Source organism: Perna viridis, chromosome 2, assembly GCF_037379345.1.
Source record: "Perna viridis isolate PV_CMFRI_1.1 ecotype Kerala chromosome 2, ASM3737934v1, whole genome shotgun sequence".
Classification (NCBI taxonomy): domain Eukaryota; kingdom Metazoa; phylum Mollusca; class Bivalvia; order Mytilida; family Mytilidae; genus Perna; species Perna viridis.
Window position 1 is genome coordinate 2,894,098 of NC_142446.1, and position 144,179 is coordinate 3,038,276.

General features: G+C 33.1%; 5 protein-coding genes and 1 pseudogene across 13 annotated transcripts; 4 read left to right on the plus strand and 2 right to left on the minus strand.

The window, feature by feature from the left end:
• Positions 1-10,524: 10,524 nt before the first annotated feature.
• LOC148623303 (nuclear exosome regulator NRDE2-like) lies at positions 10,525-44,614 on the minus strand. Its single transcript, XM_088565064.1, has 10 exons — positions 44,480-44,614; positions 36,984-37,095; positions 24,034-24,092; positions 23,434-23,560; positions 21,420-22,333; positions 20,509-20,754; positions 15,160-16,542; positions 14,846-14,976; positions 11,613-11,684; positions 10,525-10,962 (listed from the first exon to the last, which is right to left on the minus strand). Exons 1-10 carry the CDS (start codon positions 44,538-44,540, stop codon positions 10,831-10,833), a joined length of 3,237 nt encoding a protein of 1,078 aa, XP_088421190.1. The 5' UTR covers positions 44,541-44,614; the 3' UTR covers positions 10,525-10,830.
• On the plus strand, positions 44,490-63,975 carry LOC148623304 (complex I intermediate-associated protein 30, mitochondrial-like). Of its 7 annotated transcripts, none has more exons than XM_088565074.1 (5): positions 44,565-44,698; positions 51,423-51,893; positions 57,515-57,700; positions 58,181-58,287; positions 63,741-63,975. In XM_088565074.1, exons 2-5 carry the CDS (start codon positions 51,432-51,434, stop codon positions 63,832-63,834), a joined length of 849 nt encoding a protein of 282 aa, XP_088421200.1. In that variant the 5' UTR covers positions 44,565-44,698; positions 51,423-51,431; the 3' UTR covers positions 63,835-63,975. The 7 variants fall into 7 exon arrangements, with proteins under 7 accessions (XP_088421198.1, XP_088421200.1, XP_088421193.1 ...); XM_088565068.1 differs by lacking the exon at positions 58,181-58,287 and adding an exon at positions 48,442-48,473 and having other exon boundaries at positions 44,602-44,698; XM_088565072.1 differs by lacking the exon at positions 58,181-58,287 and having other exon boundaries at positions 44,490-44,611.
• A 2,043-nt stretch (positions 63,976-66,018) lies between these two features.
• LOC148623305 (putative glucosamine 6-phosphate N-acetyltransferase) lies at positions 66,019-79,790 on the minus strand. The gene is made up of 6 exons (XM_088565075.1): positions 79,686-79,790; positions 76,527-76,686; positions 75,909-75,971; positions 73,674-73,804; positions 73,241-73,302; positions 66,019-71,475 (listed from the first exon to the last, which is right to left on the minus strand). Exons 1-6 carry the CDS (start codon positions 79,695-79,697, stop codon positions 71,325-71,327), a joined length of 579 nt encoding a protein of 192 aa, XP_088421201.1. The 5' UTR covers positions 79,698-79,790; the 3' UTR covers positions 66,019-71,324.
• Positions 79,791-79,815: 25 nt separating this feature from the next.
• Positions 79,816-104,057, plus strand: LOC148623306 (cardiolipin synthase (CMP-forming)-like). 3 transcript variants are annotated; one of them, XR_015919412.1, is made up of 8 exons: positions 79,816-80,340; positions 84,883-85,020; positions 87,355-87,481; positions 91,327-91,412; positions 92,427-92,495; positions 99,411-99,499; positions 101,630-101,721; positions 102,834-104,057. XR_015919412.1 is itself a non-coding variant. In XM_088565065.1 (7 exons), exons 1-7 carry the CDS (start codon positions 80,032-80,034, stop codon positions 102,928-102,930), a joined length of 918 nt encoding a protein of 305 aa, XP_088421191.1. In that variant the 5' UTR covers positions 79,820-80,031; the 3' UTR covers positions 102,931-104,057. The 3 variants fall into 3 exon arrangements, 2 of the variants coding, with proteins under 2 accessions (XP_088421192.1, XP_088421191.1); XM_088565065.1 differs by lacking the exon at positions 99,411-99,499 and having other exon boundaries at positions 79,820-80,340; XM_088565066.1 differs by lacking the exons at positions 92,427-92,495; positions 99,411-99,499 and having other exon boundaries at positions 79,819-80,340.
• A 150-nt stretch (positions 104,058-104,207) lies between these two features.
• LOC148623307 (uncharacterized) lies at positions 104,208-112,473 on the plus strand (annotated as a pseudogene).
• Positions 112,474-132,290: 19,817 nt separating this feature from the next.
• LOC148623308 (uncharacterized) lies at positions 132,291-134,063 on the plus strand. The gene is made up of 2 exons (XM_088571132.1): positions 132,291-132,493; positions 132,789-134,063. Exon 2 carries the CDS (start codon positions 132,800-132,802, stop codon positions 133,409-133,411), a length of 612 nt encoding a protein of 203 aa, XP_088427258.1. The 5' UTR covers positions 132,291-132,493; positions 132,789-132,799; the 3' UTR covers positions 133,412-134,063.
• Positions 134,064-144,179: the final 10,116 nt, after the last annotated feature.

Genomic DNA, 144,179 nt, shown 5'->3' on the forward strand with positions numbered 1-144,179 from the left:
TGTATCAATTCACAATACAAACATTTGTTCAAATCACAATTATTGGTTACTAAGATTTTTAAAAAAAGTCAAAATGTCTCAATACACAGATTATATGACTATTTTCAAGCTGAGATTACACAACATTGGTTTCTGATAGAGAGGATATGATTATGTACCTTGAATATGAAAAAAAAATTCTGTTATAGAATAGAAGATACAAGCTGAGAAATTACCATTACAAAAAGCAGTAACTCCTATACAAGTTGAAGAAAGTAATTTGAAATTTGCATTATAATTTATAGATTTTGCAATTAAAAAACTTTTCTCAGCTACTGCTACAAACAGTGTTTTCATATATATATATATATAACAATTTTTAAAATTATCCCTTCCCCTTTTAATAATTTTTAATATTCCCATCACTTCTTATAACATGATCCAGATCATTTACAGAAAACAATTTATCGAGAGTAACTATTAAACCCATGCCCAAATATCAAATCCTAAATGGCTATAACTCCTAAATCAAAACAAGGAAAGGAACCTGGTGCTAAAATTTCATACAGATTCATAACTGCCTTGTTTGTTTCAATTTATATTTGACTTTATAATAATTGGGCAAGGCTATTCTTATAAATCTAGTTTAACCCAATCACAGATTTCATATGTCTGTCCAGTCAGGAGATGTTGGTCATTAATGTGTCTTTGTGTCTTTATTTTACTTTTTCGTTTGATTTTGAAGAAGTGTCATTGCTCCTTCATGATCAAAACCCCTTATGTCACCGGTCCATCACTGAAACTTCCCTACTATTTCTGAACACTACACAAAAATATAGTCCAAATATAATTCATTTTCAAATCATTCAATACCTCTTTTATAACCAGTAAATATGTTTCTTGCAATTTATCAGCTCAATAATATTCTATTATTTATGTAACAAGTGTGGACACAGACTGGTATTGCCCGAAGAGCAAATTTGAACATACATACGTTTTGTCTTGAACGCGTTTGCATTGTCTAGGAAACTTCTCCATTTATTGATATCAGTAATTGAATTATGCACATGTTGATAAATATCCATTAACATGTGTTATTAAACATCTAAATAGGGAGCAAATTCCACTATGGATTGCCATAGGACAAGTCATACACATATTACAATGCTTCTTCCTTGAAGGTGTACTTGCATGGATGTGTTGAATTTGCTGTCATGTTAAGGATTGGCCATATCACTTTATATAGGTTAGCTTGATAAAATTCTGGACTCTCAGTTTTTTTTAGATTAACAGAAACCTACAGTGTGGTATCTACCAGTTACATGGGTGGCCTTTATTTTAAAATGGTAGGGGGGCATAAACTCAAAATCAAATAAGACCATTTCTTTAGAAGTTAGTAAAATCATATCAAAATTACATAAAATTGATCAACCATAACTATAAAGTTATCGCACGAAAACCAAGTAAATATGGACGACGACACGGACGCCGCCGACGATGACGCCGCTGTCAGCACCATACCGTTAGACTATGTTTTGCGGTGACACTATTATATTAAATACATACACACATATATAGGCTAAATCGGGGTTTGTGAATGCTCCATTTTCAATTCCCTAAAAAGCCAGTCAATTACTCTTCCTTGGGATTTGCTAAGAATTTACATCTATAAGGTCCTTGTTTTACATAAGTCCTAGTTAAAGAGTTCTCTAGGAAAAGAGAATAAAACTGCATAATGGAAAAAAAAATTCCCACTTACAGTCATGTACTCGAAAGATAACATTCGAAATTCTTACGAAACAAAATTACAATACCGGTATATGAAAGACTTAAAGGCTAAATCCATCGATACTGGCTCACAGATAACACTTCAAAATGAATATTTCAACTAAATCTTGTATCAAACTATTTTAACCAACTTCTAAATAGTTATATACATTTGTAGCTTGACAAAATGTTTCCTTGGACAAAAACTGTATACTATAGTACTTGTTTTGCAGCTGTATAAAATATATCCAGAGGTACTGCCAGTATCGTTTGGTTTCAGAACCAACATAACGTGTATGTACATTCAGTATTTCAAAACACTGTCATTGACTTTTCTTAAGAATCTCTATTTCATTAAATCCTGTTTGGTTTGAGGGTGTTAACGTTTGTTTTTTCATTGTTGAAGACCCTCATACAACATCAAGACGCAGAAGAGGCATTAAAGCCCTGTTCCATGATATCGGTTATTTTCGGTGTATCGTGTGAGTTTTTCAGACGCACATTTACTCCGCCCCGTGCAGGTCCGGGTGTCAAAAGAATAGGCCTACAGCAGCGCTAAGCCGGGGGCTAGGCGCTCTGCCCACAGAGCAACTGGGATGTGTACCCCAGGTGGTGGAATGGGGTACCCCTGGCATGTTACATGCTAGGGTTGTCAGAATGTAATACGGAAAACCTGACCACAAACCATAGTGGTGCACTGTGTTGGGAAAGGTGCCACGTTCCTCGCACGTTAAAGAACCCTGCTGTGGTATTCGATAGGAGTAGGAACCTTTGCGCTCCGCCACAGGAGGCTAAATTACCCGACCGTACCCACTCCTGCCTTTTATTTTGTGGCAATCAAAATTTATCGACCCTATTATCCTTGTGTCCCATACCTTTTTTTCCTTTCATCATCATTTCATGTTCATTTTATCATCCCTTTCATGTTCATCGCCTGAATATAGCTGAAATATTGCTGCTCGGGCGTTAAACCCCAACAATCAATCAATCAATCAATCAATCAATCAATCAATCAATCAATCCGTAAACACTCTTTTATATGTATATACAAATATGTAATCAACCCCCCAAACTGGAACTTGTTCGCTCGTTACTTTTTAATGGTTGAATTGGCGAGAAAAATCGGAAGGGGACTTTCTAGCATTTTGTCTCATTATTCTGGGAAATTTTATCTCAGTTGTCAAAGAATTACATGTACGCTCAATGCTTTCAAGTAGGCTATCAAAGTGGCCTCTTGCAAACTCGAATTTTTTTTTTATCTAGCTCAAAATCGAACTTGCATGTATTTTCGTGCTTAGCAACTGACTGTACAAAGTTTTGTTCATCAAATGGAAAACGCCGGGAACGGACAAACAGACGGACACTCAACTGAATTTTTATGCAAAATAAAAAGTTTGTAAGCGCATTCACACTTTATCCGAACTGTGCATTTTGCTAGAACATAACTTTTTATAATACAATGTAATAAAAGAAAGACAACTATACATGTATACTATAAGGTTTTATGATTTGGTACTACATTTTTATGTTTGTATTTTTTGGGGTTGGTGGGCGGGAAGGGTTAGCTTAAGCTGGCTTGAACACCCTTTAATTTTGTGAAAGTTCTACTCCACCTAGTTAAAAGGTGCAAGATAAATTCTTAAATTTTAAATAATTCAATATTTTATTCAAAACTATGGTTAGGGGGGTTTACCAGTCATGTCAGTTTACACATAGAAAAGGGGAGGGTCGGGACTTCAGGCGCAGATGTTTACACATAGAAGGGGGAAAGTTTATTTCGACACGTTCTACGCCTTGCCATGTCTGAACAGTTTTGCATTTCAGAAAAATGGAGGATGTAGTTATAAGAAAATAATGAACGTACACTACTCGTGTAGGTATTGTAACGGGAGTCTTCTGTATGTGCAAGTTTCTCAGTGGAAATGGCCAGTTAACACTTTGAAATATGACTAAGAAAACAGCAATACCAATCTAACCATATAAGTAGTGTGTTATTCTTTTAATAAATGATGGAAAATGTTCGAACATTCACTAATGTATTCGCTTCTCTAGATTTTACGTGTCTATTTCAACTACTTATATTCAGACTAAATAACCTTATTAAGACACCCAGTTGTGTGGTACGTTCGTGCACTGGGCTCTGTAACTATAACACTGTCTAAATGAAACCTCCATTAGAAACACATAGTTTATTTAGCCTAGTACAAAACCTTCGCTATAAAACAATGGTGCATATCGCTTATAAATGCATAACGCTTAATAACTTCAAAATTAACCGGTATGACAATGCAATTGGAAGTCACTGACTAACACCCTAAACGTTTGTTCATTGCGCCATAATTGTAGCTCGACAGAAAACCAGAAATAAAAATAATTTCATGATAAATTAGCGTATAGAGAAGCCGAAAGGTCCGAATAAATCTAAACCAAAGTATTCTCTCGGAATGTTACATTCCTATGAGAAAACGGCATAACCTTAGATAAGTTAAGAGCAAAAACGTGCAGGTTGTAAGTCTTACAGCGAAGAGACGGCGTGCTACACACCTGAATGGCCATCTGTAGAAGAAGCGATAAACCGCGCCGATGAACTCGCTTAAATACTAAATGCCTACTGAATTGACCAATCATTGCGACGATTGTAACTCATGTGTTATTAACTCAATCTCATTTTCAAACACACTAAGCATATGTAAAATACAGAGACTCAACAGTTAACGGTAAAACACCGAGCTCAGCTCTCTACTATTTATATCCAAAACGAAATCATATGATAATCACGTGATAATAGCAAAACCATGTGTACATGTAAGCAGATTAAAGTCACTTCCATTACAGTATAATACCACTATTAAGGGGAACCAGTCGCCTGCACGTACTAGAAAGTAGTCCGTAAAAAAACAAAGTAGTTCCTAGGATGCATTGTATATTTTTTGTGATTTAGCCAGTATATGCAAAATGGGTATCATCTGAAAGCTTATCATGTCAGGTACACTGAATACAACAGTTTTGAACTCTGATGTAGAGAATAATTTGTCAGAGTCTAGATCTTAAGCCCATTGATCTGTCAAATTTCCAAAAGGAAAGTAGTATTTTTAGTACCTGTCTACTTCACTTCACCGTTTTTTCTTAGAAGCCATTAAAGGTATGCCGCAAATTTTATGAGAGAGTCTTTAAAGTGTCCCCTCTATGATAAAACCTGTTTAAGTTCATTTAAACAAATCTTAAAAAAGACTAGAACCTTGAAAATTGCTTACTTCAAGATAGAAAATAATGGACTTTTAATAGTGGTTTTACGAACACATCTACACATGATCCGGACAGTACGTCGATTGAATGGAAAATAGTAGTATTTATTTCCCTGCATTATGTTGACCAATCGTGTACCCTATTCAGATGAAAGGAAGTAGAACTTTGAAAGGACTGATTGGTGTACTGACAAAGTTTGTAATGATGATTTTTCTCTCTCAGATTCTTAAAGGATTAAAGTTTAAAAAAAAATTAAGTTTATTTTTTTATCCTTCAAAATGCATAGTTTATGAAATTTTAAAAAGACTGCATATTACAAGTGAGTGCGGAAACCAAAAAAAAAATGCAAAACTTCCGGTACCTTCAAACATTTGAATCCCTTTTGGGATTCGGCACTTGAGATATATTTTTTTTGACCACCGCCATCAAACCAAGAAATATCTCAAGCGCCGAATCCCAAAAGGGATTTGGCCGTGGACTAAGTCTAAAATTATTTCTTGATTAGTCTTTGCATATTTGGTTCTCATTGTATTCTGAGAATGACCTATTTCATTTCAAAAGTTTTAAATAAAAATCAATCCGTCCCTACCGATCCTACAAAATTTCAGTGCTGATCGGAAACATAATATTATTTTTTCGGCCTTGGAGATTTCTCATCAATTGACTGGCATGCACCAATGAGTTGACTTATCTGTCTTCCATGCATTGATGCATTGAAAGCGCTGAAGTATTGTGCTGGGTCAAAGATTCAAATGCTGTATGCTGTACAATATAAGCGTGCAGATCACACATTGGATCACTAGGTCACGGATCGACATTCAATCACCTGGTAATGCATTTAATGAATAAATGAATGAATGGACGTGGTCACATGACTACTATAATTTCCCCCGAATACACCATAATCGACATTCACGGGTAAGACTACGCCCGAGGACTGTGTAAACGCTTCGATGCTTTACACCGTCCGTGAGAAACCCCAAGAGCGTAAAGAAATCCCTCAGTCCGTCATGAATTACAAATACCACATATGAGTGCAAACCGGGTCTAACAGTATTGGGTATATATGTTAGCACGAAAACAAAAATTAAACCAAGTATAGGAGTAGTTAGCTGATGGTCAGCGTCTCTCATATCGTGCAAATGATTGGCTAAAACTGTGTTACGAAAGATTTTTTAAGGGATTTTCGTGGTTTATATCCACAAAGACAGTCGGAATATGAACTCAATTATCTGCTAGAAGCAACGATGTACTTCTAGCGTCATCAAGTACGAAATGAAGGCTGTAACGGATATACGGAAAGTGCTATCGTTGTCATCCTATAGTGATATTTAAATAAAATCAAGATCTTGTCTTCATATCAACTCCTTTTTGGCCTTGAAAGATAATTAGTAATACATTTACATTTAGGGAATTTATTTCTTGTAGTAATGTGTCTGGAAGGATAAAGTGTGTTAAATATTTTCATTTGAACACATTCATAAGTCAAATTAGTCATCCTATCATTAATAGTGTACCATTTATAAACATGAAGTGAAGAGCATTGATTTTAACCAGGTAAATTTGGCGGGAAAATTCAAATTAATAAAAGTGTCTAGTTATTGATTGAAATTCTTGTGTTAAGGAAATTATTTTCTTAAGCTGATATTGGTTTTATTTAAGTATAATTGTTATGTAGGATAAATACTCTGTTAATATAGCTTTAGAATGTAAATGCACATAAACTTTTGGATAGATTTTAAATTGGGGAAAAAGGTGAAATGGAACAAAATATGTAAATGTGTGTGAAGTTGGATCAGTAGTATGATTGACTTTCAGTTTATAGATATAAAAATGACAGTTCTTAATAGTATTTAAAATGCAATTTATGATCACAATTTTATTTAAAATCATATAATCTTTGAAATTTTGTTCATGCTACAATTTTCACAAGAATAAAAAACCATCAGTGCTAACAGCACTTTGATTACTTTTGTTGTCGGGCCTTTCAGAACTTACCCTATAGCTACTTAATGGTGTGTTTACACTTGTTGAAGATATTTTGATGATCTCAGAAAATATTTATGTTATATTTCACTATATCTATTTCTTTTTTCTATTGGTTGTTTAAGGGTAGTGTGCTTGCCTTGAGTGGGGGGGGGGGGTGGGGTCATGGGGTCAATCCCAGGCTGAGGCACACCCAAGAGTCACTGCTTCTCTGCCATAGGAATAGGGTGACAACAGCTTGGAGATAGCACAATGAAGATCCAGCTCAGCATGTTGGACTAGTTCAAAACAGAGTCTGTTCAATTGCAACCATTCTCATCTTGAAAAATGCAAGAATAATCTGCAATGGGAAGTTAAACCATAATCACTCAATTGCCAGTACTGAAGTTTAAGCTTAAAATTGAAATACAATCATGAAATTACTACATCAGAGGGTCTCCACTGCACCACAGGATTCAATATGTTTACCTTGTCATAGTTAACATTCCTTTTTCGCCCCGGACCTTGAAATTTTATGACTAACTCAGCAGGTGTTTTTAGAATAGCAGAGGACCTAACTGTGGTACCTTCGTTTTATTTCCACACGAATCTTGGTTCCCTTGATTACTCCTAAATAAACTGTGAACTTCCATGCTTAAAATATTTCCATTTGAACAATTTAACTCTGTCAGATTTTTATATCCAGTATTGTATCAGTCAATTGACAAAATCTGCAATTTGACCCTAGCTATATTATAGTTGAATAACAGAAGCCATTTTTTTTTCTCAATAAACATATAAAATATTACACAATTCATAAAAATCAGTTCATAAAGTTCTGAGTCCCTTGTAAAAACAGAAATAAAAAAACTGATTATGAGTTTCACAAATGTACAAACAAAGGACTTCTATATGTACTAGCAGTTAACTAACATTCCAACTCCAGACCAGTTTAAACCTCCAAGTTACGTCCTCATTGTGTGTAATATCAATCCTAATTCTTCCTATGAGGGGGTTGAGAACAACGGTACATCATAAGTCACACAATTAGAACACACCCACATCATGAAAATTGCTTTTAAATAGTGTTTTAATTTCTGTGTAAAAAACTCTATGAGCGAATCAATGTTAATGCAAAGCAAATGCCATCTTTCCTGATTTGACAACAATATCATAAATATATCCTTTACAAATGAGCCTGTTCAACAGTTTTGTTAACTTATTGGGTGAGTATTGAGCTTTCGGTACTTCATGTAGAATATTACCATAAAATATAAGATGGGAAATACCCGCACATATTAATCATTTACAAGTACATGTACATCTGTATTTGAGAATGAGTTCCTTGCGGTTGAAATCGTTTGTAAATGTTTTTAGGGGCTTGTGATATCGAAAACCTTGATGTAGTAATTTCTCGGTTATTTCTTTCGTACCTAAACATTGTTACAAAAACAAATAAATGGAACCAATTGTGATATGTCAACACCATATGATTGTGACAAGGGGACGTCACCATAACAAAATCATCCCTTTTATCATATAAATTTTAGTATTAAGTTAACCAATATTGATACGAATACTAAGATCAGGAAGTGGACATTCTTTAATATCAATATTTGCTTTATTCAAATAAAGTTCTGCAGGATATATATCTTAAGTTTAAATATCGAAGTCGTTGTTTAGAACCAAAATATTGTCCAAATGTCTATTAAAAAAAGTGATATTAATTGTTTCCGCTACAATCTTGGTTCCCATAATTGCTCTTTCTACTAAATGTTGTTTGGAAGGATCTTTATTTATTCTAGCCATAAATTGTGATTCACAACAATACAGACAGAGGTCGGCAATAAGTAGTGCACAAATGGTCCCCATAGTGAGTTTAAACACTAAAATTTCACAGAGTTGTCTTCTCTTGTTAGGGCACTAAATATCTACAGTCATTGAAAAAGCAGACATTGCCATAAGATAGCATTGCAAGTTTTTGTGCTCATATAAAAATTAATCATCCCTATGTTGTAAAGATTCCCATTGGATGACATATTTTATTATTCACATACGAGAGCAGTAATTGATGCACAAAATATAATGAATTAACCACAATTTTAAACATCTTGTAACAACTGATTGCTATTTCATACTGTTTTTGACCTGACATCAAAACACTAATAGTCCAAAGGACTAGTTAGCATTAAATTAGGGAGTATTCCATTTTATAAGTTGGTCTTGATACCTTTTTAGGGGTAGGGGGGTGGTTGCCCCCTTAGATAAAAATGGAAAAAAACAAGCAAAAGGATGCATTCTGAGCTTCTTTCAGGTAATTATTAAATTCTTGGGGCTGGATTTTCCCATCTTTCCAAAAGTTGAAAAGGCTTAATTCAACTAAAAAATTATTAAAAATTTTAACCTAAAGATTTCTAAATTTGTCAGTTTAAATTCATTTAGCATACAAGATATCTTTGTTATTACATGTATAAAAAATTATGTTATTTCATAAGGTCCATTAGAAGCTTAAGCAATTTTCTCTGTAGTTCAATATTGTCCTTACTAGAAAAATAATTCTCTGTGAATTTATTATAATCAAAATTTGTTTCCCTCATTTCAGCTCGTAGAAAAACATTGCTTTTGTTGCGTTAGTTAATTGTCAGAGGATTCAATTAACCCCCAATTGTGGTGCTTGATTTAAATTGTCCAAATCATCAGGAAGTAATGTATAATATTTGAAGAACAAGAGAAACAAGAGGCTCCCAGAAGCCTGAATCACTCACCTGGTTGAATTTTGCCTTTCAAGGGCAATAAATGAAACAAGAAGTTGTCCAACAATTTTGACTCAAGAAAACTTTGATAGGATTTATCATAAGGATCATTTCAGTAAATGAAAGTCTAAATCTATCATAGCTTTCAAAACATTGGCTGAAAACTGTTTTCCCCTGTCAAGGGCAATAACTCTTATAAGAAGACGTCTGACAAATTTTATGCCTGAAGACTTTGTAGTCCTAAAAAGAAGGATCATTTTAGCTATTGAAAGAATTTGGCTAAACCTAACGGTTTTGGAAATATATGTGAAAAAACTACTGTCTGACCGCTATGTTCTATTTTCAGCAACAGTGGCCATGTTTTTCGACGAATCATAAAAAACCACTTCAATTCTATGCAGGATACCCCAAGGTACACTTATACCGAGTTTTGTTTCAATTGGTAAAATAGTGTCAAAGGAAAAGATTTTTGAAAGAAATAACATTAAAAATAGCAAAAAAAAGGGCAATAACTCCAACATGACTTAATAGATTAAAATGAAAATTTGACCGGAGATAGATCTCATCATTCTGAACACTTTTACTCGGTAACAGCGGCCAAGTTTTTTGACGGATCAAAAATCCCCACTACAGTTCTATGCAGGATACCCCAAGGAACATTCATACCAAGTTTGGTTCCAATTGGTAAAGTAGTTTCGGAGGAGAAGAGTTTTGAAAAATTGTTAATGATGACGACGGACGCCAAGTGATGGCAATAGCCCACATGGCCTTCAGGCAGGTGAGCTAAAAAGGAAGAAACAATATAAATACCGGGTAAAAATTATTTCCATATTTAATATCATCTCAATTGAACAACAAAACACATAACACATTTAACCCATCATATATAATGAGGAGAAATGAAGATCATAAGATATTGATATCAAGTGGGTTCCAGCTACAAAATAGTCTATAGGACTACCATCATGTCCTCCTTAAGTAGTCCTGCAGATTAGCAAATTAGCGCTAGTGTCCAAACTTGACTTGGGTAGAATGTCTACTTTCAAACTTTAAATAGTCCTGCAGATCAGCACTAGTGACAAGACTTGACTTACGTAGAATGTCTACTTTCAAACAAACATTACTTTTTGTCCATTAGAATATCAACTTCTTCATATGGTATTTGTAGTCTGATTTCTTTTTCCATCATAAGGTCTAAAATTTCCTCTATTCTGTCTCCAGAAAACAGTGATACAGCATCTAGATACAATGCCTGTCAAATCAAACATTAGAAAATTACATCGATTTATACATGGATGGCTTGTTATATTCAATATTCATTGATTTTTTTTTTGGAAGCAGCAATTTTAGATAAAATTGAGTTTCAAAAACTCATTTTATATCTTACATGTTCATATAAAATTCTATATCTATTTGTTTTACCACAGAATTTGTTTTCTTTATTTCTTGTCTACATCATTCTCATACAAAACATCTAAGTATTTTCTGTCACCTACGTTAACTGGGAACTGTTTCTGATGCTCAAGTGTCCTTTACATTGGCATTTTACAAGCACAAGTCCTTTTACATCTTTATATATGAGTTAAAATGTTAATTGACCAACTACACAGTATAACTTACAGCTTAAAATATTTCTGTTTATCGTTATGACTTTGTTTATCTTAGACCATAGACATATTTACCTTGGACAATGGACATGTTTACCTTCGACCATTGGCATTTTAACCTTGGGCCAAGGGCATGTTCACCTCGGACCATGGACATGTTCATCTTGGGCCATTGACATGTTTACCTTGGACTATGAGCACGTTTACCTTGGAACATGGACATGTGTACTTTGGGTCATGGACATGTTTATCTTGAACCATGGACATGTTCACCTTTGGCCATTTAAATGTTTACCTTGGACCATGGACATGACTGCAATGCTCTGTAGAATATTCCTCTAGCTCTTGTTAGGTCACCATACTTTATCTGCAATACATCCACAATTACACTTATTAGCCTCAGGATAAATCATTCCATTTCAAAAGTATTGAAACATGAAGGCAGGGCTAAAATAATTGTGGCATTACCTCCTTGTGTACCTGTGACCCTGTTGCCAAACGACCAAGAAAAGCAATAGGATTATAAAAATTCTTATCTGTTAAAATCTGTTGAAGGATGTAGATTGTAAAGTGTTCACAAGGGTATTCTGGATGTAAAGATGGAATGAAGAATATATGGCAGAACAATTTTATTGGTGAGGGAAGATCATTCCAGTTCGATGATTAAAATGGAAAAGGTCAGGACAAGTTTCTGGCAATTCTTCAATACCTGTACTAACAAGAGGCTACAATCCCATGGAGAATGAAAATAAAAAAAAAAATTAAATAAGAAAAGAAACTTAAATAAAGAGCTTCAGTGAGCGCAGCATGATACAACCCAGTGATCAAACCCAAACAGTTGGGGCAAAGTGTAAACACAATATTAGCTTTTGACACACTTAAGCATAGGAATATACAATCCATTATAGACACAACAACTGGTTTGGACACAATATAGCACAACATTTGAAATTCAAATTAAAAATTTTCAAAATCAGACCAAAAATAAAAGAGTGATTTTTTTTTTGGGTGCGGCCCCCTTGACCCCTTATAAATCACAAGTCATAAGAGATGTCTGAAATCTGATTGAAAAATGTGAGCAGGAATTTTTATGTGGAATCCTTTAAAAAAAATCAGAACAAAATTAAAAAGTTGAAACTTTGGCCCCCTATAATCTGAAAACAGTCCAAAATTCATCAAATCTGCTGATACATTGGTTTACCAGAATTAATCAAATCTGCTGAGACATAGGTTTACCATAATCAAATAAGATACACAATAAAACAGATGAAAAACAAACATTCTACATGGGTTTTAATAAAACACCCATTTTCACTTTTTTAGCCCATTATTCTAAAACAGTAGGGGCCATAAAATCCACACTTAATAGGAATGTTCCTTTAGTGGTTAGTAAAATAATTTTGAAATTCCATAACAATTGGTCAATAACAACTTAAGTTATAACACGGAATAGAAGTGTCCACAGACTATTCCAACGACAATCACAGTGCTATAACATTAAAAACTGGTGACAGTGGCCATGTTTGTCAATTATTGGAAAATCCCCACATTAGTTCTAGGCAGAATACTCGAAAGAACATTCATACCAAATCTGGGTTAATTACTTGACTCATGATTAAAATTTACTGTACTTTCCAGCATTCTAGGAATTCTGAAAATGTCAGGTTTTCATGGTTTAAATGAAATTTAACTTGCCCATAAAAAATCCTTCAGAAAGTTTTCTTCTTTTCAAAAGGAAGGTGGAACATAATATATAACTTTCCTAAACCAAAAATAGCACTTGCACAATGTATATACAGTTTGAGTTTCATAAATTTTCAAGAAAAAAAAATCTTAAAAAATTTCATTTTTCAAAATATTTTACCTTTTCAACTGCATATCCTTTTCTATAGTACATACAAACTCTGAAAAATATTTTCAGAATTTTAATCTTAACTAACAAAAAAACTTTCCTATTAGGATTAATGTAATTTCCATTTTATATAAATATTCAGGTGAATAACTAAGTCATGTGACATCTACTCATTTGAATATCAAAAGATGTCAATTGAACATCACAAAACATCCTTAGGTCTGTTGAGATAAAATTTTGAAAACATTTCTCAGAGTTCTTATGCACTATAGAAAACCAGAAAAAAAAGGAATTATTTCAAAAAAGGAATTTATAAGATTTTTTTTTCAAAAATAAACTCAAACTGACTTTAATGAGAAAGTGGAATCATAGAACACTGCTTTTGGAGACACAAACAAATCAAAGTGCTGTTAGCACTGGAGGTTTTTGATCCATATGAAAATTGTAGAAAGAACTACATGATGTAAAACAAAACTGTTGTCATCATTTTGCAATTCACATATTATTTAGAACTTTATATTCTAATATCCATAAAATGAATGTAAATCTTTAACCACTGACTTTAAACTGTAGATCGATCAATAGAAATACCCTTCCAACTTCACACACATTTACAAATTTTGTTTCATTGCGCCCTATTCACAAATTTTTAATAAACCTGTCAAAAATGAGTTAACAAATTAATTCAAAAACTATTTTGACAGAATATTTATTCATACACTTTAGTGACACCTATACTCTAATAAAACCAAGTTCAGCTTAAGAAAATTTCCTTTATTAGTCTATGTAGATAAGATTTTCCAAAAATATACACTTTTTATCAATTTGAATTTTCCCACCAATTTTACTTGGTTAAAATTTTCCTGTTTTTCACTTCCTATTTATTATTCATAAAAGAAAGGAGATTTTGATTGATAAGTGTTTTAAATGGACAAGTTTAACATGTCTATTGTTTCTTTCTCAAAAAGTAAATTTCCGAAATGCAAATTAGTTACTAATCATCTTTCAAAGGAGTTCCTCAAATCTTCATTTGATTTAAAGACTAGTTCTTAATCTTATTAGCAGCAATGATAGAATATTAGAAAGCTGAATAATTGCCTGAAATATTTACCAATTTTAGAAGAGGTATTGCATGATATCAAAGGACCGACATTCTGACTATATCAAAGAGGGAGGTCTGGCATGCAGTTAAACCTAGACTTAACCCAGCATTTTATTTAAAATGCCTGTACCAAATCAGGACCATTATTATTGAAATTATTTTCAACTCCTTCAGCCGGAAGTCCTAAATGGTTTAGACCACAAAACCTAAAATCAATTTTAACTTCTGTGTTAAAATTTAGTACAGATCCAATAACTAAGAGTTGCCATATTCTAAATATTCATCATTTTAAAAAAAACCATCTATTTTTTACACTTTTTGGCCCCTTATTCTAAAACGGTAAGGGCCATAAATTCCAAATTAAATAGGAACCTTCCTTCAGTAAGATCATATCAAAATTTCATAACAATTGGTCAACCGCATGTACAGTGATTGAACAAAAGCCACAGATAGAGGACAACATGAACAATAAAGACAAAGCCCCATACCAATATACGAAGGTCGTATAGAAATCAAGGACCAAAATATTGACCATACTCCCAAAAAAATATATGGTCTCTCTGTAACAGATTACCTCAGAATACATGTATAGCCTCCAGACAAGTGGGCAGTGACTAATTGATGTTATACGTAATGCTTGCTCCAAATATGACCTCAGACGATTTATCAATCCGCCAGATGAGGAAACACTTCTTTCTATGTTGGCTGAAAAAAAAAAAACCTTCATGTAATTTATATTTCCACAAATTACTTTTAATAAGTCAAAACCATTTAATGGAATATGTTTCAGTTACAGTAGGAAATTCTCATTTCTTTGCTTGCTCTTTGCCCCTCAGGCATTAAACCATAACTGCTTATTATCTAACTTTCTAACCATGATGTACTTACCTAATTCAAACTGATTGTCAATATTGGTCTGACGACATAGGATACCATATACTCCATATATAACTGGCACTTCTGAGACTGATGATCTGATCACATGACTGAAATGTCTATCCAATCTACCTGAGATGTAAGTTTTCAGTTCAGTATTGACAAATTCATGCAGGTACTGAGGCTTGTTAGGTAAGATTTTCATAGCATGGTCTAAAGTATGTCTAAGTGTATACAAAGGTGTACTTTTGATAGACATATGGTGTTTTGTCAGTTTAATGGAGTAAGATAAAAGATTATTCATAACACTAATAACATTTTTTACCACATCTATTTCTTCTTTGTTTACTTGTAAGAACTGATTCAAATGATTTACAGCATCCTCTAGTACAGATGTAGCTAAATCCAACTCATGCCTTCCAAAACTGTACTCAAAAAGCGTTAACATTTTAAATTTGCAACAAACATATTGTAAATCTTTCTTTGAAAGGTTCTTAATGTTAGTAACATTGGTAAGTTCTTCCATAGTGTTCTCACAAAGACACTCTAGTTTTTTACGTGATCTAAGTACACTAGTGGCTGTTATGTCGTCTGCCTGTTGAATGCTGTGTTTGTCCTCTGTAAAACAGATCAAGACATTCTGAGCCTTTTCAAGATGATATATTTCACGGACTTGTTTATTCCCAATACCTAAATATGTTTCTGTCAACATCTGGTATAACATTATTTTACCAAGTTTGTTGTCACTGACCAATGTCAAGGCTGTTTCTATGACACTTGTAGCCTCAATATGACATCCACATTTACATAGAATGTCACAATAAGCTGACCATACAGTTAAATTGTTTCTGTTTTGCTCTTCTTTCAATATGGTTTTGATGAACTTCCTCAATTTATTTATTTTTTTACTTTCATTCTGACATTGGTAAAACTTGTGATACATTTTGATGACAGTAAAGTCAGTGTTCTCCTCTCCTTCAAACTTCTCTATCATTTGATCAACACAACATCCAATCAGTGACTGGGTCAGATCTGACTTACCCAAATAATCTGTTATTGTAGTGATTTCTGAATTAGCAACAATGTCGTGTAGATTTTCAATGGAACAAGAGGGTAAATCTAACTGATCACATTTATCTAATGTGAGACCAAGAAATTGAAGAAATGAGTACACAAGATTGACATGCAATGATGTTGGAAAAGTCATCAGAATTTCTGTAATATCATCATACAACACTAAACGATCTAAATCTTCACAATCTTCTACTGTCTCATTTTCACCTGGTTTCCATGGTAACCAGTGGCACTTTTGTCTTTCAAGTTCTAAATTCATCCAAATTTTCCATTTTCTGTCATCAGACTCTAAAATTTTCTTTTCAACATCTTCACATATTTCTGAAATAACAGTCCACATGGGTCATAATAATAAAATCCAGTTCACAGACAGGTTTATTATAGTCTTAGACAGTTTTGTCATTTAATATCTAGTAGTTTCATAGGATTGATAGGTTTTATTGATATTGGGCAGGTCTTATATCATGTCGGAAGGCTTTATCTCCAATGTTGAACAGGTCTTTTATCAGTAAGAGTAATCAAGGGAACCAAGGTTATAGCAGTAATCAAAAGAATGTATTCCAGGGACAAAGACCAGACATGGAAAACAGACATACACAACAAATAACATAAAGTAACTAAAAACTGGGAGCATGGACCAGGTGCACCGGTAGGGTTAGCGTCCTCTGTTTTTCTAGAAACACCCGCCGAGTTGCTCATAAAAAGTCAAGTCCGGGGTAGACAAACGAGGAAAGAAAAACTATGACCCATTGAATAAATCAGTTTTCATGGTGCAGATGGATACACCATAATGATCCATGGGTTCATGATGACAACCATAAAACTTCTGAAGTGATGACTTCAATCTTGTAGCAACATAACCATGTTCCAAAAGCCTATTTGTTAGAGTTCTAGTGCGATACAAAAAGAGTGTGTAGTTTCGGAAAGCTCTAATATAACGTATGAGTTGTGATATGAACACTCCATACGCAGGTGCTGAAGGGATGTTGCCACAGATGAAAGGAAAGTTGACAATTTTGAATGGCAAGTCATCACGTTTGTTGTAAAGTTTAGTCAATAGTTTTCCTTTACCATTGATTTCTAAGTGTAGGTCAAGATATGAGGCTGACTTCACAGTGCCTGAAGTATCCTTTATCGCAAGTTCTTTGGGGTAGATACTAAGTATCAAATCCCTGAAATTAGGATTGTTTAAGATAATATGTCATCTATATAGCGGAAACTGAGATAAAAGGATCTAGCTAAACGATATTCTTTCTTTCGGATCAGATCAGCTATAAAGTCAGCCTCATAGGAGAGAAGGAAAAGGTCAGCAAGTAAAGAGCACAATTTGTTCCCATTGGAATGCTGACCGTTTGTTGAAAAACACATCCACCACACTGGACAAATATGTTGTCGATTAAAAATTCCAGCATTTTGTAAACATCTTCCTCTGTATATTTGGAAAATGATTTGTAATTATTTCTTACAAAGTATGAGGAATCTCTACCAAGAACTATATATTTGTATCTAGGTGTACCATCTTTTTTGGAAAAACAACGATATATAATGTTTTTAAGTCTGGATTTTAACTGAGTATGGGGAATTTTTTTGTTTACAGTGTTGAAAAATCATAGGTTTTAATGCTATTATATTCAGATAATAGTCTTGAACTGATTGTCTCCAAAAGATCTTTCGAATTTTTCAGGATCCACATTGAATTAATACCACTATGGGAGGAACAAGTATTGTGGTAGGACTGTAGACCATCTTTGACAGTTGTGAGTATAGAAGTTAAAAGTTTTGAAAGAGGTTTGGTGGTACATTTTGCAAATCCAGCTATGAAATGTTTGTTTGTGGAGTTTAAATTGGTTTGGAATAGCTTCATATTGAATGCTGAACAGGTCTTATACATGTATTGTATTAGTCAGATTTATGCTTTATATTAAAACCTGTTCAACACTAAATATAAAACCTGCCCAACTCTGGATTTAATAAAAAAAAAACTTTGCAGAGTGCAGCATGATATGACTGTAGTAGTTGAACCCTGAACAGTTGGGGCAAGTGTGGACACAATATTAGATTTTGACACATTTTAGCATAGTGACTTACAATTTATTATGTACACAAATGCTCACAGGTTGGTCAAAATATTCTACATGATATTGTCAGTATAAAAATCAACATAACTATTGTTCTATATATATATCATGTTGAACAAGTTTTAAATTGGTTTGGAAAGGTTTTATATCCAATATTGAATAGGTCTTATATTGCATTAGTCAGGTTATACATTATAAAAATTATAATGTGCTAGGCAGGTTTTATATCAAAATTTGTTTAACAATTAAACCTGTCCAACTCTAGATATTATAAAGATTCCAGAGTGCAGCATGATGCGATTGCAGTGGTCACACCCTAAACAGTTGGGGCAAGTGTGGACACAATATTAGTTTTTGACACACTTAAGCATAGTGACTTATAATTCATTATAGTCAAAAAACTAGTTTGGACACTATTTTGCACAAAATTTGAAATTCAATTAAATATTTTCAAAATGAGACCAAAAATAAATCAAAGTGCTGTCAGCACTGGAGGTTTTTGATTCTTTTGAAAATTGTAGCCTGAACAAAATTTCAAAAATTACATGATGTAAAATAAAATTATGATTATACATTCACATTTTTCATATTGAACCATTTTTTCCCTAATATGTATAAACTGAATGTCAATCTGTACTTCTGATCCAACTTCACACACAAATACAAATTTTATTTCATTTCACCTTTTTCCTAATTTTTAAAACTGTTCAAAAGTTAATTTGCATTAACATTAAAAATTTATAGTAACAGATTATTTATTATACTTAAATAAAACCAATTTCAGCTTAAGAAAATAATTTCCTCGAAGAACATAAGATTTCCAAAAACTTGACACTTTATAAATTTGAATTTTCCCACCAATTTTACTTGGTTATTCTAAAACTCCAAGTTAAATAGGAGCCTTCTTTTGGTTATTAGTAAAATCACATCAAATTTCAGAACAATTGGTCAACCACACCTAAAGTTGTTGGCTGGAAACCAAATGTCCCCAGACAACGACGATGACGACTGCCCCGTAAAACTCTGGATATAAAACCTGTCCAACTCAGGATATAAAACCTGCACAAATCTGGATATAAAACCTGCCAAACTCTGGACAAAAAATGTCCAACCCAGGATATAAAATCTGTCCAACTCTGAATATAAAACCTGTCCAACTCTGAATATAAAACCTGTCCAACCCAGGATATAAAATCTGTCCAACTCTGAATATAAAACCTGTCCAACTCAGGATATAAAACCTGTCCAACTATGAATATAAAATCTGTCCAACTATGGATATAAAACCTGTCCAACTATGAATATAAAACCTGTCCAACTCAGGATATAAAACCTATCCAACTATGAATATAAAACCTATCCAACTATGAATATAAAACCTGTCCAACTATGAATATAAAACCTGTACAACTCAGGATATAAAATTCCTGTCCAACTCTGAATATAAAACCTGTCCAACTCTGAATATAAAACATGTCCAACCCAGGATATAAAATCTGTCCAACTCTGAATATAAAACCTGTCCAACTCAGGATATAAAACCTGTCCAACTATGAATATAAAATCTGTCCAACTATGGATATAAAACCTGTCCAACTCAGGATATAAAACCTATCCAACTATGAATATAAAACCTGTCCAACTATGAATATAAAACCTGTACAACTCAGGATATAAAATTCCTGTCCAACTCAGGATATAAAACCTGTCCAACTCAGGATATAAAACCTGTCCCACTCTAGATATAAAACTGTCCAACTCTGGATATAAAACCTGTCCCACTTTGGATATAAAAAATGTCCAACTCTAGATATAAAAACTGTCCCTCTCTGGATATAAAACCTGTCCAAACCTGGATATAAACCTGTCCAAACCTGGATATAAAATCTGTACATGATATAATTCAATTTAGTACCAAAAGTTGGATATAAATGTAATATTTTCAATATGATGATCATGACTTTTAAATGAGTCATTGAAAGAAATAAAGCTTTACAGAAAATTAACTCTTCTCTTTGTTTGACCCCCTTTGTTATGCTTTAAACATTAGCAGCCATGGTGATAAAATACTAAGATTTAAACTTGACCATAATTATCTGTAACATCCCTGTACAGAATTTATCATGATAACTAATTTGTATTTGCTTTTGAAAAATTCATTCTTCAATTGCTTATACTGAATGATCATTGATAAATACAAGTAACATACCAGTAACATGATAGGACATTTCAGGAATCAGTTCCTTATTATGATACCAGTAGTTCCAACCCTTAGCTCCTTGTTCTGCAACCCTTGGTACACCACTGTCCCAAAAACTCTCAAACAGGGACACAGCATCTTGATGTACTGACACAGGACAGAATAAATTATATTCTATCTGAGCCTGGAAACTAGCAATAGCTTTCTCTGTTTGTCCAACTTGTCTCAACAAGTAACAATATTGAATAAATATATCTAAAAAAACATCAAACTGTCATCAATAAACCTCTTCATGAATCGATAAGGGCTCAGTAAATTTACAATAAAAGAAAAATTGAAGGTAGACAGGTGTTTATGATGGTCAGTATTTTTTCTTTCCCTAATATTCTAAATGAGTTTGTTTTACCTAGCAGATAACCCATTGCCATTCATATAGTTTTGTCTCTATCAGTTCTGAGATTCATAAAGTTCAAGATGAATTATTTTGAACATTTTATATATTTTGTCTAGTTATGCCTATAGCATGATTCTATTTTCTTTCCACAGGCTAACTGCTTTCTGAAAACAACCACAGAGATCAAAGACACCATATTCAAGCTTGAGGCAACTCTAAAAGTTGACTTGTAATTTTACCTTCAACACAGGATAATTTTCTGAATAGAATAGAAAAAAGTTGAAGAAATTTCAAATTAAGAAATTAGCAGTTTATACAAAGTTTAAGAGAATGTTTTTTTCCTTACAACTCTTTGGCCCCTAATTCTTACGTGGTTCAAAACATAACCCTTAGGCTATCCCTACTATCTTTTTATGGTATGAAACTTGGTTAAATTTCATAAATCCATCAACTAATAATCAATTTATATTAATTCCCCTCCCCTAACATCATATATAAGCTTTTTTTTTTATATCATATTACATACCTAATACTTCTGAATGGAGGTTGGGATTAGGAGTGTGAGTGTGTAGTTTCCCATCCAGGTATCCCATTAACTTTCTGAAGCATGTGTGGTATGCTTTGCACACATTTGACACAGTGAATTTAGAAACGTAACTTTGATGATAAAGTAAATATTGTTTCCATAGTAAGATATTAGTGGGATGTAGAAATATTAACTGTTCCATTTCCTCAATAAGGACTTCAAAAGACAACGTCTCCTTACACAAATCAAGATACTTCATTTTAAGCTTGATAGATCCAGGATTAGCTTCTATGGCCTTCTCAATGATCGCTATTTTCTTTTCTAGAATGCAACCCTCTGATATTGTTTTTTCTGTTGCTAGTTTGCCTTGGAAGTCTATAAATTCTAACCAGGTATGAACATCTCCAGGGTTATCCCTGGTTTTCTTGTTATATTCTGCCACTTGCTGATTAAGAATGTAACTCTTGTTTCTGATTTCCTCATTGTTAACTCCCCTGCCCTGAATGTACATCATTGTAGCAGGATCCATTAGTCTCTCCCTTATATCACCTGTCTTGTCATACTTATCACAGCTGTTTATATCTATCCTTTCAGTTCCATGGTCTAGCTGTATATTTTTGACATCAACTTTTTCCACAGGAGCTTGGTTGATCACTTTTAGATTCTCTTTACAACAATATCTTCTCAAGTCAGACTTCTTAGGTTTTTTCCTTTCTTTCATCTCAACTGTGTAAGGCCATGATGATCCTATACCTTCATTTACAAAATCCTGATAATTTGCAATATGACCCCTGTACAAACACCCATAGTTCCAAGTATTTATGTCAGACATTTTGTCTATTCTATAGGCATCCCTTGCTTGAAGCCCTGGAATGTCCTCAATAAAAACTTTGTTCCCTTTAACAATGTAATCCCTGAAAAATAGATTTACAAAAATTATACACTCACATACCACTATTTTAAAGTTCCACAATTATGTAATTAGGGAATTTTGTACAATTTATATGATGTAATAGTTTTAGAATTATCAAAATATTAATTTTGTGGATATCATCTTTCCATAAAAATTTGATTGCTTTAATAACTAGAAGGGCTAATTGAATATATGTGTTATGTTTTAGTCAATTCCTTCCCTTTTAGAATGTACAGCATTGACATTAATTCCTGTTAGAACAGCATTGACATTAATTCCTCTTAGAATGACATTCACATTTATTCAAACGTGTTTACTTATGATTTAATGGTGTAAATTGATTATTCGATTTAATTGAACCAATTTCATAGAACTGAAGTGGCTATTCAAAAATACCAAAATGGTTCAATTAAGAAATAAACAAGATTTCTTGAATAAGAAATTGCAGTGCTCGCCTTTAACCATTAGCCCGTAGCCCGGGGTTAGTAAAAAATGATTCCTGCTAGTATAATGATGTGGACTTTTCTTGTTTCATCCTATACAGTCCTCTATTTTTCTGGCTAGTCATTGCGGATTTTGTAGGAAAGGACTGAAATTGTGCAAATGTAATAGAAGAAAAAGTAAAACAGCTGAAAGCTGTACTATCAATAAAGAGATAGTTGACTCAAACAAGTAAAATCCATCAGCATTGTCACAAATCTTACTTTTTCCCAGTTTTTACAGATAAAAAAAAAATACAATGTAGTGCCCATGTGGTGAGTTACAAAGTTATTTTTAGGGAAGATTTATCCAAATTGAAAAATACATATATAATATGTTAACTTTGCTGTTGAAATCAGCAAAAACATGACTAAAACAAATCACAGACTCAATGACATTGTACAATGTGGACAGGTAACTGAAATGGATTACAGATTTGGAAATACACTTAGAGCATTGATAAGGCTACTTTCTTTCCAGATACATATGAAAATGTGTCATCCTTTATTTCAATTTTTGCCCCATTTTATCAGGCCATTTTGGTGTTGGAGAATTCAAGTGTAGTAAGTTAATCAATATGAGTTCCAACTATTACTGTAATAACTGAAGTGTTATAACAACCTGTCCTTCTTAGTTTTTTCACATTGATCTTCTTTATCTGGAGTTCTTAATCTTGATCTTTTCTTTTTCTTCTTTTTGTGTTTCTCTTTTTTTCTCTTCCTTTTATAGTGATCATTGTCAGATACTTCTAATGAAAATATACAAACAACTTTCAGTGGAGTAGAAACTTGTAATACAAATAATGACATTTTACTGCAGTGAAAAAAAAGAACACTATTATTAAAAATAGTTACAACCTGTTTATTGGTTTTTATGTCCAGTTATTATACAACAAAGTTTAAGATCTTTTTGAGATGCAGTGTTTTTAAACATTAATACATATTTGTACTAAGAAAGGGTGTTTTTTGGTAAGCTTGTGCATCAGATTAAAATCTTACACAGCTTTCACTAATTGTGATATTCAAAAGTATAGAGATTTAAAACAGCTGAAACAGGTTTAAAATAAATGCATATATACTAGTATAGCATTAAGCAATATACATAGACATGTATTTGTTATGTTTTGTGAAATGTTATAAACATTCATTACTTCAATGATTAAATATCTAAACCATCTTCATGGTCTGCATTTCAAGAAAACATAGCTATAAAATACTGTACCTGATCCTACATAAACTGTTAATCCTGAATGGTCATTATATGTCTCTGATGTATCTTCACTGAAATTTAAAATAGTTCCTATGCTTATCAAAATTTATACTTGTAAAACTAAACAAACAAAATCTAGGAACAGAATATAAACATCCCAGATCAAACTTGTAAAGGGCCTATCGTCCATCTACAGTTTGACCATGTTTATTATATAAACCAATTATAGTTGAAATCAAGGCAAGTATAAAATTTAATGGGAAAAAGGCCGCCTAGAACGATCTTTCATCATCACCACTCAACTTGAAATACACAGTTTTCTAAAGATGGAATTTGAACAACTGGTGAAAATGGTCGTAAAATGGCTGCCTAAAAATAATTTCAATACTGCCAGTCAAAGTTGTACATATGAAAAAAAAAAACAACAAAAAAACTGTTTCAGGGGTCGTAACTCCTACATTAGTCAATGAATAGTTTTGAAAATTTCGGCATAGGTCCTTCTCATGATGCCTAACAATTTTACCAAGGCCAAAAATTTGGTAAAGGCAAAGGGTTTTGAGTTACTTGCAAAAAACTGCCATCTGACCCCTATGTTCTATTTTCAGTAATGGCGGCCATGTTTTTTCTTGAATCAACAATCCCAACTGTCATTTTGTGTGGGATACCCTAAGGAACATATATGCCAACTTTTATTGAATTCTGTGCAATGGATTTTGAGAAGATTTTCAAAGTTGCACATGCGAAAAATGCAAAAAAAACTGTTTCAGGGGTCACAACTCCTACATCAGTTGACCAATCATTTTGAAAATTATGGCATAGATCCGTCTCATGATGCTGAACAATATTACCTAAACCAGAACTTTGCTAAAGGCAACAGTTTTTGAGTTATTTGCAAAAAACTGCAATCTGACCTCTATGTTCTATTTTTAGTAACAGAGGTCATCCCAATGGTCATTTTGTGCACAACACCCTAAGGAACAATCATGTCAAGTTTAAAACCTGTCAGTCCAGTAGTTTCAGAGGAGCAGTTTTTTTTAAATTTGTCCACGACGACAACGACCAGGCAAGGTGAGCTAAAAATTCATTTTCTAATATTACAAATTCCTGATTTAGTAATATTATAAAACATCACACATTTTGTAATATTACAAATTGAATTTGTAATATTAGAAAATGAGTTTGTAATATTGCAAAATCAGTCACATTTTTTAATATTACAAAATGATTTTCTAATATTAAAAAATCACAACTGAATATGACAAATCCATTTTCTAATATTACAAAATCAATTTTTTATATTAAAAAATCGTTTTTTAATATTAGCAATTCATTTGATTTTTTAATATTAAAAAAGTGTTTTGTGATATAAGAAATCTAATTTGTAATATTAGAAAATGAAATTTGTAATATTAAAAAATCATTTTTTAATATTAGAAAATACTCGTTTTTGTCCACTTTGGCTTGCCATATTTCATTTTCATTATTCTTCTATAGGTGAGGAAAAAATAGCAAAAAAGCATTTTGACCCCTATGGTCTATTTTTAGTAATGATGGCCATGTATTTGACTGATGAAAAAATTTTAAATGATCAACTTGTAGGGGAAACCCTAAAAAAATTATAAAATTTTGTTGCACCCGCAATGGCGACACCCATGAATTTAGATAGCAGAAAATACCTGTTAATACCATCCGTTGGACACATTATGCAAGAAAGATAAGTGTTTGAAAAGTGAAACATTATAATGAAATAAAAAATATAGTTATCAACGCTCAAGTGGTTTGTAATTAGTAATATCCATTGTTCCACGTACACACTCCCCATGCAGGTCCGGATGTTAAAAGAATAGGCCTGCAGCAGTGCTAAGCTTGTCGTAAAAGGCGAATGGGGTACCCCTGGCGTGTTACATGCTGGGGTTGTCAGGCTATAATACGGAAAACCTGACTGCAAACCATAGTGGTGCACCATGTTGGGAAAGATGCCACATTCCTCGCACGCTAAAGAACCCTACTGTGGTATTCTCCTGGAGTAGGAACCATAGGGCTCTGCCACAGAAGGCTAAATTGCCCGACCCTACCCACCTCTCCCTATTTCCAGTGGCAATCAAAATTTGTCGACCCCATTGTCCTTGTGTCCCATCCCTTTTTCATTTCATTATCATTTCATGTTCATTTTATCATCAATTTCATGTTCATTATCTGAATATAGCTGAAATATTGCTGCTCGGACGTTAAACCCCAACAAACAAACAAACAAACAATACACAGTAAACTATGGCATCAGAGGAGTCTATCACCGAACTTAAACAGTTGATTCTTGGTCTGAATAAGAAGGTAGACTCATTTAATGAAAACCTCAATAGAGTGGAACAAAACCTCAATGCAGTTTTAGTGAAATAAAAGTAAACAAGGTCAAAAATGAGGTCGTCAAAATCCAAACAGTTACAAAACTAATGTGATGATCATACAAAATTAGAAAACGGTGTAGGGCACATAGAGAAAGATCTGTACAGGCTAGAACACAAAAAAAATGGAATTAATCAGACAGCCTAGATAATAAGATTCAATAAGTATGTGAAGAACTTTTGCTAATAGAAAAGCATGACCGTAAGTACAATTCCTTGGTGGTGTATGGAATCCATGACAAAAATGATGAAAACATATTCGAAACTCTCCGTACATTCTTCGAGGAAGACTTGGGGATTGAATCTAGCAGGATAGATAAGATTGGTATAGCAAACGCCCATAGAATTCCAACGAGACAAGTGTCTAATCATCCTAAATGGCCAGATCCAATCATAATTAGATTCATGACTAACAGAGACAAACAATTTATAATGTCAAAAGGCCCAACTTTAGCTGAAAAAACATTTACGCATGGTAGACAACCTGCCACCAAGTATAAAAAAATGTAGGGACTTGATGGAACAAGAAGCCTATGTAATCAGAACGGAGGAAAAACTTCAGACAAGGATAAAAGTCAATGGAATCTGTATTCTCCTACAGACTCGTACAAACAAAAACGACCAGTGGTTCACAAGGAAAAATATGAAGTGCTTCCCTGGAGCAATTTGAATGTCTTATTTGAACAAAACAAACTCTCTTTATTGAATTCTTTTGGTTAATTGCCACTTCGTCGGCTCAAGGGACCAAATACACAACCCTAGCTTAAACTTGGGAAAGTCGAGGGACCATATAAAAATAAATATATAGCTTTGTGTAAATTACATTGAAAATTAAATCAAAATGTAATCTATTTCTCTATTTTCTTCAAAACAAATTTTCAAAGAATAGTTAAAGATATCTGTAAAGATTTGCCACATGGTTCCCTTCTTTATCCAGATTTTAGCTTAATAATATAATTACCTACAGATATAAATTTATTATCATATGCTGTTCACTTGTGTATACTGTATTACCAGAGCCATATGACACATATCATATCTCATCTTATGTCTCTGATGCATTAATTTTTAAATATTTGCTTTAGGTCAGAAAGGGGCACTAGAAAAAAATACATGTATAATACATCAAATTTATTGGCATAACTCTTATCAAAATATTAAAGACAAAATATATCATAAGGTCTCAGTCTAGTATTCTTTGCCCAATAGGCTTCTATAGTATATCTTAAATTTTCATGATTTTTTAAAAAATATACAAGCAGTTTCAATCTAACTTTTAACCATGTTTTTCAATTAAGGAAATGTCAAAAATAATTTTTAGGCCATTTAGAAAAAAAAAGGCACAAACTTTCATACATCAGGACAGGTCAAACTAAAAATAGACTTTTTCTACTTTCACTTTTATTTTGAGTTCATAAAATAGACCCCTTTTCTGAAGCATTATTTTTCATGAAAATACTGTTTTTCCTCAAAAACAAGTTTATTTTGTCATAGCTTGATATTTACTCTGTACTTTTGATGAAAAATGATAGCCATTTGCCAAGAAACAAAAACAGGAAAAGGCAAAAAAGAAGGGCACTATATTTTTTAGCCTCCATGTTTTGATACATATAATAGGAATATGTAATACAAGACTGATAACCATAATGCCATATCAACTCGGCCATATATATACTGTACTGTACATGTATATATACTATTTTCAATGTTTGGCTTTTATATAAAAAACTTAATCAGTTACACATAATACTATATTATATATATTCCACAGGGAATCCTAACGACTCCAAAGAATTATTTTCATACATGACATGGTACCTTATTTCTGCAGAAAATGTTTGATAATGTTATTAGTGCTACTAATAAATGCACTCTGTCCTTTAAAAGATGATTTACTTGAAAACATTGAAATTCATCAACTGAAAATTGAAAGAGAAATTTTTGAACCTCTTTTGAAAAATATTGGACAGGATGCATGACAGTTCATTTGTGAAAAAGGAAACTAACATTACTTGACGTTGTACATTTCTTTGGCTGTTAACTTGTTACGTGCTTATTTGTATGTTTGTTTCTGTTGAAACGTCTCTATGCTGTGGCTTGAAAAAAAAATCATTTTTAAGACGGAAAAGTATTTAGGTATTCAGAAATTTTTTTCTACAATTTCAGTTCCTTTTTTATCACAGCGGATAATACTATTGAGACAAACAGTAGCTGTATCTGAATTAACATGATTGGCAAAACTCAAATTTCATTTTGTTTAAAATCAAAACTTATAGGAAAATAATAATTTATCAAATACTTTTTTTCAATATATATACATATCAACGGGTTGTAATCAGATGACATTGCCGGTATGCTAAAATTGCCAGAATATCTTTATTTTTTGTTATTTTGTTCATATTTGCTTTTCTTTTTTTATGTTTTACCCTACAATTTTTTGTTTGATTTGTAAGCACGGCATGGAGATAATAAAAACAAAGATTTGTATGTTTAGATGTTTGTGTAATTTTGAAAAACATGTAGAAGAATACTCAAATGAGACCGGACCTTTTATTGTTGATGTTATATATATGATGTTTACAGATGTTGAATATGGAATTGGTTGCCAGACGCACTTGACGATTGCACTTGACAAATTCATTGTTAAAATATTTAGAATTTTTTTTCATATTCTACTTGATATGATATGAATAATAATGTAATAAAAATCGTCTCATTCAACTGCCAAAGTTTAAACCCGATAGAAAAACTATGAGATGTGTTTGATTATTAAAAGAGTAAAAACAGTAGCATTTACTGTCTTCAAGATACTCGTTTCATTGAATCACAAGAACAATCCATAAGGAATTTATGGGGTTCCGAATGTTTTTTTAGTTCTCTCTCGTCTAATCAAAGGGGTGTTGCCATCTTGTTAACAAATGATTTTTAAAATAAGATCGTGAAGCATGAAAATGACCGTAACGGAAACTTTCTAGCATTAAGTATCATAATAGAAAATACAGCTATAACTTAAATAATGATATACGGACCAAATACCGATTCTCATAATTTCTTTGATAATATAAGTAAGGTTATTGAAGAATTCAATAATGATACTATCATTATATGCGGTGACTATAATATTGCCCAAAACCTTGACACTTAATTACCAAAATATTAATAACCTTCGAGCTCCAGAAAAGTTGTCAGCTATTAAAGATACATATAACCTAGTAGATCCCTTAGGGAGCTATTTCCAGATAGTATACAGTTTCCATGGAGAAGATCTAACTCTATTAAACAGGCTAGGCTAGATTATTTTATTGTATCCGAAAGTTTATATCCTTGCGTCCAAAATGTAAATATTGATAACAGTTACAGGTCAGACCATTCATCTGTGTGCCTTACACTGAAATTAAACAATTTTGGTATAGGTAAAGGTCTATGGAAATTTAATAACTCTCTTCTATATGACACAAACTGTGTAAAAACTGTCAAAGATGTTATAAAAAAAAGTAGTAGACCAATATGCCTGTTTAACATACGACCCTGAAAATTTACACACCATGGACTTAAATGATTTATTATCAATGATCAGTTATTCCTTAAGACATTACTGATGGAAATAAGAGGAAAAACAATCTCCTAAGCATCATTTAAGAAAAAGACTAATGACGCTCAAGAACACAAACTTGAAAATGAAATTAGAAATTTAGAGAATGAGACACCAACCGACGATAACATGATAAAATTGGAGGAAAAGAAAAATGACTTAAGAATATTAAGACAACAAAAAATGAAGGGACAATGGATCCGTGCTAAAATGTGGGGACAATGGATCCGTGCTAAAATGAGGGGACAATGGATCGTGCTAAAATGTAGGGACAATGGATCCATGCAAAACTGTAGGGGACAATGGATCCGTGCTAAAATGAGGGGACAATGGATCCATACTAAAATGAGGGGACAACGGATTCGTGATAAAATGAGGGGACAATGGATCCATGCTAAAATGAGGGGACAATGGATCCGTGCTAAAATGAGGGAACAATGGATCTGTGCTAAAATGTGGGGACAATGGATCCATGCAAAACTGTAGGGGACACTGGATCTGTGCTAAAATGTAGTATATTGAAGAGAGGGAAAGACCACCGAAGTACTTCATGAATCTAGAAACAAAGAACTATGTAAATAAAACAATACCAAAACTAGTTGATGAAACAGGTATTCTTTTGGAAAACCAACAACAAATTTTAAAAGAGGCTAAGAAATTCTATCAAAATTTATACTCTACAGAAATTTCAAACAATGTACCCTACATGTAGATTGCCCTATGACGTACCGAAATTGAATGAGGCCAAAAAAATTATCCTAGAAGGGGAATTGACGTCATCGGAATTAACAGCAGCAATAAAAAGAGCAAAAAATGGTAAAAGTCCAGGTTCTGATGGTTTCACAAACGAATTTTAAAATTTTTTCTGGATAGACATCGGAAAATTTATATTTAGATCTATTAATTTATTTTGGATATGAACAAAAAGAACTATCAGTTACTCAAAAGCAAGCTATTATTGCATGTATACCTAAAGGAGACAAACCGATGCAATATACGAAAAACCGGCGTTCCATCAACCTCCTCAATACAGTTTATGAACTGGCGTCAAGTTGTATAGCCGAAAGAATAAAATCTGTTCTATCAAATCTAATTAGTACAGATCAAACTGGTTTTATACCAGGTAGATTTATAGGTGAAAATACTCGACCGATTTATGACATTTTACCTTACACAGAAGAACACGACATTCCTGGCATATTACTTCTGATTGACTTTGAGAAGGCTTTTGATTCCATTTCATGGACATTTATTGACTAAGTTCTTATTTTTTTAATTTTGGATCATCTATTAGACAATGGATAAACACTTTCTATATCTATAACAATAATTTCGTTCATCATTTCGAAACTAAACCATTTATTCTTATCATTACCAAGCCCTCAAACCACAGTAATAGAAAAATTCATCAATGTTTGAATTTATTTGGGATGGCAAGCCAGATAAAATCAAAAGGGAAGTTTTAACACAGAAATATGACAATGGAGGGCTGAACATGTTAGATATTAAGCAATATATTAAAGGTCTTAAGTTAACATGGAAATATACCAATGTGGTACAAAGAATGGTCTAGGTGTATGGCTTAAACTTGATCTACTAAATGAGAATAGAAACTTTATGGATATACAAGAATTCCAAATTAAATACAATGTCAATACAAATTTCACATAGTATCATGGACTAATAACAGCTATTACATCATTTAGGAAAAAATATGATATTGATACCAGTTTTGTTAGAATCAATGGACCAGTTACACCAAGGACTCTTAAGGTTTTTACAAAATTGAAAAAGGTTCAAAAGATATGTATAATATTCTGCAATCCAATGAAAATAAAATAAAATCAGAAGAAAAATGGCAAGTTATTATCAATAAAAATAATATACAATGGCAAAAATACCACAAGCTTCCTTTCAAAGTTACAAAAAGTACAAAGCTACATTGGTTTCAAACAAGAATTTTACATAGAATCTTAGGAACAAATGATCTTCTGAATAAAATGAATCTAATACCCCAAAATACCGGCACCTTTTGCCATGAATTACCTGAAACTATTGAACATCTGTTTTGGTCATGTTCTTACAGCTTTGAGCTCTGGGAGGCTACGTATGCATGGATCTTAGAAGAGATTAACTTCCATTAAACATGGAAATGGTATTGTTGGGGATAACTGAAAATTCCAGTAGAAATAAAGTGAGAAATATTATAATTTTATTTGCCAAATATTCAAAAATGGAAAATTCACGAATAAATATAAATGCTTTAAAAAACCTTATGAAAGAAAATCTTAATATAGAAGAACTTATTACATTTAAAAATGAATCATTATAAGCTGCCACTGCCTGCTGGGGCCCCTGACTCCAAATTTTGTGAAATCAAAAACAAGAATGAATTAAGGTTGTCTCATAACTCCCATGTTCCTGTAGAACAAGATGAATCGCCAGATATTGTTCATGATATAGTCTCAAAACGATAGTACCAAAAACTATTATATGTATCAGTGCTTTTTTTATTGTACATTCACTCATTGTATGTCTATCCGAATCCGTTTCATTATATATTCTTCCCAACCGTCTATATAATATATACCTATAGTAGATTTTCTTAGTAAGCTTGTTCATAATTTATGTGATCCATGCTTTCTTATCTAAACTGTCTTTGTCAATATACCCTTAGAGATAATATCCAATATCAATCCTCGCTTTATTTGTTTATTTATTTCTATTTTTTTTTCCTCTCTATCTTCAATCCTTCCTCTTTTCTCTCTACCTTCCTTTTTTTTTATAAAAAGGATTCTGTGAATTTGTTGGTCCTTGTCCTATGCAACTTAAGTCATAAAACATGTGTATATACAATTTTGATATTATTTACTAACACGTACTAACCATTGTTTGTTACGATACTAATAGTTAACGAGGCCAGGAGAAGGTACCTGTCTTTGATGTTTTTCTACTAACAAATATACAGTTTTCAATAAAAAATATCAATATAAACAAAAAATTTTGTTGCAATTGGTTTCAGAGAGTTGCACACATTAAAACAACAAAAAAATCTGTTTCAGGGCCTTAAATCCTACAACAGGCAACAAATCATTTTGAAAATTTCGGGAAAATGTTCATCTTCTGATGGTGAGCAATTTATTCTCCATTAGAATTTTGCTAACTTCAACAGTTTTTGAGTTATTTGAAAAAAAACTGTATTTCAACCTTTTTGTTGTATTTTTAGTATCAGTGGCCATGTTTTTTCATCAATAAAAATCCAAACAGTCATTTTGTGCAGGATACCCTAAAAAAACAGTAATACCAACTTTCTATAAAGTGTGTACAGTAGATTCTGAAAAGATTTTTGAAAGTAATAATATCAAAACAGCAAAAAACATCAAAAAAGGGCAATAACTCTAACATGAATCAACAAATTTTCACTAAAAATTACATAACAGATAGATCTCATCATGCTGAACACTTTTATCTATGTCAGAATTTGGTTAAACTTCATGGTTTTGGAGATACATGTATATGCAAAAAATCTACTGTATGACCCCTATGTCCTATTTTTAATAACAGCAGCCATGTTTTTTCACCAATCAAAAATCAAACAATTCTTTTGTTCAGGATACCCTAAAAAAACAGTTATACCAACTTTCATTGAATTCTGTATAGTAGTTTCTGAGAAGATTTTTGAAAGTAATAACATCAAAAGCAGCAAAAAAAAAAACCTCAAAAAAGGGCAATAACTCCAACATGGGTCAACATATTTTCACCAAAGTTACATAAAAAATAGAATTTATCCTGTTTAACACTTTTAACCATGTCAGAAATTGGTTAAACCTAACGGTTTTGGAGATATTTACAAAAAAACTGCTGGCTGACCCTTATGTTCTATTTTTAATAATGGTGGCCATGTTTTTCATGGATCACAAATCCAAACAGTCATTTTGTTTAGGATACCCTAAAAAACAATAATACCAACTTTCATTGAATTCTGTAGTGTAGTTTCTGAGGAGAAGATTTTTGAAAGTAATAACATCAAAAACATCAAAAAAACGTCCAAAAGGGCAATAATTCCCAACATGGGTCAACAGATTTTCCCCAAAATTACATCACAGATAGATCTCATCATGGTGAATCTTTAACCCGAAGTCAGAATTTGATTCAACCAAACAGTTTTGGAGATATATGCAAAAAACTGCTGTCTGAACCCTGTCTTCTATTTTTAGTAACACGAACATGTTTTTAACAGATCAAAAATCATTTTGTGCAGAATACTCTAAGGAACAATCATAATAAGTTTCATTCATATCCATTCAGTAGTTTCAGGGGAGAAGATGTTTGAAAAATTGTTAAAGATGACAACAGACAACGACAGATGCCAAGTGATGGGAATAGCCCTCATGGCCTAAGGCCAGGTGAGCTAAAAATGAACAAAATAATAATTTCAAGAGCCTTACATAACAGACTATACCTGGAAAATTGTGCTATAAATATCAGATTACTACCAACTTGACAGACTTTACCAGGGAGATGGCCTTGTTAACATAAACTTGTTACAATCTTGACAGACTATATCTGGAAGATGATTCTGTTAACACAAACTTGTTACCAACTTGACAGACTATACCTGGGTGATGGTACTGTTAACATTAACTTATTACCAACTTGACAGACTTTACCTGGGAGATGGTCCTGTTAACATAAACTTGTTACAATCTTGACAGGCTATACCTGGGAGATAGTCTTGTTAACATAAACTTGATACCAACTTGACAGAATATACCAGGGATATGGTCTTGTTGACACAAACTTGTTACTAACAAGACAGACTATATCAGGGAGATGGTACTGTTAACATAAAAGTGTTACAATCTTGACAGACTAAACAAGAGACACAGTCCTGTGAACATAAACTTGTTACCAACTTGACAGAATATACCAGGGATATGGTCTTGTTGACACAAACTTGTTACTAACAAGACAGACTATATCAGGGAATGGTACTGTTAACATAAACGTGTTACAATCTTGACAGACTAAACAAGGGACACAGTCCTGTGAACATAAACTTGTTACCAACTTAACAGAATATACCTGGGAGATGGTCCTGTTAACAAAAATTTGTTACAATCTTGACAGGCTATACTAGGGAGATGGTACTGTTAACATATACCTGTTACAATCTTGACTATACCAGGGAGATGGTCCTGTTAACATAAATGTGTTGCCAACTTGAAAAACTATATCAGGGAGATGGTCATGTTAACATAAACTTGTTACAATCTTGACATACTATACTAGGGAGATGGTACTGTCAACATAAACCTGTCACAATCTTGACTATACCAGGGAGATGGGCCTGTTAATATAAATGTGTTGCCAACTTGAAAAATTATATCAGGGAGATGGCACCACTAACATAAACTTGTTACAGTCTTGACAGACTATACTAGGGAGATGGTACTGTTAACATAAATTGTCACAATCTTGACAGACTATCCTGTTAACATATATGTGTTGCTAACTTGAAAAACTATATCAGGGAGATGGTCATGTTAACATATATATGTTGCCAACTTGAAAAACTATATCAGGGAGATGGTCATGTTAACATAAACTTGTTACAATCTTAACAAGATTTACCAGGGAGATGGTCTTGTTAACATAAACTCGTTACAAACTTGACAGACTATATCAGGGAGATGGTCCTTTTTACAAAAACTTGTAACAATCTTGATAGATAATTACATGAATGGTCCTATAGGAAAGGTTAAACCCTATTTCAGCCAATTTTAATTTGCTTATACATTCAAGCTACTATATGATGTCAGAAGTTGCTTGTGCCATAATGTAAAGTATTAAGTAATACCTTTGTTGCTTATTTACTTTTGTTACTTTGTATTTATTTTTTTTGGTTATTTTATGTTCTTTGTTGTGTTTGTCTGCTTTAATGTCTGGTCTTTGTCCCTGGATTACATTCTCTTGATTTCTGCTAGAATCTTGGTTCCCTTGATTACTCTTGCATAGTACACTGTAAAATGTTTTTTCCCCCCATCTGAAAGAATTAATATATTTTTATCCAGGGAAAAAGACCAGACATGGAAAACAGACACGCACAACAAAGAACATAAAGTAACTAAAATCATACATACAAAGTAACAAAAGTAAATGAGCAACTCGGACTCCACTAAAAACTGGGAGCATGGACTAGGTGCACTGGTAGGGTAAGCGTCCTCTGCTTTTGTAGAAACACCCTACGAGTTGCTCATAAAAAGTCAAGTCCGGGGTAGACAAACGAGGAAAGGCAAACTATGACTTGTTGAATAAATCAGTTTTCATGGTGCAGATGGATACACCATAACGATCCACGAGTTCATGATGACGACCATAAAACTTCTGTAGTGATGACTTCAATCTTGTAGCAACATAACCCTGTTCCAGAAGCCTATTTGTTAGACTTCTAGCGCGATACAAAAAGTCTGCGTAGTTTCGGCAAGCTCTGGCAGAACGTATGAGTTGTGATATGAACACTCCATACGCAGGAGCCGAAGGGATGTTGCCACAGACGAAAGGAAAGTTGACAATTCTGAATGAAAAGTCATCACGTTTGTCGTAAAGTTTGGTCAAGTTTTCCTTTACCATTGATTTCCAAGTGTAGGTCAAGATATGAGAAGAATATATAAAGAATTGTGATGTCATGTTTCATACAGTTCATATAGTGTAACTAGAAATGCAAAGGTGTTCCAATTGACAGAACAAATATTTCTACTTCAAATTACTTTGCTGTACATGTAAGAAAATGTATAGAATTACATGTCATGTTGTGGTAAAACATTTGTTAAAACTAAATGAACTAAAGCAGAAAAATGTGTATAAAAATGAAGAGGTAAGTACACCAAAGAAGATCACTGATCCATAATTTATCTCTTTATGATAAAGTTAAAACATCTTAAACAACATCTAGTAGATACGTTTACCTAGAAAATGGTTCACTACCAAGTTTGGATTTATCATCTCTTTGTGATAGTTGTTCTGTTTCTTGAGATAGGTCTGATTTAAAACTTTTTAATGACAGCCAATCTAAATCATCTAAAACAAAAAATGCTGAAACTATAATAGCGTTAATGAAAATAGGTCATTGGATTTGTATAAACATACACCTGGTATTAACCATCATATCGAGAAATTTAACAAATGAATATTGCAAATATTACATTATACATATATATTGAAAATATGAGATCACAAAAAAAAACAGGTTATGATCAACTGAAGTTCAAGTTTTGGTTCTGCCTTAAAAAATAAATCTTTTCCCATCAAAGTTCAAAGGGGTATAACTCTAACACTATTCACTGAAAACATCCTTGTAATATGCACATAAACTACATTTTCGGTCTTCACTATCTACAACGTGAGACATGTCTCCCCATCAAGTGGAAGCGATAATAATAAATAGTTACATTCAATTCTAACCCACTAACTTTTCCTAGAAGTTTATATTTAAGATGTCAAATGGTATTGAAGCCTAACAGGTTAGGACCACTATCCAAAATTGGAATGTCCAACAAATAGGTTACACCACTCTGCAAAATGGGAATGAAGTCCAACATGTAGGAACACTCTTCTAAATGGAAATGAAGTCATACAGTTATGGACCAATCTCCCAAATGCCTTTAACGGGAATGAAGTTCAACAGTTACAGGCTACTCTCCCAACTGGGAGTCCAATAATTAAGAACCACCCTCTGAAATAAGAATGAAGTCGAACAGGTATGGACAACATTTATGTACCAACTTCGATGTCAGTGGCTGGGACCATGGAGTTGAGGCAAGGACATGTTTAGACATAGCACAAAGATCTGACCAGAATGACTTCAAATTTTGCAATAAGAAATAAGAATTGAAAGAGTAATCAAGGAAACCAAGGTTATAGCGGTAATCAAAAGAATGTAATCCAGGGACAAAGACCAGACATGGAAAACAGACACACACAACAAAGAACATAAAGCAACTAAAATCATACATACAAAGTAACAAAAGTAAATGAGCAACTCGGACTCCGCTAAAAACTGGGAGCATGGACCAGGTGCACCGATAGGGTAAGCGTCCTCTGCTTTTCTAGAAACACCCGCCGAGTTGCTCATAAAAAGTCAAGTCCAGTGTAGACAAACATGGAAAGAAAACTATGAACAATTTATACATACTTATGTTTTCCCCTTTTTGTACCACTAACTCCTAAACAGGGTCATAGCCCCAAAAATCAATCCTAACCTTCCTTTTTTTGCACAATCTACAATTTCATAGAGATTCATATACATTTATTGTTTCTGAACTTATTGTTCATAAACCAAAGAAGTATTTGTGTCCTTAATTCCAAACCAGTTAAGGTTATAACCCCTAAATCAATCCATGCCTGGAACATTGTACAATTTCATACATGTATATACATAAACCTTTACTTACAATATAAAGTTTTATAAAATACTGCCTTGTTTTTCCTTAATTTTTATATACTACATTGTACCTCACCCTTTCTACAAATGTATATTGAGAAAATATGAGTCATTATATTTAATTTGGAAATTTGGAGTAACAAATATGAAACCTTACATTTGTAGTTAAAATTATTCATTTTATAGAGGATGTTAAGAAAAAGATAAGCCATAAATATAAAAATAGAAGATGTGGTATTATTGCAAATGAGACAGTCATTCACCAAAAGCCAAGCAACAAACACTTAAACTTCAACAGGTCACCACATGGTCTTCAATGATGGACAAAACAATAAAGCTAGCTGTAAAGGGCCCCATAATAAAGGAAGTGAAACTATTCATAAAAGACGAAGATTTGCAACTTAAGTCATCGTGACTTCTTGTATGGAAGGTTTTGTTTGTTAGGGAACTAGAGAAGTAAGAGACGGTTATAAGAATGTTGCATGTTTTGCGATTTTAATACCCCATTTTGATATAGTACAATGTGGTTCGTCAATCGTTGTAATCAAATATATCATTTAAAGTGATGGAACATGTGTTGATTATTTTGAAATACTCAGAATTTTTTTAATTGAAATACATGATCTGGAGCTGAACATGTGATTGGGTACTGAGAATCATCGGCAGAAGTACAATGTTTTTCAAGTTATCAAAGTTATCTAAAAAATAGAATAAAAGGAGCATATTTTTCTCAAAAATAAATGCCAAAATTGGACCTGAATTTAAAAAAAAATGTAGTTCTTTATACATTTGTCTTTTGTAATTATCGAATCCCAATAAAATTTGGTTTGAATTACTGTATTTACTGTAAACGTATTAATTTTCACGGTTGCTAATTTTTGCGGCTTCTGCCAAGGGGGCATATTTGCAGGAATTAATTTTTGTGGTTTCAAAAAAATGATAAGCATTATATAATATTAAACTAATACTGAACAGGAACTCATTTGTTTTTAAAAGATACTTCAAAGTAACTAATCAGTAATCCCCTTGTAAAAGGCAGTCCCCAAGTTGGGGACGGAAAGTAGCATGGTGAGTCATTCCCAAGTTCTGGTTTCACTAATTATTACCAGGAAATCGGTAAAACAGACAAGAAAAGACACAAATTATTATGTTGATACATGTATATGAGTACTTTCAAAAGTTGGTAATAATTGTAAAAACGTTGGTAAATAAACATGTAAACTATTATCATTTAAATATTAAATATAAATAAATAAGATTTAACAAATTTTGTATGTTTTGCCTAAAGAAAAGCCCCCAATACGCTTTATGATCTTAAATCCTGTGAACACATTTCTTAAAAATCTGATCAATGTATGAAATCAGGCTGTTAAGTAATTGTCAGTTTAAAGAAAACTGTGCAAATAACTTGTATTCAGCTTTATACATGAAATTCTCTGACCATAGGCAACTATAGAAAAAAGCTAAGAAACACTGTAATGGAGAATGAAATATGCCAAGATAGAGTATAGCTGCATTCGTGGAGGGAGGAAATTTACACTGGAATCTGCTGGAAAAAGACCAAATACCAGATATTGTACCATCAGTATTATGATGTTGATCATATCGTATCGTCATCCTTGAATATCTCTTAAACTGTGTTAATGTTAGAATATAATTCACACAAAATGATAGACACATTGTTTATCCACTTTTCTCATTTCATGAAACTTGCACAATGCCTAGTTATGCTTGATTCACTACATGAGGGTTATACAGTTAGTAATATAAAGTCTGTGACTGCATGGATCCCAAGCCTCTTCCCAAACACAGTAGGAGATTTCTTCGTGATGTCACTTACCTGTGATTTGATTTTGGTTGGCAAAAAATCTATTGAGTGGCATGGGGCATCAACTTTAAATCATCATAACTTTTTTGTTTTTTAAGAAAAATTCTATAATAATACTCTTTATCCACGGATTTTTAAAATGAATATATAAGTAAAAGAGTAAAAAATACACATACAAAATATGAATTATTTTATCTAAATGAAACATTTTGCAGAACCAAAATTGGATATAAAATAACAAAGCTATAAAGTTTTGAGCCCGATGCAGGTCCGGGTGGCAAAAGAATAGGCCTGCAGCAGCGCTAAGCTTGTCGCAAAAGGCGACTAAATAGTGCTCAGAACCCTAGCCGGGGGCTAGGGTGCTCTGCCCACAGAGCAACTGGGTTGAGTGCCCCAGGTGGTGGAATGGGGTACTCCTGGCATGTTACATGCTGGGGTTGTCAGGCTATAATGCGGAAAACCTGACCGCAAACCATAGTGGTGCACTGTGTTGGGAAAGATCCCACGTTCCTCGCATGTTAAAAAACCCTACTGTGGTATTTGATAGGAGTAGGAACCATACGGCTCTGCCACAGGAGGGTAAATTGCCCGACCCTACCCACCTCTCCCTATTTCCAGTGGCAATCAAAATTTCTCGACCCCATTATCCTTGTGTCCCTTCCCATTTTTCATTTCAACATCATTGCATATTCATTTTATCATCCAATTCATGTTCATCGCCTGAATATAGCTGAAATATTGCTGCTCGGGCGTTAAACCCCCAACAATCAATCAATCATATAAAGTTTTGAAATTGGGATTCTAATCATGAAATTGTTAATTGTTTATTTCATTGTTAATTTGCAAACCAATTTGATACTTAATGATATGCAAATTAGTGAATATGACATCACTAATGAGATTGGCGAACTCTCCTATTGCCAATATCTCTTTAAAATTGAGATGAATTTCTTAGATTTTTTTTATAAATAATGTCTGTGATACCATATAAATGTATTGAAACATTCAAAATAATGAAATATTTAGTTCGCTTCCAAGTACCGAAGAGAATGTGTTTGAAAATGGGTATTTTAGGTATCCCGTCTCAGGAAAGGGAGGTAACTTGATCTAAAAACTGCCTAAATTAAAGAGTGCAATATCTGATCAGTGAGTTTTTTTTTATACTAAATTAAAATAGAGGCCGCTAAAATTTTCCAAGAATAATTGTTTGATAGGATTTCAATTTCATGTTGATTTTGTTGTAGTCTTGAAGTTGTCTAAGCTATATTTATGAGTCCTCAAGTCTCATTTTAACACCTTATGTTTTTATGGCACTATTACTGTTTTTTTCTCTTATGTTTTTGATAACACTGGTAAGTATTTCAAATTGGTTGAATTATGTGACAGACTGCAATTAGTAACTGAACAAAGGCTCAACACCTGGTTGGAGCCATACAACCCCCAGATGGGGTCTTTCATCATTCCCATCAATTAACAGACGACAATTTGACTACTGTCAGTGTCTTTTCAAATAGGTAAACCAATATTAAGTCCAACACATTTAGAACTGTCTTAGTATATTCATTTGACAATTCTTTTCAGATATGGATCTTCTTGGCTTGTAAGGGTGTATGTAATTGCGTTTCCATTGAAATATGTAACAGTTTTAATATGTTTAAACACATTTTATTACTTATAATGTAATGGATCTGACACAAGTTATACCAACTTACGTAGTCTTCTCCAATATAACATATTTAACCAATAATACGAGCATGACAATGGTGTACTAGTTTATTCACATTTTATCAACAGAGGAATGCATGAAAAATAAAATGAAATACTTCCATATTCTGATGTTTCTTCCGATGACGAAGATGGTGATGACGGTGATGATGTTGAAGTTGATGATTATATATCTATAAGAACATGCAATTAGCAACTATTAAGCTAGAAGAAAATGTTTACTTTTCTTAATATATTCATAGACGTCTTTAAAAACTAGTTTGTTCGGTTCCACAGTTAACAACTCACATTTTCTGCTTGTATCGATGTCTATAATGCGGTCTGAGGGAGCCATCTCAGATTTTTTTTTATCTTTTATTTATTTTTTGGTAGTCAGGATTTTACAATCCTCCCACAACCACCACCTGATTGGGGTGTTGAGAGGTGACATGTCACAAAAACTTATAATCCAAGACTACACAATACATTATGTATTAGAGTTAAATTAACGATACAATGTAAATAATAATAATAATATTTAATAATAATGATTGAAGAGAAAAAAGAAGAAAATAACAAAAACACACACACGTTTATGCCATCTTGATGCATACACATGTACTGTAAAAAAATGTACTTAACAAATATTTATTGAATTTATGAATAAATAGAAATGAAAACAAAAAGAATACAACAAAATTACTTCAGAAATATGTTTTGCAAATGGGCCCAAAATTTATCATAAGTTCTGGTAGCATTCCGTTAACTTGCAATAAATAGTTCATAGGATTGGTACTGTTTAATCCTTGATTTCAATCCAATCAATGTTGGAATAGTGCCTATCAATTTGCATTGATATAAAAATATTTTGGCTATTATAAAAATGAGATTAATAAACATATTTTTCTCAGTAAATCCTAATAGAATCTTTTTTTTTGCTGAAGGTAAAATCAGCATCATAATTTCTTATGTTTTGTTGAAAAGACAGCCAAATGTTATATGTGATGTGGCAATCATAATAAAGATGTTCTTAAGTTTCTTCTTCCATGCCACAGAAAGAACAAAAATTTGTGGCTTTAAGTTTGATCTTGTATAGAATAGAATTTGTTGGCAATATCCTAAGTAACAACTTATACTGAAAGTTTTTTTAGATAAATATCTAAACAACATTTTTTCATAATTACAAAATATCTTGACAAATCATTGAGTTCAGTTTCAAGAATATTTTCCCATTTCAGCAATTTCTCTCCAGGTTTGACAAATACCTGATTCACAAGATTCACTTCCATCTTAGATTTTGAAGTAAGTCATGTCTCACGTCAGTATACTGGGGGCATTAACGGAAGTAATTGCAAACATCTCTCTCGTGCCCACAACTGAAAACTACAATTGTAAATGATGTTGACACAGAAAAGGTCCTATTTTACGATGAAGCAGAGCATCTCAGCTGTGTTACCAGTATGTTTAATCTGATGGTCCTCATGAGAAATTTACAGAGAAATTCACAAATATTGGATGGAATAAAGGATTCGTATGTTTTTGATAGTCCGCAGAATGGTACCATTATATCACTATTGTTTCTTAGAGGATATGTACTCAAACTTTGAATATTACGGGGGTATGAATTCGCGTAAATATTCAATAGCATCTGCGTACTTGACATTATTGATTAAATGTTGTTTTCTCAACATTTTAAATGATTATTGGGGGGATTTTGTGGATCTAACTCCCAAACTGAAGCACTTGTATTTTGAATGTAAATAGTCAGGGGGGAAAATTCACGGAGAAATTCACGGGTAATAAATAACAGGAAAAAAGTCTACAGGAGTTTATACATATATATATATGTAATATGTTTGTATGTTAAGTTTTCATCGAAAAGATCTGCTGTAAATGATAAAAATGTATAATTAATACCGAATTTATATAATTTTATATCATATTGGTACACATGTGTTTTGTTGCTTGAAGAGTTGAAAGTGGTTTTTTTTCACACAATCAAATGAAAAAAAAAACTGATTACATGAAATATGAAATTTGAAAAAAAATACAGTTTAAATTTTTTTCTGTTTATTTTTTGTTTCAGTGACTCTATTATGACCCTTTTTCCATTTATCATATTTTCAAGTTTTGTACTCTTTTATGCTGTAATTGTACATTGTAATTTTTACATTAAGTTATCTCTCTTCCCCAAGATGGGATACCTACAATACCCATTTTGAAATACATTTTCTTTTATACTTGAAAGCAAAATTTATCTCTCATTAAATTGAATATTTTAATACATTTATATCATACTCATAGACATTTCTATACAATTTCTAAGAAATTCACCTCATTTTAAAGAAGATATCGACAATAATCATTTTCAGCTCGGAGAAGTTGAGCTCGGGCTCGGGATACCCGTAATACCGACTCCCGCCCAATGGGTTAAAAGAGGCATATTTCAGCAAAATTTTCAGGATTATTTTTACAGTATTGTTAATTACCCTTGTTGTCCTCTTTAGTTCTAGCATCTTTCTCGGCAAGACATCGTGCAGATGGAAACATTTCTGCAACAACCACAAAAGGAGCTAAGAAGAAGGAAACTTAGATGAAACGGGGAGTGTAACTTGGACTAGGTAACCGGAAATTAACTACAACTCTGGTTTTCTCCGGTTAGATTACGACATCAAACACGAAATTATTTAACAGAGATTCAGGTTGAGGTGATTGTGAAGTTCAGTTGTAATATATGGGCATCACTGTTTGTAATAGCAATGACGCACGTAATTCTTTATCAGTCTTCTGACTGTCTTTAACAGTCCCAAAAAAATGCCGTCTTGGGAGACTACATTTTTATTTGCTTCGTAAATGTCAAATTGAAATAAATCAAAGACTCAAGTCAAGTAAACTTTATTTAAAGAGTAATCAAGGGAACCAAAGTTTTAAGTCAAAGACCAGACATGGAAAACAGACACACATAACAAAGAACATAAAGTAACTAAAATCATACATACAAAGTAACAAAAGCAAATGAGCAACTCGGACTCCACTAGAAACTGGGAGCATGGACCAGGTGCACCAGTAGGGTAAGCATCCTCTGCTTTTCTAGAAACACCCACTGAGTTGCTGATAAAAAGTCAAGTCCGGGATAGTCGATATGTTGAATAAATCAGTTTTCATAATGCAATTCATGAGTTCATGATGATGACCATAAAACTTCTGTAGTGACGACTTCAATCTTGTAGCAACATAACCCTGTGCCAGAAGCCTATTTGTTAGAATTCTAGCACAAAACAAAAAGTCTGCGTAGTTTCGGCAGGCCCTGGCATAACATATTAGTTGTGATATGAACACTCCATACGCAGGTGCTGAAGGGATGTTGCCACAGATGAAATGAAAGTTGACAATTCTGAATGCAAAGTCATCACGTTTGTCGTAACGTTTGGTCAATAGTTTTCCTTTACTGTCGATTTCTAAGTGTAGATTAAGATATGAGGCTGACTTCACGGTGTCTGTAGTATCCTTTATCTCAAGTTCTTTGGGGTAGATGCGATGTATCAAATCCCCAAAATAAGATAATAAGTCATCTGTATAGTGGAAACTGAGATTAAAGGATCTAACTAAACCTCATAAGAGTGAAGGAAAAGGTCAGCATGTAGAGGAGCACAATTTGTTCCCATTGGAATGCCAACCATTTGTTGAAAAATGTGTCCACCACATTGGACAAATATTTTGTTGATAAACAATAAACATAAGCTCTGTAGAGTTTTTAAAATTGACATAAATAAAGCACAAGACATACACATAAACTTAAAGCAACATGACATACAAACTATAAATAACTGATTGTCTTCAAAGTCAGTAATTGTCAAATACTGTCACTGATTTTGGCTTACTTTCAATATCTGATATGGTACAAATGCAATATGCTCTAAAATCGAGTGACTTCCTCTAAAATCTTGGTTCCCTTGATATTACTGCATACTCCTTTGTAATCATTATTACCTAAATGTTTTCAATCATTCGGAACAAGATTAAACAACTGGCAATGACTATATATAGATATTGGTGCCCTGATAATATATATATGACTTTTATTTAGGCAATCGTAACGAACGCCTTTGTTTGAATCAGAAACTGGGTAGTATATTACATAAATTCTATGCTAACCAATCATTTAATCTTTTAATGTAAACTTCCCATTCTAATACAAGCAAAAATCACACATAGACATTTGTATGATATGTTTTGAAAAAGGTATGTTGTAGCGATCTTTGGGTTGCTTATGATATTGATATGGGAACCAGTTTAAGAACTAGATTTAGCGGCTGGCAATGAATGTTCATAAATATCAGGACTAATGTATATAACCTATATAGTCTTGTAATGAGTCTCAGTGCCTGAATCTAAAACTGCTTAATGTTCAAAGCTAACAGATCATTTCAACAGTAAACTTCCTGTTCAGGTACAAGCAAGAAACACTAGTAGAACATATGTGTATGATATTTAAGAGGTACATTTTTATCTCGTATGAAGCTAGAACTATGATAGCAGTAAACACGGCAAGGATCTGCAGCTTTACATGGCGTAACTACATATTTATGCAAATCATATGCTAATATTAAGTACTGAAATTACTAATGCAAGAAGTCGCTATCAATATTAGCAGCTAAAAAATGCCTCAGCAAACATGATTAGATCAAGAATATTTGCTTCTCTGACTGACAGACAAGTACATTTTCGTACATTATTAATTGTTTTGTACCTGTATGTAGGTTAAAAGCTCGAAAGAGCTTATGTTTATTATCATGAATTTCATACCCACTCTAAATAAAACTTAATTATTTACAAAAACTGTGAAAAAAAAAAAAACCAAAATGTAATGAACTGAAAAATGAACCAAATTGAAGTGAAATGGACTGCAACCAAATGAACCAAAACGAAAGTAATATAAAGGGCAAAAATGCACAGAAATAAGGAAAGAGGTTAATCAATTAAGTGCATCATAATAATTATTGTAAAATCAGTGGTGAAAGAATCGAATAATTTTTTTAAAAAATAATGTGCTCTATTTTGAAGGCTATGTGAGCTATTGCCAATCTCTTGGCGTCCTTCGTTGTCTGTCCTCTCCGTCATCGTCCGTCGTTAACTATTCAAAACTCTTCTCCTCTGACACTATTTAACCAATTGGAATCAAACTTGGTATGAATTTTTCTTAGGGTATCTTGCATAGAACTGATGTGGGGATTTTTGATTTGTTGAAAAATATGGCCGCTGTTACAAAAAAGAGAACGTAGAGGTCGAACAGTAGTTTTTCGCATTTATCTCCAAAACTATTAGGTTTAACCAAATTCTATCAGTGGTAAAAAGTGTTCAGCATGATGAGATCTATCTGTGGTCAAATTTTCATTTGAATCCTTTAACCACATTGGAGTTATTGCCCTTTTTTGACATGTTTTATGCTATTTTTAATGTTATTTCTTTCAAAAGTTTTCTCCTCTGATGCTACTTGACCAATTGGAACCAAACTTGGTATGAATGTATTTTGGGGTATCCTGCATAGAACTGAGGTGGGGTTTTTTGATATGTTGAAAAACATGGCCACTGTTATTAAAAATAGAACATAGGGGTCAGACAGTAGTTTTTCACATTTATCTCCTAAATTGTTAAGTCTAGCCAAATTCTTTTACTTGCTGAAATGATCCCTATTATAAGGCCTACTAAAGTCTCTAAGGATAAAAGATGTCAGACCACTCCTTGTAAGAGTTATTTCCCTTGAAAGGGGAAAAATGATGTTTTTTTTTAGTTTTCAGCCAATATCTTGAAAACTATGATAGAAAGAAATTTTCAATTAATGAAATGATCCTTATGATAAATCCTCCTAAAGTCTTCTTGAGTCAAAATTGTTGGACAATTTCTTATTAAATTTATTGCCCTTGAAAGGCAAAATTCAACAAATTGAGTGATTCAGGCTTCTGGGAGCCACTTATTTTGGCTTTCAAATACTTGGTACATGAAGTGCCAATATTAACCCAAATTTTTCATGTTTAATCTTTAACTTGATCATTTCCAATAGAAAATCCATGGAAACTTATCAAAGTTTAGGATTGAATATGAAAAATATTCTAAAGAAGTTAGAAACCTAGAGGATGTGGTCCAAAGTTCATACATTAACCAGATGCTAATCTAAAGGCATGCCAGATGTACGCCTTTCACCCAATTTTTTTTGTATGAAAACTTTGCTCAGCATAGTTCTTTTAACACCTCCAACCTGAAAAATCCTGGATCACCCTTGTTTACCTTGATTTCACAAGATATTGAAAAAGTATTAAGTTAACTGAGTATTGAAATCCTTGCAACATCAACCCAGAACATAACCAACATTAATGTATGCACATTCAGTGATTAGACTCAATTAGAGGTAATATTTGTTGATAGCCAATAAAATAGTAAATTATTTTTTTAGATTAAAAAATCAAAGTGACAGGCAACTACCAGGTAGGTCAGCAGGCAGATCTCTTTTGTCATTTACAGATTTAAGTTTGAAAATAATTGTGTAGCAAAATTTTATTATTCCTTGTTTCTGAATTGAATAATCAAAACTTTATCAATGAATGCATGTAGCACAAGTTACATGGATATGGTGATGCTTCCCTCTGAATGTTTAATTTCAAATGATTAACGAGGGTGGTGCTATTAAAAAAAAACAACATTAAAGCATTATGATAGAAATCCTAGGGTGAATCTCTCCTTTAGTCCAGTCATAGATAACTGAAGAAGAGGGGAGGTAAGTATTTAGTAGGATACGTACCAAATATACATTCTGTTCAGAAAAATATAAAATTCAAAACAATATGAACCAAAGTTTGAACCTACTAGATGCAAAGCGTTCATTCCAGACGAATACATTGAGAACTTCTAAATCATAAATCAATACAAGGTCCAGAGGTCTATGTAATATAATGCTTTTACATGGCTTATGTTGCCCCCTGTCACCTGCTGTTCAGATCGTCTGATAAGTTTGAAAAAAATCTTCCCTGAAACTGTGAATCAGAACATCAAAACTATCACCAATCTATATTTAGCTATAAATATGAGGTTAGTTTCTTTATTTTGATACATGTAACATACCTGTTTTGTAATTTTCCAACTATTATTCAATACAATTGTCATGCACTAAAAAAAGGAAGAAAAGATATCTGCTGGATAGATCTGTCGTGCAACATTAAAATGATCTTTTATAAGTGGAGTCTGAAATAGTTAATACTGCCTTGTTATTTCCATCACTTATTACATAAATGATTTCATTTTGTTTCATTCCAGTCCATTTCTTTACATTTCATTTAAGTCCATTTCGTTTCAGTCTATTTTGTTTCATTTCAGCTTATTTCATTTTTTTTTGTTCTGCAGTTTACATGTACCCAGAACACTTGGTCTATTTAATTAATTGATTTATTTATAGTAGACTATAAAAATCCTTGATTTGAATGTAAACAGGAAATAGAAAACCTGTATGACTTATGTTTTTGAAAATATGATTTTATGTTTTTTTTAAATACAAGTACAAATATTTAATTGAGGTGACAGGAAAGTGCAATCCTAGAACACTGTCCCTTAACCCCGGGTGACAGGAAAGTGGAATCCTAGAACACTGGCCCTTTACCCCGGGTGACAGGAAAGTGGAATCCTAGAACACTGTCCCTTAACCCCGGGTGACAGGAAAGTGGAATTCTAGAACACTGACCCTTAACCCCGGGTGACGGGAAAGTGGAATCCTAGAATACTGGATATTTTATGTAAAAGTAAGACAAAATATTTTAAGTGTGGATTGCCCAAACTCACATTGCTGATTCCCACATACATGTACATGAATTCACACTTTTTGCTCCTTTTTGTATTGTTACTTTGTGAAGTGAGTAATCTTAACAAGAGGGTAACATATTATTTTCATCAATGCCATCCACAAGTGTAAATATGTCTGTTGTCAAGTCCATTTTGTCGATTCTCATATTGCTGACTTCTAATGGCAGTAACAATTTATAATATATATATGCAAATGTATCTAGTTTACTTATAGAGTTAGAGGCCCATTTTCTAATATTAGATTGGCTGAATATGTACAACTGCAATGGTGACATACAAATATTTAGCACCTGAAATGCATATGTTTATCATATGTTTTTTTTTGTATGTTTAGGACCAATATGGAAATGCAAATGAAAATCATACATTTAAATGTGGGACTAAAAATTATTTCATGGTAAAAATGTAAATATAAGACCATATGGTTATATTATTCCTAATACTTTGTAAGAAATAATTCCAAATCATCTTCCAAATATACAGAGGAAGATGTTTACAAAATCCTGGAATTTTTAATCAACAACATATTTGTCCAGTATGGTAGACACAGTTTTCAACAAAAGGTCAGCATTCCAATGAGAACAAATTGTACTCCTCTACTTGCTGACCTATTTCTTCACTCTTATGAGGCTGATTTTATAGATGATCTGATCTGAAAGAAAGAATATCGTTTAGCTAGATCCATTAATCTCAGTTTCCGCTCTATAGCTGACGTATTATCTTTAACCAATCCTAATTTCAGGGATTTGATACATTGCTTCTACCCCAAAGAACTTGAGATAAAGGATACTAAAGAAACTGTGAAGTCAGCCTCATATCTTAACCTACGCTTAGAAATCAATAGTAAGGGAAAACTATTGACCAAACTTTATGATAAATGTGATGACTTCATTCAGAATTGTCAACTTTCCTTTAATCTGTGGCAACATTCCTTCAGCACCTGCATATGGAGTATTCATATCACAATACATTATTCCAGAGCTTGCCGAAACTACACAGACTTTTTGTATTGTGCTAGAACTCTAACAAATAGGCTTCTGGAACAGGGTTATTTTGCTACAAGATTGAAGTCATCACTACAGAAGTTTTATGGTCGTCATCATGAACTCTTGGATCATTATGGTGTATTCATCTGTTTCATGAAAACTGATTTATTCAACGTGTCATAGTTAAGCAGAGAACACTTACCCTACCAGTGCACCTGGTCCATGCTCCCAGTTTTTAGTGGAGTCCGAGTTGCTCATTTGCTTTTGTTACTTTGTATGTATGAATTTAGTTACTTCATGTTCTTTGTTGTGTATGTCTGTTTTCCATGTCGGGTCTTTGTCCCAGGATTACATTTTTTTATTACCACAATTACCTTGGTTCCCTTGATTATTCTTTCTATGAGGTTTTATTCATATGAAAAGAGTTGATTCTTGTATGATTTTTATAAAATGATTTTTTCATGTGTTATATGCACATACAAAAACAAATACATGTCATATATTTCTTTAACGGTCATAAACATGTTTCCATATGTTTTGAAAATATGGAAAATTACCACATATTTAACATATAAACAAACATTTATTTAAATTTCAGTGAACAGATATGTCTGTAACAGTACTTATCAAAAATACTGCAAGGATATGTCCACGTTGTTTCAATCCATCTGTTAATTTGATTAATCACATATTTGAAGTGGACAGAAGAGGTGGTTATATGCATAAAAATGAACAACAGCTGAAAGACAAAATTAAGCATGGTATGCAAATTCTTAAGAAAGATGTGAAACTTTTTGGTGAAGAAGTAAAAGATGCCTGGAGATGTGATAGAATGGTTTCAGCTAGACATAATGACTACGAATATTTTTGGAAATTTCATGGTGCTGAGAGTATAGAGCCATGGGTAGTGACTGCAGACAGAGACAATCTGGAGGGATTCAGTAAAGCAGAGCTTGTCCTCAGTAAAAACAATAATGCTTTATTCCAGGGATATTTAAGTCAAAAACTCCCTAACGATGGTATCATCAAAAATACAGGATATGTAAATTTGAGGTCACCTTTAAAAATGGTATGTTTAATTTTAGGAAGCAAAACTTGATATAGAATGGAGTCCCTGAATAACTAGATAAGTGACAACACAATAGCAAAGAGATGTGATAAGACAGTGAAACAAATTTCGTTGTACAAATAATTTTATACAGCAAAAAAATATTTGGGTCTTAAAAAGTTTGGAAATGGACTTTTTGTCATTGCTATCAATAGACATTTGTTTTCCAGATGAAAAAAAATTAAGAAGTAATACTTCAAGGGTCTGTACATTAGTACACTAACTTTTTTGGATTTTGGAAAAAAAAACAAGCATGTTTGTGCTCTCTGGACATTAACAATTTAAGAGAAAAGGACCAATAAGAATTTATCACTTGGCATCTGTCATTGTTTGTCTTTGGTGTTTTCAACTTTCCTTTAAAAGTCTAAGATAATTTTAATTACTGTCAATAGTTATGATGATTGATTGTAAAACATGCAGTTTTCACCATTGTAGATAGGAAGACATTTTTATTGATGAAACCATCCCTCTAAAAGTCTTACTTTTTAGTATGATTTTGAAGAATTGTCATTGTTCTGACATGGATTTAAATACATTTGTTGTCAGGGCATTTCAGAGCTTACTTAAAGTGGTGTATACACTTGCTGAAGACCTTTTTTTTTTTGGTGATTTTCGAAAGAATTTACTATTTTGTATTTAGGTTATAGACTGGTGCATTTGTTACGTTTCACCATATCCGTTCTTTTTCCTATTCATTGGAGTTTTTTAATTTTAATAAAAGTGATTTTTTTCTTTTTCAGCTTTGGGCTTTAAATACGAAAAATCTCCTCTGAGTAAAAGTAATAGATAAATCCTTATACTTATTGCCCTTGAAATGCCTTAATTGATGATTTTGTAGTTTCCAGTTAATATCTTGAAAACCATAATACCAGTAGATAGAAAGTCTCTTTTTAGCTCACATAGCAGAAGGCCATGTCAGTTATTGCCATCACTTTGAGTCTGTTGTCAAAAATTTTTCAAAACTCTTCTCCTCGGACACTACTTGATCAATTGGAACTAAACTTGGTATGAATGCTCTGCATAGACTGTTATGGGGATTTATGATCTTTCGAAAAAAAATTGGCCACTGTTACTAAAAATAGAACATAGGGGTCAGACAGTAGTTTTTCGCATATATCTCAAAAACCATTACGTTTAACCAAATTCTGACAGGATAAAAGTGTTCAGCATGATGAGATCTATCTCTGGTCAAATTTTCGTTTTAAACGGTTTAAGCCATGTTGGAGTTATTGCCATTTTTCAACATTTTTTGTTATTTTCAATGTTATTTCCATCAATAACCTTCTGATGCTACCAGACCACTTGGAACTGAACTTGGTATGAATGTTTCTTTAGGTATCCTGCATAGAGCTGATGTGGGGATTTTCGATCCATCAAAAAATATGGCCACTGTTACTGAAAATAGAACATAGGGGTCAGACAGTAGTTTTTCGCATATATCTCCTAAATTGTTAGATTTAGCCAAATTCTGACAGGGTAAAAGTATTTAGCATGATGAGATATATCTGTGGTGAAATTTTCATTAAAATCTTTTAAGCCATGTTGGAGCTAGTGCCCTTTTTCAAGATTTTTTCCTATTTTTAATGTTATTTCTTTCAAAAATCTTCTCCTCTGACACTATTTGACCAATTGAAACCAAACTTAGTATGAATGTTCCTTGGAGTATCCTGCATAGAATGATATGGGATTTATGATTAGTCAAATAACATAGCCGCAGTTACTGAAAATAGGGGGCCAGAAAGTAGTTTTACGCATATATCTTTGAAACCTTTAGATCTAGCCAAATTCTGACACAAGTAAAAGTGTTCTGCATAATGAGATTTATCTGTTGTCAAATTTTCGTTTTAATCCATTAAGCCATGTTGGAGTTATTGCCTTTTTTCAATTTTTTTATGCTATTTTTAATGTTATTTCCATCAATAATCTTCTCTGACACTACCCTGCTAAACTAATTAGATTCAAACTTGGTATGAATGAACCTTGGGGTATTCTGCAAAGAACTGGTGTGGGGATTTTTGATCCGTCTAAAATCATGTCTTTTCTTGTTTTACAGTTTTCATCCAATATCACAAAAACTATGATAGATCAAAAGAAACTTTCAATTGCTGAAATGATCCGTATGATAAGTCCCTCCAAAGTCTTCTTGAGTCAAACTTGTTGGACAACATCTTGTTAAATTTATTGCCCTTGAAATACATTAACATGGTGAGTGATTTAGGCTTCTGGGAGCCTGTTGTTTGTCAAACATGGTAACAAAGCATAATACCTTTACTTTCTTAGTTAGTAGGGCATGTTTTGCCTGGTGAAGCAAATCAAGCTCTTGAAAAGCCTCTGTTTTTCAATCAGATTTCAGATATCTCTTACGGTTTTCCAGTTATAAGGTGTCAAAGGGGCCATACCCTAAAAAATCAACTTTTTAATTTTTGGTCTGAATTCAAAAATTATTATTGGATTCCTTAATGAAAATCCATGCCAGCATTTTTCAATCAGATTTTGGTCCGATTTTGAAAGTGTTTAATTAATTTTCAAATTTTGTGCTATATTGTGGCCAAACCAGTTGTATCCATAATGAACTGTAAGCCCTATGTTTAAGTGTGTCAAAAACTTATATTTTGCCCACACGTGCCCCAACTGTTCTTGGCTTGACCACTGCAGTAGTATCATACTGTGCTGCTCGGAGCTCTTTATTTCTGTTATTAGCACACCTTGTAAGAGTTAATGATCTCGAAGGTCTAAAGTTGAACCAAGTGAGTGATTCAGGCTCCTGAGAGCCTCTAGCTAAACTGCTTCTTAAGAATAGGGTTATATCAGTGTATAACATTACTCTACCTAATGTTCTGTTACGTTGGTAAGCATTTACATCCTATATTTTTTGCTGTTTGAATATTTATAATAGTTATATTAGTATATGATCGGGAGTAATGTTATGTTATGGTATTCCAACAGTATAATACAAAGGTATTAGACTTGTGTTTGTTATTGCATCAGATGGTGTTGTAACAGGGAAATCTAGGGATTCAAAGGGTAATAATATAATCCAGGGATAAACACAACAAGTGATATGAAACACACAAAGATCAGCCTAGACTCCATTTCTTCAAAAGTTATGTTAGTATGGGGAAATAGTAGGGCAATGTGATGAATTTTGACAAAAATCCAAGACGGAAAAGGAGTCATGGCCATCGCCCCTATACATCACCTAAGTTACATGATGTCTCCATAGATGGTCTCCTTCCTTTCATACAAAATCCTCTTGGACGTCATCACATTAGGACCAAACTTTATTCTATACCTCTCACTCTACTACACTCCCTTTACAAAACAAGTCTTGACACTCCTGTTTCTGACCCCACCTCATCATTATACAGATTTATTGCCATCATTTTGGATATTGGTTTCCACAGACTCTTTAAACCAGTTTGTGTGAAAAGTCAAGATGAAGAAAACAATCATTTCTTCCACTACCGTTTGTCAACAAAGGTATAGATGCAATTAATTTGGCTAACATCCTCCATCAAAAAAACATTAACAACAAAATTCCCCCATATATCAAAGACAAATCCATACCAATTATTTCATATTCCTATACTTCACCCATTGCATCCAAAATTTTCAATCATAAAAGGCTATTGCAGAACCTCGAGATTGAGGACTTCAAGGCTAAACCACCTGACTGTTCTTGCAAAACTCTCCATTCAAATATGGTCCTTCTGGTCACGTCGTTACGGGAGATTTAAGCATTATCGAAAACAAATCTCTGCGTAATATCCTTTCTAAAGGTCCCAAGTACAGTGAACCATGCTCCATAAATTGGAATCATAACTTTAAAGTTCTTATGGATGCTGCCGAAGAAAATGGATAAAACGAGAACAAGAAGACAAGACGTTGATTCTCTGTCAGAGTGGTTAAAGGCTGTGAGGTCTTTAATTTTGAAACGAATGAAAGTTTTAAGTAGGTCAGTGAGTGCCAAGAGTTTTCAAAGACCCTGATGTAGCAAAAACATTGTCTACTATACATGACAAATATGTTGTCGTACCAACAGGCAAAACCCAAAACAACATTATTTTTGTCTGCAAAACGTTTTACATCCAATGTTTATTATCAGAGGTAGACATAGGAAATAATAGCAGTGATAAGACCTATACTGCTACCACTCTCTCCAAAGAAGAGATTGTGCAAAACCATAAATCTGTGCTATCCTCTTTTGGTCTCTCTACCAAGGACGATGATTGTGATTTACCGTCTATGTACTGGATTCCTAAACTCCACAAGAATCCATACAAACAATGTTTCATAGCTGGATCTGCAAATGTACCACCAAACCTCTTTCAAAACTTTTAACTTCTATACTCACAACTGTCAAAGAGGGTCTGCAGTCGTACCACAACACTTGTTACTCCCGTAGTGGTATTAATTCAATGTGGATCCTGAAAAATTCGAAAGATCTTTTGGAGACAATCAGTTCAAGACTATTATCTGAATATAATACCATTAAAACCTATGATTTTTCAACACTGTATACTTCTATTCCCCATACTCAGTTAAAATCCCAACTTTAAAACATTATACATAGTTGTTTTTCCAAAAAATATGGTACACCTAGACTCAAATATATAGTTCTTGGTAGAGATTCCTCATACTTTGTAAGAAATATTTCCCAATCATCTGCCAAATATACAGAGGAAGATGTTTACAAAATCCTGGAATTTTTTATCGACAACATGATTGTCCAGCGTGGTGGACGTGTTTTTCAAAAAAATACTTGCTGACCTATTCCTTCACTCTTATGAGGCTGACTTTATAGCTGATCAGATCAGAAAGAAAGAATATCGTTTGGCTAGATCTTTCAATCTCCATTTCTGCTATATAGATGACGTATTATCTTTAAACAATCCTTATTTCGGGGATTTGATACATCGCATCTACACAAAAGAACTTGAGATAAAGGATACTACAGACATTGTGAAGTCAGCCTCATATCTTGACCTACACTTAGAAATCAATAGTAAAGGAAAACTATTGACCAAACTTTACGACAAACATGATGACTTTTCATTCAGAATTGTCAACTTTCCTTTCATCTGTGGCAACATCCCTTCAGCACCTGCGTATGGAGTGTTCATATCACAACTTGTACGTTATGCCAGAGCTTGCCGAAACTATGCAGACTTTTTGTATCACACTAGAAGTCTAACAAATAGGCTTCTGGAACAGGGTTATGTTGCTACAAGATTGAAGTCATCACTACAGAAGTTTTATGGTGGTCATCATGAACTCGTGGATTGTTATGGTGTATCCATCTGCACCATGAAAACTGATTTATTCAACGGGTCATAGTTTTCCTTTCCTCGTTTGTCTACCTGGACTTGACTTTTTATGATCAATTTGGAGGGTGTTTCTACAAAAGCAGAGGATCCTTACCCTACTGGTGCACCTGGTCCATGCTCCCAGTTTTTAGTGGAGTCCGAGTTGCTCATTTGCTTTTGTTACTTTGTATGTATGATTTTAGTTACTTTATGTTCTTTGTTGTGTGTTTGGAAGTTCTATGGTGTACATGTATATTATATATGATTTATTTCCAGAAATCATTTGTAAGACAAATTCCATATGATTGGAGCCTGTTTACCCATGTTATAATCAAATGCCGTGGAGATGGTCGACACTATAGCATTAACATACATATGGACACAGCATACGATATTCAGTGGTTTGATCTGTATAGTTATCCTTTGTATACAAGAGGTGGACCATACTGGCAAATAGCAAAGGTAAATTATTACAGTGATCCTCTGTATACTACACAAATTATTTGTTTAGATCAACAAAAAAATGACTGACTCAACACTTTCTAAGGTTGCAGTAGAAAAAATGTTTTCTCATAGGCAGAAAAAGTATTGATTGAGACACATTGCATCTGTATCAGTCAATAAACAACCATGAATGGTTATATCAGTTATTATTTTGTCTAGCAGTGATAGTTTAATTCTATGAAATGCTTGTATTTTACCCCTGTTTAGCCCTTAATTCCAAAACAGTTGGTGCTATAACCTCAAAAATTAATACTAACCCTCCTTTTATGGTATGGAACCTTGTTATTAAATTTTATAAAGATCAATCATCTGATATTCATGCTATCACATAAAAACCAAGTGTCTTCAGATGAAGACAGCACCATACTATAATACAACTGCATATTTTTTGCCGTTGTATAAAAACTTTCAAATGTTTTTTTTTTTTTTTTTGATAAGGCCTACAAAATCTTTGTTTGGTTGAAGAGTATGGCCCTTGAAAGGCAAACAAAGAGGCTCTTAAAGAGCCTGAATCACTCACCTGACAAACCATTCCCAATCATTAAGTAAGTAAAGGTATTATGCTTTGTTACCATGTTTGACAAAAAATTGCTGAAAACTAGTCTATATTGATGAATGCTGTAAGTTCAAAAGAGTACCTAAGGCACTGTAAAATGTTGGAAATGCCTTTGATGTTTTTTAGAACCTCAGGAAAAAATTTGGGCAAGGGTCCTACTGTGCCCTATTATTCCACCAAGTCTGAGGGGGCATTAGCCAGTATACATTTGCTGAAAAAGAATATAAAATGAAGTTAAATCATGGCTATACAACATTTTCATCATCCCCATTCATATCAGGAGACTATGTTTACTATGTAAACCAAATATCTTTGAAATCAAAACAAGTATAACAATTATTGGGAAAATGGCCGCCAAGCATGATCTTTTGTCACCACCATTCAATTTAACTCACCTAGTTTACCCAAGAAGGAATCTGAGCAACTGGTGAAAATGGTTGTAAAATGGCCGCCTAAAATATTTATTACAATACTTCCAGTCAACTCAGAATATTATGTTTATCTTATTGATAGCTTTCATTTTCATTAATCTCTTATAGTTGAGGAAAAAATAGCCAAAAATGCATTTTGAACCCCTATGTTCTATTTTTAGTAACGACGGCAATGTTTTTTGACTGATGAAAATTTTGAATGATGAGTTTTTTGAGGAAACCCTAAAATAAGTTATACTAACTTTTATGAAATTTTGTTGCAATTGATTTCAGAGAGTTTCACATATTAAAATGACAAAAAAATCTGTTTCAGGGGCCATAAATCCTTGAAAAGGCAACAAATCATTTTGAAAATTTCGGCAAAGGTGCATCTTCTGATGGTGAACAATATCACTCTCCATCTGAATTTTGCTAAATTCAATAACGTTTTATGTTTTTTCACCAATCAAAAATCCAAACGAATTTTCAAAACAAATTCATTTCAAGCAGGATACCCTAAAAAACAGTAATACCAACTTTCATTAAATTATGTACAGTAGATTCTGATGGGAACACTTGTTTTAAGTAATAACATCAAAAACAGCAAAGAATGTCCAAAAGGACAATAACTTCAACATGGGGAACAGATTTTCACCAAAATTTGACCACAGATGGATCACATCATAGTGAAAACTTTTACCCAATGTCAGAATTTGATTAAACCTAATGGTTTTGATGATATATATGCAAAAAACTGCTGTCTGACCCCAATGTTTTATTTTTAGTAATGGCAGCCATGTATTTTCACCGATCAAAAATCCAAACAGTCATTTGTGCAGGATACCCTATAAAACAGTAATATTAACTTTCATTGAATTCTTCACAGTAGTTTCTGTGGAGAAGATTTTTAAAGTAATAACACCAAAAACAGCAAAAAATTTACAAAAAGGGCAATAGCTCCAACATGAGTGAACAGATTTTCACCAAAATTTGACCACAGAGAGATCTCATCATGATGAAAACTTTTACCCATTCAGAATTTGGTTAAACCAAACAGTTTTAATATATATATAGAGAGAGAGGTAAGAGATATATGCAAAATTCTTTCTCAATAAAAAATCCAAACGGTAATTTTGTGCAGGACACTCTAAGGAACAATCACAATAAGTTTCATCCAAATCCATTCAATAGTTTCAGAGAAGATGTTTGAAGAAATTGTTAACGAAGACAACAATTGACACCAAGTGATGGCAATAACTCATATGGCCTATGGCCAGGTGAGCTAAAAATATATATCTTGTATATCTTGAAAACCATAAAAGATAAAAAAAAAAATTTCGGTTAATGAAATGATATTTATGAGAAGGCCTACGAAGGTTTCTAATGTATTGAAGTTATAGGGCAACTCTTTGTTAGAGTTATTGCCTTTGGAAGGTGAAAAATTAAATTTTTTGCAGTCATTAGCTCACCTGGCCATAGGCCATGTGAGCTATTGCCATCACTTGGCATCCGTCGTAATCCTCGTTAACAGTTATTGAAAAATTTTCTCCTCTGAAACAACATGACCAAACCAAACCAAACTTGGTTTGAATGTTCATCAGGGTATTTTGCATAGAACTGAAGTGGGGATTCTTGATCTGTCGAAAAACATGGTCGTTATTACTAAAAATATAACATTGGGGTCAGACAGAAGTGTTTTGCATATATCTCCAAAACTGCTAGGTTTAGCCAAATTCTGACATGACTGAAAGTATTCAGCATGAGTTATATCGATTTTTGGTTTTAATCTGTTCAGCTGTGTCAGAGTTACTTCCCTTCCTTAGCTCACCTGGCCAAAGCCATGATAAATATTGCAATCACTTGGTGTCCGTTGTCGTCATTAACAATTTTTCAAAACTCTTTTCCTCTGAAATAACTAGACCAATTGGAACCAAACTTGGTATGAATGTTCCTTGGGATATCCTGCATAGAACTGATGTGGGAATTTTTGATCCGTCAAAAAACAAGGCCTCTGTTATCAAAAAATGGAACATAGGGGTCAGACAGAAATTAACTCCAAAACAGTTAGGTTTAGCCAAATTCTGACTGGGATAAAAGTGTTCAGCATGATGAGATCTATCTGCAATCAAATTTTCATTTTAATCTATTAAGCCATGTTGGAGTTATTGCCCTTTTTCAATGTTTTTTGCTATTTTTTTTATGACATTTCTTTCAAAAATCTTCTCCTCTGACACTACTTGACCAATTGGAACCAAACTTTGTATGAATGTTCCTTGGGGTATCCTGCATAGAACTGTTGTGGGGATTTTGATCCGTCGAAAAACATGACCGCTGTTACTAAAAATAGAAGATAGGGGTCAGACAATAGTTTTTCGCATATATCTCCAAAACAGTTAGGTTAAGCCCAATCCTGACCGGGTAAAAGTTTTCTTGAGTCAAAATTGGTGGACAGCTTCTTGTTTAATTTATTGCCCTTGAAAGACAAAATTCAACCATGTGAGCAATCCAGGCTCCTGGGAGTCTCTTGTTTATGTTTTTTTTCCTATTTTTAATGTTATTTCTTTCAAAAACCTTCTCCTCTGAAACTACTTGACCAATTAGAACCAAACTTGATATGAATGTTCCTTTAGGTGTTCTGCATAGAACTGATGTAGGGAGTTTTTATCTGTCCAAAACATGGCTGTGTTACTTAAAATAGAATATATGGATTTTGCATATATCTCAAAAACCGTTAGGTTTAGCCAAATTATGACCTAAGTATTTATGTTCAGCATGATTAGATCTATCTGTAGTCAAATTTCCATTTTAATCTGTTCAGTCATGTTGGAGTTATTGCCCTTTTTCGACATGTTTTCCCTATTTTTTTAATGTTACTTCTTTCAAAAATCTTCTCCTTTGAAATTACTAGACCAATCAGAACCAAACTTGGTGTCAATGGTCCTAAGTATGTTCTGCACATAATTGATGTTTTTCAAATACAACTCTAGTATTGATAGGTTAAGCTGAATTCTATCAATTGTTTATATGATCCTCATTATAAGGCTTACAAAAGTCTGCATTGGGTCAAAGTTGTTAGATGACTCTTTGTTAGATTTATTTCCCTCAAAAGGTGAAAATGATGTTTTTACAGTTATTAGCCATTATCTTGAAAACTATGAGATAAAAAGAAACAATCAATTGGTGAAATGATCCTTATGATAAGGCCTACAAAATTTTTGTGGAGATCAAAGTTGTCAGATGACTCCTTGTTAGAGTTTTTGCCTTTGAAAGGTGAAAAATTATGTTTTTAGTAGTTTTCAGTCAATATGGTCAAAACTATGGTAGATAAAAAGTAAATTTCAATTGATGAAATGATCCTTATGATAAGTACTACCAAATTCTTATTTCAAATTGTCAGACAACTCCTTGTTAAAGTTATTGCCCTTGAAAGGCAAACATTTAAGCAGGTGAGCCATTCAGGCTCCTGGGAGCCTTTTGTTATATTCCTCCACACTAGGTACAAAAAAAAATTATTATATAATACCCTTAAAAAAAGTTGCATGTCCATCCGTCTTTATGACCCTGCGACTTCCAGGTGATAACTTGATAACAGTTTAATAATATTTTTTTTAAAACTTTGCACAGTTGTTTAGTATCATGAAATACAGGTTAATTTCAATTATCAGCAAAATCCAAAATATAGTTTTTTGAGTTTTGAACATTTTTCCATCCCCCTTTTTAGCTCACCTGGCCGAAGGCCAAGTGAGCTTATGCCATCACTTGGCATCTGTCATTGTTGTGGACAAATTTTGAAAAATCTTCTCCTCTGAAACTACTGGACTGACAGGTTTTATACTTGGCATGATTGTTCCTTAGGGTGTTCTGCACAAAATGAATGTTGGGATTTTTGATCCATGAAAAAACATGGCCGCTATTACTGAAAATAGAACATAGGGGTCAGATGGCAGTTTTTTGCAAATAACTTAAAAACTGTTGCCTTTAGCAAATTTCTGGCATAGGTAATATTGTTCAGTATCATGAGATAGACCTATGCCAAAATTTTCAAAACGATTGGTCAACTGATGTAGAAGTTACAGCTCCTGAAACAGTTTTTTTTTGTATTTTCACATGTGCAACTTTGAAAATCTTCTTCTCAAACTCCATTGCACGGAATTCAATGAAAGTTGACATATATGTTCCTTAGGGTATCCCACACAAATTGACAGATGGGATTGTTGATTCATGAAAAAGCATGGCTGCCATTACTAAAAATAGAACATAGGGGTCAGATGGCAAATAACTCAAAAACCATGGCCTGGGTAAAATTGTTAAGCATCATGAGAAGGACCTTTGTCGAAATTTTCAAAACCATTCATTGACTAATGTAGGAGTTACAACCTTTGAAACAGTTTTTTTGTTGTTTCTTTTTTTTTTTTCACATGTACAACTTTGAAAGTCTTCTCTAAAACCATTTAAGATCATTGAATGAAAATAAGCATATTAGTTTTTTAGTGTAAAGTGCTCAAAATGACTGTTGTGATTTTTAATCCATGAATAGATATGGCTGCCTATACTGAAAATGGAACTTAGGGGTCATAAGACAGGTTTTTGAAAAAAATTCAAAAATTGTTGGCTTTATCAAAATTATGGTTCAGGTCATGAAAACGCTATGAATAATTTTAGTTGATTTTAACTTAGCCTGTCTCATTCCTCAAGTTTTTTCAAATAAGCAAATGGTTAACCAGGTGAGTGATTCAGGCTCTCTAGAGTCTCTAGTTTTCACCATTATTTAAAGTTCCATTATTGTCCTATTTTGAGCTAATACCTTGCAAACCATAATAGAAAGAAAACAACTTTCAATTGATAAAATGATTTATATGACAAGGCCTACAAAAGTCTCCATCTAGTTTAAATTATAGAAGGACTATTTTTTTTAGTACCGGGTATTTGCCCTTGAAAGGCATAGAATGAACCAGGTGAGCAATTCAGGCTCATAAGATCCTTTTGTTTAAAAGCTTATACCTTATCAATGTTGATTACATTTATATTGCAGATCCCTTTCTCTAAGTTTTTCTTGTCAAGTAAAGGCCGTGTACAGGATGAGCAAACTAAACTTGAGTTACAAAAAGTGCGAAGTTTTGGATTGACACTTGGAGATGGTGTAGAAGGACCTTTCCAACTAGAGATAGAATATATAGCCTTGATAGCTGATCATAGTCATGAAGAAGATTTTGCATATGAAACATACATGCAAGAAAGTATTACTTTAAAATAAATATTTTCTCATATGGCTTTCCAAATTTGATGCAGGTTTTTTATAAGGAAAGTTGTGTTTCTATTATGAAGAAGCTAGTTCTATCATTTTAAGTAAGGGGGAGAGGGGGGTAACTCCTTTAAAACTGTCGTCTATCTTTTTTAAGTAAGGGGGGGGTAACTCCTTTTTGGTGATAATGTTGTTTCAGCTAGTTTACTATCATTTTAAGTAAGGGGGTAACTCATTTTTGGTGATAATGTTCTGGTCTCACTAACCACTTCTAACATTTTCCATTACTTTACATGTTAAAAAAGTAATTTTCAAAGTTTCACTGTGAATTCCCAGGACAAATGACATCTTAAAGTTGCATACCATTGTGAAAGAGTAATCAAGGGAACCAAGGTTATAGCGGTAATCAAAAGAATGTAATCCAGGGACAAGGACCAGACATGGAAAACAGACACACACAACAAAGAACATAAAGTAACTAAAATCATACATACAAAGTAACAAAAGTAAATGAGCAACTCTGACTCCAATAAAACTGGGAGCATGGACCAGGTGCACCTGTAGGGTAAGCGTCCTCTGCTTTTCTAGAAACACCCGCCAAGTTGCTCATAAAAAGTCAAGTCCAGGGTAGACAAACGAGGAAAGGTAAACTATGACCCGTTGAATAAATCAGTTTTCATGGTGCTGATGGATACATCATAATGATCCACGAGTTCATGATGACGACCATAAAACTTCTGTAGTGATGACTTCAATCTTGTAACAACATAACCCTGTTCCAGAAGCCTATTTGTTAGAGTTCTAGCGCGATACAAAAAGTCGGTGTAATTTCGGCAAGCTCTGGCATAATGTATGAGTTGTGATATGAACACTCCATACGCAGGAGCGGAGGCATGTTGCCAAAGATGAAAGGACAGTTGTGAGTATAGAAGTTAAAAGTTTTGAAAGAGGTTTGGTGGTACATTTTGCAGATCCAGCTATGAAACGTTGTTTGTATGGATTCTTGTGAAGTTTAGGAATCCAGTACATAGACGGTAAATCACAATCATCGTCCTTGGTAGAGAGAACAAAAGAGGATAGCACAGATATATGGTTTTCCACAATCTCTTCTTGGAGAGAGTGATAGTAGTATAGGTCTTATCACTGATATTATTTCCTATGTCAACCTCTGATAATAAACATTGGATATAAAACGTTTTGCAGACAAAAACAATGTTGTTTTGGGCTTTGTCTGCTGGTACGACAACATATTTGTCATGTATAGTAGACAATGTTTTTGCTACTTCGGAGTCTTTGAAAACTGAAGTAGCCTTGGCACTCATTGACCTACTTAAAACTTTCATTCGTTTCAAAATTAAAGACCTCACGGCCATTAACCACTCTGACAGAGATTCAATGTCTTCTTGTTCTCGTTTTATCCATTTTTTTGCATAGTCCTCAACGGCATCCATAAGAACTTTAAAGTTATAATTCCAATTTATGGAGCGTGGTTCACGGTACTTGGGACCTTTAGAAAGGATATTATGTAGAGATTCGTCTTCGATAATCTTGGAAAATAAGGCTTCCAAAATCATTATGCTGATGGTACGATGATTGTAGAAATTCTTAACAAAATTTACTTGAATAAATAATACTGAAAATCCACATTTTTACCTCTTCTGCTAACGGACAGCATGGAGGCAAATATTCATACACTTTTGTAGTTAATAACATATATGATTTTAAAGTACACATTCTCAGCTTTATTTTGACTACTTTTAATCATAGTACACACAAATAATCCACTTTCCATGCATATGTCTAGGTTCATTGTGTTTTTGGTACTACATAGGGGGTGGCCATTGACCCAGAAGTGGTTAGTGAGACCTCTATCATTTCAAGTAAGGGGGTAACTCCTTCTTGGTGATAATGTTCTATCATTTTAAGTAAAGGGGGGTAACTCCTTTTTTGGTGATAATGTTCTATCATTTTAAGTAAGGGAGTAACTCCTTTTTTGGTGATAATGTTGTTTCAATCTAATTGTAAGCTGTATTTCAACTCTCCTGAAGTGAGAAACAATAACACAACATTCTTAACAAATATATATTGATATCATAAAAAATATATATTGATATCATAACATCTATATGATAAATATCCAAGTTACTCAACAGAACAATTTAGTTCCCCATCAGATGTTATATTGAAAACTTACATCTGTCTTTAAAATGTTTGAGAATCATACATGTAGAACTGCATAGAATAGAGTGGTTATAATTCCATTTATTTAGTTTATTAAAAGAAGTGAAAATAACTTTCATAACCTGGCTTTTAATCATTAACAAATTCATTATTATTCAGTAAATTGTAAAATCAAAAATGATTTGGTAAGGAATGCAGAAATATTTGTTTGATGACATATCATAGTGAGAAATAAATAACAGCCCTAACTACATCTGGAATAAATCTGAATAATATTTACTATTAGCATTTCAACAAGAATACAAGTATAGTACTCTAACCCTACAACCAGCTCATAAGATATATGCAATAATTCCTACTTAGTGATGTTTTAGCTTTGACAACCTGCAGTGCAGTTGGCCTTAATGACCATTTATATATATGCATGAGAATGGAAGTCTTCAGTACAATGATTCACATAACATTGAAAAGGTAAGACAAGGTTAAATTTAACAAGAAGACAACATCAAAAAATTAAAATTCAGACTAATAAAAGAAGTTTGGATTACAGAATTCTACCACAATTTTTTCAACAATCAAAAATCAGAAAATAGCAATGGACTGATCATTAATGTTCTTATTTGAGGAATTTCTTTCATTTTCATTGCGATAAGCAATACTGTGTGACTGTACAGGTAAATGCTCAACATGATAAGATAGAAGAAATTACTCTCATTGAAAAAAATAAAAATTATTAATAATCTGTGCAAATATCAAGAATCTGCTATACATTGATATAAAATAAAACAATAACACATTTATTATGATTGTCCTGCTTTTTTTACTTGTCCCGTATAAAATGTCCTCTCTTTAGAAATTAATTCTGCATGCATTAAATGTTTTGAACAGTAACATAAAACTTCAACATTTTATGACTGTTTAATCTGATTTAGCAGCATCCATTTTATTCTTACTCATAAAAAAATCTGAGCCCACCAACCCCGCACCCCCCTTGAAGAAAATGGTTTGGAAGCCTTAAGATACATTGTCTGGGCTTTATCTCACCACAGTTTTCCCTATGACTAAAGACAAACTTGTTCACTTGAAAATAATTAACTTGATTTTACTGTGCATTTTTTTTTTAAATAATTCCTCAGGAAGTGTCAAAATGAACTAAATGGAGGTAATTTGTTTAGATATTTGCCACATTCTAAAGGTGACCTCTATTCAAATTGATGTGTCAGTCAATAGAAGGATAAAACATGATTATCATTTAAATAGTGCCAATGAGTGGAGTGGTTGGAAAAAATGCACAGCAAAGATCAGGTCAGTTTTTACTTAATTTACATAAAATTGTAACTTTCTCATATCTAGAGCATGCTTTGCCTTCAATTTTTTATAGATATGTTGTTTTGTCTATAGTCGGAGGATAATTTGTGGTGTAATTGCTCCTTCAACTTTGTCAAAAGGAAATGATGAAACTTAAATAAAAAAATCATTTTCATGTCAACTGAACATTAGAAGTGATAACTTTGGATTATAACTAACATAGGATGAATAGGATTAAAATGGAAATCTTATACTTTTGAGATTTTTATTTTTTACTTTCTTAGATATATCTGCTGGCCCTTATATAGTAAATAGTTCATGATACTTCAGGTCACATTCGACTGGTTGGACGCCCCAAAAATTCAATGGACTTCAGCTACTCTTCTGTTAGTATAATTTTTTTGGGCAACAAACAGTCCATATATTGCTATATAGCCCTCACCATAATGAACTAATTGCTTAGTTCCAAGTCACATACTGTGGTCAAAGTAAAAATTCATTACAGCAGATACACATTATCTGGAAACACTAAGCAACTTGGACAAAATGATAAACTAATAATTCTTCAAACACATGGCTGTCAATGGCATGTGATGCTTATGGTTGGGTGAAAAAAAAAACTTCACCATAACATAAACCATATAAAAACAGGTACAAAAAACCAGTTTATTCAGTGATCAAAATGAATTAGTGTTTCAATTTATACAAATTTGTGAAGTGATTAAATCTATGCTATCTTCAACCAACAAGGGTAAATTTGATGATTAATATTTCAATGGCACAAGTTTAACTGTAAATCGAAATTAACTTTTACTTTTTGAATTGCGAGATAATGCACAGCATGATCAAATTATAGAAATCATGGACATGCCCTATATTTTATACAGTAATGCAAATTACATAAACTACAAGTTGGTTTCAAGTCATTTAATCATATAAAGTAGTTGTCCTGAATAGTGTGGTGGACAAGTATCGCACATCCAAAATGACATTTATGAGTGCATAAAATCACCCCATACAATTTTGAAAGGTTCAGAAAAATATTGAAAAACAATTTGTTATGGAAAGAAAGAAGGACAGGCCAGGGTGGGGCATAAAAATGGTGTCATATTCTGCACATGATTGTCACTACAGGGAGCAAACATGCGAATAAAAAATGCTGTACAATACCAAAGGAAAAGTAAATTCTACTGCACTATTTAAAGCATGAAAAAAAACAAGAAATCCACAGTAAGCATTATAAAAATAAAATGAGATTCTCCCTATAACATCTTGATTAAATCAACTAAAATATAAAATGATGTGCAATTAAATAAAATCACAATCCATATAACAATGTACTAATAATATAGAATTCAGTCCTACCAAAAAGCAAATAAAGAATTGACACTGATCAACAACACTTAACTTCCTGTGGTTGGTTTCACAAAAAGTTATTTGACGTCATCGTTTATGACCAATTTTACACTTACAACATTCCTTGAAATTGACAACTAATATTCATTATTAAATGAAGCATAATTATCACCAGTAATATTGGTAGGCACATTAATAAAGCCCTGGAAAAATTTTGTGGCAAACAAATTAACATAATATACTTATATGGTTTCCTCTAGCAAATTCATTCTCACAGATCCAAGTTTCCCCAGAGGAATCCATTGTAACAGATCAAAGTTTCCTCTGGGGAATCCTTTGTCATAGACCAAAGTCAAGACTGACAATATACACATTCCCTGATTTGTTAAACATTTTAATGAACTGTCAAATTCTACCAAACATGCTTCATTAAGTTTCCTTATAATCTTCAAGAAATTCATTAGTTAAGCAGAAATCTTCAAAACAGTTAGGCTTAGACTATTTTTTTTAGGGAGTGTGGGCTGGGATTTAAGGTTGAGTTATGAATTTTAACATATTAAAATATAAGATAGTAATACATTTATTTTTTCAGCAGCGTCCAGAGTTAAAATTTGTATATGATAATCAACATTGCTAAGTAGAGGGGAAAACATAGAATCATAATGGGGGTAATTTTTTTCTGCCCATGGCCAAGGATTCCTATAGTTTACAATAAAAATCCTTACTATGGCTAAGTAAAAACATTTTCTTTTTGCTAAAATTTTGAATATTTTTTTTTCTCAAAAAACAATCCCAGCCCGCTTGCTAATAAAATGATTGGCGTCTTATAAGATAAATAGTTTTGTATAAATAGAAACATTACAACAACCACTAACAATAAATCATTATCCCTCAAACAACAGCATAAATAAAAACATTAATTTCTATCTCTATACACAATGGATTTCAAACTCTAAAAAAAAAATATCTAAGACATGTACAATATTCTATAAAAATAATCCTGTAATATATTGGACTAAAACATGTTTAAGTTGATACTGGTATAATCTAATTATTTTTGTGATATTCAAATTTAGAAGAAATGTCTAATTTTGAATGTGGAGGACAGTGTATATATTTACCTCTCAAAAGGAAAAGGGAACCAAGATTTCTTGCAAAAAGAAAATATAAACTGTTGGGATGTCTGTAATCTCTTTCATAATTTGTAAAAACCTCACAAGACATATACTATTATGCATAGGAAATTAAGATTAAACATTAAAAGAAAAAAATTGTAATTGTTTATTTAGGGAATGACTGCTATATTATTTTCTGTCTATGAAGAAATAACCTCAATCATGTGGTGCACACTAAATAATCTACATAGCATTTTTTTAAGTGTGCACCACAGGCCTTAGGGTTACATCAAATAGACAGAAAAAATGTAAAAGTCATTCCTTATAATTTCACTTTAGTATCAAAATTTAAAGAATAAATCATAAAAAAATTGATTTATGAGATGATGAACACAACATTTTGTCCTATCAAGAAGCCTGTTTCTTGAGAAAATAAATTATTCATTAGTAAAATAAATGTTCAATATAAGAACAACAAAGAAAAAAGATTTCAAAGATGTGCTTAAAAATAAATTTCACATATGATTGCAATTTTGAGCAATTACAGCTGCAGCAACATAAGGAACCATCTATGAGGCACCAAATCGCAATAGCTTAAAATTTCATTACTATCATCAACCATTTAAAACCATGAACATCCAAAAAATTGAATTATATTTTTTTTTAAATTTTAAATGACCTCAGGTGACTTATGGTATCTTTGTGTTCAAAATTAAAACAGATTATTTAAAGAGGTCAGTGATAAACTAATTATTGAGAAAAATAACAATGACAGACAACCACAATGTACTAGCTTTGAATAGCAAAAATCTCAAATGAGATTACAAAACCTCCTTATTATGACGAATTTGGATGCAGTATTGCTTGTCACTGATAGCAGAAAAAAAAAACAGAAAGTAAGACCATTGTGAAGTTGCACCACATTGTAAAGCAAGGTATACCCCACTTATATGGAATACTTAGAAAGACAATGAAACAGGAAACTAATAACCGAAAGCAACCAAAATTCCATACTATGTATGTCACATCTACATATACACATACCAATTTTGAAATTAATCCGTCTTACGGCAGCAAAGATTTTTGTAACTAATATTTTCTCTATCATTCCTTATAGTAAATAATGACAAAGTCCCACAAAACAAGAAGTTGACATCATAAACAACCAAAATGGCTTCAACAAATATCCTATCTATTTAAAGCAACATACCAAATTTGAAATCAATCCGTTGATTGAGAGCAAACATAATTACAATGAAATAGGGACAGACAAGTCGATTTCAATGTACTCAATGAGCAGGGATATAATTATACATGTATCACAAATTTACATTAATCATGGATAATTTATCAAGTTTTTGGTTTCCAGTGCTTTAATGACTACTACCCACATATTTGTATAAATCAGCCTTCATCATTCATGGAATCTTTGAACCATATAATTCTGTCCATCTTCGGTATCAAATCCAAACTGTTTGTAGAATTTCACCATGGGATCTTTACATTCTAATGACAGTTTATAACAATCAACTTTCTTGCATAATATCACTAAAACATCAAGCAATCTGCAAAGAAATATGTTATAATCTATCAAGCATCACAATTATCTTCCACTCCTCAATAATGAATACCTGATCAATTTACAAACTACCCTGAACATGTACCTGAAAGCTCACTTGGACCTGGAAATCCATTCTAACAATTTGCACAAAAATTATGTTTAGAGGATGTCTACATAACTGATCCCACTTTAAATAAGATTATAGAAGTTGAGCACATTTGACCAAATGCTATGCAGAGTGCAGCTTGATACAACCATAAAGGTCAAACCCTGAACAGTTGATGCAAGTAGGGAAACATTCAAATTTGATACAGGCTTGAATTTTGATTGCAATGAGATATTTGACATTCGATAAAATTTTGTGCCCCTTGTTCCTAAATGGTTCTGGTCAAACCCTCCTAAATAGAAGTGACTCCTGCTTAGTCCTTAATTCCTAAATGGTTTCAGTCACAATCAACCTCCAAAATCAAACCCAACCTTAACCCCCCTTAATCCTACTATGGGTCATGGCACAACCCAGAAGCTCAACATGCTGTTGATGGTATGATACCTTATAGTACAATTTCAAAGATCCATATACTTACAGTCAACTTATTTTCTGGACTTCAGGAAAAGTGGCTGGTTTTGTGAAAAATAGCAATGCATTCTAAGAGCTGTTTCCATTAATGTGTTCTATAACATGTATAACCCTACACCTTGTCAGTTTGTTGGTTGAGACATGTTTAATGCCAATTCAAAACTTTTGGCCTTTTATTACATTTCAAAGCTTGCATCATTTGTAAATGATTTGATTTTACAAGCGGTACAGCCAACAAAATAATGTTCACTGTTTTGAAAAAAAAGTGTAATAAAGATCAAAGGGCTATTGATGGTAATTAATTATTTGTATTGTTTTCGTAAATTATCTATCAACAAAGTCTAATAATTTTCCCCCTAAGTTGTTATGGCTTGGGTACAGGTCACATTAATTGACAGTTAAAAGATTGTGAAGATCGTACTATTAAATGACCCCAGTTGCCTGACATGTGTACAGACCAATTAAGAGCCAACCAGTGACAAAATGTAATGTCTGGATTAAATTTGTTGTTTGAACTACTGTCCCCTTCAATTATCATCTGTGTACTAATTAAATGCAAACTGGTCAGTGAATTAATCATTAATTATGTAATATTACATAATCATTTAGTTTTGTTGACACATTTATTACAGGTGAACAATAGCCAGGCGGCCTGAATTGAGAGGTTGTTTTTATTTGATATAGGTAACTAAAACTGTGAAAAACTGTACTGTTTTAGGGGTGGCCAGTCTATTGAAGACAAAACACACAGGTTTTAAGGTATATCGGATGGGATTTTTGAAAACAACTGGTTTGGAGAAGTTCCACTGTATTACCTAAGTGGTATAGAATATTGTGGAACTTAATTATCCATTTGCTTTTATTTGAGTTAAATCAGGGTTAACTTACATTAAATGCTTGCTCTGGCAGGTTCTTTTTTTTTTCTGTCCCTAATTCCATAATAGTTGGGGCCATAACCCCAATACTAACCTTTCTATTGTGGTTTGGAATCTTCTTGTAAGATTTTATCAAGATCAACCAACTACTAGTAAAACTTCAGTTATCACACTAAAAACAGACACAGACAACAATGACATCACCACCATAGACAACACAGATGACGGCACCATACCATTATACGACCGCAATTTTGTGCAGTCATATAAAAAGTATATTTACATTATAGATGACGCAGTAAATGTTCTTAACTTACAGTTTTCCTAACTGTTTTCCTCTGTATGTACTATTTACAACAATATCTTCTATTCTTCCTCTCTAGTGAAAAGAAAAACATCACACAGTAATATAAAATAATTATTCCACAACTTTTTTAGCTAGCAACTTAAACAATTTACAGAAGTTCAAAATAGTAAATATATATATAATTTAAAGCATGTGATCTATAAGTAAAGCTTCTCAAAAGCATTTCATCAAAAAGGAAGTAAAAAATAATAATTTGACAATCTGGCATACATGTAGTAGTTACATTTGTACATGTATAAATGTGACATCCTGACAATGGAATGATATCCTTTTAGATGCTTTTTTGTAAATGATTATATCATGAAAATCAGCTTTAGATACAGCAATATTTAAGCTTTTAGTTGTGTGTATTTAAATATTGTCTTAAATTCATATATATGTACCGATGCACATTGTCGAATAAATTTGCGTTCCTTCACTAGAGTTCCTGAGCCAATCACTTGCTTGACTGAGGTATCTTCTATCACAACTATATAGTAAGTATCATCACAACCTTTAAGTCTATCAAATCTCTCTGTAAAGTACATCATAACAATAAAAACAGCAAATGAAATGTTTTCTGAAATTCCAAGTTAATAAATTATATGAATAATGAAATTACATAGTGTCCACACCAACTCCCCCCAAAAAATTATCACACAATCAGAATTTAACTGTTAACCTACCAATAATTGCTGACTCATTTAAATTCTACTAGATTCATAATGAACTGTTAAGCTACTCAATAATTGTTGACTCATTTTAATTCTACTAGATTCATAATGAAATTATTAAGTCGCACTCCAGCTAAGAATCATGCAAAATGTGATTCATGGGTAAAAAGCCTACATATTTTCATTTTTGATACTTTGTTTAAATTGGCATAGAAAACAAGAAAACAGAAATTAACATTCAATTTTTCATATAACCTGTGTTCTTAGGAGACAAAAATTATACAGAATGTACTGTAGATTTCAAAATTAAGGGAGATAACTCTGTAAATGACACCCAAAGTCAATGCAACCCATTGGATTTTCAATGTTGATCATCTCCTCAGAGCAGGCAGAGACAAATGAATAATTCTACATTTCATAATATAGACCCATAAAACAACTAAATTACAAAAATAAAAATATGTAGCCTTTTTTGGTGTGTATCACATTTTTCAGATTTTGCATGATTCTTACAAAGACAGCTTCTTAAGTTCTCAAAGAATGTTTTTTAAAAGTCAGGCAAACTAAAATTTAAAATTAAAAAAGACTGTCTGGGGGTCATAACTCTGTCATAGTCAACATTATTTGACTGAACCAAACTTTGAATTTAATCAGTTATGCATCTTAATATCATGCTTTTTTTAATAAAGATATAATGTTTTGGTATACAAGGCCACAGTTTTTTAATTTGTTGTTTCATGGATCTGCCGACCTGATTTTCCAGCAAGGAGAAAAAAATAAAATTGTAATGTCATTTTCAAACTATTATCTTAACTGCCACTGACTACAAAAAAATGGCAAGTGCAAAATTGCAGCATCTACTTTTAAAAATAAAGTTACAGACAATGCCTGCTTCTAGTTTTCTATTCTTATTATACTAATATCAATAATAACTTATCCTATAACCCTCCCTCCCCCCAAGGCCTATATCACATCCCTACTCAATACACACATGTTATGAGTGTTACATTGTTTGCTTTGTAGAGACTTATTTATTTTTAAAATTGGGATCTTTAAAACAAATACCGGTTAACATAAGCATTACATTAAAAGTAAATAAGATTTTTTTGTCCTAAAGAATGAGGATGGACAACTGGATGAACTGATCACTAGGTGAGCCAATAAATAACCACAAAAATTTCAGTACTTCATTCTGTAAATAAAGAGCTTGCGAAATACAGCATGATGCAACTGCAGCATGTCAAACTCTGTTTACTTGGGGCAAGTGTAGACACAATATTAGTTTTTAGTTTAGTGAAAAAAAGTTCTGTTTTATGGGTGTTCATAAAAAATCTTTGCATTCGATCCCTGTAACTTAAAGAACATATGAGATGTTAATCTGATGGAAAAATGCAAACAGTTTTATATGAAGATTCAAATAAAATAACAAATTTCAAAATCGGATCCCAAAATAATTATTGATTTTTTGGGATGAGGCCCTTTTAGCCCTTTGTACCTTGAAACCCCTAAGAAATACGTGAAATCTGTTAAAAACTGCATACAGGGATTTTCATAAGGAATTAATTTTTTTTAAATTTGAAATTTAACCAAAAATAGAAAAGTTGGTTGTTTTGGTCCAATTTTGTTCCCCATTAACCTCAAATGTTTTTATGTTGAATCATAAAAATGAGATCAACAATAAACTTTCTCCATCAATGCCAATGAAAGCACCCATTCCTCTCCTTTTAGCCCTATACTTTTAAAAGGAGTTGGGCAAAAACCTACAAAAATTATAGGGCCCTCCATTATTTCCCTAAAAACAATGTGTGTTAAAATTATAAAGAGTAATCAAGGGATAGGATAAGCTTCAGTTAAGTTATTGTAAATAAACAAAGTGAATGGATGGCAACAACGATGACAACTGCATCTGGTTGATACAACAAGAGGACAGAAAAGAACATTTTTGGTTGAAAAAACAGAGCTTACCTTCAAACTCTTCTCGGGATACTTCACCAACCTTAGTTAGATAACTAAGTAGATTCATGTACCCTAGAAAAGCCAAAAGATAACTTATTATACTAATGATGGCAGCAGACGACAAACTTTGAATAGGTGGGACAAGAATGGAAACAACATTCAAGCTTAACACAGCTCATAATTTGGATTGTAATTAAATGTTTGACATACATGTAACATTAGTTTCTGACACAGAATAAAAGTGCTATAATTGGAAAATTGCAAATAAAGAATTTTCCCTAATATAACCTAATATCAATAGTTCATATATTCAATACAAATCAACCAAACATCCCCTAAATCAATCACAGCCTTCATGTCATGAAATGGAACATACATGTACTTTGTTGTTCATTTTCATAGAGATCCATAAACATGTACTTGTACTCATCTAGTTATTGAGCGAATGCCAAGAAAATGCCTGTGTCTTGTCTTTTTTAGCAGAATATTACTATTGCTTAACATGCTTTATCAAGGTATAAGGTAGGAGCAGTAATAAGTCTTAATGTACGTGGGGAAAAAATTTAAATTATAATGCATTCACGCCATATGAAATAATATTTTAATGTAAATATTTTTAACACAAACCTTTATCATAATCAGATTTCTGCAAAGATCTCAGACACAAAAACTCTCCAGGGTTCTCTGAGCTTATTTTTGGATTATACGTTGCCCTTGAATTTAATTCGAAATCCAAATCAAGTAAAATTTTAGGATCAAACAACTGATCATCTGCTATACCATTCACCTACAATATTATACACAGCACACAAGTTAGAAATAACAACCTGCAAGGACTTCTGATCAATAATCAGTTGTAAGATGGGAAGTTACATTAATTAGGACTTTGATCATAAACTTTAGCCGGCACCTATATAAGGGCTAAAGAATTTCTTGCAGAAAAGCAGATGGAATTACTACCACAATACCTCAAATCTGAACCCTTAAAAAGAGAACAAAGCATAAAGCGGGAAAGTGTTTAGAACAACTACCCAACCAAATAGTAAAAAAACAAAAAAAACAGCCAGTATCATTATATGGGCTTTCAATGAATGGTGAGAAATTTACCAAACTCAGTCCGACTTTAACTTGCCCCTGAGCAGTAAAATATGTCAGTTCACTGGGGATAACACAATAATAATTCTGTCCAACAGTTTTTGAAGAGATAATTTTTTAAAGTAATACCATTAAAAATAGCGAAAATCATGGAAAAAGGGCAATAACTCCAACATGGCTTCATAGATTAACACAATAATTTGAATACAGATAGATCTTATCTTGCTGAACATTTTCACCTCAGTCAAAATTTGGCTAAAATTAACACTTTTGAAGATAGATGCGAAAAACATCTGACTGACCCCCATGTTCTTTTTTTAGTAATGGCAGTCATGTTGTTTTTTTGGTAGATCAAAAATTCCAACATCAGTTCTACACAGAACACCCTAAGGAACAGTCATCCCAAGTTTGGTTCTAATTGGTCAGATAACATCAGAGGAAAAGATTTTCAAAAAAAATAACATTAAAAAAATCAACAACAACAAATTGAAAAAGGGCAATAACTCCAACATGGCTTAAAAGATTAACACAAAAATTTGACCACAGATAGATCCCATAATGCTGAACACTTTTACAATATATCAGAATTTGGCTAAAACTAACAGTTTTCGAGATATATGCGGAAAACATCTGACTGACCCCATTGTAGTTATAGAGGAAAAGAGTTCTGAAAAATTGTTAATCATGACAACTACAACATCAGACGACAATGACAGACAACAATGACGGAGGCCAAGTGATAGCAATGGCTCACATGGCCCTTTGTAGGTCTTGTCATAAGGATCATTTCAGCAATTGAAAATTTCTTTCTATCTATCATAATTTTCAAGATATTGGCTGAAAACAGACCTGATTTTATGAGGTCAATAAACAAAGCGGAATTGGCAAAATCTGAAGTAAATATACAGTAAAAAAAAATTATAACAGTGAAATCCAGATTTGAAAAAAAACAGAATTTCTCTTTGAAGTGGAAGAAAATCAGGTTTGTGAAAACTGTGAAAAAAATGTCCTTTTTCACCTTTCAAAGGCAATACCTCTGACAAGGGGTCGTCTGACAACTCTGATCTAGTAATTTCTGAGCAGAAGATTTTTTAAAGTTATAATGTTAAATATAGCCAAAAAATATTCAAAAAGGGCAACAACTCCAGCATGGCCTAACAGATTATTATAAAAAATTAACTACAGATATATCTCATCATGCTGAACATTTTTACTTGCTAAAACTGCTAAACCAAACCTTTTGCACATATATATGCAAAAAATTTCTGTCTGACCCTTACATGTATGTGCTATTTTTAGTAACAGCAGTCATGTTTTTTTGGTGAATCAAAAATCCCCTGATTAGTTCTATGCAGAATACCCTAACGAACATTCAATCCAAGTTTGTTCCAATTGGTCAAGTAGTTGCAGAGGAGAAGAGTTTTGAAAACTGTTAACAATTGTTAACAACGTCAGACACCAAATGATGGCAATAGCTCACATGGCCTGGCCTTTGACAAGGTGAGCTCAAAATCATGGGATGCTTACCCTACCGGTGCACCTGGTCCATGCTCCCAGTTTTTGGTGGAGTCCGAGTTGCTCATTTACTTTTGTTACTTTGTATGTATGATTTTGGTTACTTTATGTTCTTTGTTGTGTGTGTCTGTTTTCCATGTCTGGTCTTTGTCTCTGGATTGCATTCTTCTGATTACCGCTATAACTTTGGTTCAACCTTGATTACTCTTTCAATGGATACATGTAATAGGGTCAACAAATTTAGATTGCCAGTGGAAATAGGAAGAGGTGGGTAGGGTTGGGCAATTTATCCTCCTACTCAGTATGGAATATCATGCACAGCAGTGTTATTTAACTGAGAGAAATGTGGCATTTTACCCAACACAATGCACCACTAATGATACTATGGTTAGCAACCCAGCAGGTACCTTATTCCACCACCTAGGGCACACAACCGAGGTGCGTCTTTTTAATGAAAACTGTATCAGTTCTGTAGATATTGATAATAACTGTTTGTTTGTTGGGGTTTAACATCCGAGCAGCAATATTTCAGCTATATTCAGACGATGAAGATGAAAACGAAAGGATGGAACACAAGGATAATAGGGTTGACAAATTTTGATTGCCACTAGAAAAAGGGGGCGGTGGGTAAGGTCGGGCAATTTAGCTTCATGTGGCGGAGCATACACTCCTACTCCTATTGAATACCACAGCAGGGTTCTTTAACGTGCGAGGAACGTAACATCTTTCCCAACACGGTGCACCACTATGGTTTGCAGTCAAGTTTTCCGTATTATTACCTGACAACCCCAGCATGTAATATACCAGGGGTACCCCATTCCACCACCTGGGGCTGGGGCACACATCCCAGTTGCTCTGTGTCTGTGAGCAGAGCGCCTAGCCCCTGGCTAGGTTTCTGAGCACTATTTAGTCGCCTTTTATGACAAGCTTAGCGCTGCTGCAGGCCTATTCTTTTGACACCCGGACCTGCACGGGGAGTTGATAATAACAGAATCATATTTGGGGCTCCAAGAATTCCCTGTTCCCGGTAATTGTGACAAAAGTGAGAGGGACATTATATTGTATATCTATTACATACTCCCTGACTGTGATAAATGAAAATTTAACATTTTTTGTGTTTTTCAGAACCATGTACAAATTAAAACTACTAATAAAGTTAAGTTTCCTGGTAATCACCTGTTCATTCATTTTTGTTCATACCACGTCACGGAATTTTGCCTCAATTGTTCCGTACTTTATACAATTTTTATTATCTCAAAAACGTTTGAATATGATGTATTTTCATCCGATTACTCCAAGAGTGTAAAAGTTGAAGATTACTAAATAATCTAGAATTCATATCCTATTGAGCATTTTTTTCTCTCTCTCTCATAAATTTGATAAAAAATTGTCGTGTATTTTTTATTAAATATCTTTTTATCTCTACGAAGTAAAATATAGATCAAAAAACTTGCAGAAAGTTTTGAAATAGAGGTTATTTTCAATATGTCTGCGCCCATCAGTAAATTTTCAGTTTAAGGGAATGATGCTGGCTAGAATGATTCGTTCTGTTGATCAATCTATTTTACAAATATATAATGCAAACCGATTTCTCAACAATTTATCCTTCAGAAATTTGTTTCAAGCGTGTAGAAATTCCACAAACATGTGCAGGATATGTTGCTACAGATATTTGTTGCAAATTCATAAACCGAATTATCGGAGAAGGCCAAGGGCCACCAAACAGTTTCTTGAAAGACCTGTTGCACCAGTTTTATCTAGTTGCTATTATGCATCAAATTATTCATCGCAATCAGAAGATGTTAACAAAGAACACATAATTAAAAACACTGTAAGTGTAATAACTAATATTCTGAATTTCTGTTAAACAATATAGTGGGTTAACCCATACTCCTACATTACAACGTAAGAGGTTGGAATTCCGATCCTCCATAAGAATGGCACCAAGTCAGAAAATAGCTTGCCAGACAACCTCTAGCATTGCTGGAGTAGGTTAACCTGGTGGTAAAAAGAATATGAGGAGGGTGAAACCTTAAACGCTCCAGAAGAAATATAAATAAAAACACCTTCCATAATATTTGTCAGCTCTGATAAAATACATAATTCTAATATTAGGAAGGTAGTGGGCTTTAGTGTGAGTGAAGTCTGAAGCAAAAGTATCAGGTTCCCTTTTCAACAAATTACACTTCATGCCATTGTATTTGTAGTGCAGAAGTTACACTTTTGTGAACCAGATTAGGTCTGTGTTTGGGTTTTATCAATGGATGTCTATGAAGATCATTATTTTACGGGTTACATAAATTATACCAGTAATACCTGACTTAGGACAATTACCTCCTTTTGTAACATAAAACAACTCTGAGCTTAAATGAGATATAGCTTACCCGAAGTAAGACAAATGGTTTACAATGTATTCATTTTTCTAGCCATAAACATTATATGGAAACAAATTTGAATGCATCTGCACTGGTTTACAATCATGTGAAATGTTTCAAAGAGTAACAGTTGTTGTAACTAAAATGGACAAAATTGACATTTTCCCTAAAATCTAAGACCCCTGGCCCCTGTTTTTCCATACAAAAAAATCCAAATTTGTGATTGCACCAGTTACAGGTTAAACCACTATATATATTTGTATATGTGCACATGTGTATCATGTTGTAACTTGTAAGTGTAAGAGGAGTAAGTAAAAGGTAAGAGAAGCCAATAAAAAGTTATTGCACTTCTTACTCATACAATGTAAGAGGTTGGAATTCCATTTTCTATACTACAACCTCAAGTCAAAATCAAACATTTTATTAGGATAAAACTATACATTTTATGTCTTCCCCCACATCAACATGGTATTATATACACAAAATATTTATTAAAGTTTTACACACAAATTATCTAATATTAAATCATGTATGAATGTACATGAATGAACAAATATTTCTTGAATTTTGTATAGAGACTGGGTTCAATAATTGACATGTGAATCATTTGATAAACCAATGTATAGACATAGATCATTAGTATTTAAAATTAATTTCTATAAAAGTTGCAGTCTTCTTCATCTTTAATCTGATTACATTGCATACATAATCTGTTTTGAGATAGATTTTTTTACTAATACTGTATTACATGTACATCTACCCTTTTCAGTTAAAAAGGAGTGTGAGCTAATTCTCAATTAAGTGAGATCTTTTGAAATGGAGACTGGTAATTTAAAAGAAATGTATTCTTGTAATTTGAATTCTTTGTACATTTTCTCAAAGAAAAATAGCTTATTATCATTTTCTTGTCTAGATTAATGGTCAGGTTTATTCAAAAAATGATTAGAATGTTGCTCAAGTAATTTTTTTGAAATATTATTAACATCAAGAATATTTTCATCTAAATTTAAGTTCCCTAAGGATGAATCTATAAAACTGTACCATGATCTATGTCCTTCATTAAATAATTATCTGTCTACTTCATACATCTCATTAAGAACACAGTTGCATGGAAGCTGTTTCATGTGATCGTAGTAACTCGGAGTTAATTAAATAAATATTTTTATAAAATTCAGTATTGGTTGTCTACCTAAATCACATTTCACAGCTCAATTTGAACTTTTTTAATGAAAACCCAAAATATTTTTACAGAATGTGTTGTGATTTTTTTCTCAAAAGGTAGTTTTGTTTTGATGTCAATATCATTTCAACCTAAAATACTTTGACGCAATGAGAATAGTGCCTTTAGGCTTTGCTTATATAAATATTCTGCCGCATGTTTAAAATTTCAGTTAAAGTAAACAAACATTATACCCTTTCGGTTTTAACAACAATATCATGGGAATTGGTAACATCTCAAGAACAGACTCAGTCAACATTCTTGATATAATTTCTAAACCAATGCATTACAGGAGGTCTCATGGACACAGAGTAAATCCCAATGAACAGAAACATTAAAAAAACAATTCTACAGTTTCAAAACTCATTATAATTTCTAAAAACAATGGGCATCATCAATTCTTAATCAAACTATGTTCAGTACCACTCACTAGATTACATATTATTCTAGAGGACTGTAATAAAATTTTGTTCAGCAGTCCAAAATATAAGCCAGTTCAGATTATAATTGCCTTCATATGTTTCACATTCCCAAAAACTGACCGTCCAGAAAATCACAAAAAGCATTTTCTAAAACTTAAACCTATTAATAAAGGCTTTGATTTCATCAACAGTGTTGGTATATTAAATGATCATACGGAAACTATCCCTGATTATTTTGGTAATACTGAACTCCCTTCTATTTGCTGTATTTATAAAAAGGCAACCCATAAATATGTCTTTGATTATAGTGAGTTATGCAAAGATGTGAACATTAAGGAAAACATGCTAATCTATTGAAATTGAAGTAACTCGGGTTATATTTATTGTCCCATGTTATTACAGGTATTCTGAATGTCGTTAAAGACAGACAGTTGAAAACATTTCTTCAAAAAGGACCTAAGTATCATCCTCCAGCCACTGTCAATTAGAATAAATGTCGTAACATCATCCAGGACTCACTCCATTCATATAAAATCGATAAAACATGAGAAAGTAGACAAGAAAGCATTAGATTCTTTCTTCAAAAGAGTTATGAAAATAGTTGAGATCCAAATAAAAATTTTTAGAAACACTTTACTTCTAAGTAACAACAACTGAATAAAACACAATTGAAGAACTCAGCAATTTGTTTTTGTTCCTGCTGATAAAGCTGCAGATAAATTTATTGTTATTTATCATAAATATTATTTTTTAAATTTACAAAAAGAAATTATGAATTCACCAACATTCCAACTGACCAAATTTTCAGAAAATTAAATTGTACCCATACAAACTTTCCCATATATCATCCAAATCACATTTTTTGGAATTATTGATTGTAACTGGGAATTCTAAAAGAGGAAACTGTCCTCGAAAGTGTAGATCTTTGAAATAAGTTTTTTTTTTTAAATCCTGCTGCAGAATGAATTCATGTTTTCCACATTTGTCAAATATGACAGAATTTCTGTTTTCAAAAGATACATTATGTGTAACCTTTTGGTTTTTTTTAACCTTTAGTATGTGTTCAGTGTATATCAGATTCTTAATTTTCATTTTTAAATGACCATTTTTGGACTTCTCTTTTGAAGCATAGAATTGAATCTTATCCATAAAAAATAATTTTGAAAAATGCAGTTGAATAAAAACTCAGAGAAATATAGGTAATTGTATTTAATTCTGTTGTTTACTATTTCTTATGTCATGGGATTCTGATGTTTCTGAAGTTGCTTGCTTTGATGCTTCAGTATTTTTTGTCAATATTTAACTTATGACCATTTAAAGAAATAAATTTTTTATATAATCTACTTGTATATTCTGTATACTTGCTGATACATTGTTATATAACTTGCAGAAATGAACCCCTCCCTTTTAAAACTATTTTGTCTTCACCCATAAAATCATATCCTAACTTGCATGCATCTTCAATATACTTATTTAAACTATTAAGATTCTACAAATGCTTTTTGTAAACTTAAGTACTATATGGTTAAATGAGTATGTGAGTACTGTACAATTAATTGAGTATATGAGTACTATATGATTAAAATTATTTACCACTTTAACCTTATTATCTTGATTATTAATGTATTTTTTTTTTCAAGAAAAATTCCATTAAATTCTGCTTTTGAGTGTAGACCATAACACTTCCATAATATAAAGTATGTCCAGAACTTTATATATGAAGGATATGTAAAGCATCCTTTACCTATATATCATAAATGTGTTCACAAGAATACATGTAACAATAGCAACATCCCTTCATTTACTATGTACTGGATGAATAATACAAGGATCAAATGAAATACATGTACAGGTAGAAAATTAAAAAAAAAATCAATTTGATTAACAATTACGTGTGCATTAGAATGATAATATATATGTTTGTTGCAAGAAGTGTTTCACAATTATGCTGTAAGTTTGCTTTATCAGTGACAAATAATGTTTTTGTGGTAAGGGGTTGAGAAATGTTTGACAGCTAATGTTTTTGTGGTAAGGGAGAAGCATTACAACAGTGGTAACCTTTTGAGATAATTGATGCATACTGTAAACATACTAATTTTCACATTTTTTGTGAATGGACAGAAAACTGCAAAAAAAAAGTACAAGAGAAATTGATTTTAACACTATATAATGATAATCATTTTTTTGAAACCACAAAAATTGGTAGCTGCAAATATGTTTACTTGACAGAATCTGTGGGAATAAGCAACAAGAAAATTAATACGTTTATAGTATATGAGAGATGTATTTATTGTATTGGTGCACCAGTATCTCTTATCACAATGTGTTTATGGTAATTTGTGTATTTCTAATTTCAGCGAGAAAATGTGGTAACACTTCCTAACATATTAACAACATCAAGAATACTTGTGACACCATTTCTAGGTTATCTAGTTGTTCAGCAGTCTTACCCTTTAGCATTTGGCATTTTTATATTTGCTGGGATAACAGATGCTGTAAGTTACTGATTTTATTTTTCCTTATTTTTTCTTCCATGACAAACATTTTGAAAACACTTTCAGAATTATCTTAAGTTCAAAGTTTTTCAATTAAAAAACCTTTCAAGCTTCTTTTTTAAGATACACACATAGCAAGTAAAAACTCAATTCATTAGAAATAGTATAACACCTGCATCCGTCAGTACTAAGCTCAAGTAAGGACCTGCATCTATCAGTAATAAGACCTATTTAGGACCTGCATCTATAAGTGCTAAGCCCAAGTAAGGACCTGCATCCACCTGTACTTAGCTGTAGTAAGGACCTGCATCCATTAGTACTAAGTTGTAGTAAGGACCAGCATTGCGAATACAGGTCTCTACTCCCATATCATTTAGCCAGGTCTGTACTCTCATGTCAGTGAACTGGATCTGTGCTCCCATATCACTGAACCAGTTCTGTGTTCCCATGTCAGTGAACCTGGTCTGTGATCCCATGTCAGTGGACCAGGTCTGTGCTCCCATAACAGTGGACCAGGTCTGTGCTCCAATGTCAGGGAATCAGTTCTGTGCTCCAATATCCACAATCTGGATTTGTGCTCCCATATCACTATAACAGGTTTGTACTCCATGTCAGTGAACCAGGTCTGCTCCTGTATCACTGAACCAGGTCTGTGCTCCCATGTCAGTGAAACAAGTCTATGCTCCCATATCAGTGAACCAGGTCTGTGCTCCAATGTTAGTGAACCAGATTTGTGCTCCGATGTCAGTAGACCAGGTCTGCACTCAAATATAAGTGAACCAGATCTGTGCTGCCATGTCGGTGAACCAGGTTTGTGCTCTATTGTCAGTGAAGCAGGTTTGTGCACCAATGTGAGTGGACCAGGTTTGTGCTCCCAATTTCATTGAACCAGGTCTGTGCTCCAATGTCAGTGGACCAGGTCTTTCCTCCAATGTCAGTGAACCAAGTCTGTGCCTCCATATGAGTGAACCAGGTCTGTGCTCCAATGTCAGTTGACCAGGTCTGCTTCTATGTCAGTGAACTAGGTGTGCACTCCCATGCCAGTGAATTAGGTTTGTGCTCCTGTGTCAGTGAACCAGGTTTGTGCTCCTATTTTTTGAGAGTCTGAGTTACTCATTATTTTGGGATGTGTGTGTTTGTTTTCCTAGATTTTACTTTCTACTACCTTTCAATTGCAGTCTGGCAAAGCCTGAACTGATTGTAAAGTATTCTAATTTTAGCAAAAGTTCATTACATGAGCATGCCTTTACAATGTTAATAAAAACATTTATAGTATACATTAAAATAACAAATCATTATAGTACATTGAACTTTGTAATTTTCATCCTCTTTTGAAATGTCAGTCAAATCAAAATTAGCCAATCCTATTTCTAGTAGCTTTACTGAAAAAAATAAAAAAATATCAAGGCATAATTTTGAATTTAGACCTTAGAAAAGTGAACAAGAGGCTTCATTTTCCATTTTTTTTAAAGTATAAATTGTAGGTTATCTGCACAGGTCTTACAGACTGAACCCCATGCATCCATAACAGCCTAACTAGCTGATAGCCACTTTTTCATAATAACCAAGGTTTGGTTTGGTTTGGTTTAAGAGGAAATTGTCTCAGTTTTTTAGGAACTAAGAAACAAAAAGTGTTCAAAAATATGTATTTTTCTGCTTTTTGCACAGTAATTTGAGTATAAGTGTAAGGATTAATGTGATATTGTACCACACCTTTCCATATCACATAAGAAATATTTGGATTAAATGATAGGATTGGGGTCTGAACTGTTTAGGAACTAAGGAACCAAAGACAATCTTCCTCTGGAATTAAATTTGTAATTAAGTTTTGGGGTTTACTGGAACCTCACTGTCTGTCAGTCTGTTCATTAACCTGTCCACATTCTTTTGAGATAATTTTTATGAACATAATTATTGTTGGGAAACTTAAAAGGGAGATATTCGAACATAAGGGTTTAACATGTTTTAAAAACCTGATAAGAACAACTCCTCCTAAAACACTTAAGGCATTTGATAGAATTTAATAGGAAGATTGGGCACCATATATAGATGTGGTTCAAGAAATTGAAGATAGAACACAATATAGCAGGAGACTGGAACATTTTGGTTACCATTTAAAACTCTTTATCATAACCTACATTACATCTGCTTCAGTACAGAACATTCAATCAAAACACCAAAGTTCACCTTAGTTTTGAGTTTTACACAATAAGACCAGGTCAGTTTTGATTATGAAACCTTGCATCTAAATATAACTGTGAAGAACAGCCTAAGACAAATCTTAAAAATAACTTTGAATATATTTTCAAAAGAAAAATGCACTTTTGTTTTCAGTTAGATGGATATATTGCCAGAAAATGGAATCAAAAAACAGCATTGGGATCAGCTCTAGATCCCTTAGCTGACAAACTGTTGGTCAGTGTTATGACTGTAACTCTAACCATGTCACAGTTAATTCCAGGTAAGTTATATAGGTTACAGACCACCAATTCAACCAATGAGCATTCGGAACGTACGCAAAAATAGTCCTACGCAGAAATTACCCCTGTTCCTCATAGTGCTGTGAAAAAAGTTCTCATCTTATTTAAAAAATTTAAACAGTTTCTGAAAGGAAAAACATTTCTGTACATTTTATAGGTGCATTTTGCTTCTTGTGATGTGAAGCCTAATCTCCATAATGATTTTTAAATATACCGCTATCTTGTGAAAACACTGGGATTTCCCATGCTATTTATAGACCCTTCACTTCCGGTGACCAGTACTGCACTGCAAGTCTGCTAACCCCACATGCCATTCTGAGGATTGTGAGCTGACATATGTAGAATCATGCTGATATATAGTCCTCTGCAGGTTAAAGTTAAGGTAAAGTCCAGAGAAGCCATTGAATATTGTGAAATTAGCATAGAAGCCTATGGGAAGTGGAATTAGTGGTTTTTAGCCTATAGGTATCTCATCAATTAATACATGTATGTTGACTTTCATTTGAACATCACAAAATTAGTTACTGTTTTGGTGCAGTTGATACATTATACATGTGCAAAGATGGATCCATGGGGTGTCACATGGTGCCTGTTACACCCCATAGGTTTGACTAGTATAGGTTTACAAACTGTTGTGAACGGTACCCTTTTTGTGTAGTCCATTATTACATTCAAATTTTGCATAGTGATTCTGTACATTAAAATGTGCACTTTTCATTATGGAGAACTTTTTTATCTTTTATTTATGAACAGTACCTACTTTGTGTAATCTGTAACTGAGCTAAAGGATTTTGATTTTTGTGAAATATTACGGAAATTGTTGATAGTTACACTGTCATTTTACTCAGAAATATATGGATCATGGCTTGTCCGCCTATCTCCTCGTAAAGTTTTTGAACTACATCTAAAATATTTTACAGGATATTTCTACACATGATGAAGGTGTGTAGGGCCAAAGGAATTTGATTGGTAAATATTGCAGAAATTGGTGATAGTTACACTTAGTCATTTTACTCAGAAACAGGACTATATGGCTTGTCCGGTTATCTCCTTGTACAGTTTTTGAACTACATCTAAAATATTTTACAGGATATTATACACATGATGAAGGTGTGCAGGGTCAAAAGGTTTTGATTTTTGTGAAATATTACGGAAATTGGTGAAAGTTAGACTTAGTCATTTTCATCAGAAATAGGGCTATATGGCTTGTATGGCTATCTTCATCTAAAATATTTTTTGCAGGATGTTTCTACACATAATGATGGTGTGCAAGGTCAAAGGATCTTGATTTTCATGAAATATTAAGGAACTTGGTGATAGTTAGACTTTGTTATTTTTGTCAGAAATATATCCTAAGCAACAAAGTTAGGGATTTGTTATGGGGGTATTTACATTTTTATGTGTCCATTAATACGTCCATCGGTCCCCTTTTTTCTCATCACAACTAGTCTGACACTACCAAACATAATTTCATGACACTATGTAGCCAGGATACAATATGTAGATTTGCATATATGTAGGAATTTCTGATCCCCAAATTGATCCCCAGACCATAAGTAACACAAGTCTTGGAAGGATTTTTGAATCTGCAAACCCTGTCTTCATACATAAATAAATATGTTACTACTTTGGCAAATCTAGCGAGCAGAGGCATCATTAGTGTCTTACAGACACATTTGACTTACTAAAAATAAAATCACTACTAACAAATGAGGGGGGGGGGGGCTCCTGTGATAAACAGGCCTTTTAGTTCTAGTTACTTTTTTTTAGCATGCTTAACATAGCATTTTTTCAACATTTTATGCTTTCATCAGGACATTACATGTGGAAATTTGTAACACACACTGCAGTTTTTTTCTCTTGTTTATTGTTTATATACATATTGAAGACACATATGTGGTGACAAATATGTGACAGTGACACAGGTCCAGACATGTATGGGTCTTGTTTATTCAAATTTCTGTTTAATTCATAACCGCTTAATGTCACATTATAAGCTGAATAATAGCAAGTAAATTTAGACAATTTGATATGATATTAACAAAATCAATCTTGAAAAATCTTTATTTACCAAACTTTCTAATGAAATTTAAGAAAATGTTGCATTGTTTCTTAATTCAATCTTTATAACAATTTCGTAATTCCAACAAAGGTCACAAATCAGAAGTACATACATGTTCTAACAGATCAAAATATACAATGTACTACAGAATTACAAATATTGCACCAACAAAATCATTTCCACATCAGTGGAGCTTTTTTAAATGATTGGCCTCATGAAACCAATGTCATTGCTCTGCATTTTAACTCTAGATATGGTAATTTATTACTCCACTTTTACAATTCTCAAAAAAGAAATCAATCCTTTAGTTGATGAACTAGCCCAAGAGGGATAGGTAGTTACATTTCTGGCAAAATGAATTAAAACAGTACCAAAGACAGCATTGGCAGCTATAAGTATTGTCTCAAGCTTGACAACCTGAACATTTAATTGATTTTGAAAATTGTTTTAACTCCGTTAGTCACAAGATGTGAATATTACTCAAATAGTGTACTGAAAACATATCTGCAATAATGGGTCTGGGTAGGTTGAACAGTTTAGCACTAAAACATATCTGTATGCAATAATGGGTTATGGTAGGTTGAACGGTCTAGCACAAAAACATGTATGCAACAATGGGTCAGGGAAGGTAGAACAGTCTAGCACTAAAACATATCTGCAACAATGGGTCAAGGTAGGTTGAACGGTCTAGCACAAAAACATGTATGCAACAATGGGTCAGGGTAGGTTGAATGGTCTAGCACTAAAACATATCTGCAACAATGGGTCAGGGTAGGTAGAACGGTCTAGCACTAAAACATATCTGCAACAATGGGTCAGGGTAGGTAGAACGGTCTAGCACCAAAACATATGTGCAACAATGGGTCAGGGTAGGTAGAACAGTCTAGCACTAAAACATATCTGCAACAATGGGTCAGGGTAGGTAGAACGGTCTAGCACTAAAACATATCTGCAACAATGGGTCAGGGTAGGTAGAATGGTCTAGCACTAAAACAAATCTGCAACAATTGGTCTGGGTAGGTTGAATGGACTAGCACTAAGCATATCTGCAACAACGGGTCAGGGTAGGTTGAATGATCTAGCACTAAAACAAATCTTGATGCAACAATGGGTCAGGGTAGATTGAACGGTCTGGCACTAAAACATACCTGTATGCAACAATGGGTCAGGATAGGTTGAACGGTCTGGTACTAAAACATATCTGCAACAATGGGTCAGGGTAGGTTGAACGGTCTAGCACTAAAACATATCTGCAACAATGGGTCAGGGTAGGTTGAACGGTCTAGCACTAAAACATATCTTCAACAATGGGTCAGGGTAGGTTGAACGGTCTAGCACTAAAACATATCTGCAACAATGGGTCAGGGTAGGTTGAACGGTCTAGCACTAAAACATATCTTCAACAATGGGTCAGGGTAGGTTGAACGGTCTAGCACTAAAACATATCTTCAACAATGGGTCAGGGTAGGTTGAACAGTATAGCACTAAAACACATCTGCAACAATGGGTCTGGGTAGGTTGAATGAACTAGCACAGCATATCTGCAACAACAGGTCAGGGTAGGTTGAATGGTCTAGCACTAAAACAAATCTCGATGCAATAATGGCTCTTCTTTTATAAAAAAAATCCCAATTTTCAGTTATATAAAACAAAAAAACACATTGTTTTATTATTTTTAGTTAGCATGCTTTGTATTGACACTCTTTATGACACTTTTTTTATATTAATTTTCGGTTGAATTAACTGCCTGTATTTTTTCAACAGGGCCTTTAGCAGTGATCATACTGGGAAGAGACATGTTATTGATACTAGCTTCAGTGAAGCTACGATATACATCATTACCTCCTCCTGTAAGTTATGATTTACACAAATACCTCCTCCTGTAAGTTACGATAAACACCATTACCTCCCCCTGTGAGTTATGATATACATAATCACCTCTTCATGTAAGTTATGATGAACATCATTACCTCCTCCTGTGAGTAATGATGAACATCAGCACCTCTTCATGTAAGTTATGATAAACATCAATACCTCCTCCTGTAAGTTACCTTATACATCATTACCTCCTCCTATGAGTTATGATGTATATAATTACCTCCTATTGTAAGTTATGATATTCTTCAATTCCTCCTCCTGTAATTTATGATATTCTTCAATACATCCTCCTGTAAGTTATGATATACATCAATACCTCCTCTGGTAAGTTATGTTATATATCATTACCTCCACCTGTGAGTTATGATATACATCATTACCTCCTCCTGTTAGTTTGGTATAATACATGTATTGCTGCTCGGACGTTAAACCCCAACAATCAATCAATAGTTTGGTATATACATTATGATAAACATCAATACCCCCTCCTGTAAGTTATGATATACACTTTCACATTTCTGCTGTAAGACCATATGATATGACATAGGGGGATCAAAACCAACACTTCTCTGGTTTCCAGGCTTTAACTTTAATTAACAGTTTATGGATCTATATGAAAATGCACTCCTAGGTTACATACTGGAAAAAGTATGGATTAAAAGGGTAATGGTCTTCAAGGGCCAAAGTGGAGTTAGAAATAAAAAAAAATGCTTTGTATAAATTGCATATTTAAATTGTACATTGGACAGATCAGAAAACTTTCAAACATTTAATCACAATCCTATATGAATACTGTCAAACATTTATACACAATCCTATATGAATACTGTCAAACATTTATACACAATCCTGTATGAAGTTTTAATATTGTGTTCATACTTATCCCCACTGTTCTGATTTCAAGCTTCTGAGTTGATTCAAGCTGTGTCCTGTGAATCCTTTTTTTCATGATTATGATATTGACAGATGCTACACTTGCATTTTAGAAGACATTTGCCAGCTTCTGTGATATAGGTAATGTTACAGTCAAACTTCATCCATCTAATATAAGTAAGGTAAGTCATGCAATCTATCATTTTTATGACTACAACAAAACAAATGCCATAGTATGGCACTGTTGACGTTGGCATCGTCCCAATTGTCTGTTGTTTGTGAAAAATTTGGTTTCTGTATAATAATTGAGTAAAAAAATATTGATCTCTTTGAAAATGTAATATAAATTGAAGGCTGGGATTGATTTTGGGGGTTGTGGCCCAAACCAGTTAGGAATTATAGGGGCCTGAAACAGGCATGTTTTAGTTTAATAAAAAGTAAAAGAGTTTCATTGAAATTGTATCACAAGGTGTCACATCATAAATGGAAGGCTAGGATTTATTTTGGGCTTGTGACTTGAACAATCAAGGAAAGAGGAAACAAAAAGGGGCCTGAAAGAACTATTATCCTGAATGATAACTTCAGTTTATGGATCTCTTCAAATTCTACCACAATCTGCCACACTCTCAACAATAAGGGACAAATAGGGGCCACTTTGATTCTGGTTAAATGTGTACCAGTCAATTTCGATGCTGTATCAAGAATGAATTGTATGTCCATACTTTCCCCGGACTTTTCAGGTTACAAATATAATTATTGTCAGAGACTCCACCAGGAGAGAATCTTACTTATCCTTCCTGCTTGTCCTCTTTATGTTGCCCATTCCCTCTTGCTTCTATGCCAGTTTATTCACCCTCTGTTGGATGTTAAACTTTTTTGCAACTCGACCTAAACCACCAAAGAGATAACAACATATGTAGATGTGCATGAAGGAATAAAATTATTGTCAAATTGCTTCAAACGAAGACAATTTAACTTAAGAGTTTAATAGTTAATAGTTAACTTCATTTGAAAATGAAGGTAATTCTCTCTGTTAGCTTGCTTGAAGTATTTTTATATGCTTTTACTAAGGTACAGAATATTACAATATATTTATATTTCAATGTTCATTTATTTGAAAAACAATTCTGTCTTCTTTGTGTTGCACATTCCTCCTGTTTCTATGTCCTCTTTATGTTGCACTCCTTCCTGTTTCTATGTCCTCTTTATGTTGCACATTCCTCCTGTTTCTTTGGCCTCTTTATGTTGCACACTCCTTCCTGTTTCTTTGGCCTCTTTATGTTGCACATTCCTCCTGTTTCTTTGGCCTCTTTATGTTGCACATTCCCTCCTGTTTCTTTGGCCTCTTTATGTTGCACATTCCTCCTGTTTCTATGTCCTCTTTATGTTGCACATTCCCTCCTGTTTCTATGTCCTCTTTATGTTGCACATTCCTCCTGTTTCTTTGGCCTCTTTATGTTGCACATTCCCTCCTGTTTCTTTGGCCTCTTTATGTTGCACATTCCTCCTGTTTCTATGTCCTCTTTATGTTGCACATTCCTCCTGTTTCTTTGGCCTCTTTATGTTGCACATTCCCTCCTGTTTCTTTGGCCTCTTTATGTTGCACATTCCCTCCTGTTTCTATGTCCTCTTTATGTTGCATTCCCTCCTGTTTCTATGTCCTCTTTATGTTGCACACTCCTTCCTGTTTCTTTGGCCTCTTTATGTTGCACATTCCCTCCTGTTTCATTGGCCTCTTTATGTTGCACATTCCCTCCTGTTTCTCTGGCCTCTTTATGTTGCTCATTCCTCCTGTTTCTATGTCCTCTTTATGTTGCACTCCCTACTGTTTCTATGTCCTCTTTATGTTGCATTCCCTCCTGTTTCTTTGGCCTCTTTATGTTGCACATTTCCTCCTGTTTCTTTGGCCTCTTTATGTTGCATTCCCTCCTGTTTCTATGTCCTCTTTATGTTGCACTCCCTCCTGTTTCTATGTCCTCTTTATGTTGCACATTCCTCCTGTTTCTATGTCCTCTTTGTGTTGCACATTCCCTCCTGTTTCTACGTCCTCTTTAGGGTGCACTATACAGTTACATTAAGGCGCACTGTTTCGCACATCAAGTTACCCCGGTCAAATTTTGTAAAACTTAAAATTAAAAGTTGAAATTTGGTGGATATATTGTTTAAATGTAGTTAAGCATTTATACATTGAGAGATGTAATATACGTAATGGTAAACAGGTGTAATTTAAAGGAAGACTGGTATCCGGAACGTTTCAGTCCCCTGCCGTATTAGGTTCTCTCCTCAGCATCAGATGGCTGATTTTCAAAATACCTTATTTTGCACGAACTTTTGGAACTAAAATTGTGAGAGAATGAATCGAAAAGGGTCTTATTATTTTTACCCTTTTTCCAACTACTCCATGCATGCTTTCATCCTGTGGTAGTGTCTAAGTGCCCGATATTTTATAAAACCTAGTAATTGGCTGTTAGTTTTAGAAAGGCACCCCTGATTTGTACTAAAACTCAGTAATATTTTTTCAGTATGTTACCATGGCTACAAGATTTTATAAGAATAATCACTAAATTACTTATAAATGACTTGAACCTCCACACACCAAGGATTTCAAAAATATGCACTTTTTTTATGACAAAACACTAGAAATTTCTGTGTGGACTGCCTCAAAACAGCTTTATTTCAACAAAATGAGACCAAATATTCAGAAATGACCTAACTGTATTGTACTACCTTATGTTGCACATTCCCTTCTGTATCTATGTCCTCTTTGTGTTGCACATTTTCTCCTCTTCCTATGTCCTCTTTATGTTGCACACTCCTTCCTGTTTCTATGTCCTCTTTGTGTTACACATTCCCTCCTGTTTCTATGTCCTCTATGTTGCACACTCCTTCCTGTTTCTCTGGCCTCTTTATGTTGCACATTCCGTCCTGTTTCTATGTCCTTTGTGTGTTGCACATTCTCTCCTGTTTCTATATCCTCTTTATGTTGCACTCCTCCATGTTTCTATGTCTTCTTTGTGTTGCACATTCTATCCTGTTTCTATGTCCTCTTTATGTTGCACTCCCTCCTGTTTCTCAGGCCTCTTTATGTTGCCTATTCCCTTCTGTTTCCATGTCCTATTTATGTTGCACTTCTCCATGTTTCTATGTCTTCTTTGTGTTGCACATTCTCTCCTGTTTCTATGTCCTCTTTATGTTGCACTCCCTCCTGTTTCTATGGCCTCTTTATGTTGCACATTCCCTCCTGTTTCTCTGGCCTCTTTATGTTGCACTCCTTCCTGTTTTCTGGCCTAATTATGTTGCACATTCCCTCCTGTTTCTATGTCCTCTTTGTGTTGCACATCCCCTCCTGTTTCTCTAGCCTCTTTGTGTTGCACATTTCCTCCTGTTTCTATGTCCGTTTATTCACCATCTGTTGTACGTTATTAACAATTTTAGATATTAATTAGGAAATCTTTAAGTTGATCGTAAGTAATGACGTCACAACCTAAAATAGCATTGTTACGTCATAATTTACGATCAATTTCACACTTACGACTTTTTGTGAAACCGACACCTGGGGATTCTGGTTTAAAGTATGAAAAAATAGAAATGTACAGCGTTTAAACTAAAACTACAAGATAGTTGTATTAGCCCTGTTCTAACCTAATAAACAGTCTTTGTCATTATTTCATTCTTGATATTTCTTGTCTTTACATCTTCTTTAATTTTCTTGGAGATGATCATTATCCATTACTTTAGGTCTTTAGTACATAATATAAAATTGGTAGATGTGGTATGGTTGCCAATGACACAGTCATCCGCCAAATGTCAAGCAGCGAACAATTAAACTTCTAAAGGTCACCACATGGTCACCATTGATGGTCAAAACCCATACTATAGAGCAAGCTGTAAACACAGGGACTTGAAGTCACGAGTTAGGCAGATTTAGTACTAAATGCTGTTTAAACTTTTTTTTAAATTTCACTATCCATGGCCATAAACTAAATACCATGGATTTTTAGTGTATGGCCATGGATAATAAAAATAAAGCCCCTTCACTAAATCTTTAACTGTCATATGTTATTTTATAGATATATAAATACCATGTGGAAGATTTGAAATATTTTATATAAACAAAAAATACTAACCATATGAATATTTCAAATAATCGATATGTTTTTTACATGTTTCAAGGAATAACACAAAAAAAATTGTGAAAAAGAAGTAGTCAAAACCAAAAATATCAAAATCCATTATTGATGCACTCTACCCCAAAGAACTTGTGATAAAGGATACTACAGATACTGTCAGCCTCATATCTTGACCTACACTTAGAGATCGATGGTAGAGGAAAATTATCGACCAAACTTCACGACAGACGTGATGACTTTTCATTCAGAATTGTCCTTTCGTTTCACCTGTAGCAACATCCCTTCAGCAGCTGCCTATGGAGTTTTCATATCACAACTCGTACGTTATGCCAGAGCTTGCCGAAACTAAGCAGATTGTATGTATCACGCTAGAACTTTAACAAATAGGCTTCTGGAACAGGGTTATGTTGCTACAAGATTGAAGTCATCACTACAAAAGCCTTATGGTCGTCATCATGAACTCGTGGATCGTTACGATGTATCCATCTGCACCGTGAAAACTTATTTGTTCAATGTGTCATAGTTTTCCTTTCCTCTTTCTTCTACCCCGGACTTGACTTTGTATGAGCAACTCGGCGGGTGTTTCTTGAAAAGCAGAGGACGCTTACTCTACCGGTGCACTTGGTCCATGCTCCCAGGTTTTTAGTGGAGTCCAAGTTGCTTATTTACTTTTCTAACTTTGTATGTATTATTTAGTTACTTTATGTTCTTTGTTGTATTTGTCTGTTTCCATGTGATGTCTTACTTTTTGTCCCTGGATTATTTTCTTTTTATTTCCGCTAGAATCTTGGTTCCCTTAATTACTCTTTCAGAGTATGTCAAAGAAGCTACATTATTTTAGCCTCATCTTCAAGGACCGAAGCCTCAGTGTCTTAGGGGTTTCGAATTTATTGTTATGGCAAATTATTTCTTATTCTAATGTGATGTCAAAGAAGGTTTTGATAACACTGGACTAAACATTTAATGTTTAAATCAGATTCAAAACTTTGTCAATAATTGCCTCGACTATTAGAACATTCTGTATGGCAAGCAAGATGGACAAAAATGAGCATTTTCTAATATTAAAAAAAATCATTTTCTATTATAACAAATTAGATTTCTTTTATCACAAAACACTTTTTTAATATTAAAAAATCATTTTTTTAATATCAAAAATTCAATTGAATTTCTAATATTAAAAAACTACCTTTGAATATGAGAAATTGATTTACTAATAATAGAAAATGGATTTGTATATTCAATGACGATTTTTTAATATTAGAAAATCATTTTGTAATATTAAAAAGTGTGACTGATTTTCTAATATTACAAATTCAATTTGTAGTATAACAAAATGTGTGATATTTTATACTATTACTAAATCAGGCATTTATAATATTAGAAAATGATTTTGCAATATCAGAAAATGAATTTGTAATATTAGAAAATAAGTGTTTTCTAATAATAAAAAATGATTTTTTTTTAATATTACAAATTAGATTTTTAATATCACCACTTTTTTAATATTAAAAATTCAATTGAATTTCTAATGTTAAAAAACGATTAATATAAGAAATTGATTTTGTAATATTAGAAAATGGATTTGTCGTATTCAGTTGCGATTTTTTAATATTAGAAAATCATTTTGCAATATTAAAAAATGTGACTGATTTTCTAATATTACAAATTCATCTTCCAATATGTGTGATATTTTATAATATTACTAAAACAGGACTTTGTAATATTAGAAAACGAATTTTTAATATTGCAAAATGAATTTCTAATATTAAAAAATCGTTTCTAATATTAAAATAATGATTTTGTAATATTAAAAATTCATTTTCTAATATTACGAAATATTGATTTTTGTCCACTTTGGCTTGCCGTAATGCTACATAGAACTGATGTGTGGATATTTTTTTTTTTTTTTTTTTTTTTTTTTTTTGTTGATCCGTTTACAAACATGGCTGCCGTTACTAAAATAGAACATTAGAATCAGACAGCAGTTTTTTTTTACGCCTGCAAAAAAATTGCGGTTGTATAATGGTATTAGACTAAGAAAACTTCGGATTCGGCATGTGTATAACATTAAATATAAGTTCTAGTGAGCTTTTAACTGAATGTATAACAGACATGATAACATTTAATACAAGAGACAATGCATGCAAACACTAAGACATATTTAGGACATATAGCTAAGCATAACAAACAAAACATATAATTTGTATTTAATGACGACGGGCATCCAGGTGACAATGCCTTGCTAGATTTTCACCATCATCCAAAGTCACCATCAATACACATGCAAGAAATGGCTATTTAATTATAATATTTTTACTAAAAATTCAAAACATGAAAAATATATTCCCGGGTCAGACTCGAACCTGCAGTGTACGACTGTAAATACAGTTAGTCTATGGACTCCACGTGATAATCATCGTCGTAATAAGCTAAACAACGTTACTGTTTCAGTGTTTTATATTTTTAGCAAAAAAAAATGTTACTTTTTCACCTAAAAGCACATTACCAGTCATCTTGTGCTCATAGAAATAGTGTTTTTCTTAAATCACACCACGTAAAAAATCATACACTGTGGTGGTTGTAGATGTGCTTCTATGGGACTTCCCGACAAAAATGTTCTCTTTATACCAAAAAATGTCGAAAATACATTTCCAACTATTTTTGTTGCAACATTTTGTACTTTTCAACCATCCAAATTTTCACAAATTTGCATTTTTTGGACCAGTAAGAGTTTTTTACTAAAGACTCCTATGTAAATTCGAGACGCGTGGACACTTTTTGAAATTGGCCCCATTTATGGTAAGAATTCTGAGGGAAATGCCCCAGGCCCTTTTCGTGTGAATCTGTGAAGCCATGAAGGGGTTAGTGTCCCTTTCCGCTGTTTTTATTGTTATTTCTTTCAAAAATCTTCTCCTCTGACACTACTGGACTAATTTGTACCAAATGTTGTTTGAATGTTCCTTATAGGGTATTCTGCATAGTACTGATGTGGAGATTTTTTATCCTGTGAAACTACTGGACAGAATTCAATGAAAGTTTATATGGTTGTTCCATAGGTATGATCGTTAGGAATTACAAGGCGGCTTTTACAAAAAAAATAGAATGTGCTCATTAAGCAAGATGAGCGATTCGGGCTCTTTGGAGCCTCTAGTTGTGCATGGTCATAATTTCCAATTTCCAATTTGACAACCCCTATAATCCCTATATGATTACCTGAAAATGACATTTTCCCTATTTTAGGAATATAAATTCCAATAAATTTATTAAAAATTCATTTTCATTTTTGTTTAGACTCACTTCACACGCTTAGATACATGTAGTTTCTGCTTTATTACACTGCAAAAAAAATGCGGTCACATAATGTTATGGAGCAGTTGTCGTCTGCGTCCTCGTCGTTTGGGGACACTGTTTCCGTGTGATAACTTTAGTTGGGGTTGACCTATTGTTTTGAAATTTTGATATGATTTTTTTAATTACTAAAGGAAGGTTCATATTTGATTTGGACTTTGTTGCCCCCACCATTTTAGAAAAAGAGGACAAGAATGTGTGAAAATATGTGTTTTAATTAAACCTATGCATGTAGAATGTTAAGGTTTTTTTTTCAATTTTAATTATTTTTTATTGTGTTCCTTCTTTAATTCTGCTAAACAAATATGTGTGCAATGCATATGCGTTTTGGACCGTTTTAAGTTATAGGGCGTCAAAGTTGGGCAACACCCAATCACTTCAACGTTTTAGACGAGTTGCAACGAAGTTGAAGTAGGCTATTGGTTTAATTGGTGATGGCGGGCGCGCGGGCATGCGTCAACATTGGTTTCCGGACAATAACTGGAAATATTTAAATCCGACTCAAACTAAACTTTGGGACATTGTTACATACCAGGTAATTGAGACCGCTATAGATTTTGGGGGAATTTCGCAGGCGCGTAGCTGCCGTTAGTCAAAAAAGCTTTTGCCTGCACTTAATTTTGCCATTTTTTTTTTGGATAAAATACATCCAGGAGAGGCATAAATGATGCTCTAAAACGCTATCTCCGCGGAGCTGGGGAGGGGGGGGGCTTCGCCCCTGGACCTGCTGGGGGCCTTAAATGGCCCCCAGACCCCCTGCCGTAATTTTGTCTACACTTCAATTTGGCCTCAGCTACGCGCCTGTTTTGTTTAGGGTCAAGGTCACAGCGGCCAAAAAGTTTTTCACGTAAAATTGAGTTTCCGGACGATAACTCAAAAAGTTTACATCTGATTCATACCAAACTGTGGGATATTGTTGCATCCCAGGTAAATGAAAACTTTATTGGTTTTGAGGGAATTCGTTTGCGTTAAGGTAACAGTTGTCAAAAAAAAATTTTCGGTAAAGCTAAGTTTCTGGAGGATAACTCCAAATGTTTGCATTCGATTCAAATGGAACTTCGGGATATTGTTACATACCAGGTAAGTGAGAGCCCTATTGGTTTAAAATATCTAAAATATTTCTTTGTATAAAATGGGGACGCAACTCGGCTTATGCACCCGGGGACATTTTGATTTTTTAATTTTTGGTTTGATTTCAAATTTTTATTGTATACTGTGTTTTTCAATCAGATTTCAGATATCTTTTACGGTTTTCGAGTGATAGTGGGTCAAAGGGGCCACACCGAAAAAATCGGGTTTTTTTTAATTTTTGGTCTGACTTCGAACTTTTGTGTAATATAGTGTCCAAACCATTTGTTGTGTCCAAAATGAATTGTGTCCTTATCTTAAGTTTGTGAAAAACTTATTTTGTGTCCACACTTGTCCCAATTGTTCAGGGTTCGACCAATGCGGTCGTATCATACTGCGCTCGGCGAAGCTTTTTATTGAACATCGGAACATGTTCACCCCACCCACAAACCCAAATTGTTTTTACTTTTTACCATTTCATTGCATTTACAAAATTCATGGTGGTACCTGGTACGGAATAATTCAATTCTTGTCGAAATGGGTATGTTTTAATAAGATTATTAAATTTTAAGGAAAAAGCCTTATCGTTGCCCTATACATTTTCCTGAATGCTCTTTTTTGGAAGAAATTGTGCCCTATATAAAGCCTTTTTTCAGAAGGCTTGTTCATGTTACTGATTATGAGTTTGGGTATTATTATTACAACAACCAATGACAGCTTTGAGCAAGCTTAGCTTTAAAAAAGATAACTTCATTTCTTTTTCTTTTCAGTTTAACACATTTTTACAGATAACGTTGATTGCATCATCTTTAGCAGCTCCAGTGTTTGGCTTTGTTGATCACATTGCCTTGCAGACTTTATGGTGAGTTATTTTTACACAAATTACCAACACTACACTTGTTATGATTTATATGTATGTAAAACAATGTTCTCATATCCAACTCCTTTATTCAAGTATAGGTCTTATTCATTTAATAGAAACGTTCAAGCAGTTAAGGTTATATTTCAACTCCCTGTAAAGTATCTTTTGCACTAGATATGATATTTTCTATTACATATGTTATTAATAATTGATTTTCATACCTACGAGGGGAACATCGTCCTGATTTCCGGGCTTTAGGGACCATGAATATTCTCCTGGTTTCCGGGCATTAATGTTAATGTTTAGGCTTGATAAGCAGATCTATATGATGAAAGATTTACGGAAATGAAGATCAGCCTTAGCGTTTTTCAGTTGTCTCATTTCCTATGCTCGTTTCTAGCTAAATTCTAGGGTTTTTTCTGCATGGGAAAAAAATACCATTGTACATGTACATGATGTCTTTGAACACACTCAGACTGTTTGAGAAACTTGAAATATATATTGTGTCAAACATTTACCGGTAATTGCAATCAAAATATATTTCTTGATCATACTTGAAGGTTGTGTGTCTATGCATGGTTTGACCAGAGTCGTCTATCGACCTTCACCCCTGCAACACTTTTGTTTGATTTTAACCACAGTTACAAAGAAGGTTCCAAAATTATACTTTGTTTGATTTCATTGATAGTAGAATTTTTGGAATTTGTCTAAACATGTAATCTGAAACCAGTCATGTATTTAAAGTAATACTTCAATTTTGGATGACAAAAAGATTTGGATTTAACTGCGGCAAAACACTGCATTTTGATTATCTTTATTGCGAAAAAGTGAGCATTAGGGTCAGGTGTTTTTTTTTTGAAAATATGACTTTGATGATTGCCAAATATTACATGATCAAACCATGTAACTTAAGTCTTAACTCAGTCGCACAAGAATTGCTGATTTACATTCCTTCACTGAAATTTACAGTATACCTTGCCAATACTTCGAAAGGGGAGTGCCAAGCCCCCAATGTTCAGCATTTGACATCTTGAGTTGTATCAAGATGCCAGGATACGTAGGGTGCAGTGCATTTGATTGATTATCATGATTACCATTTTTTTTTATTTTAGGTACACGACGGGTACAACTACAATTCTGTCTGGTATTGGTTATTATTTAAATAAAGATCAGAGTGTTGAAATACTACATAAAAACAGAAGTCCTTGATCAATTTGATGACTTATTTTCATTTTGGCGACTAACTTTTATTTAAATATATAAAAAAAAGTGTTTGAAATTGCAAAACTTTACGTTTTAATAAGGCCAGAGCGACGGCGACTTTCCTCTTTGTGAAGGTGGTCTTGCTCAGCAAAAAATGACGTTATTGGATATTTTTATAAATTAGTTATCGTTTTTTCGATTTTTTTATACCTTTGGCTTAATACACTTCACTGACTTCGAGTTATTATTGGGTGCGTCAAAATAATCCTTTCTGTTCATCGCATGGATTTTGACTGATACTGACACATTGTTACTGATATTGACTGATACTGACACACTGTCACTGTTTGGTGTAAAGGAAAAATGCACCTATCATGATGATAAAATCAAGGAACATACGATATACAACTTGTAAAGATTACAGGTATTAAAAAAAGAGAAATTGAAAGCAGTTCGGAAAGTGTGGAAAGCAGATAACCATTTTCAAATACCTTTGGAGACTGAAATATGGTATTTTTTACCAACTAGGAAAATAAACTAAAAACTGGAATTTGAAGCTTGTTGTGGAGATGAAGATGAAATGAAGATGGCGCAATACATAAAAACCCAGTTAAAAGCAATTAGAAAGGAAAATAAGAACATTAAATCATGCTTAGTCGTTAGGAACTACAAAATGAGATACAAAAAGAGAAGCCTAAACAAGACAGATTGAGCATGTGCAGTTATAGTAAAACAATAAATCTGTTGATGAGGAACAAGGAAATAAGTCAAAAACACCGGGAAGTTCGAGTTATTCTTAGGAGAAAAAAAGATATTGACAATGATGGTCTGAGGTCATATAACATTTGAAAGTACAACGTGCTGTCATCGCCAGAGCCAGACAGCTACAGTGACAGTATCAGTTCTTTAAAATCACTCACTAGTTTGAAATGTACAATGCATTAAATTTTTCGGACTCTTCTTATGATTTTAGTGATAGTTTTAGAGGAGGAGATAGAAAGGTAAAGAAGTTCAACAGGTATAAGCAAAGATCAGGGTTGTCGGTAATGTCAAGACAAGAAGCAGTATTTCCACAAGAGTGTTCGCAATTGAAGTCATATTTGGAATATTCAAATAAATCTTTCAGATTTGAAGACTTTACTTTTCGTCAGTTTGTTGTCAGAGAAATGTAAATTGTAGTGTTTTGAACTAACAAGATTTAGAGAAAAGGGTAGATCAAACTTGTGAAATGAAACGTCACATATTATAAGTTGCATGATCGGATTAGACGGACAGAGTCAAGACAGAATACTATATTGAACGCCAAATACGATTGCACGGCTCTTTAAAATATCGAATTCTCGGTAAACAAATTTTGGGCAGTATAAAAAAAAACCAAAATTGTACTGTGCGAATTAAATAATCATTTCGCATATCAAATGGTTATTCACCGTAACTGTTTTCTTTTAAGAAGATTGGTCTTTCGATTTGTTTACAGATTTTGTTTTGTATTTAGTTATGGGACATAATTCGTACAAAATTGGGGTGATTTTCTGACCATGAAACTTAATTTAATTGTTAATTTATATTGATGTAAGCAATCATTAATAAATTTCGGATTTTACGTTTGGAGTTACGGGACTTTATTCATTGAAACTGGGGATTTCGACGTTTTTGGACCAATAGTGCTTGCATCCATTTTCATGAAACTTTGTTTAACTGTTTATTTTTTTTTTAATTTATTAATATTCTTTATCTACCTACGTCACCAAAGATGAAAGCAGGTCTAACACCCGCTCAACTCCGTCTGCCCGTCACGGCTTAGGGGGGACCTATATAACACAAATGTATTGAACCCATGTCATACAAAACATTGCACAGTATTGAAATGGTGGGAGAATTTAACAAATGTTTTCCTTATATTTTAGCAGTTTCATTTTTGTTACTTTGTGTTGTGGATGGTTACTCAAAAAGTATCGAACCAACGTTATTTGACATTTGCACAATATTTTATATACATATTGAAGATGTCCAACTCCTATTATGGAGAAATTTGACAAATATGTAACATGAATGCCTGCAATTTTTTCCAGCAGTATCTGTTATCACTAGTACACACTTAGGTTTGTAACCATCACTTCAGTTTTTTTAAAAGGGTTATGATTTATAAACAGATTAAGTATATTCATGTGTTGACAAATATATGATAGTGACGCTGGCCTCGTTATAATTTTTTGAGTCGTGAGACTATTCTTAGAAAAATGGGACAAAGTCGAGTACAACTAAAAAAAAAACACAAAATTATCTATGACATTATGTTTTTGTTTTTCTTTGATTTAATAAGCTTTCGATTTTTAGCTCACCTTACCCGAAAGCGTCCGCCGTCGTTAACAATTTATCAAAACATTTTTCTGAAACTACTGGAGCAGAAGTTTTTGGCATGTATCTCGAAACCGTTAGGCTTAGCAAAATTCTTACATGGAGTATAAATATTTAGCATGGTGAGATCTATCTGTGGTCAAATATCTGTGTAAATCTGCTAAGCGATGTTGGAGTTGCTGGTTGCCCTTTTACGACGTCTTTTTTTTTTTTTTCTTTTTTTAATGTAATTACGTTCAAAAAGTTTCTTCTCGGAAACTACTGGACAGAATTCAATGAAAATTGATTTGATTGTTCCTTAGGTGTATGAGCGTTTGGAATTGTTATCAGCATGAGTATCTCAACAACCAAATTTCACGACGGCAATAGTGAGCAGTATCTAGACCCTAGGACGAGATTTTGAGATATGCTATGTCGACTTGTCGAGAAAAAGACGTCAACTTGACTTGATAATTTTCGTTTTTAGTCGAATTTTCGAGATTTTTAAGTAGACTTGTCGTGACAGTTATGTCAATATTTTGATATAATATCTTGACAGCACAACTTGTCGATGGCAGAATTAAGCCTCCATGGTTATGCAAGAAAAAATATAGCCGCTTTTACAAAAAAAATAGAGTGATGCTTATTAAGCCAGGTGGGCGATTCGGTCTTTTTTTTTTAGAGCTAGCATCTAATTATCAGTTATTCAAGAAGTGGCGAGATACAAGTGATAATCTCCGAAAAGTTATGTGTTCTTCCGTCGGCGGTTTCTAAATGATTGATTTTTTTACATTTTTTTTACAGTTGTTAAGTACCATAAAATACAGCTGTAGTTCAATTTTCAGCAAAATCCAAAATGTACATTTTGCCATCCACCTTTTTTTTTTATTTAAACGTTTTTCATTCAATAATGAATAGGCATTCCTATTCCAGCCCTCTCCAAAGAATAAAGTGCAATACGATAAAATATATAAATATTCGCCTTTTCCACCATTCTGTGGCGGAGTATCACTTCAGCTGATACCCTATTTTTCGAGTTTTGATCCTTTAGGATTATCTTATGGCACAGGTTCATCAGAAACTTCCCTACTATTTCTGAACAGTGCGCAAAATATAGTGCAAATCCAATTCATTTCATTCCATACAATGTGTCTCGTTTAAAATCAGTACAAATGATCAAGACAATTATTTAGCTTAATAATGTTGCTGCAAATAAAATTAAGACCGAGTTTTCAAGCTAAATAAAGATATAAGGAATTCTTTTTTGGCCTTGAAGGATGTTTTGTAATAACGGACTTGGGCCAACTTTCCTGGCATTTTGTTCATTGAAACGTACTATCAAGTAAATGATATAATTAGACATTTTGATTGGGAAACCCCTGGAAGATAGGTGTAACACGAACTTTCCTGCGACACAATTTGACTTATCGATTATCGAAAGTGAGAAATGGCATTTTAGTTATAACATTTTTACCAAAAATTCAAAACATAAAAAATATTCCCGGGTCAGAATCATCCAAAAACCGCGTATAAACTAATGCATAGTACGATTGTCAAACCAGTTGGGCTACGGACGCTATATGATAATTGTGGTCGTAATAAGCTGCATAACGTCTACTGTTTCAGTGTTTTATATTTTTAGCGGAAAAGTTACTTTTTCACCTTAAATTTTGCATTTTGGGACCAATAATAGTTTTTTTCTAAAGATACACATTATTGCATATTTTTTTTCAGAAGCTACCAGAGTGGAGGTAACGGTGCGTCTATCATAATTACACAATATACAGACTCCAATGAAAATTCCGGACATGTGTACATTTTTTTTAATAGACCCTACTTATGGACAGAATACTGGGGGAAAATGGCCGAGGTCCTTTGCATTTAGGAAATTTGATTCTTGCAGAGTACAGTGCTTAGAAACATTAAATGTGTCTGGCATGTTTTTACTTTTCGTTAAAATTTTATCATTAAATCAGGTAAAATTGGCGGGAAAATTTAAACTGATAAAAATTGTTTATATTTGGAAAATCTGATGCTTATCTTATTTTCTTAAGCTTAAATGGGTTTTATTAGAGTATAACTACAGTGAGTGTAGGAATAAATGCTTTGCTAAAATAGTCTTGTATGTAATTACGATTTTTTTGGTCAGGTTTGAAAAGTGTTTTAAATGATTTTGTTCTTGATGCTGTACTGTTGAATCAAGAATCACATTGCTATTAGCCCTCTGATTTATCATGCCCTCTAGTAACAAATTGTATGGGATAAAGAGAAATCACATTATCGGTCCGTCTGTTTGTCTATGTAATATTTCAATATGAGTCTTATTGCAAGAAATTCAGTTATTTGACCACTTCCATTCTGGTCTTAATCTTATGCTTTAAACATTTACTGACAATCAAAGTTCAGAACCGTATCAAACTTTAATGTTGTGTCCTTATTTGCCCCAATTGTTCAGTGATTCTGCTTGCGCTCCACACAGAATTTGCATCTTGTAGTAAGTGGAGTGATACTTCGATTGTCATACCGTTTAATGCAAATAAACGCATAATAGTTAACCATGACACCTTAGGAAAAAGGCATAAATACAAAAACATCAGCGGAAAACAAAAGCAAACATCGAAGAGAAATTACCAATACCTATACTCAAAGACTTTTAGTTCACTTCACGGACTTCTAAACTGTTTAGCACCCAAATACAGTAACGCGCCGTGCGACATACACTTCGAAAAGTTCTGCAGTCGTCACCATGGACCTTACTGTCCGTTTCCAATGTAAGGTTTGGTTGATTATATAGGAAAAATAACTGGGAATCATTGGAACAGCCCCCACCCCTTTTCAAACTTTCTTGGTCCGTCACTGAAACGATTATCTGTCGTAGATATTCTTTCTCTTCCACCTGACTTCCAACAAGCAACTTGACCGGGTCCGTCACTGAAACGATTATCTGTCGTAGATATTCTTTCTCTTCCACCTGACTTCCAACAAGCAACTTGACCGGGTCCGTCACTGAAACGATTATCTGTGGGAGATATTCTCCCCCTTCCACCTGGCTTGACTTCCAACAAACAACTTGGTCGGGTCCGCCACTGAAACGATTATCGAATGGAAACAAAAAAACGATAGAACTAAGAAACAAGGATGCAGAAATAAACGATTTAAATAGGAAAATAATCAATATTACAAAATCGGCTCCAAATGGCCAATATACATTTGACAGTCGTACCGATGTTTGTGTAAGGGTGCATTATACAGTTACATTAAGGCGCACTGTTTCGCACACCAAAATGCCCCGGTCAAATTTTGTAAAACTTAAAATTAAAAGTTGAAATTTGGTGGATATATTGATTAAATGTAGATAAGCATTTATACATAGACAGATGTAATATGTGTTATGGTAAACAGGTGTAATTTAAGTGAAAAATGGTATCCGGAACGTTTCAGTCCCCTGCCGTATTATATTCTCTCCTCAGCATCAGATGGCTGATTTTTAAAATACCTTATTTCGCACGAACTTTTGGGACTAAAATTGTGAGAGAATGAATCGAAAAGGGTCTTATATATTTTATAAAATATAGTATTTGACTGTTAGTTTTGGAAAGGCACCCCTGATTTGTACTAAAACTCAGTAATATTTTTTTCAGTATGTTACCATGGCTACTGGATTTTATAAGAATAATCACTATATTACTTATAAATGACTTGAACCTCCACACACCAAAGATTTAGAAAATATGTACTTTTTTATGACAAAACACTAGAAATTTCTGTGTGGACTGCCTCAAAACAGCTTTATTTCAACAAAATAAGACCAAATTTTCAGAAATGCTCTAACTGTATTGTACTACCCAATGGATTTGCTTGACTGCGGGGTTGCTTTCGATAAGGTTGGTCTGGTCATTAAAAGCGTCGTGCGCATGTGCAAACTAAAGTCGAAAAAAAAGATTACGTTGCGAATTGCAACAAACGGAAGTAGGCGCTAGATCACGGGCAAGCCGCGGAAATATGTGGTGATTCGGAGTGTCAAATACTTTACACGGACGAATCTAGAAAGCACGGTGGAACATTTGGTTCATTTATTACAACAGTTAAAAACATGGAACCCCTATTTACTCGGGTTAAAACAAATGTCAAACGAGGCTGCTAAAACCCAACTAGATACGTCTATATCCATCTTAAATGACATTGAAACCAGAGATCACTCTCTGCGAGGAAACAAAGCTTTCGCAGTAAGTGGCGATGAAAAATGTGGTACCTCACTTCAGTTAAAAGTTTATTTGAACAGAAATGGTATTAAATTTCCAGAACTGAAACCCTTCTTTCATAATGGCGGATAAGCCTACCATATCAGGGAACATATTCAAAATTTCTCGGAGAAGTAAATCAGAGGGTAAAGTTTCAAACTTGAATGGATTACTGACATCAGTTTTGAAGTCAATAAAAACGCCGGAAATCATTACTGGATTTCGAGCGTTGGGAATTTTGAATAAATTTGTAACAACCCCGCTTTTAAAGATTTTAGAGGACAATTCTACTCACATTTTTGACATGAATGCCCGATATCAAACATTGGTATCGTATTTGGAGACTCACTGAGTGTGGCAAGTTCACAAGCGATGATAACTGGAGAATTTGTACCTTCTCCTGATATCTCGGTAAAGAAGGACGATGTTTGGACATCTCTTTTTCAAAGTGAAAATGACGCTGATTGCATCTCAATAATCACGAAAATGAGTGCAGCAGTTTGTAAAGCCTTGCAAGACAAAGTTAAGGGACATCTATTGGATGGGGTGCACACTTTACACAACGAAAGTGAAAATGAACGCTTTAGTTCCGTTTTACCACACAGCAAACTTCCAGAGAGAGCTTTCGGACAGTTAGGTTGGTTGTTAAGACATCGCCCGAACTCCACAAAACTTGCTAATGAAGCGCATATAGTGTATGGAATGAACTAGACGGGATAGTAGCTACACAATCACAACGAGGTGGAAATCGCCGAACTTGTTTCATGGTCAAAACAGCAGCTTAAATCTGTGGTTGATGCAGAAAGTAAAAGATCCAAAAAAACTGGAAGCCGAACTGACACAGATAAGGATAGACAAGGAAAAACGCACTAAAGAGGTAATCGCTAAATCGGTCAAACGGAGAGAAACTCTAACCAAGGAAATCGTGGATATTGGATTCTGGGACTCAAAGCAAAAGATTGGCAAAAAATTACGAAAAAAAACAGAGAAAGCAAAAGAAATGCACTAAAGACATAAATCAATTTCCGACAGTTTGTATTAGAACAGGAAGCTGAAAAGGGTCTTTTTCAGACTAACAAGTTCCAGAAGCAAATGGTAACAATCGACATGATAAAATCAACCTTCTAGAACTTGTACGACTGGCAGAGCAAAAACTCAGGCAATATTGTTTAAGACATGTTTATTGTGAATTTAATACATACAGGAACATGCTGTACCTTGGTTGATTAAATAATATCTGTTTCATGTTAAATTATTGGTCGCACCAAATGCTCTACCCTATCACACTTACATGTAACACCTGTAAATAAGGTACATTTATTATAGCATGGTATGTAACTATAGAACAGGTACTCATTGCATGCATATATAGATGTACTAAATTTCTATTAACCCTTGGACTTAATTAAAATTATGATATGTAATTATAGCCAGAAGCACTTTTATACAAATTTATTAACTACCAAATAATAATCAGAACTAATATACTAGAATTCGTCAGTAAGTCTCATCAAGGATTTATATATAGCGAGGATTGGAATCCGTCAGTTAGTAACATCAAGGATTTATATATAGCGAGGATTGGAATCCGTCAGTTAGTAACATCAAGGATTTATATATAGCGAGGATTGGAATCCGTCAGTTAGTAACATCAAGGATTTATATATAGCGAGGATTGGAATCCGTCAGTTAGTAACATCAAGGATTTATTTATAGCGAGGATTGAAATCCGTCAGTTAGTAACATCAAGGATTTATTTATAGCAAGGAATCCTTCTATATTTAACTCCTTGGTAACATTTCTATAATATAATATTCAAAGGTACCTAAATGTTATACAATAGGCCATCATAAAAAAAAATCTAGTTTTTCAAAATAGGCAGGTGATTTTTTTTAATTTTTATCATATTAAGTGAAAAATGTTGTCAATTTGAAATAAGTTGACCTAAATTGAAAAAAAAAACAAAATATTTTTTTTCAGGGAAGGTGAAAATTGAGTCTGGAGAAGATAAGGGTATAGGATATATATTTTTTAAATTTTTATCATAATTGCAATTTTACCTACTTTTCTTTTTAGTGTCAGGTGTAGAAGAATAAGATACAGATCCTCACAAATGTTTTAAGGAATGTACAGAACAAAGCTATTGTTTGTATTATATCTTTATATCTTATCCTTATTAGATGTTGTGATTGATATTATTATTCAGATGTATTAAACACGTATATTTATAGTTGTATACATATATGATTATGCATCTGTTCAAACGAAAAAAAGAATGAACCTAGTCATTGAGTACAAGTGTAGTCTCTTGTCGATGATAAATGGTCAAAGGTCAATTTTGTTTTAAGAAACCAAATGACTAACAGAAATGTGAACGTGATTTTTGTCATGTATGTATATATATAGATGTAATATCAGATGAAAAATTGCAATATGTTTTTCGTTTGTTAATGAAACATAAAAAAAAACATTTGTTTTTCATGTGTATTTCATGTATTTTTCATGTGTATTTCATGTGTTTTTCATGTGTTTAGGACTACCATGAAAACATAACACATATCAAAAACACGTTTTCAATAAAGATATAAATATATGATGCTCTCTCATTAAGATGTTTATCTGTCAACAAATGTCTCCTTGATGATATTGAAATCATTGAAGGTATAGTTTTCATTTGAATCGGTGTTGAAATTTCAGTTCTTGATTTTTAATTCTTAAAAATAGATATATTTCCATACCTTCCTAAACATGTGTTTCCATGTTTTGAAAATACAAAAACATATGTTGCAATTTTTCCTGATTAGACCATTTTTAAAAACATACAAATAAATATTTCGCAGCGTGAAGATTTTTTTATATAATTGTATGAAAATGTGAGAATTAATTTGACTTGCCTTCAATTAAATATGAGATCTTCTTCATTTAGAAATTGTAACGATGTATTTAAATGTTATTTAAGAATATAAAAAATGAAAACATACCAACACATAGCTTATACTGTCTGTTTTCAATAATAAACAGATATAGTAAGACCAGAGTGCTTCAATTTTGATTTGTGACAGATATGACCTCTTGACCCTAGTCTTGTTCTGAGTATATACTTTTTAAAAAGGCTACTACAATGTTGAACAATGTGTCTATTTTCGTCATTGATATACACAACTAAGAGGTTTTAAGCACAAAAAGAATACACACATATGATTTTAATAAATCCAGTAGAATAACGGTGCAGAGTCTACTCACACAGATCTGTAAGTATATTACAAAGATAACATGTTTTAATTTGTGTAGAAGTACACACGAGAATTTTGATAAAATGTGTTTGAAATGATGCAAAATATTATTTTTGTGAAAACTAGCTTGAAGAAAAGAAAGGTTTTACGATCCCAAAATTTGATTTAAGAAGAAAGCATGTCAAATAAGTATAGACTTAATTTTTTGCAAATTAAAAAAAAATCGATAGATCTGTTTTTAATTGTTTGAGAAACCTGAAATTTATTATCAGATACTCCATTATTGGAACTCAATTACATAGTTATAGTTTTTTTCATTGAATTCTTTAAGTATGTCGGATTAGTAGTCGGTATTTTTGTTGTTACTCTTATCCAGCTCTGTAAAATATATAAATATCTCCCGTTTTTATACTAAGTCCTGCCAATATTCCATAAATTTTACATCAGTATAAAGTAACGTTTAATTATCTTCACTGCTACCTCTGTAAGTCACTGATCGTTGATCATGTTTGTTTTTTTGTTGGGGTTTAACGTCCGAGCAGCAATATTTCAGCTATATTCAGACGATGAACATGAAATTGATGATAAAATGAACATGAAATGATGATGAAATGAAAAAGGGATGGGACGCAAGGACAATGGGGTCGACAAATTTTGATTGCCACTGGAAATAGGGAGAGGTGGGTAGGGTCGGGCAATTTAGCCTCCTGTGGCGGAGCCCTATGGTTCCTACTCCGGGAGAATACCACAGTAGGGTTCTTTAACGTGCGAGGAACTTGGCATCTTTCCCAACACGTTGCATCACTATGGTTTTCAGTCAGGTTTTCCGTATTATAGCCAGACAACCCCATGATGTAACACGCCAGGGGTACCCCTTTCCACCACCTGGGGGACACATCCCAGTTGCTCTGTGGGCAGAGCGCCCTAGCCCCCGGCTAGATTTCTGAGCACTATTTAGTCGCCTTTTACGACAAGCTTAGCGCTGCTGCAGGCCTACTCTTTTAACACCCGGATCTGCACGGGGCTCGTTGATCATAGAGGCAAGAATTTAGAAATAGCAATGCAGAAAGTACAAAAGAGGGAAAATTCGTAAACACAAAGCAATGCAATGAACACCAAGAGGGTAACCGCACATCACAAAAATAACAATTAAAATAGCAAGTTGCTTTTTGGAAGTCAGGTGGAAGGGAGAATATCTCCGACAGATAGTCGTTTCAGTGGCGGACCCAGCCGAGTTGCTTGTTGAAAGTAGAGCCAGGTGAAAGGGGGAGAATATCTCCTAAAAAATTTTCGGACTTTACTTGCAATTCACTCCCAATACTTAATTTTTTCATTCAATCACTCTCTTCCCTTCCTGTGTAGTGATCTGAGTGTTTTCGTATGTTCTTTTTCAATTATAAATTGTTTTTGTAAAGACTTTATATTTGTTTGTAGAACTACTACACTACATGGAGATTTTTTTGTGACTTTTGTCTGTTCTAACTTGGTTTCAAGATTCTGTATTATTTTTTCGTTATTTACATTTTGGATCTTCAGTTTATGATTTCTGCTTTTGTTTCTTTACTTTGAACACTGACTTGATGAAAAGCGCTTTTCAATCTTTTCAAAACAATTTTTTCGACAACGTCAATCTATGGGTTTTCATTTATATTATTTTCATGAGAATCAATTCTGCATGGATATTTTTCGAAAGGACAGTCGAAAAAATTGTGTCTGTTCTCTTCCGCTTTTTTCCTCTTTTGTTTTTGCAATTTCTGTTTTCTTATGTCTTAAACTACAATTTACTCTTCGATTTTTTCATTGCTTAATTCGTCTTTGATGGATAAAAACTGGAAGCAATGCCGAAGAGGTAAGCCTTGTTTTTTCCTCAAATCATCCAAGTCAAGTAATTTTGTAAATTTTTTTTTTATTGGATCAAATTTGACGAGTAGATCAGGGGTAAGATTCTCGAAGCTACCCTAAGGTATGTCCTAAGTCACGTCCAAAAACCAACTTTAGGATGGAGTTAGGATCATCTTATGACAATGTTAGGTTGCGTCTCGAAGCTTCCTTAGACATGTCTCAAGTTAAGAAGTCATAAAGACGTCCTAAGTATATTCTGTGAAATGTTTAAATTATTATTTATATTATGTATTTATTAAAAAATATTAAATACGGATAAATGGTTGATATTGTTATATCAAATAAACAACAATGCATATATGGATTTTTTTCCAAAAAAGTTTTTTTCCACATTTTTGGTGAACAAAAAAAAATAAAATGATTGCTTCCTAATTATATCCATGTGTGTGAATTTAAAAACCGAATGAAGTTATTGATTTTCGATTGTTACATGTATGTATTAGATATAGAAACAGTAGCATTTTTTTTAATAAAGTGTCAGTGAATCGTTAAACATTCAGGTCAAAGTTTAAAGGCATGCACATTCTTCATAATTATGTTTGAACCGACGCGTGCTGGTCATTCTGTGTTTTTTTTCTATAAGATGATCCTAAGACACCTATTTAGTCGTCCTAAAGACAACTGCATATTGAAACAAATGAAACAATTGCTTGAATTTGGTTTGGATTGAAATACATTATTGAATATTGCAATTTTCATGCAATCAATATATTTAATCGTAAATATACAAATAATAAGGACGGCTAATTTCTGAAGTTACGTTTCGAACTTGCGATAGACGTCGACATTATAGGTTACAGACCACCAATTCAACCAATGAGCATTTGGAACGTAGGCAAAAATAGTCCTACGCAGAAATTACCCCTGTTCCTCATAGTGCTGTGAAAAAAGTTCTCATCTTATTTAAAAAATTTAAACAGTTTCTGAAAGGAAAAACATTTCTGTACATTTTATAGGTGCAGTTTGCTTCTTGTGATGTGAAGCCTAATCTCCATAATGATTTTTAAATATACCCCTATCTTGTGAAAACACTGGGATTTCCCATGCTATTTATAGACCATTCACTTCCGGTGACCATACTGCACTGCAAGTCTGCTAACCCCACATGCCATTCTGAGGATTGTGAGCTGACATATGTAGAATCATGCTGATATATAGTCCTCTGCAGGTTAAAGTTAAGGTAAAGTCCAGAGAAGCCATTGAATATTGTGAAATTAGCATAGAAGCCTATGGGAAGTGGTTTTTAGCCTTTATAGATGTCGTATAATTTCAAATGAAATTAAAAAAAACGGGACGTTTTCAGTCATATATTTATATTAATGTTTCAAATATTTGCGCACACATTTCTCAACCATTTTCGATTAATCGTATTTATCATCTGGAGTATAATTTTCTGTCGGATCCAGTGAGATTGGTATAAAGTCCGAAAATGTATTTCTTCAAATTTTAAATTGCGACATTTTACAACAAACATTTATTTTTTATTTCAATATTTTTATTTGTTCTAACAATTTAGAGCAATGGCCATAACACAAATAATAGAAACAAAGTATTTTAATTCTGACAACAACAAAAGAAAGAAAGACATAGATGCATATGGTCTACATCTAGTTTGATTAACATAGGAACTTGTGGCGGTGGTGACTCAATAGTGCCAAAAAACAAACAACAAAACAAAGCAAACAAAAAAAAAGCGTAGTAAGAATATGCGGGAGTTGACAAAATAAAGTGCAAAGAGACATCATAGAAAGAGTGTTTGCAAATAAATACAGTATAATTTGGGGTTTAATATTAAATATTTTGAAAACGAGTGTCTTAACATCTCATTATCTCAACAATTTAAAGTTAGTGGTCTTGACATTTACTGATATATTCAATGAAAGCCTTGAGGACTATTATTGAGCTGCTATTCAAAACAAATTGTATTTTGTTTTCTGTTAATGAGTTAAAGTTTTCATTATTACTTTTAAGCTTAGTAATTAGTTCTTTTCTTTATGAATTGTAGGCTGGTCAATGAATAAAGAAGTGCAATTCATCTTCTATTTGTCCAGTGGTACATTTTGTACAAATTCTGTTATTTTGAGGGATATTTTTATAGCGACCTTTCTCTATTGTTAGAGAGTGGGCACTTATTCTATATTAACAAATTGTTGACCCATCAAACTTGTATTTACAGACATCAACATAGGAAGGCCTTTGGTTTTGTCTATAGATAGTTTTGTAGAAAGATAATTTATTGCTTTCATCTATACTATTTTGGTTTTGTAAGGTTTGATCATGCAGTCTTTGTTTGACATTAGATCAGACATTTTTGATATTGCTATTATTATCAATTAAGTAGCCAAAACCAAGTTTCTTTATCCATAATTTAATTGTTGTTATCCATTTATTTGAATCCGATATTTGTGTATATTTTGTTTACCAATGTATTTGCTAAATTGGAAATATGTTCCAAAAATTTTATGGCTAGTATTTTTACTTTGTCTTGTAAAGGGTATCTATTAAGCTCAGTATTTTTACTTTGTCTTGTAAAGGGTGTCTATTAAGCTCAGTATTTTTACTTTGTCTTGTAAAGGGTGTCTATTAAGCTCAGGTAAGCATGCAACATTTGTAGTTTTACTATGTATTCCTAACATTTCTTTAATTAATTTGATAAGTAAGTGTTCAAATGGGTCAGTATCATTAAGATTGAAGTATGCACCCCAAACTTCACATCCATATAATGTAATTGGACTTACCAGTGAGTCAAATAGTTTTTCCAATAGACAAATAGCATTATTAAGTCCCATAGTTTCCTTAAATTTTGAACCAGGCTTTGTGGCCCTTTTCCATAAATAGTTTTGTGGACACGTTTATGTTACAGTTGTATTTAAAAGTTATTCCCAGATAGCAGTATGTTTTTACAGTTTCAATATCAGTATTATTGATTTTAAAACTGTTTAAATGGGTTTTTCCATTAGAATTGAAGACCATTATTTTAGACTTTGTCCGTTTATCTCGTTTCCATGATGAACAAACTTTTTCTAATACGTCTAGAGATTTTTGTAGACCACTTCCGGTGTTGGACAGTAAAATAATATCGTCTGCATACAAACATAACTTATTGAAAAGTTTGAAACTTACCAACAATCACTTTCAAATATTTATCTACGTTTTCTAAATTTTTGGTTCAGATTCGTCTGCCAGTTTTTCAGCGAACTACATTGTTATACCAATGGTTGTGCCAATAAAAATGCCTTAACTCCGGACGTTCTATCTTCAAAGGATAGGAAATTGCCTCATAAAACGTTTGTACTACATGTCTCCGGTATTTCTTAAAGCTCATAATAAGGGACATGTTGTTCTTCTATCATGGAATACAATTTTGAGTGAAATGGTCTGTAGAAACATGCATAATATTGGAATGATTACACAGAAGAAATGTAAGATATCGCATTGTGGCAGATATAACGTCAGTCACGTAATTCCCACAGAGTAAGGATACTATTGGAAGTGGAGACTTTAACCGACTAGTTACTTAATCGGAAATTGATATAGTAATAAAGTTGAATTGAAATGTATTATCCCCCTTTGATAAGATTCTTGTAAAACTGGCAAAAAATTTAATTCATCTTGAGAGATTCATATATGTTTGTCACGAAATCCTTCATTAGAAAGATTTGAAATTAAATTGAAATTCAGTATGCAGCGTCATCACTATCGGACATGACACACTTAAGCTTGTCGGGTTGGTGATCGCTTAAAAAAACTGCATCCCTTAACGGGAACGAAAATTTAATGTTTATAGCTTCGTCTTGTTTGTTTGTTTGTTTGTTGTTTTTTTTTTTGGAGGAGAGGGGTCGTTGTAAATTTTTGTCGCAGAAATTTAAGCGGTCCTTCATGTGAATGTTTTCTAAGTAAACTGGAAATTCATGTGAATGCTTTAAAATATTTTTGAAACTTCTAGACCATGTATTTCGCTGAGTGAATTGAAGGATCAGCGAGGTCTTCCGTGTCTTATTAACGCATTACTTCGAGTTATCCTGTAATTATGAAAGCCGTCCACGGTTTTTGTTCAAGTGCTGTCGTACAGAATGGGAAATCCTTATACAATCATCAGTATTGCTGAGGCCAATATTTCCTTTGGAATAACCCTTTATCATCAGGGTGAATAACATTGGAACCATTTGAAAAAAACACATATGGTAGGTATGTTAACTTAAATAAGATGTAATCAAACACCTTTTTTTTTTCGCGGTAAAACTTGTAAATTTTTATAAAGCTGCATGGCAGCATGTTTTACTAATATAGACAATTTATTTATTTAACCTAGAAACCCCGAGATCACTCCCAAGTATTTATGACTATTTATGTAATAACTATGTAATAAAATGTGGTTGTTTAAACAACTTATTCCGTTTATAAACTAGAGTTTACTTTGTGGATTATTTCGTATTGATCTGACCCTGAGGTTGGTTATGTAAATTCTTCTAACTGTTCAGTAATATTGTCCCAATATTTAGACGTTAGTTGTTCGGTAAAGATGTAAGATAAAGATATGTGAAAGTACACAGGCAAATATTGTTCACGTGAAATTAATATGAAATTCACTTTCATGAAGTTGAGTGAAATTCCTGTGAAGGCTCGAATTCACACGAATTTCACGTGTTAAATATTTTATTTGCTAAATTCAAGTGAATATCATGTGAAATAATTTTGCCTATTAATAGAACACGCCAATAGTAATAAATAGGGAATTGCCAAAAAATACAGCCCAGAAGGGCCGACCATACTCTAATTCTGTTTTCCAAAAAAATGCGAAAAAATGTTGTTTTTATTTATTACATTTCTATAATTATGCTTTATGATTTATTTAATCTTTTTTGCATAATTGATAATACCGAAAGTTAAATTAAATTGTCAGCTACGTACAGTTCCAGTTACGCATTATCATACCGTTCGAAAATGAGTTGCCCTAGATGAGCCAGGTTACAAGGCACCTACCATTTTTATCCTGAGAGGTGGCTGCGATTTGATGCAGCCTGTAAGAATTTTTTTTTCGTACAAACACAAAAATTTTATTTATAATTCAGCAGCAACCGAATACAATATTATTTTTATTTGAAAATCTGGCATGTTAGGGAAAATATAGATTCATTATGTTTATTCTTTTCAATTCGATGAGTGGAAATTTTTTTCAAAAAGGTTCCGGCACCTCAACCCCTCCCTTTTGCTGAAATTGAAAAATAAACAAATAGCAAACATAAATATATATGATTTAAAAGGTATTGGATCCGTTTTCCTCCCCTGTAACCTTTTCCAAACATCGTATCCCCTGAAAATACATGGATTGAAACAAAACTTAACACGAATGTTCTGTAGCACATCTACATTGAAGTCATCACTACAGAAGTTTTATGGCCGTTATTATGAACTCGTGGATCGTTATGGTGTATCCATCAGCACCATGAAAACTGATTTATTCAACGGGTCATAGTTTTCCTTCCCTCGTTTGTCTACCCCGGACTTGACTTTTTATGAGCAACTCGGCGGGTGTTTCTAGAAAAGCAGAGGACGCTTACCCTACCGGTGCACCTGGTCCATGCTCCCAGTTTTTAGTGGAGTCCGAGTTGCTCATTTACTTTTGTTACTTTGTATGTATGATTTTAGTTACTTGATGTTCTTTGTTGTGTATGTCTGTTTTCCATGTCTGGTCTTTGTCCCTGGATTACATTCTTTTGATTACCGCTATAACCTTGGTTCCCTTGATTACTCTTTAACATTCAGTGGGGATTTTTGATCTTGCGAAAAACATGGCCGCCGTTACTAGATTATAATGGTCAAATTGCAAAAATATGCGAATAACTCAAAAACAGTTGGGTTCAGCTAAAATCTGGTTGAAGTTAAATTGTTCAGCCGATGGGATAGACCTATGCAGAAATTTTCAGAAAGATCCGTCGACGGATGTTTGAGATATGGGTTCTGAAATGGATTTTTTACTCGAATTTTACATTTCCAAATTTGAAAATCTACTCCTCTGAAACCACAGGATGGATTGACACAAAAATAAGCGTGAATATTCTGTAGAACATCTTTAACAATCTGTGCCGTTAATAAAAATAGACCATAATTGTCAAATTGCAGATTTATGCGAATAACTCAAAACAGTTTGGTTTAGCTAAAATCTGGCGAGTAGTAAAATTGTTCAGCATAATGGGATGCACCTATGCCAAAATTTCCAGAAGGACATGTTGATGGATGAATGAGTTATGTATCCTGAAATGGATTTTTTTTTACCGAATTTTACATTTATAACTTCGAAAATATTCTCCTCTAAGACTACTAGTAGGATGGATTGTGACCAAATATGGCATGAACGTTTGTTAGGATATCCTTAACAATCTGTGCGGAGTGATTTTTGATCTGGCGAAAAACATTACCGCCGTTACTTAAAGTTGAGGATTTGTGGAAATAATTCGAAGACCAATTAATCAGCATGGTGAGACAGACCTATGCCGAAATTTTCTTATTAGACTGTTGATCGGTGTTGGATTTATTGCCCTTGAAAAGTAAAAAAAAACTTAATTTGAGAGATTTATTTTATGATCTTAAAACCGGATGGATAACTGAGATATTCTCTATTGATTAAATTATTCTTTTGACAATAGTGCAGTGGACAAGAGTCCAGCTTTATAAGGCTAAAAGGACTATTTTTTGACCAGGTGAGCGATTCAGGCTCTCTAGAGCCTCTAGAGTGTTATATTTTTGGCAAGGAAATTGTGTCAACAACCAAGAAATAACTAAATATTTAGAGACTACATTCATTATTACACAGTTTATCATAGGTGAAAATATGATGTTTCGTGAGTGTGGACATAGTTTTCTGGATGCAAATATGTCTCAAAAAATTGTGTTTAATTACGTATAATTGTGGCACCATTATTACAATGAATTGATGACATTTAATATTTATTTTCCTAATATTTATACAAAAATGTATATTTTAATTTGTTTTGACCAACTGCAACAAAGTTGATATTTTTGGGCCATATTCATAGCTTATTGCCCCTTCACCATTTCAACACCCCGAAATATTTCTTTTTATGAAGATATTTACATTTGTTGAACTCTATGGAAACGGATAGGGAAACCGCATGTAATGATGTATACGAACAAGCAAAAGACAGAAACCATGGACAGTGATGGTGACTTTTCACGTTTTTATAGGAATATACTGGTCAGGGAGTTCAAGACAGAAGCAATTCTCGCCAATCTGCTCACAAAAAAAAATATTTCTCAATGAAAAGTGTTGTATGATGGCTCATTTTGAGAGCAAAATATCAGCAGTCTAAAAAAATGGTTGGGTTGGAGTACCTGAAGGCGAGAACTACTCCTTGACTAGTAGCGGTGAGCAATGGTCAATTCATTGGTTGACGTGCCGCTAAATCAAGGACAGAACTGAATTATGCAGTTTTTTCTTTCTTTTAAACTTGTGTGAAACGTTAATCAAGCTACACTGAAACTATTGAACACCAATCGGAACTCTTTCAGAAAAAAAACTTTTTTAAGGTAGCGGGAATGGCCGAGTAGTTCCCATTGCATTGAACACTTCGTATAGTATTTCCATTCTCCACGATAACTTTTTGGACTGACATCTTGAAGTCCTTTGAATACCGATTTTTCTGACTACAACGAATTGTGCTATGTACTTTACTCAATTCTTAAAAGAAAACTTAAGATCTTACTTTTCTGAATGATTTTGATGTTCAAGTCTTTTGTTGACAATTGATTACTGATATCTAATTTTTTTTCTATGTTTTTTATTTTTCTATTTATTTATTTTATTTATTTTATTATTTATTTTATTTTTTATTTTATTTATCTTTTTAATCTTTTTTAACCACATACGTACATGTAGAAACAATGTTAGGCTATGAGCATTGAATTCCATTCTTCTAATTCATTAACTTATGTGCTACCCATTCATAGAAATATATAATTTTTTGCGTGTTATTCATGTTTTATTTGTAAAATCATGTTGTATTTATATATATCCATGTTTTTCAAACTCTGTACAAGAAGATGTATGATGATCATGACTAGTAGTTAACTACATCTCGGTCGGAGCGATATGATTATGTGCTATTGTATTTCTATATGGAAGGAATGCCGAAGTAGCAACACTGAGGAAACAGTAGAATAATTCACCAGGAACATGGAAGGGAGACATTATACGCCAAAGGCACTTAAAATTGGCAGAGAGCAAGAAGCATGCATCCCTTTAACTCGAAAACCATAAGAGATAATTAAAATGTTGTATGGAAAATACACGCAGGAATTTTCATAAAGAATCCAATAACGGAACAATGCGAATTTTCAGATTTATTCTTTTCATTCTTTTTTTTTTTTTTTTTTTTAGTTCAGTTCAACACTGTTTCTGTGGACAACGTGTATTAATCATGAATGGCTATCCTTTTTTTTAATATACAAAGGGTTTGTTGTTTTATGACATTTTTTTAAATCGGTTATTGAGCATGATACAGGGTCAGCCGAACAAAGACAAATGAATTTATGTCCTTCAAAATGGGGCATTGCCGTTGACTTTTATTGGATAAAAATCGACTAAAAACACATTTTTATTTGTTAAGACACTTTCATCTCATCTAATCATAAGGAGTTAAAACTAAAACAATATCAAATATACTTAATAAAATATACTAAATAAATCCCGAATGTTTTATTATTTTTTCTTTTTAAAGTTCAGTTTCTGGAATAGATCTATTGTTTTTCATTTATGCTATGGTTAAATGCTGTCCAATACCTACTATATTAGTACTGAAATAGAGCCTTGATTAACGTCTACCTTACGTTATTTAACAAATGAGTATTTGCTCAACCCTATTGCTTGTTAATCATGATAAACAGTTTATTTTATTTGTTTCCAGTTATTTGTTTCCAGTCACAATCACAGAGAAGTGTCCTCACGACGATTCCATCTTTCTGCACATATTTCTACCTGTGATAATGATACATCAAGTACAGAAATCTTGATGTTACAGTTTTTTTTTTTTCATTTGTCAGAAAGCAATTATTTTGCCACTTTGTTACTATATGATTAATGCCATTTAAATAATTGAAAAATTTAAAGAATAATTATGTATATTATAATTTCTAACATGTTGCTGTTTTCAAATTACCCTAGTTGCATCTAATTAGAATTCAGAAGAATATTGTTCACTGGTAGATAGATTTGATGAGTAATAAATGCATTCATAAATCTTTCAGCATATAATGTTGTACTACGGAGCGCCGAAAGGAACTCTTGTGGTTTTGTACTCAAAATTCAATTTTGTACAGACAAAAGTGAATTTCGTTCAACAAAAAGTTCAGATTACCAAAATTTATAACATACTACAAATTTAAATTTTGTCATACAAAGTAATCTTTCAGTGAACAAAATATATTTTTGCAATGACAAAGTTGTATCTGGATATGGCTAACAATAGTCAATTTTGTGGGCAATTTAGTTTAGTTCGAATTCTGTGAATTAATTTAAATACATGTACAAAACAGAAATATTATGACAAAATTAAATTTTGTTACAAAATTCATCTTTGTGTTTTCAAAATCGAACTATGTGATAACAAAATCACTTGTGCATGCAATTTAACACAAAACTTAATATTGTGTCTCAAAAATCCATTTTGTATACAAATTAGTTTACAGAATCCTTTGGATATGCAAATGAATTCTCTCATCACGATTTTGTAAGGTTTTTCATTGGATATAGTAATCGCGGGTCTCGCAGACGCAGGTTTCCGATTACTTCGGAAAGATCATATGGAGTATCTAGTCTGCAAAAGTAAGTAATACCTAATAAAGTATTACTTACTTCTGTAGAATATAGCATCAACCATATGATATGCCCTTGCTCGAAGTAATCGGAAACCTGCGAGACCCGCGGTTACTGTATCCAATTAGAGGCCTTCTTACAAATCTTAATGGATTTTGGCTTCCTGTTTCGACAGTTTTGGTTTTTAGTACTTCTTGTATACAATTAACTTTTTATTTAGATCTTCTTATGCATTTAATTCTAACGCTGCTTATGAGAGGTTACTCCTTGAAACACACGTGTAGAGTATATCATTTGCAATATATATAATTGGTATTTTTGTATTTCACAAGTTCTTTTAAAATAAGAAAAATAACTGCCTTGGAATGTGTCAAAAGCTATCAAGAAGGGTGGAAACTGAAAGAGGTGTTAGTGATTCTTGTTTGACTGAAACACATCATCACTGTGTCATGAATACTTAGGAGGTATTTTTTTTTTTTTTTTGGTTTTTTTTTGGGGGGAGGAGGGCAGGCGGTTAAGAAAAAAGAGGCCCTTTTTGCCAAAAAATGCAGCTAACAGTGGGATTTCAATGTTTGTATGATGGTAAAAACCATAAGAACATACCTAATACAAATAATATATACATGTACTACCATACATAATATATACAATGGCCCAATATACAAATAATATATACCATGGCCCAATATACAAAATAATATATACCATGGCCCAATATACAAATAATATATACCATGGCCCAATATACAAAATAATATATACCATGGCCCAATATACAAATAATATATACCATGGCCCAATATACAAATAATATATACCATGGCCCAATATACAAAATAAACATCTCAATTCCTAAAAATTATACAATTTTGTATAAATATCCGAAAAAGAAATCATAGTGTTAGTCTTTTTTAGTGGTATATGAATTTTGATTTTTCAAATCTGTCCTATAAATGGCTTTTTACCAAAAATGTTTCATTCTAGATACGAGTCCCTTTGATCTGAAATAAAAAAAAAGTATTCTGGCCTCATTTTGAGCATTGAAAAAAAAGTAATTTCTAAGTAGACTTCCTTGCATTTAATAGTCAAATGTGAAAACAGGTCTGAAAAAGAAAGAATAGGGTATGCACCAATGACACAACTGCTCAGTGATAACAAAAGAATATATTCTAGTATCATCATCTAGGCAACAATTGGTTGAAAATTTTATGTTATTTTCTTATAAACTTTGTTTTTAGTCATAAACATTTGGTTTGGTTCTAATGGATGTTTTAAGCATATAGGAACATTGTTTTGAATTAAGTCATAAGTAATAATCATCATATTTATCCAAAATTTAAAATTTTCACATTGTGTGGTGTTATTTATTTGTACATGTGTATATATATATATATATATATCAGTTGATTATAATTGTAGACTGCTGATCAAGAATTACATGTAGAAAGTTTGAATACATTAAGTGGAACAAAGGAAAAAGATCAGATTGGAATTCCAGATTAAGGCTGAAACATTTTCTACTGTACATTTAAGTTGACATTATTTCACTTTGCAATATTCACAAAATCAGTGTAAAAGAAATATGGCTAACATGTTTGGTGAAGATCAATAACATTCATAAAGAAAGCAACAAAAAATATGAACAAAAAAATCAGAAGACAATAAGAAAAAGACAGCACAACTAAAGCACTTGCATGAACTCTTATTTTAAACTTATTAAAATTTGACACAATGCTTACTTATGTCTTAAAAAGAATTAATTACCTGAATTTGAAAAGTTATACCTGTCATGATGTACCCTAACCTTTTTTATACAAATTCCCTTTATTAGCTCACCTGGCCAAAGGCCATGTGAGCTTTTGCCATCACTTGTCCGTCGTCCATCTATCCGTCTGTCTGTCAACATTTTACTTAAAGATCTTCTCTTCTGAAACCACTGGGTCAAATCGAATCGAAGTTGACAGCAATGGTCCTTAGGTATTCTTCTTTCAGAATTATGTCCGATGACCCGATCTGTTATCCCCTAACATAGTTTAACACAGGATCCTATGGAAAAAATACTTAAAAATCTTCTTGTCTAAAACCACTTAGCCAATTTGAACCAAACTTGGCAGCAATGGTCCTTAGGTAGTCCTCTTTCAGAACTATATCTGATGACCGGATCTGTAATCCACGATGGCCACCACAGCTGAACAATGTTAAACATAGGATGGTATGGGAAAAATCACATAAAAATCTTGTCTGTACCCACTAAGCAAATTTGAACCAAACTTAGCAGCAATTGTCCTTAGGCGGTCCTCTTTCAGAACTGTATCTGATGACCAGATTCATAATCAAAGATGGCTTCCACAGCCGAGCATAGTTTAGCATAGGATCCTATGGTAAAACAACTTAAAACTCTTCTTGTCTAAAACTTAAGACAATTTTAACCAAATTTGACAGCAATGGTCCTCAGGAGGTCGTCGTTCCAAACTGTGTCCGTAATCTAAGATGGCCACCACAGCCAAACATAGTTAAACATAGGATCCTATGGGAAAATTACATAAAAATCTTGTCAAAAACATCTTTGTAACAAGGTGAGCGATGCCAGGCTCCATGGAGCCTCAGTTTTTTTTATAACTTATATGATGGAGCTATGGGAGTTTGAGTTTATTGTCCAATGACCCCGCTGTCCAATATAAAAAATGCTATCAAAGCCAATAAGAGTGTCCTTTGAATTATTAAAAGATCTTCTTGTCCACAAACAATTGACCATTGTTTATAGTTATTGCTTATAGCTCCCAAAACCAAACTTGTATAACATGGCCCTGTGCTGAAAATTACAAAAGGTCTTGTCTTAAACCAGTTTACTTTTTAGCTGAACTGGCGTCAAAGGCCATACATGTGAGCTTTTGTTACCACTTGACATCTGTCGTCCGCTAGTTTGCCGGAATCCAAGATGGCCGCCATAGCCTTACATAGTTTACCATAGAATCCAATGGGTAAATCACTTAAAAATCTTGCCTAAAACCTCTTGGTAACAGGTGAGCGATGACAGGTACTGTGAGCCTCTGATTTAATCTCATATTCCCAAGTCAGAGGTTTGCTTTATGTTCAGGCTAGCAATATAGGCTGCTGGAACCACTTGCTTTGTCTAAACCATCTAGTTTTCCAAATATACTGACACTACTATGAATCATTTGTGTAATATAGATCTATTGCACATTAAACTCTACATAGTTCATTGAAAATAACCTTTTTTTAAATATTTTACAGGAATCTCATTCAACAGAATATTCTGCTTACAGTGAAGAGTCTTCCACTGCACAAAAAGAAAAAGTAGGAGGTTTAGAGAAAGCAAATCAACTGCTTTCAGTGTTGAGTAATGATCAGATGAGTCACTTGAGATTACAGCTGAAAAAAAGATGGATTGATATAGCAGATCGCACAAAAAGATATTACAAGCGTAAAGCTGACGAGGGAATAACACACGTTCTAGAAGATAAAGAACCCCAAAAGTATTAATTGTGATAATACTAAACAGAAAATATAAAATAAGCTACTTTTTACTGAAGCATAAATACTCTAGGGGTTTTGATATGCAAAAATATGTCAATTTTAGGGATTTTTCGGTGGGTAGGGGTACATTTTTTTTCCATTTTTCCCAAAAGCCTAGGTGTTACCGGAACTTTCTTGGTACCATTGTAAAGCTGAGACATTGGGCTACGTGATGATACATATATATGTCAGTTTACTTTGTTTTGTAGAAAGAAGAAGTCCGAAGAATACAAAAAACGTTAAAAATGGATTTTTGCCTCAACGAGGTATAAAAAGTAGCAAAAAAAATACAAATATGCTTCAGTTCACTTTTTGGCGACAAAAAGATTCGTAAATGAGAGATATAAGGGTACTTGAAAACATATTTTGGTTGATGAGTTGGGGTGTACGGGGGTTATCTCAGCCCACGTAGTGTACCGATAGTTGAATGTTGCAACTGCAGACATCCTTCATATACATATACATAGAATATGTCCCCTAAAAAGTTCCTCGCAACATTTCCTGTTAGAATTGGGGCATATTTCAGGTCCAGGAGTGCCATCTGGTGGATATAGTAGAGACTATGCCTTGTATTATAGAGAATGTACTTCATTTAACAATGTGTTGAATAATAAATATAAAAAGTAACACATACTTTGATATAGAACTCAAACCATATATTTTGGTAACCCGGATATGCACATTTGAATTTCCATAGAAAAAAATAGGCTTTTTCATGAGTATGGAAAATAAATAATCGAGCCAAGGTTATGATGAAAATAAATAATCTGACTTTCACCAGGCTAGAAATAAAATTTCTGACCTTAAAAAAATTGCCAGCCCTATCCTCCCGCTAAAAATCTAATGGTCATCCCGTAAGTATTTTTAGTATTGCTCTACATCAAACCTTGCCTATTTTTATTACTTTAACAGCACAGGGGCTTGCAGGTCCCACTAGCATATAACAACGAATTACATAATAGTGGGCTGCATATTTGATAATGGGGACCACCCCCTCTGCTTTCAGTAAATGCAAGCATCTTTTAAGTGAATATCTCATTTTTCTATGTGGTACATGCCAGTTGAGGTATTCCATGGAGAGCATTGTGTTATTAGGTGAAATTTATGGTGTGGTTGTTGTTTCATTTCATACTTGATCTTACATTAAAGGGTGATGGTTAATGCTTTATAAAACTAGTTTTTGTGTCGTCATTGTACTTTTTAGTTTGGTTTTAAAGGATTTTTTTTTTTTTATCATTTTCTTACCATGGATTACTTTTATTGTCTAGGCCTTTCACCTTTAAAGGTGTTTTACACTTGTAGAAGATATTTTAGTGATCTCTGAGTGTATTTACTATTTTGGAGTTCGGTTACGCTGACCAGTGCATTTGTTACGTTTCTCTATATCCATTCCGTTCTTTTGTTCCTTTATACCTCTGAAAAGCTGTATGAGGTAAGTTTTCTTTGGCATAATTTTAACTACAACAAATACCAATACATTCATGTTATTACGTTATTACATTAAGACCACTAAAGTACAAATAAGGAGTTTCCATGTGGACAGATTAGTCCAGTTTAAATGTCCGTACAAGGTCAATCGTATTGGGTAATAAATGTGTAATATTTTATGACTGACCATAAACAAATATGATCTAATCAACGGTGATTGTAGGTCAACATTTTTTATCTTTGTTTACTTCAGACGTTTACAGGTATTTGTTCATTTACTGTTAACTTGTAAACTTCATCAATATTTACATTTTCTGACCAAACTTTGTTATCATATCATCTTATTATTATTTTTCATTCCTGAAAAAGGTTATGATTTGTGATTGGTATTGTAGTATATCTGGCTCCTGATAAGGAACATATTAAAAAGGTTATGAATTGTGATTGGTATTGAAATATTAATATCTGATATATTCCTGATAAGGAAAATGAAAAAAAAAATAAGAGAAAATATTATAGTGTAATGTTAACAATATTCATATCATATAACATGATATAACATCAACCTGATCCATACAAGTTTGGTTTTAGTTTCGTCATTAATCTTCTTTAGCTCATACCAAGGATTTATTTATTATTATTATTATTATTATTATTATTATTATTATTATTATTATAATGCGTATGAATTTACACAGATGAATGCACAATATACACTTCAAACTTACATGTATTGGGTCATGTTTTGTAAATTGTAGCCTCAAGTAGAGATTTCTCTCGTTTTTTTTTAAGTAGGACAAATGAAAGTATTATGGTATTCTCCTCCGGGATCCTATACGTATTTGTTGTTACATAACAAACGTACGGTCTTCTCTTGCCACCTTCCACTTTCGATTTGAAATTTTTAATTCATATTAGTTCTGAATCGAAATATGATTCCTATATTCTCATCAAATAACGTTCAAAATAAAGTTTTTCTTTGTAAATTCTTTTGTTCAAAGACTTATGGGAAAGGAAAAGATTTTATTATTGTTTTCAAAGTGCATATTTTTTTCACTTTTTATACTTTTATTATCATATTTTTGTTTGGAACGTACTACTGTTCTTGTCAATCACATATAAAATAATAAGGAAAATGATTATTTTTTAATCAACATATGTCCTGAGAGCTGTTCGTGTTCATAAATTCCAGCCTTTAGTAAACGAGTGTTACATATTTTAGCGCAATTCACATACACAAATTTGAAGATTAATTCAGTGTAAAAGAGTTGTGGTGCAATTATGTCTTCTTAGGGCGCTAAACTCGGATCTTTTATTTTGTTTCGCCAGTGTTTCTTTGTCTTACTTTAATAAAACAGGTAATAATTTATTAATGTTATTTTTATGTATTGTATTATATATCTACCCCGAAATAGTGAAATCAGCTAATTGTTGTTTCGGATGTTAAATCAGTTCTGTAATTAATTATTGATATTAACAGTACGGATGAGTAGAGTGTATAATTAGTTATCAATAAATGTACTGGTATAATGCAGGTAACTATCACCTACACTTCTGATGTAATTAATGATAGTTAGATCAGACCATGGCACGCGCTGATGGACATCAAATGTCCATATCAATTAGTGGATACGCTTTATCTGTACCTTAGTACATATTTTATTGCCAAACATGCACAGATATGAATTGCGACAACAACACAACTTGTACTTCCACAAGGAGCACATTTGTTTCTTCAATATGTAACAAACAATTCCTATCATTTTTCTTTGCGCTTTTTCTGTTTCAATCTACAATCATAAAAATAAAATGAAATGTACGACTAAATATTCTTTAAAAAGGAAAATGTACAGAATTTGCATGTCGTTGATTTATAATTAAGTCAGTAGCCATGAACTTTTCTTCAACCACTACATTGAATAATAATACTCTCCGGATGTTACTCGTATTATAATCTCTGGTTATAAAATAATAGCGAAAAATAATCAGATTTTCGTAATACCAGGACAGACAACGTCCGGGATTTATGCGGCCCATATCTTAAACAATTATACGAAAGCCTTTTTTCAACTAATATGGGTCATTAAATGCACACACACCAAAAAAAAAAAAATAAATAAATAAAATGTACTAAAAATAACATGTTCGTCTGTAATTAAATGCTTTTGATGCTATGTCCAGATTTTTGTCTATCTCTTCCTCTGGGCATAGCATTTATAAACATTTAAAACAACAGACGAACTCACGTAACAGTTATATAAAATATATGAGAATACTTCTAACCTTTCTATAGATTATCACAAGTTCATAGATCGTCTTTCAAATTTAAGTATACATTTTTTGCTAGTTTCTTTATAATGTGATTGTAAAGCCCTTTCAATAAAATAAGTAAATAAATAATTCCTTTTCACACCCTTCTTAATTGCCAATGAACATGCGCCATTTTTTAAGAAGAAATAATACAAACGTTTGTTTTAATTCCTTTTATATGCTTATAACCTTTGAGTCCCCCTTGCCCAATGTTATGAACGTTAGCCAAGTATTTATATAACAGCGGGTCATCAAGCAGGCTGTGCTGACCAGATTCATAAATCACTACAAGTTTTGTTTATGTTCCTCTTTAGTTAATGAATCATAATTCAATCTGACTGTGAACTATGGCCAAGCTATGCTGTGGTCAGCATGACCTGTATTCAATGGCTTCCGCTCTTTCGTCGGTTTTAACTGTAAATTTTCCAATTACCTGAGTGGCTAAAGGCCAATACACTAATGTAAAGTTAGTTACATAATAACGTATATTTATAGTATTGTCCACTATGATCTAATCATCTTTTTTCCTTGGAGCAATGGTAATATAAGATTATCTGGGTCATACACGTCACATGCGCAGAAGTTTATGTAGTTATTGTGCAAGAGGGTCATAGCGAGTTCACCGATTGCAAACAAGCGTATAAGGGTTGGTCATTGGTTGGTCAATCTCAATGGTCATCAGGTCTTAGCACATAACGGACTTTAATTATACCATAGCGTACGCTGCCTTGGACTTGCACGCTTTTTTTGTAAGTAGTTTATCAAATTTTAAATTTGTTTTATTTAATTTTAAAAATTAGATATTACATTGATGAAAGATAATCAATTTGTACTTTAAATCAAAATGAAAGTAGATATAAATGGGAAATATTAGTCGATGTTTTCAATTTGTTTTTGTTTTTGTTTTTGGGTCTTTTTTATGTATATATTTATGTATATATTATATCAAGATAAGGTTTAATTTCATGTTTTTTTTTATCCTTGATTTCTATTCATTTTTTCTTTTGTTTACTTATCTAATTATTAGAAAATTATTGTATTTAGATGAGTGCAAAATGGCAGAGACAGCGCTTGATCTGTCCAAACCAAGTACAGAGGTATACGTCAAAGTTGATCCTCACTCTGGACCTTCTTCTCCTGAATCTTCAGAAGAAAACAGCCTACAGGAAACAACATCTCATATCGTTACCAGTGATGAACAATCTTCCTCTGATAAAACCAGCAATATGCATAGACCTTTCAAAATGTATCCTGTAGATTCTTTTGTGTCTGTCGGTCTGCCTACACCAATGTCACCCTTATCTCCGATGCCATCCACTGCTACCGTGTCATCCGTGTTTGACACTGCAATTCCAACTTTTCCACTGACGCCGCTTACATCACATTTGCTTCAGCGTAAACGACGCGCAGAAAGTCGAAGTGACTCTAAAGATTCTAAAAAATCAAATCCAGTTCCTGAGGATAAAAAAGATGAATCCTATTGGGAAAGACGACGAAAAAACAATGAAGCTGCTAAACGATCAAGAGACTCAAGGCGAGAAAAGGAAGAGGAAATTGCAATGAGAGCGGCATTTTTAGAACAAGAAAATCTTAAACTCAGGGCACAAGTGGCAATTCTGAAAAATGAGACAGCTAAATTACATTACATGTTGTACAATCGATTGTGACTCTATTATTGAAAGATTTTTTCTACCTCATTGTGGTTCTATCACTAAGGAATGCTAGACCTGCATCTTTTTTTGGAGAACCTGAACAATTGTGTATATATGTGCTTCTGAACGTATATAGTGCTAACGTTTGAAAGTTATTTATTGTGAAACGCAAGGAGTGCGTATGATTTGTGTATACCCGAGTAGAAAAGGATCGCAATCTCCATTTTTCGGAATTTTTAACATTATCCTCATTTATCATGGTGCTACATACTCTTGTCCATTTAGACATGTACATTGAATTAAGTGTCAATTTTATCTTTTTACTTGAGAGTACTAAATCATTATTTTTTTTCAAGTTTCTGTGCTAGATGTATTTTTCCAAGTATGATACCGGATATTTTTGGTGGAAAGCAGGTTTTATCTTTTTTATTTAAAATTGTTGACAGCTTTCCTGTAAGAAAAAAGTTCAGTACACGTTTATACTTTATCGTACATTACATGTTCATGTTTTCTATGCATAATCTCGTATGTTTGTTTGCATGTGTAATTGTGTTAGATTAATTTTAGATTTTTACAATCGTAACTTACTGTGAAAGTAATCATCATTGGTGCAGATTTTGTGATGAATGATATTGTTATGTTTTATAGTAAAGTATTTTATACTGAATAGTATCGTCTTCACTTTTAAAGCATATTTATCAACAATGTTTTAGTTGCAGATTTGTTTAAATATTATTATTTATTTAATGACAGACATGCGCATGAAAAATGATTGCGCTTGAATTTGCTGTTTAAACATAGTAGACACATTTGTTTCGTGCCTAAAAATGGTGATAATATATAGCACGAAGCTGAAGACAATTATAAAACGGTTATTCATGTAGGTTTTTTTTTTATCTCTTTTAAGGTTTTATTTGGAAAAGATCTTATTTGTTAGCCTGAACTATGAACTGGATTGTATTATCTAATTCTCTTGTGACCCGAATCGTTCTTTGTGTAGAAGGTCAAATGACCGTCTTACCGAATACTTGCACAATTATCGGCTTCTTAAACCTTTATAAAATCTTACATAACACCACATTGAACTTTTAGCCTTGTTTGTAGTTTAAAAATCTTATATAACCTTTTGACCAGGTAGAAGCCTATTGACTGTGGTCATGTAATAAAGCTTATTTAAACACGGTCACAAAATTTCGGACAAAATTTTTTAAAATGAGAAGTGAAAAAAATATTTTAGAATTGAAACAACACTGAAAGTTAAACAAGAAGTATAAGTTTGTGTTGTCTGTATGTCTGTAATATGTTCGTCTTTACCTCACTCTAACACAATCGTAGGATTACATATATAGTTAGAGCGCGACCACAATGGCTATGTTCCAATATAAACTCGTATAACTTGTCTTTGTTTGGCTAAGAGCTCTAAGAGAGTCTCCACGTTACAACTGAAGCAAGCCATTGCATTGAAATGCCTAATCGAGAAAATGTTGATCTTCTGTACAGAAACTGAATTAAATTTGCATAGTTTAGCAACGTAAGGCGAGACCATAGCCATACCGTGTGAGAGTACCCCCTGTAGCCTTCCATACGGAGTACGACTCCATGCAGAAAGAATGAAGTCGTCATTTTTATACGACAGAAAAAAATGCGATCGTATAATGGTATGCCTCTGTCGCAGTCGACGTCCGTGTCGTCGCCGTCCGAAGATATGAGGTGGTTTTCGTTTGATTTAAATTTGGTTTTTTTTACGATAACTTTTGTAAAACTTAAAGGATCTTTTTAGAAATTTAAACACTTTTTTTTTCTTAGGGCATGGTGGATGAACCTAAAGGTTTTGGAGATTTTTGCCCATCCTTTCTGAAAATAAGAGGTTAAAAGTGGAAAACAAGTTTTGTAACTAGATATAAATGTTTATTTAAGTCTGATTTTTATGATTTCTTTGTTAATGTATTTCAATTCTTTTTAAAAAGCTATATTACAAAATAGAATGATCTTTATCCGTTTTCGAGTTATGTGGGTGCGAAATTGGATCACACCTAAAATAACCAACTTTTACTGTTAATTTATTTTTTTTTTAAATAGATTCCTTTCGGAAATGCCTGCCTGAGTTTTTCAATCAGATATCTCTCGAGTTTGACAACCACTAAAAATGAATAACTTTAAATTGAATTACAAAATATTGTGCAATATGATGTTCAAACCAGTTATGTCCATTATGAATTGTATATTCCTATGTTTAAGTGTGTCAAATACTAGTACTGTGTCCACATTTGCCTCCAGTGAAAACAGTTAAACATGTTGCGGTCGTGTCATGTTGCATTCAGTGAAGCTTAATTGGGGTTATGGCCCATACCGTTTTGGAATTAAGGACCCTAATGGGGGACAGGAATAAGTATTTTATAAAATCTAACTGTAAAACTCAAATATTAGCGTCTGGGTCTCTATAAAGAAAAGCTCGTATTTATTTGAGGGTTGTGACTAGAATCGTTCAGGGGTTTAGGGCCAAATAAGAGCCAGAAACAAGCTTTCTCTTGATATTCGGACAACTTGTGTGGATTTCTGTGAAATTGGACCATAAATAAGGTTCGATTGATCTTAAGGGTTATGACGCTTACTTTTATTTTTGGAAAAAAGGGTCAAGAAGCTCTAATTTAATTACACTTTTAAAGTTCCATTCCATATAAAGTAAAAAATTATGTGGCACATGATAGGAATGGATTGCCGATTTTGTGTGTTTTTGTATTTATTTTGATTTTTTTTCGGACATTTGAAGATTTCTAATATTGGCACTATTACTTCGGAAATATTCTTTACTTAGAATGCACCATGAGTAGGATTAGAAATTAATGAGAGGCCTTCTTACAAAAATCGTAATGAGGGAGAATTCACTTGCATATCCAAAGGATTCTGTAAACTAATTTGCATACAAAATTGACTTTTGTGACACAAAGTTGAATTTTATTCCACAAAATTGATTTTTATTACAAAAAGATCAAGTCCCATTCGGCGCCCGTACCATTTACCCTACATTTGGAAATTCGTTTCCAAACCATTTGCCCTCCTAACGTATTAGGGAATTCGTTTCACGTGAATCATTCGTTCTCCTAGCGTATTTGGAAATTCGTTTCATGCAAGCCATTCGTTGTTCTATCGTATTTGGAAATTCGATTCATACGAGCCATTCGTTGTTCTAACGTATTTGGAAATTCGTTTCATGTAAACCATTTGTTCTCCTAACGTATTTGGAAATTCGTTTCATGCGAGCCATTCGTTGTTCTGACGTATTTGGAAATTCGTTTCATGATAACCATTTTCCCTCCTAACGTATTAGGGAATTCGTTTCATGTAAACCATTTGTTCTCCTAACGTATTTGGAAATTCATTTCACGCGAGCCATTTGTTCTCCTAACGTATTAAGAAATTCGTTTTCATGCGAATCATTCGTTCCCTTAAGGTTTTTAGAACCATTGTTGTCATTTTCCCTTCCTGTTTGAATGTTTTTCTTTCCAAAAAAAAACGGAAAAAAAACAACCACAAAAAGAAAAAAAAAACCAAACAAGCAAAACTGCACAATGAAAAGGAAATAAAAGTTTATGTAAAACAAAGTCTTATACACAGTCAGCTGGATCTCCGAACTATAATGTAAGAACCCTTTTCTAACTACCTTTTTTACAAAGATTATGAAGCTCATAAAGAAGGGCAGTGATTTCGTTTGGATTATATAAAAATGATTTAAAAGATCTATTTATTTAGTAAATTTTAGTAAAATATTATGCAATTATAAAAGCAACAAGACATTGTTTGTTAAGTATAATTCTGCTTAATAACCAGGCAGGGAGCAAGTCATCACATCTTACGTTAATCAATGAAACTATATATATATATACGTTAATCAATGAAACTGCATATATAAAATTTTCGTTACAAAAATCTTTGCTCCATTACTCAGAATTATTGCTTCAATTTGCATGGTATCATATAAAACTTGTTATTTTTATCGTTCTCCTACATAAATTTCTTATTGAGCAAAAATAAGGAATGATTCAGGATATACTTGGCATCCTGTGCAGCCCCGTGTTATTTCAAAACATTTATTTCAAATTTCAATTTTGTGTCACATAAGTCAATTTTGTATAAGCAAATTAGTTTACAGAATCCTTTGGATATGCAAAAGAATTCAAAATGTGCAGCATCATGTACACACGTATTACAAACTTTAGGCATTCGCTGCAATACAGTGGATAAGGTACGAATGTGCACGGTTATAATAAAGCACATAAGTGAAAGAAACATCAGATATTGTAATCGTATAACCCACTGTGTCACTAAATCTTGAATCTAGAGATCATTTGAGCATATGTAAACAAAAGGGAAACGAAAGTTAGACACGTACTATGTCGGTTTTACATCTCGCCCGACCTGTTCCACTCAACCGAATTTCTTGTGTCATACACCAATAGAATTGGAATGAAATAAGGAATCTATCTGTATCTTGCAAAAAATCGTGAGGGACAGTGGAACAAAATAATCTTTAGACGGCTTTGACAGATTAACAAATTTCACCGCACAACATATTTCTAATATGATTTTCTTGGCTAATCTGACGATTCATTACTTTTTCCAACAAAATTTGGGACAAATACATTGATACAAATTATCTTTTCAAATTTTAACAAATTTGGTTGCGATTAACAGGTCGGGCAAAAGCATTTTATATTTGAGTTGAAAGATGTCAGGAAATGATCATGTGATTCACCAGGGAAACTCCCAATAAATCGAAAGTAGAAGAATCGCGTATTTTAAAGCCTGTTTTATCAAACAAATCTCATAGAAAACGTTTAATAGCAAAATTAGAATTCATTTTTGTCTGTACAAAACTGAATTTTGAGTACAAAACCACGAGAGTCCCATTCGGCGCCCCGTAATATTGTCAACACATAAAAAAACGCAGCCCGGTTATATCTACTTGTTGTCAGAAACCCTATACTGACTTCGATGAAACAAACGAAATCCTTTAAAAATCCTTTGATAATTTTGATGAAATAGTCATCTCTTAGAGGAACAGAGCATGTATCTGAAATTCATGATAGCCCAAAACTTATTGCATAAACTCCATACACGAAATACTACTAAACATGACAATTAAGTTTTTCTCTGTGTGAAAAGTAGCACATGCTTGAACGGCAAAATAACACCGATATAATAGTATCTGAATTGAAAATCACCGTGTTTCACCGCATTGAATGTGTTTATATATCTGAAATAGCTAGTTATCAAAGTAACACGAATTTCTAGTGCAAAACATTTCTGTCATATAAACGGAGATTTCCATTCGTCCATCGCAAACATTTGTAAAGCACGGAGAGAAATGCCCAGGACAGCTAAATTCTGATAATAAACTGGACGGCATCTGTATTTCATGTGTATTCCCCATTTCTTAATAGGAGCACTCCTACTGGGAGGTAACTTCAATAAATATGAGACAAAAAGATATAGTGAGGTCCTCGAAAGGATTGCTGCAGAATCCCTAATCAGTCGGACGTCCTAGCCCAATGCGCACGGTCTAACAGCAAAAATTAGACATTCAATTCGTTCCCACGGGAGTAAGAAGTGCAAGGTGTGTGTGCAAATTTTCTGAGTGCAGTGCAATAACCTCAGTTCGAAGTCGACGCAAAACCCGAGGTGGAAAGTCCAAAAAGGCAGTCGAACAAGTATCAGGTATAAAAATTGGGAAGAACAACTCACAGGCACCCTGTAAAACGAGATAATTACTGTTTTTTTTATATGTAAATGACTTATCATTTGAAACTATAATTAAATTTTAATATGTTCTCTAGAATGGTCGACCTATATACATTTTCGTATCATTTTATTCGATTCTAATCACAGCTCAGGGTAAAGTAAAACTAACCATGAAATCAAAACTGCAACTCTAGTGATTGAGTAAAAAAAATAGTGCACCCACTAACATACTTAGAAATAACTAAATATGTTGTTTTGTTATCCATCTAATTGTTCTGAATGTAAATAAGAGAATAAAAGATATATATATATATATATATAGAGAGAGAGAGAGAGAAAGATCAGAAAAATTCCCAACGATGTTAGAACTGTCAAATTTGCAAAACAAATTTTTGTCGTTCCCTCCGCGGGACTCGAACTCGTACTCCTGTGGCAACACCGCCAGCACAAAGTCCAGCGCCCTAGACCACTCGGCCAGCTAGGATATATAAAATATAGCTTTCACTGACCGGGTCATTCCTCATAAATTAGGGAATGGGAGGTGTTCGTTCACAGAAAATATTGATCAGGGAACGGGGAACGTCTCCAAATAAATCATAAGAATGGGGGATGTTCATCTACAAAAAATGTTAATTAGGAAAGGATAATGTTCGTCTACAAATTTGTCAATCATGGGAACGGGAAATGTTCGTCTACAGAAATAGTCAGGGGAACGGGACATTGATTGATTGATTTTCTTTATTTCCTCCAAAGGATGGAGGTTTACAAGACAAGCAAAAAAATTCACAAATACAATAATAGAACAGAAATAAACAAGGGAACGGAAGATTTTCGTCACCAGAAATAATCAGGGGAACGGGAAATATTTATTCACAGAAAATGTTAATCAGGGATACGGGAAACGTTCGTCTATATAAATAATCAGGGGAACGGGAGATGTTCGACAACAGACATAATCAGCGGAACGGGATATGTTCGACTACAGAAATAATCGGGGGAACGGAAAATGTTTGTCTACAGAAAATATCAAGGGAACGAGAAAAGTTCGTTTACCGAAATAATCAGGGAATGGGAGATGTTCGTCTACAGACATAATCAGGGGAACGGGAAATGTTCGACTTTATGTGAGTATATAAATGCATGGTCGAACATTTTTTTTTTGCATTATTGAAAAAGATACATTTGTTTTTTTGGTACTTCATTTCACGTCATCTTGTATTGCAGATACCTCTTTATACGTGGTTATAATGTTAAGTAGATTTTTGTACATCGGGCTCACACTTGTCCTCTCCAAGGATCTTCATTTTGACAGTTTCTGAGTTCTTTATTGTTAATATTCTTCTTGTACTAAAATTATCACTGGAAGACCGAGAAATCTTAATTAAACTGCAATAGTGACAATATATTGGCAATGAACCATATTCAAGTGTCATAGGTCACCAATACTGCACTGAGTAATTATCATATTCTAAAATGAATATGTCATTTCATGCCATCTGTTCCATTGAGTAACACAATGTGTCTAATAAAGCATACTATTTAACCACAACTTAAAATAACACCAGCAAGTAGCTATATATGTTGATGATACAGTTAATATACATAACTATATCGGAACTAAAGATGAAATAAATACACATTATCGGTATAACACATTTAAGTTATAGCTTATAATCACTCGCAGCCACGTGCATATCTTGTCTTTTTGCATTTGTTAAAAAAGACAATTATACCACAAGACAGATCAAATCATACTTAATCATATGATTATTTCTTTCACTACAAATCACAAAGATACATTTAACTAATTGTTTATAAAAAAACATGCAGAGAAATCTGCCGAAAAACATTTAATTCTCTGCTGCAGGGTCAGGTACAATGAAGGACACGCGTTTAAAGCGGCTTCTGCATTCTTTGTATTATAATCAGTTGTAGAAAACCCTTGTTCACAATGTATAAATTAAAGAAAAAGGCGGCATCTGGCACGAGATCTAAATAAACATTTCTGATTGATGACAATGGTTAAAAAATGTCATACTTCAATTAAAACAATCACATGTAAAAAGAAATAAAATCCTTGTCTCCTGATAAATATTCATGACCCCCTTTGACCAGTAATGTGAAACTAATGGTCTTGTCGCCAATTTTAATTTTTTACAATTTTGTGGCCTTTCAAATATCATTATCGATGAAATATGCAAAATACAAATTGTATTTCACAATATTGACCGCTGATGACCGTTATTGTCCGCACTCCACCTGCTTTTTTTGACCTAAGACTGACCAGAGTAAAGACAATTATCGGTTAAGAAAGTTCAACTTCTTTATAAATTTCGTCATAAGAACACAATAACAGCCTGACCAAGTCTGACCCTCAAAAGGTCATAGAAAAGTTGATGTGTTCTGGGGCGTATAGAGTCGTTCCATCATCAAAGTCGAGTGAATATTATGGAATGAAGGATATATGACTTTCTGTTATTAAGAATACTTATACATGTCTAGAAGACAAATGTATATGGGCAAGGCCGTTCGCCTATCTCATACTAATACCAACTATCTTATATAATAACTAAGCGTTCTAACAATCGTTACCAAGGCCAATTTGCCCCCAATAACAGACACCAGAAACGTACTTAATATGAGAAATAAGCTTAATCTAAAAACGCTTTTTGGTCGAAACACATAATACTTGTTTTATAAAAAATTATACAGAACGTTAAAATTAAGTCTTACAACACTTCATGGCCGTAATGCATTCCTTATCAATTCTAGCACTTCATACCACCATTTCTCGACTTTCTCTGATAGCCAACTATTTCCCATGTCCATAACCCTAAAAGCCTGCATCTTTTACGGTTTTTTTTTCTGGTCATTTCACGGAAAATGAATTAAAAAGAAACAATTAGAGCATTCTATTGAATTACATTGAAACGTTATACTAACTTGTGCTGAAATGTCCTCTTTATGATACGAATACATTTTTACCGGGCTTTTTTCAAGTTATTTTTGTTTTTTAGAATGGGTCAGTTAATCCTTTGTCTGAATAATGGATCTTTCCATTCATCATTCATTCTGAATTTTAGCTGTGCTTGTGGCGGAATTAATTTAGAGTTCAAATTAAAAGATCTAAATGTTGGTTGGCATAGACTCAGAACTTCCATCGCATCTTATTAATTCAAATAGGTTGATTAACAGATCTCGTTATCGATCCATTTTGATAGTTGTCTTAGAGATGCAACTGTTACGATTTTTATTTAAGTAAGAAGTTCTTGGCCAGGTGATTGAGCTCATTATGCCGATTATAGTTGCTTAAAATATTCCCATTTTCTTAATGACACTGACGTGCGAGTATTGCAGGTTTATTATGGGATGCGGGTCAAATTTAAGTCAACCCAGATGACTAGCCTCCCAGAAACACCATATGCCACATTGAATAACGACAGATGCAATCGTCCGGTAATGTCCATAATGGTCACTGGGTTTATACAGATATAATTAGATAGTTTAAACCGTGGGAATTTTGTTAAGTAGTTCCTGTTTCGTCGGGAGAAATAGTCAAACTTTTTTATTTTACTTTTTTTCAATGACTATCTTAGCATGTTAGTTATAGACGATTTTTTTTTCATTGTCTTCAGCACTGTGCGGTGCCTCAGCTGGATCTTCGAATTTAGACTTTGCAGACAAGATAAGACTCGGTAGAATTAAATAAAGTTTGATATCACTAATTCCTTTGTATATGCAGCTGTAGGGTCAAAAGTGTATGTATATATAAGCTTTACTCATATTGCGAAGTAAGAAGTTGATGTTTATCAGAAAATGTCAAGATAAGCTGAGTTTGCCAGTGGGGTAGTGGTCAGTACATGTAACATACTACAATTAGCGAACCCTCCCAAATCTAAAGATAAAACATCACACCATGCAGTGGTTTTGGAAAGATCAAATTTCCAGATTCTGTGCGGTTAGATAGGAAATGTATAATATTTACATTGTTTAGCAAACATCCATAAAATTTAGCGGTTGTTATAGTAGGGTCACTGCATTTCTAAAACTTGAATCATAATGGTAACTTTTACTTTTTGCTCTTTTTCAATCACATATAATACACGTAATCACTGTATAGCTTCAGACGAATAATTTCTACTACTAAAATCTATTAACTCTAACGTTCTCAGCCTTTTGTCACATTACCAACGTTTTATCAAACAAAAGCCTTCTTTTCTTGCAATAATAGAATTGAAGAATCCATTTAGCCATTATGGCAGTAATTTTTTTTAGGAACAAATAGCTGATCAGACTGAGAAAAGATTTTTTTATCTTTAATGTTGTCAGTGTTGTTTACAGTATGTGTTTATGGCTATTTTTTAGTAGATGTTATTTAATGAACATTTCAGTGTTTACGGTCAACCCCGGGTTTTAAAGTTCGTCAGTCGTTCTTGCTTTACAAATGTCACTGGCATTACAGGTCAGAGCAGGACAGACTTACGCCATAAAACTACAGCTTTGACATGGATCAAAGTGAGTTCGACCCCTAAGTTAACACCCACGGTAAGGTAATACTGGCGTGGATCATATTAACAGGGTCAATTAGCGGACATACACTTCAACGTGGGTCAAGAAATAACTGCCAGGTTATCCTAGTGTAACTCTGAGCCCATTGTTTCGTGGCCACATAGATGACTGACTCAATGTTTAATGTATAATCCTATCGTAACTCTGAGTCCATTATTTTGTGGCCACATAGATGACTGACTCGAAGTTTAATGCGTTCTGCCTCATTAGCATTCGTTTACTGCATGCTGATAAATGCATGGACGTCAGAAATCCTTTCCCAAGACATATTTGTATACATGTAATGGATCTTCTAATATTAATCATACAGAGTTTCTCAGTTTAATTACATATTATTTCTGTTATTAGCAGTCTTCAACATTTTGAACACTATACAACTATAAAGCAAAGTAAATAAGTAACTAAATTCTTTATATGAAAAGACAGCTTGTCTAATCATTAATTTGACTACGGGTCGGTTGGAACAAGCATAAAC

Bases quoted from the DNA above. Each gene is read 5' to 3' on its own strand.
- LOC148623303 (XM_088565064.1), bottom strand. From the start codon at position 44,540: ATGTTTCCATCTGCACGATGTCTTGCCGAGAAAGATGCTAGAACTAAA. The intron at 24,093-36,983 runs GTAAACGTATCT...TTTAAATTTCAG, and splicing joins GGTAGTGAACCATTTTCTAG to TGAAGATACATCAGAGACAT. The intron at 14,977-15,159 runs GTAAGTACATCA...TTTTTTTTTCAG, and splicing joins TGACAATCAGTTTGAATTAG to CCAACATAGAAAGAAGTGTT.
- LOC148623304 (XM_088565072.1), top strand. From the start codon at position 51,432: ATGTCTGTAACAGTACTTATCAAAAATACTGCAAGGATATGTCCACGT. The intron at 51,894-57,514 runs GTATGTTTAATT...ATTTATTTCCAG, and splicing joins TGAGGTCACCTTTAAAAATG to AAATCATTTGTAAGACAAAT. The intron at 57,701-63,740 runs GTAAATTATTAC...TTTATATTGCAG, and splicing joins CATACTGGCAAATAGCAAAG to ATCCCTTTCTCTAAGTTTTT.
- LOC148623305 (XM_088565075.1), bottom strand. The intron at 75,972-76,526 runs GTTTGTGTTAAA...TGGCTTTTCTAG, and splicing joins GAAATCTGATTATGATAAAG to GGTACATGAATCTACTTAGT. The intron at 71,476-73,240 runs GTAAGTTAAGAA...ATTTCTTTGCAG, and splicing joins GGAAAACAGTTAGGAAAACT to ATTGCTTGATGTTTTAGTGA.
- LOC148623306 (XM_088565065.1), top strand. From the start codon at position 80,032: ATGATGCTGGCTAGAATGATTCGTTCTGTTGATCAATCTATTTTACAA. The intron at 91,413-92,426 runs GTAAGTTATGAT...CTTGCATTTTAG, and splicing joins ATACATCATTACCTCCTCCT to AAGACATTTGCCAGCTTCTG. The intron at 92,496-101,629 runs GTAAGTCATGCA...TTTTCTTTTCAG, and splicing joins ATCCATCTAATATAAGTAAG to TTTAACACATTTTTACAGAT.
- LOC148623308 (XM_088571132.1), top strand. From the start codon at position 132,800: ATGGCAGAGACAGCGCTTGATCTGTCCAAACCAAGTACAGAGGTATAC.